At 35.5% G+C, this 144,179-nt stretch overlaps 1 protein-coding gene and 1 pseudogene across 2 annotated transcripts; one reads left to right on the top strand and one right to left on the bottom strand.

Annotated features, from left to right (window-relative positions):
- Nucleotides 1-14,904: 14,904 nt before the first annotated feature.
- ANXA10 (annexin A10) lies at nt 14,905-111,954 on the bottom strand. 2 transcript variants are annotated; one of them, XM_030312785.1, is made up of 13 exons: nt 111,727-111,954; nt 106,220-106,338; nt 74,994-75,075; nt 65,223-65,317; nt 42,608-42,721; nt 40,553-40,643; nt 38,614-38,693; nt 24,532-24,585; nt 24,343-24,436; nt 23,598-23,693; nt 21,012-21,070; nt 17,446-17,568; nt 14,905-15,234 (listed from the first exon to the last, which is right to left on the bottom strand). In XM_030312785.1, the coding sequence occupies exons 3-13, from the start codon at nt 75,031-75,033 to the stop codon at nt 15,166-15,168; spliced, it is 915 nt and encodes a 304-aa protein (XP_030168645.1). In that variant the 5' UTR covers nt 75,034-75,075; nt 106,220-106,338; nt 111,727-111,954; the 3' UTR covers nt 14,905-15,165. The 2 variants fall into 2 exon arrangements, with proteins under 2 accessions (XP_030168645.1, XP_030168644.1); XM_030312784.1 differs by lacking the exon at nt 106,220-106,338.
- Nucleotides 45,565-45,908, top strand: LOC115512096 (annotated as a pseudogene).
- Nucleotides 111,955-144,179: the final 32,225 nt, after the last annotated feature.

Consider the following 144,179-nt stretch of genomic DNA (forward strand, 5'->3'; position numbering starts at 1 on the left):
CCCTTTTCTGATGTTCATTTGTTTCGTTTCTTAAATTCCACGTATGAGAGAAATCATATGAAATCTATCTTTGGCTGACTTATTTTGTTTAGCATAGTACACTCTAGTTCCATCCACGTAGTTGCAAATGGCAAGATTTCTTTTTTTTTTTTTTTTTTGATCACTGGGTAATATTCCATTGTATGTGTATATACCACATCTTTATCCATTCATCAGTCGGTGGGCATTTGTGCTCTTTCATACTTTGACTATTATTGATAGTGCTGCTATAAATATTGGGGTCTGTGTGCCCCTAAAAATCAGCATTTTTGTATCTTTTGTATAAATACCTAGTAGTGCAATTGCTGGGTCCTAAGGTAGTTCTATTTTCAATTTTTTGAGGAACCTCCATACTGTTTTCCAGAGTGCCTGCACCAGCTTGCATTCCCACCAACAGTGCAAAACAGAGCCTCTTTCTCCATATCCTTGCCAACATCTGTTGCCCCAGTTGTTAATTTTTGCCATTCTGACAGGTGTAAGGTGGTATCTCATTGTGGTTTTGATTTGTATTTCCCTGATGATGAGTGATGTTGAGCCTTTTTACATGTGTTGGTTGGCCATGTGGATGTCTTCTTTGGAGAAGTGTCTATTCATGTCTTTTGCCCATTTCTTCACTGGATTATTTGTTTTTTGGGTGTTGACTTTGATAAGTTCTTTAGAGATTTTGGATACTAACCCTTTATCTGATATGTCGTTTGCAAACATCTTCTCCCATTCTGTCAGTTGCCTTTTAGTTTTGCTGATGGTTTCCTTCACTGTGCAGAAGCTTTTTTACTTTGATGAGGTCCCAATAGTTCATTTTTGTTTTTGTTTCCCTTGCCTCCAGAGACATGTTGAGTAAGAAGTTGCTGCGGCCAAGATCAAAGAGGTTTTGGCCTGCTTTCTCCTCGAGGATTTTGATGGATTCCTGACTTACATTTAGTTATTTCATCCATCTTGAGTTTATTTTTGTGTACGGTGTAAGAAAGTGGTCCAGGTTCATTCTTCTGCATGTCGCTGTCCAGTTTTCCCAGAACCACTTGCTGAAGACACTGTGTTTATTCCATTGGGTATTCTTTCCTGCTTTGTCAAAGATCAGTTGGCCATATGTTTGTGGATCCATTTCTGGGTTCTCTGTTCTGTTCCATTGATCTGAGTGTCTGTTTTTGTGCCAGTACCTTACTGTCTTGATGATTACAGCTTTGTAATAAAGTTTGAAGTCTGGGATTGTGATGCCTCCTGCTTTGGTTTTCTTTTTCAAGGTTGCTTTGGCTATTTGGGGTCTTTTCTGGTTCCATACAAACTTAGGATTATTTGTTCTAGCTCTGTGAAGAATGCTGGTGTTATTTTGATAGGGATTGCATTGAATATGTAGATCGATTTGGGTAGTATTGACATTTTAACAATATTTGTTCTTCCTATCCAGAAGCATGAAATCTTTTTCCATTTTTTGGTGACTTCTTCAATTTCTTTCATAAGCTTTCTATAGTTTTCAGTGTATAGATTTTTCACCTCTTTGGTTAAATTCATTCCTAGGTATTTTATGTTTTTTTGTGCAGTTGTAAATGGGATCAATTCCTTGCTTTCTCTTTCTGTCGCTTCCTTGTTGGTGTTTAGGAATGCAACTGATTTCTGTGCATTGATTTTATATCCTGAAACTTTGCTGAATTCAAAAATCAATTCTAGCAGTTTCTTGGTGCAATCTTTCGGGTTTTCCATATAGAGTATCATGTCACCTGCAAAGAGTGAAAGTTTGACCTCCTCCTGGCCAATTTGGATGCCTTTTATTTCTTTGTGTTGTCTGATTGCAGAGGCTAAGATTTCCAATACTATGTTGAATAACAGTGGCGAGAGTGGACATCCCTGTTTTGTTCCTGACCTTAGGGGGAAAGATCTGTTTTTCCCCATTGAGGAAGATATTAGCGTTGGGTCGTTCATATATGGCTTTTATTATCTCGAGGTATGCTCCTTCTATCCCTACTTTCTTGAAGGTTTTTATCAAGAAAGGATGCTGTATTTTGTCAAATGCTTTCTCTGTATCTATCGAGAAGATCATATGGTTCTTGTCCTTTCTTTTATTGTTATGATGAATCACGTTAGTTGTTTTGCAGGTATTGAACCAGCCCTGCATCCCAGGTATAAATCCCACTTGGTCATGGTGAATAATTTTTTTAATGTATTGTTGGGGCCAGTTGGCTAATATCTTGTTGAGGATTTTTGCATCCATGTTCATCAGGGAAATTGGTCTATAGTTTTCCTTTTTAGTAGGGTCTCTGTCTGGTTTTGGAATCAAGGTAATGCTGGCTTAACAGAAAGAGTTTGGAAGTTTTCCTTCCATTTCTATTTTTTGCAACAGCTTCAAGAGAATAGGTGTTCACTCTTCCTTAAATGTTTGGTAGAATTCACCTGGAAAGCCATCTGGCCCTGGACTCTTGTTTTTTAGGAGACTTTAGATTAATAAATCAATTTCCTTACTGGTTATGGGTCTGTTCAAATTTTCTGTTTCTTTCTGTTTCAGTTTTGGTAGTGTATATGTTTCTAGGAATTTGTCCATTTCTTCCAAATTGCCCATTTTATTGGCATATAATTGCTCATAATATTCTCTTATTGTTTTTGTTTCTGCTGTGTTGGTTGTGATCTCTCCTCTTTCATTTTTGATTTTATTTATTTGGGTCCTTTCCTTTTTCTTTTTGATCAAACTGGCTAGTGGTTTATCAATTTTGTTAATTCTTTCAAAAAACCAGCTTCTGAATTCATTGATCTGTTCTACTGTTTTTTTTTTTTTTTTTGGTTTCGATAGCATTAATTTCTCCTCTAATCTTTATTATTTCCTGTTTTCTGCTGGTTTTGGGTTTTATTTGCTGTTCTTTTTCCAGATCCTTAAGGCATAAGGTTAGGTTGTGTATGTGAGATCTTTCTTCCTTCTTTAAGAAGGCCTGGATTGCTATATACTTTCCTCTTATGACTGCTTTTGCTGTGTCCCAGAGGTTTGGGGTTGTGGTATTATCATTTTCATTGACTTCCATATACTTTTTAATTTCCTCTTTAACTGCTTGGTTAGCCCATTCATTCTTTAGTAGGATGTTCTTCAGTCTCCAAGTATTTGTAACCTTTCCAAATTTTTTCTTGTGGTTGATTTCGGGTTTCATAGCGTTGTGGTCTGAAAATATGCCTGGTATGCTCTCGATCTTTTTGTACTTACTTAGGGCTGCTTTGTGTCCCAGTATATGGTCTATTCTGGAGAACAGTCCATGTGCACTGGAGAAGAATGCATATTCTGCTGCTTTAGGATGAAATGTTCTGAATATATCTGTTAAGTCTATCTGGTCCAGTGTGTCATTCAAAGCCATTGTTTCCTTGTTGATTTTTTGATTAGGTGATCTGTCCATTACTGTGAATGAGGTGTTGAAGTCTCTTACTATTATGGTGTTACTATCGATGAGTTTCTTTATGTTTGTGATTAATTGATTTATATATTTGGGTGCTCTCACATTTGGCACATAAATGTTTACAATCGTTAGGCTTCTTGGTGGATTGACCCTTTGGTTTTGATATAATGCCCTTCTGCATCTCTTGATAGTCTTTATTTTAAAGTCTAGATTGTCTGATATAAGTATGGCTACACCAGCTTTCTTTTGTTGACCATTAGCATGACAGATGGTTCTCCATCCCCTTATTTTCAATCTGAAGGTGTCTTTAGGTCTAAAGTGGGACTCTTGTAAACAGCATATACATGGATCTTGTTTTCTTATCCATTCTGTTATCCTATGTCTTTTGATTGGAGCATTGAGTCCATTGATGATTAGAGTGAGTACTGAAAGATATGAATCTATTATTATGATGTTTGTAGAGTTGGAATTTCTGGTGGTGATCTCTGGTCCTTTCTAAACTTTGTTGCTTTACGTATTTATTTATTTATTTATATTTTCATCTTTTCTCCCCTCAGAGAGTACCCCTTAAAATTTCTTGCAGGGCTGGTTTAGTGGTCACAGACTTCTTTAATTTTTGTTTGTCTGGGAAACTTTTTATCTCTCCTTCTATTCTGAATGACAGCTTGCTGGATAAAGAATTCTTGGCTGCATATTTTTTTAATTCAGCACACTGAATATATCTTGCCTCTCCTTTCTGGCCTGCCAAATTTCTGTGGATAGGTCTGCTGCAAACCTGATCTGTCTTTCCTTGTAGGTTAGGGACTTTTTTTCCTTGCTGCTTTTATGATTCTCTCCTTGCCTAAACATTTTGTGAATTTGACTATGATATGCCTTGTTGATGGTCGGTTTTTGTTGAATCTAATGGGAGTCCTCTGTGCTTCCTGGATTTTGATGTCTGTGTCTTTCCCCAGGTTGGGAACGTTTTCCACTATGATTTGCTCACATAACCCTTCTACCCCTATTTCTCTCTCTTCCTCTTCTCAGACCCCTATATTCGATGTTGTTCCTTTTTAATGAGTCACTGATTTCTCTAATTCTTAAATCATGCTCTTTTGCCTTAATCTCCTTCTCTTTTTCTGCTTCATTATTCTCTATAAGTTTGTCCTCTATATCGCTGATTCTCTGTTCTGCCTCATCCATCTTTGCTGCCACTACATCCATCTGTGATTACAGCTCAGTTATAACATTTTTAATTTCATTCTGGCTATTTTTTGCATCTTTTATCTCTGCAGAAAAGGATTCTAAAGTATTTTCAACTCCAGCTAGTATTCTTATTATCGTGATTCTAAATTCTGGTTCAGACATCTTGCTTGTATCTGTGATGGTTCAATCTCTGGCTGTAGTTTCTTAGTGCTCTTTCTTTTGGGGTGAATTCCTTTGTTTTGTCATTTTGAAGGGAGAAAAGGAATTAATGAGGTAGAAAAATTAAAATTAAAAAAATTAAAATTAAAAAATATTAAAATTATAAAATTAAACACACACACCCCCACACACAAATAGAATAAATGATGCCAGATCCTAGGTATGTTTTGTTCTGGGTGTTGAAAGTGGTTTCACAGATTAGAGAAAAAAAATGGGGGGAAAGAAAAAAAAAAGGAAATCGTTTGAGAATTTGAAAAAATGAATACACTGAGAGTAAAATGAGATGATCGAGGTAAAATAGAATTTGAAAAAATATATACAGAAGTAAAGAATATGGTAGAAAAAAACTGAAGAAAAATATTTTTATCAAAAATTAAAAATAAAAATGAATTTTTCTTTTTATATATTCAAGAAAAAGAAAAGAAACGAAAAAGAGAAAAAAGGAGAAAAAAGAAAAAAAAGGAAATCGTTTGAAAATTTGAAAAAGTGAATACACTGTAGTAGACTAAAATAAAATGGTGGAAGTCAAATAGAATTTGAAAAAAATTTACATAAAAGAAAAAATATAGTAAAAAAATTAAAGAAAAATATTTTTAATAGATATTGAAGGTAAAAATGAAGTTTTTCTCTTTTTGCATTCAAGAAAAAAAGAAATGAAAAAGAGAAAAAAAGAAAAGAAAGAAAAAGGCGATTGAAAATTTGAAAAGGTGAATACACTGAAGTAAACTAAAATAAAATGATGGAAGTAAAATAGATTTTGAATAAATTTACACAAAATTAAGAAATATAGTAATAAAAATTAAAGAAAAAAACATTTTTAATAAAAATAGAAAATAAAAATGTATTTTTTCTCTTTCTGTATTCAAGAAAAAGAAGTGTAAAAGAGAAAAAAAAGAAAGAAAATTGAATGATGGACCTGCTAACAGATTGAATTCGGACTGAAATTACTTCGTTTTCCTCTATAAGTCAGTCTATGTGGTGCTTTATAGTCCATAAACTAAGCCGGCAGTGAGACTTGTGTTCTTGAAGAATGAGGTTGGTCCAGTTGGGCGGGGCTCAGTGTAATGGCTCCGCTTTCCACTAGATGGCGCTGCTAGCCTACTTTGGTGGAGCGTTGTGGCGCTCGTAGGTGCGTATGTGCATGCGCGGGAGTGGTAAAAATGGTGTCACCCAGCTATCCAGTCTGTTTTCCTGGATCAGCAATCGCACACCCATCCTCTGTCTTCAGCTTTCGTCCACTCCCTGCTTTTTCACTGTCTGTGACCAGGCCCCAGGCAGTACCTCTCTCCCGAGATTGGCTGAGATGCGGCTGCTTTCCCCAGCCTCTTCTGAAGGACTGAGGCTTTGACCGGTTCTGCCCCTCTGCGGGAGCGTCTCAGTGAGCAATGGCTGAATGTCATCTGACCCAGGAACGCTTGTGGGACCCTGCTGCTGCCGGTGCCCCGAGACTGCGGCCAGGTGCCAGCCCGCCCCAGGAAAAGTTCGCGAGATAGTGTAGCAGCAGCTTTTCAGGGATTGTGGAAAATCACAACACGCATCTGGCAGGCTTCACTCTTAGCGACCTTGTTTCAGCACCAGCGAATGTGACCACCCTCTGGGGTCTGGTGGGACCAGGTGGCTCCAACAGTCTCTACCAAATGTCCTTCCAGCAGTGGAACCGCTTTTCTCCGCTTTTCACTCTGATCCTGGGGATTCGCCCTTCCCACCAGAGCACTGCCAGGTATGGAGCTGTGGAGTTGCAGACTGCGCTCCCTTTGTTTACAGTCTCAATAGAATTTAAACCCTCTCCTTTCTCCTTTCTCCTTTCTCCCTTTTTAGTTTAGTCTCTGCAGCTGTTTCCAATTTTCCACTTTCTCTCCAGCTCCTCTTGGGGAGCGGTGCTTTTCGCGTGTTCTCCACCCCACCCCAGTCTCTCTCCTCTTTCCACTCACAAAAGCACCTTCCTTCCTGCGCCTCTCGCTCCCCAAGTTCACTTCTTCGCGCCGGGTACCTGCTGAATTCTGTGGTTCAGTTTGTGCAGATTGTTGTGTTAATCCTCCAGTCAGTTTTTTAGGTGTGTAGGATGGTTTAGTGTTGGTCTGGCTGTATTTCATGGACACGAGACACACAAAAATCTTCCATGCTGTTCTGCCATCTTGGCTCCTCCCCATAATTTTCATTTTTTTTTTTTAAATTATAACCATTCTAGGGGGTGTGAAGTGATACCTATCTTATTGTGGTTTTGATTTGCATTTCCCTAATAACTTATGATGTTGAGCATCTTTTCATGTTATGGCACAATATGTATATTCTCTTTGGAGAAAAGTCTATTGGAGACCTTTATCCAAGTTTAATTGTGTTGTACTTCTTTTTGTTCTTGATTTGTAGATATTCTTTATATATTTTAGATATAAACCCTTTCAAAATATATAATTTGCAAATATTTTCTCCTATAAGTCGTTTCCTTTATTTGATAATGTTCTTTGGTACGCAAAAGTTTTTAATTTTTTTAAGTTTATTTTGAGAGAGAGAGAGAGAGAGACAGAGCACACAGGTAGGGGAGGGGCAGAGAGAGAGGGGGGAGAGAGACAGAATCCCAAGCAGGCTTTGCACTGCTAGTGCAGAGACCAATATGAAGCTTGAACCCACAAACCGTGAGATCACGACCTGAGCCGAAGTCAAGAGCTGGATGCTTAACCAAATGAGCCACACAGGTGCCCTAAAAGTTTTTTATGATGGAGTCCAATCTATTTTTCCTTTTGTTTTCATGCTTTTGGTTTTATAGCTAAGAATCCATTTGCAAATCAAAGTTAATGAAGAATTATCCCTGTGTTTTCTTATAAAAATGTTAAGGTTTAGCTGTTGAATCCATTTGAATAAATTTTGATATATATCATTGATACATTTAAAAATAAATTTTGGTATATGTTGTGACATAAGGGTCCAATTCATTCATTAACATATGGATATACAGTTTCCTAGCATCATTCTTTGAATTATGTTTTCATTCAATAGTCTTGGCACCTTCTCAAAGACCAATTGGCCATAGATGTATGGGTTTATTTCTGAACTCTCATTTATGTTCTATTATTCTATACGTCTGTGCTTGTGCTGGTACTGCACTTTTTTGATTACTATTTCGATTAGCTTTTAAAACAGTGAAATGTTTCTTCCAACTTTGCTGTTTGTATTCAATATTGTTTTGGGTATTCAAAGTCCTTTGCTGTTCCATATTAATTCAAGGATTGCTTTTCCACTTTTACAAAAAAAGGGAATTCTGATAGGGATTCCAATGAATCTACAGATCACTTTGTGTAGCATTGTCATCTTATCAGTATTAATTCTTCCAATCCATAAACAAATGTGTACTTCCATTTTTTAGCTCTTCTTTAATTTCTTTCAGCAATGTTGTAGTTTTCAGTGTGCAAGTCTTTAACCTTGAATAAATTTATGCTTAGGTATTTTCTTATTTTGGATGCTATTGTATTTGGATATTTTTAAGTACCTTGCTTGTGTATAAAAACACAACTGATTTTTGAATGTTGATATTGAACTCTATAACTCTAAAATTTATTGCCTCTAATACTTATTTTGTGGATTCTTCAGGAATTTATCTTTCTTTAATGTTTTTAATTTATTTTTGAGGGGGGGGGAGAGAGAGAGAGAGAGAGAAGTAGAGAGAGAGGGATACACAGAATCTGAAGCAGGCTCGAGGTTCTGAGCTGCCAGCACAGAGCCTGACATGGGGCTCGAACTCATGAAATGTGAGATCATGACCTGAGCTGAAGTTGGATGGTTAATGGACAGAGCCACCTAAGTGCCCCGTCAGGAATTTCTATATATGGGATCATGTCATCTGTGAATAGAGTTTTGCTTTCTCCTTTCCGATGTAGATGCCTTCTTTGTTATTTTTCTTACGTAATTGCTCTGACTAGTCCTTCCAGTAAAATGTTGAATAGCAATGGTGAAAGCAGACATCCTTGTTCTGTTGATGACTTTAGGAAAAACATTTTGGTCTTTTATCATAATGTTAGCTGTGTTTACCATAAATGTGCTTTATCGTGTTGAGGAAGATATCTTGTCTTCCTAGTTTGCCAAGTATTTTTATTGTGAAAAAGACTTTTTTTGAATGCTCATACTGCATTAACTGAAGTGATCATATGTCTTTTTACTTCACTCTCTTAATATAGTATATTACACGATTGGTTTACTTATGTTGAATCACTCATACATTCCTGGGGTAAATCCCACTGAGTCATAGTGTATAATATTTTAAAAATGCTGCTGAACTCAGTTTGCTGGTATTTTGTATCTATATTTGGATTTTTGTATCTATATTCATAAGGGATATTGGTGTGTAGTTTTCTTGTGATGTCTTAGTCTGATTTTAGTATCAGGCAATACAGTACTCATAGAATGTAAGTTAGGAAATGTTTCTACCTCTTCTGTTTTCTGGAAAAGTTGAAAAAGATAGGTTCTAATTCTTCTTTAAATGTTTAGTAGAATTACAGGGCTCCTGGGTGGCTCAATCAGTTAGGCATTCAATTCTTGATTTCCATTCAGGTCATGATCTCATGGTTGGTGAGATCGATTCCCACATTGGGCTCTGTGCTGACAGCATGGAGCCTGCATGGGATTCCCTCTCTCCCTCTCTCACTGCCCCCTGCCCCATTTGTGGACTCTCTCTCTCTCTTTCTCTGTCTCTCAAAACAAAAACTTGAAAAAAAAAAAAAAAAGCTTAGTAAATGTTTAGTAGAATTAACCAGTGAAGCCAGCTAGGCTGGACTTTTCTTTGTTGAGAGGTTTTTGATAACTGATTCAATTTCTTTACTTATTACAGATGTTGTTCGATTTTCTATTTCTTTTGAGTTGGTTTTGATGATTTATGTGTTATTAGGAATTTGACCATTTAACCTAGATTATATAAATTTTTTTGGTGTGCAATTAGTTGTTCATAGTACTTCTGTATAATCCTTTGTATTTCTGTAGCATCACTAATATCCTCACATTCATTCCTAATTTTATTTATTTGCATCTTCTTTCTTATTTTCTCTGTCAACCTAGCTAAATGTTTGTCAATTTTGTTGATCTTTTCTGAGATCCAACTTTTGTTTTATTGCTCTTTCTGTTATTTTTCTATTATCTATTTTATTTATCCTCACACTGATCTTCTGTCTTTCCTTCTGTTAGCTTAGGTTTTAGATTGTTCTTTTCTTTCTACTTCTTTAGGGTATAAAATTAGGTTGTTGATCTGCGATCTTTAATCTTTTTCAATGAAAATGGTATTAACTGGTATAAATTTCCTTTGAGGACTGCTTTCTCTGTGTCCCATAAGTTTTGGTATGTTGTGCTTTTACTGTCATTTATTTCTAAGCATTTTCTGATTTTTCTGTGATTTTTTTTTCTCTGACTCATTGTGTGTGCTGTTTAATTTCCATATATTTGTTAATTTCCATATATTTGTTTAATCTCCATATATCTGTTGTTAATTTGTTTAATTTCCATATATTTGTTAATGATTTTTAACTTCACTTTGTTAAAAATGAAGATACTTTCTATGACTGAAAAGATACTTTCTATGACTTCAGTATTTTTCAGTATATTGCAACTTGTTTTGTAGACCAGCATATGGTCTCTTCTGGATAATGTTTGATATGTACATGAGAAGAATGTATGTTCTGCTGTTGTTGGGTATAGTCTTCTAAATATATTCATTAGGTCTAATTGGAGTATGGTGTTAAATTAGTTATTTCCTTATTGATCTTCTGTCCAGAATTTCTATCTATTATTGGAAGTAGGGTATTGAAATCATCAACTATTATTTTAGAACTGTCAGTTCTGTGCCCTTCCATTTTGTTAGTGTTCATTTCATACATTTGAGGGCTCTTTTGTTTGGGGCTTACATATTTTTAATTGTTATATCTTTTAGATGAATTAAACCTTTTCTGAGTATATAATGTCTTTTTTATTTCTTGTAACAGTTTTTGAGTTAAAGTGTATGTTGCCTGATATTAGTAAAAGCGACTCAGCTCTCTCTCTCTCTTTTTTTTTTTTTTTTTTTTTGCTATTTGTATGGAATATCTTTTTCTATCGTTTCACTTTTAACATCTTTGAGTCTTTGGATCTAAAGGGAGTCTCTTACAGACAGTATATAGTTAAATCATGTTGTTTTTTTTTTAATCCATTCTGCCAATCTTTATTTTTTGATCCACTTACATTTAATCCATTTTACATTTAAAATAATTACTGATAACGAAGAACTTACTTTTCTCATTTTGGTACTTCTTTTTAAAAATATTTTTTTTTGTTAATGTTTATTCATTTTTGAGACAGAGACAGACAGAGCATGAGTGGGGGAGGGGCAAAGAGAGAGGGAGACAGAATCCAAAGTAGTGTCCACGCTCTGAGCTGTCAGCACAGAGCCCGACGGGGGGCTCTAACTCATGGACCACGAGATCATGACCTGAGCCAAAGCCAGACACTTAACTGACAGAGCCACCCAGGTGCCCCAGTACTTGTTTTTTATAAGTGTTATGCCTTTGTGTTGTTTGTTTCTTAAGGATAGTTTCTAGTAATTTTATCCATTAATGAGTATACTTTAATGTTTTTTTCATGTTTTTTGAGAACTGTATGTTTTGGATACTATGACGTGGTAATTCTAGAATTTTTTTTTTCTTCTTAAGTGTTTGTTTTTGTTTCCATCTGTTCACAGTAGCTGTAGCTTTGTTTAGTGACTTTCCTAAACACTTTTTATAATGTCTCTATTCTTCATCATGTGTGGTCTCTGAAGTCTTTGTTTCTTTAGTCACTGTTTTGACAGAGATTTCTTTGAACACAAGAATGGACAAGAAAGAGTGAAGAGGAGGAGGAGGTGGAGGAGAAGGAGGAGAAGGAGGAATTAAGAAAAAAATTTCTCCCATATTTTGTAGATTGGCTGTATGCTGAGATATGCCTTTCAACACTTAGACCATTTAGAACTCTGCATTGCCCTTCACTTTCTGCTTGGACTAATCCTAGAGACCAATAAGTTGACAGCTTAGAGTCTTCTCAAGTCTTTTCAGTGTGTGTCCTGCCTCAGGCATGTGCATGACTTTATAAATCCCCATATATAGGGGGAATATATAGATTTCCCATATTTTCTTCACAGGCTTTCATCACTCAGTTGTACTGCCTCAGTTGTAATCTTTTGCCCTAGGCAGCTGCAAGTGGTTCATTTGTCTTAGGATTTTTCCTCCCCGAGTGAGGTCTGGTTTGGACAAAACAAAGACAAGTGCCTCACCTTGGTCCTTTAGTGAGCTCCCAGACAGAGTTAAACATATTCTGTGTTAATAAGCCAGATATGCTCCGCAGAGGTCCACAGTGGCTGGTGTCTTCACAACTGCCATTGAGTTGGGAGGAAGATGGGAAAAGAAGAAATAAAAATGTCACAAAGCTTTCCTACCTCGTGTGACTGTTTTCTTGATTCAGAGTTAATTACTATTTTCCAGAGTTCTGACAAAGTTAATTCTGGCAGCTTTTGCATGATTTTTTTGATGCTTCTTTGGAGGGATGGGCCCTTAGAGCAGCCTACTCTGCTGTTTTCAGTGTCATCACATATTTGGCATTGTTTTCAACATACGTGAAATATTTAACTTTGATAATAATAATATGCTACTAAATCAGAACACTCATTTTATTTTTTTAGCAAATGATTAGCCTCTTTACATGTTTAATCTATTTGGGCCTAAACCGAGCATAGTAAAATACTGAATGCAAAGGACACAAATACCTTTCTGCAATCTTTCCGTATCTGGTTTTATTTTTTTCTGGAATAGCCAGTAATTCAGGTAATTTACTATTTCCTTTACTGTAGATGGGTAACAGACCAAAAGCAAATTTATTCCTTTAAATGTTTGTCTTTTTTTCCCCTATAAGTTAAATATGGGAGATGTTTTTAATTTAACCAGAGATTTTTCACTTGTTACTTAGTCCATCAGGTAAACATTATTTGTGCATTGGAAGATGATATAAACAGCTAAACATCATTAAGCACAAATAACAATGATGATAATTTAAACAATTTCTTTTATAGGACTTCACTAAGTGAATTAAGTGATGACAAAGATGACAATGTCATTTTGGCATGTAAACAACTAAGTGAAGCAATCAAGACAAAAAAGACATTGGCAATGTTAATCTTTACCTAAGTACTGGGATGCTGGAAAACAGAGATGGTCAAGAAATTTTACCACCATTTTGAGTTTCAGAAAATGGCTTTCTAATAGAACCATTCTTCCTCATCCCACTTAGCTAAGACTTACAGATGACCTCCTGTTTACCTATAACAATCCTACACCCACCCACCCATCAAATTCCTTTCCTTGCCTCATAAATGGTTAACTGGACTGCTTTCCTCTACTGACCAATCTGGACAAGATACATACTAACTTGACTTGACTAAACTTTACTCAGGTTTCTGCCTTCCCACAGGTCCCCGACTTTAATCCGCCCTTTGTCTCCTGCTGAAAATTTACTGGAAGCATTCACTGTTCCAAATCAACTGTCTAATCTCAGATCAATGACGGGCAATGTTACCAAAGACATTCCCAGATGAATTGTCCAGCCACACCACAAATTCATCCCATCCCCCCATACCTGATTCTTTCTAGCCTTGTTTATTCACCCTTAGAAATTAAAAATCCTTTTTCTGGCTACCCTTGAAACTCCTGTAAATCTCGTGGTCAGAGCATTCTCTCTATTGCAGTCTCTTTCCCTACTGCAGCTCCTCTTTCCAATTATTGCACTAGTCCTTTTGATAAAATCCCTCCCTATCTAAGTCTAGATTTGTATTTGATTTGGCAACACAATGCTGTACTAGAGAAATAAAAGGTATTACCTAGCTGAAGTGTAAATTCCACAATTTATTGAGCTACTTACAGAAATATATCCTAGCAAGGAAAATTTGTATTTAAATATCTAAATTCTCAGTAAGAATTCTAACATTTTTCTTATTAAAAATTGTATGTGAAAAACGTTTTATCTGGAAGAATAGCTATACTGAATGTCTCAAACAATTACTACCTTTGATGGAAATGTTAATGATATTTTTTAAAGATAAAAATCAAAGCCAATTTAAAATGGTATAACGTCATACACCGTAGCAGTAAGTTTAAATCTTGAAAATGGTTTCAGAAGTCTAATTATTCTTAAATGTTTTATGTTGTGCCCAATTACTGTGTTCTAAACTTCCTATATCATTTTGCTTGTAAGAAAACAGGTTCTGAGAACATTTTTCATTTCTCCTGAGACTGGTAGAGACAGATATATAGGAACTGGGTTACAGGGTATTGCAAAAAAAATTCCATGTGGAGTAAAGCACTCCTATCAATTTCACCAGTTCATCTAGATTTATTGCATGTGTCCTCATTCCCCTTGTTTGACTTCATTAACTGCAGCTTCCTGTGATCTTGGATTTGTGTTTTCTCTTGTGTATAATGGGAGCCCTCCGTTACGGACTCACCCATCTCTGTTTCTGCTTTTATTCTTGGCTAGATTGTGGCATCAATCTAGATTCTCTCCCAGATGTGATCTCAGTGAGTATTTCTCCTTTGCTGCTCCTAATTTACTGAGTTTTCAGACACATGAGAGGCCAGGCTTTACTGATGGTACAAAGCACATAACTTCCAAATGACTTTGGTGCAGATGTGAAGAAGGGATGATAAAAACAATGAGCAATGGCTTTTCTGACATTGCATGGGCAAATAATAGGTTTCTTAGGCACTAATACTAAAAAAATTAGCTAAACTGCCTTTACCAGAATGATTGTCAAATACACAGACACACACGTACTCACACACATATACAAGCATACACCCAATTTACATCCAAGTCTCTTACGTGTCTAAGCCTGACAAACATCTATCGGGTTGCATTTTGCTGTTTCATATCTTCATTTTCTTTTACATAAAGGCAGCTTTAGATGTTTACTCTGGGTTTATTGCATTTGTACAGAAGTCTTGAAAATTTCTCTGAGGGGGATGGCCACACACTGTGTTTTCTTTTCCCTAAGAATGCTAAAGGACAGTTGTAAGCAGACTCTTGCTCTAGGGAATTGAAAGTTCACATTTAAATAAAATATATTTCAACGAAAAAATTTTTTATTATTCCATTATACACAATTTAATAAATCGCTGATTTGGATAATAAGTACAAATCTAGCCTCCTATACTTTTATCAATAGATTCTTCTTTGGCTCAGAATGATTTTAAAGATAGCAGAAAAAATATGATTCTACAGTTTTGCTACAATGCTTCTAACAATACAAATTTATCACAAACTCTATATTTTGACAAGTCTGTAGAGAGGAGTGTGCAGTCCTGCAAATCCATCTCTTGATTTAGTAATCTTCAGCATCACCAGCACAGATGGCGAGCAGAGCTTTCTCATAATGCCCTGAAGCAAAGTTCTGAAAACAAACAAACAAACAACGTATTTGAAAGAAAATGTCTTAGTATTTCTAAAAAAGAAGCGTCATTCCTCTGAACTATAGTCAGAAAGATCCATGGGCCATTAGTGTTTCCAAAATTGTTGTCTTTTTTCATCTAAAGGTTTAATATGTCCTGAGAACTATTCCCAGTGGAAGTTATCGAAAAATAATACCATGGTGATAGGCAATAGAACAGGGTTTCTATAAAGTTGATTTAACCCTGATGTGTATTTATAAAAAGAATAACTTACAGTAGAATTAAATCTCCTCAACTTTAGGAAGAGGTGTCCTAATATTATTGTTATAAATCAGTTTAGAGTCTTGGAGGGGAAACTGGCAATAGGTCTCCAAAGACTTAAAAATGTTTATACTTATTAATGCAGTAATTCCACCTCAAGAAATATATTCTAAGGAAATAATGATCAATTATTGACGAACACAAAAATTTACATTCGAAAATATAGACAACTTTATGTATGATAGTGAAAAAGTAAAAAGCAATATTTAATAATGTGGGGTAGTTTATGTATTTTATAACTTATACAGTGGGATACCATAATTCAATGGAAGTATTCCTTTATGTAGTAAAGCATATTAATGTTTACATATATTTTGAAAAAGACAGAACCTACAACATTTCATTACTGGTTATCTGTGGTAGAGAATAAGGCAATTTTTATCTTCTTTTTATGGTCTTCTATAGTTTCTAAGTGTTTCAAAACGATAATAGCAATAAATAAATGGAATCATAAAAACTAAGTTAAAAATCAACTATCATATTAACATTCTCTCACACAAAGTCATGTAATAATAATTCACTGCTTTAAGTGCACGTAGTAGTGTTACATTAATTATATGTAAATAACAGTAGACTTTGAGGTGGCTGTGGCTAATTGCAGTAGTTTATTTGTTTAGAAAATGTATTAGGACAGGCAGTTCTCAAAGTTTAGGATATTGAAGGTAGGGGCAAGGAGAGTTTTATCAGAACCAAGGAATAAAATTCCTCTTAACTGTTGCATCAAGTCCTGCATTTGGAATCCAATTTGGCCACAAAAGGCCTAGAGGGCCATCTGGGTTTTTGTGGTCCTTTGGTCCTTGGGCTGTTATGTTGCTTCTGGATCACTCTTTTAATAAACTAAAAAGCTATTTTATGCAATTGAACATTTCAGTGTAAAACAATTTGTATAAGTAACAACATCTAGCTGTGTGCAAAGTATAAGTGAAGATACATGCTCAGGGCCCTGTGCCTGGTTCAATGCTCTCCTGGTGCCATCCTCAAATTCTTTATAAGTTTTTGAAAGAGGAGTCAGACACTTGAATTGCAGATTGGGTGCCCCAAATTACCTATCTAGAGCCCTATATAGTCTAATAATTCTTTGCTAGGTTTTATCAAAATCCAGACTAAAGTTTAGACATATCAGAATGAAGAAATGGACTTGTTCACTTCTGAATCATTGCTGCTTTGCCCCTTAAGGGGTAAAGAGATGGGTGTGTACACAAAGAATTTTATGTTACTATCAACGTTAAATTCCTCCAAATTACCAGTTTATGGGATTGGACTGTCCGCCCTGCCTTCTATAACAATATGGGAAGAGAGCTGAATTGACCTAAGAAACCTCTTCACAATTAGTGTGGTCTTTTTGTAAAATGTATTTTTCCTGATGCTGATCATGCTTCAAAATTTAACTGATAAAGCACAATTACACAAGTAGGGATGAATATTTTACATGACTCTATCAACAATTTTTGTTCAAAACACATCAAAGAGAAATAAATTCTGTTACTGAGGTAAAGGGATTTTCTCATTCAGCACCTGTCGGTGCACTAAAGGCTGTCTGATGTACAAAAGTAGCTTATCTTTGTTAGAATTGTTAGCTTTTTATTTTATTATTCTTTTTTAATATTTATTTATTTTTTAGAGAGAAGTGCAAGTGGGGGGAGGGGCAGAAAGAGAGGGAGACAGAAGATCTAAAGCAGGCTCTGTGCTGATGGCAGAGAGCCCTATGTAGGGCTCGAACTCCGGAACCATGAGATCATGACCTGGGCTGAAATCAGACACTTAACCAACTGATCCACCCATGTGCCTTATTAAATTTTTAGATTCTAACATGAAGTTGTTTATATTAAAGCTCTTATTTCAGTTTCAAAAGGGATAAAATATGGGTCAAAATAAATCATGTGTAGATTTACCTTAATGTCATGAAATAGGGATTTTCCGTATCTCTCTTTGTATCGTTTCCTGATGGTCATCAGGTCTATTTCACTTCTGGCAATTAGAATCCTGATTACGGTTTTATTATGGAAACCAAAGTCCTAAAAGATAGAGAAAAGGAGGGAAAAAATTAGAAAATGGTAGAAGTTAATCTAATATAGACTCATCCTCTTTTCTGTGACTATTTATTCCTCCTGTGATCCTCGAACACTGGCACTGCGATCTGGGAAGTGCCTGAGTCATACTCCCAGTGTCCTCTGTGACTTCTCCCTCTCTCTTACTGTGTGTATACCGTGAAGCAGTCTACCTATTTGACTTCTTTCATTTGCTTTACTAATTTATTTTGTTGAAATATACTATTGGTTCCAGATGTACATCATAGTGATTCAGTATTTTATACATTACAAGATGATCCCCCAAATCTAATTTTTTACCATACAGTTTTTTGCCATATAGTTATTACAATATTACTGACTATATTCCCTATGCTGTGTGTTACATCACCATGATTTATTTATCTTATAACTGGAAGTTTGTGTCTCTTAATTCTCTTCAGCTATTTTGCCTATTCCCCCACCCCTCTCCTTCTGTGACCAAGTTTGTTTCCTGTACCTGTCTGTTTCTGTTTTGTTTATTCATTTGTCTTGTTTTTTAGATTCTACACATAAATGAAATAATATGGTATTTGTCTTTCTCTGTCTGACTTATTTAGCATAATACCCTCTAGGTCCACCCATGTTGTTGCAAATGGCAAGATTTCATTCTTTTTTATGGCTAATATTCCAGTGTGTGTGTGTGTGTGTGTGTGTGTGTGTGTGTGTGTGTGACACATTCTTTATTGATGGACACATAGATTGTTTCTTGGCTATTGTACATAATATTACAATGAACATAGGGGTGCATATATCTCTTCAAATTGGTGTTTTTGTTTTCTTTTGAATAAATACTAAGAAATGGAATCGCTAGATTGTATAGTAGTTCTATTTTTAATTTTTTGAGGAAACTCTGTACTATTTTCCACATTGGCCGCACCAATATACATTCCTACCAACAGCGTATGAGGATTCTCTTTTCTTTACATCCTTGCCAATCACTTGTTATTTTTTGTCTTTTGACAGGTGTGAGGTGATATCTCCTTGTGATTTTGATTTGCATTTCCCTAATGATTAGTAATACTGAGCATCTTTTCATGTGCCTGATGGCCATCTGTATGTTGCTTCCAGTGGGACTGCTGGAGCTGGTGTGTGGGTGAGAGGCCCAAGGCATGCTGGGCAGCTCTAGCAGGCTGGGTAGAGCACCTGCACCCTGTTCATGTCTCTGTTGTCAAGGTGGAGGGGGAATATGAAACCTGGTGCTCATTCACACCTCTGACCCTGGAGAGAGTTCCAGCAGTTCCTTGCCTATTTGGTGACTACTTTAAGGTTAATGAATGAATTTCCTTTACTCATAGTCTAGTTGCCCTTCAAACTGCTGTTTCTTCACTGTGCCGAGGGCAGGTCAGTCTGTGTATGGGCCCCTCAGTGAGTTCACTTCCTACTAAGGTCCTTGTGTCAGGATTATTATGTTTCCAACTCTCCCATCTTTCTCTATGTTGTGAGAAACATTATCGTTTGTTGTGCAGAAGCTGTTCAGCTTTCAGTTCTTCAAGAGGAACTGCCCTCTGTGTAGGTGTAGATTTGGTGTGTTGGTGGGAGGAGGTGAGTTCAGGGTCTTCCTATATCACCATCTTGGGACCCCTTTCTATTTTGCTTCTTAAATGCCAAATGCCTTGTGATTTCTATTTCCATTGCCACTCCCTTGATGCTGGTCCTTATCATTTCACCCTGATTCTGCAATAGTTCCTTTCTTTAACAGCCAACTTTTACACTGTCTCCCTCACACTGCATTATGAAATGCAAATCTGATCATGTACTCTTTCTAGGTAAAAATTCTTCTAGGCCAGGGAGGCAGGTGGGTTTTGAATTCTGTTAGATGAACATTGGTATGTCTGAGTAAGATAGCAATTGCATTTTTATTTTATAGTCTATTATTAAAAATCGTAAAAATAAGAATTCCAGATATTTGAAATATTTGCCGAATTTAACTCAAATACTGTAAAATACAAAAATCAACTTCTGTATACTAGCTTCAGAAGGAATATTGCTGGACAGACCAATTTCGATTTGTCTTTTCAAATGGAGTAATGGGGACATCCAGTGGCCAGTGAGCATAATTTTTTTGAGCATAATAAAATTTTTAATGTCTGAATGTTTTGGGAATAGACCTGCCAAGCAAATTTTCATAATTTTATGTGATTCAATTAAGTGATTTTACCCAAGTTTCCATATTTCAGTTGTATATCATTCATTAGAGTGTACTGGAGAAAAATCTCTGCAGATGTTCTTTGATTAACAGTAGTATAAACAGCTTTGGCCAATATTTTACATTCGAGGTTATCATATATCAACAACTCAATTATTCGAATATACAATCTTCTTCTTTACCTCCAAACCAGTTGTGAGTACACATATCTTTGTTTTTGCATTGAAAGACACACAGAAGGAATAGGATTTTTATTCATTATTAGAATAAGTAGCCCTCTTCTTGGACAAATTTGGAATCAGAGTAATTGTGCTTCTTTTCCCATGGTCATTCACAAGTGAAACTTCATTCTGGTTTTGGGGAAGGACACTATTGAAATTGTTCAATAGCATTGCCCGATACATTATTTAATTTTTTAAAAATCAAATCAACTTTTTCTGCTTGGAAATAGAATAAAATAGGGGAAGGCCGTGAACATTAATCTTCCTTCTGTGTTCTGAGGATACATAGGTTCTTGTACGTAAATAAAAAATACTCTTTACACAAGATATATAATAGAAATATTCTTGAATATTATATTATCCCAACATGCTAGCTACTTTTAATGAACTTGTCTGTAAAAATTACTTTGGTGATAAAACACTATTAAAATTGTTGTATTACTGACTTAAAAAAATAATTTTCACTGAATTTTTGAAGCCATGATATATATGCAATGATTCGTATCAGAACTTTTCTTTTTCAAAATATGGGTCACACACGTTATGAATAAAGTGTGCATTGTCTCATGCATTTAAGTTTTTGTTTCTTTAAAAACAAATGCACCAAAAGATGTGTGATTGACTATCACACTAAACTATGAAAACTATTCTCATTTAATTATAAAATAGATTTAGAGTTTATTATTGTCTAGCCATCTCTTTTTAAGTGTTTTTTAAGATAGCACTTTATGTTTAAAAATAATTACTAACATTATTTTGTGTTTTCTTAAAACACTGAATTCTATTTTTGAACCTGTATGCAAATATATTCATTTCAAACAAGAAATGCTCAAGTGAAAAAATGTATTATACACCAGAATGAGACCCACCAAAGAAATAATGCTCTGCTTTCTATACAAATTGAGTTATCTGAGAAGTATGACTCTTTGGGGCCTATCTCCCCCCATGTGCTTTAGTTAGTGATTTGAGAAGGTAAACATGATTTCTGGAGAAATTTTTAAAAATATGTGGGTCATACTTACATGGATTGCATTATATAGCCTATAAGCAAAGTAGGCTGGTTTGTCTCGAACACATAGAACTAGAAAAAATCAGAGAGAAAAAAAGAAAGTTTGAGAGTGACAATATGTATTTTCTTCAGAATTTGGGAAACAATGAGAATACTTCTTTTTTTTTTTTTCTGTTAAAATCCTGGAAGAGTGATACTTTTTGAGTTCTCTGTGGGATCCCTCATTGTACATTGCAATAAAATTTCCACATTTAGAATACTGGTAAAACCATAACACCTAGAAAAATATAAAGCAACAATATTATAATGATTCATTCAGATTTTCATTTAGTCTATCTCTACCTCTTGGAGATCTGTAGTTCCTTTGCATAGCCTAGAGAAGAAAAATGTGTGCTCTTATTTGAAGATTAAATAGATCACTATTACAGATTTTTATTATTGTATAATTCAATGTGCAGTTGGCTCATTTTCCCAAACACTATTTTTTTAAATGTTTATTTATTTGTTTTGAGAGAGAGAGAGGAGAGAGTGAGCAGGGGAGGGGCAGGGAGAGAGGGAGAGAGAGAATTCCAAGCAGGCTTTGCATTGTTAGCACAGAGCCTGATGCAGGGTTCAATCTCACGACCTTGAGATCATGATCTGCACCGAAATCAAAAGTGGGATGCTGAACCAACTGAGGTACCCAGGTGCCCCTTCCCAAACACTATTTTTAATCCTTGGTAGTCCTGTGAGTAGGCCTGAAGTCTCTTAAAGAAAAACTGGATGGGCCATAAGGGACCTATACCAGTGTCAGGAGTCATCTAATCAAAGCATTATGGCATTAGAACCACCAAGAGCCTAGTGAACAATTGTCCTTGATAGAAGTCAGTTGATGATCATTGACAGTCAATAATGTCTATTTGAATAAGTGAATAAATTAATGAATAAGTAACGTATGTGAGGCTTTAACTTTTAGGCAAAATAAGATAATCACAACAGTGTTTTCTCTATAATTCAAACGCTAATTTTAGGTTGTGAGACCATGCCTTCATCTTTTACCTTTATTTATAACTGTGAACCTCCTAGCACTCCTGAGTCACTGCTAGAATGTGGGCACTTTAAAGACAGGGGCTTTTGTTGTGGCTTTTGTTATTTCACTGTTCCATTTGCAGTGCCTAAATCAATGGCCAGAATGGTAGATAACTCAATAAATGTTTATTGAATAAATGAATGAATCAGTTACATTGTTTTCTGGTATTTCTCATGTCCAGTATTTCTTCTCACTCACTGCTGTGTTTGTGGTGTGGTCTACAGTGGAAAAAGAGCTATCCTGAAGCTCAGATGACATGAAGTCCTAGTCATAACTTTGTTGCTCATTAGTTGGCAGACTTTGAGACCATACTAACGTCCTTGGGCCTTGTTTGTTACATGAATTGTAATAAGATACACGGTAATTAAATTATGTTGAGACTTAGCCAAAATAAAAGCACCCTATCCCCAGAAACACATACAAATATTCATATATTGTATACTATTTCAAGGATTTCATAGAACCCACCAAATCTTTTCATGGAACCCTAGCTTCAAACTCCTTTCCAAGCTAAGCTATACACATTCTGTTACCTGTCATCTTCAATGTCCATGAATATCTGTGCCGTTCTAGGAATGGAAAATCAGACTGTCCATTTATTCAACAAATACAAATGATTACTTGATGTGTTCTTTATGGTGATATTTTACAAACACCCTCCATTTGTAGGTCCTGCAATGTGTGCTGTCAAGTCACAGCACAGCACAAGGTACAATATGGGTAATTTAATAGTAGTTGTTAGGAACAGCTACTACTGTTTACCTCTCTGTGGGAAGATATCTTTTCTTTGGAAAGAGCTGGAGGTATGTCTCTCTCACAAAAGTCACTACTAAGTAACAACTTGGTAAATCTTTTTTTTTTTTTTTTTTATGGTAGAACTTACCCCTAAAGGCAAAATATTAGAGACAGTGACAAAAAATTATTTTCCTCTTGGGAAAAAGAAAGCCACATTGCTAGGATTTATCTGCTCCTTAAAAAGGGAATGGAGGGGTGCCTGGGTGGCTCAGTCGGTTAAGCAGCCGACTTCGGCTCAGGTCATGATCTCGCGGTCCGTGAGTTCGAGCCCCGCGTCGGGCTCTGTGCCGACAGCTCAGAGCCTGGAGCCTGTTTCAGATTCTGTGTCTCCCTCTCTCTGACCCTCCCCCATTCACACTCTGTCTCTCTCTGTCTCAAAAATAAATAAATGTTGAAAAAAAAAAAAGGGAATGGAAGTCAGTAACGAATTGAAAGGTGTGCGATCCCAATTGCCTGAGAGAATATCTGAGAATTCGGTGTTTCCTAGTATGAAAGTTGAACCAGTTACTAGGGAAGGGTATTAGTTCATTAATTTATCAACTTGCCATGTTAGTGCATTGCGTCAATAGCTAATGTACCTTTCCTGTGTAGAATTAACATCCTTACTAAATAATTAAATTCAGGGGAAAGTGACTCAATGAAGAGCATATTCATGCATCTTTAATTCAATCAGAGCTAATTAGCATTTATTCTGGGATAAAAAGTCTTCTGTACACCAAATAAATTATTACTTACCAATTGCAACTAGCAACTCTTGGAAGTATCCATCATAACATTCATTAATGGCATCTACTAGGTCTTGCCCAGAAATATTTTGAAATTCCTGGAAAACTTCAACAAATTGATAAAATTCAAAGGAGAGTTTATATATATTATAAATTTACAACATACATATTGATTATATTGCTATAAATAGTGAAAGTAAATAAAATATAAAGGTGCAGGTTGAGTTGGAGTAGGCTGTCTTTTACAAACTTTCAGAGTGTTTTATACAAGTAGAAACAAATTAATAAATAAAAGGAACAGAAAGGTATAGAAGTCAAATAAAGTGCCAGCTAATATTAATGCACCTTTAAGACCCATATGGCAGCTTTGCATAGATCATGACATTAATAATAATCTCCTTGACTTGTAATGGACTAAACTATGTTCACTATAGTCTCTTCAGGACAACACATAAAATGCCTAATAGGAAATAGCTAATATATTTGAGTAAATTCTCCATCAAAAACAGAGATTATTTTAAAAGATTCAGTACTTAAAGATTATATAATTCAGTTATTAGAAAAAATAAAATTATAAGAGAACTTAATTCCTTAGTAATGTCATTAGATGAGACAGATCTGTATAAACATAATTCAAAATAAGCACTTTTGTCATAGCTATATGAAACATTTCCCTTTTCTTTCTGCCAGTTAACAACTTACTTTTTATTACACAGTCAGTTAAGTAGCTGAAAAGGAACTTGATTAACAATTACCCAGCCATAGTTGTTGATAACTTTTGTTGCACAGGATCATTTGCAGCATGGTTTTGTGTTCCCCTGTCTTCTGTTGACAGGCTTCCCACAGGACCTGAAACATCATACAGCTAGGAAATAGCACCACAACCACCTCAGACATTTTAACAAAGGTTTTCCATCGTCATTTTGAGATCTGGTTCTAGTTACCATTGCATCCTGAGCAGCCATTGCAGGATCTGTGTATCCTTCTTCTCTGGTTCCCTGCAAAATAAGCACAGGTTTTCCTTTGTAAATTTTCTTAATTAACGGTCCATATAGGATTATTAGGACAAAAATCTTTGATAATTCCCGAGAAAATTCTATCATTATTTGGAGTCTACATTTGTTGAACGCTATATGAAATATAGGTCTTTTTTTAAAAAAATGTGCCGTTTGTAAATGTTTATTTATTTATTTTGAGGAGGGGTAGAGAGAGAGGGAGAGAAAATCCCAAGCAGGCTCCACACTGTCAGCACAGAGACCTATACAGGGCTCCATCTCATGAACCATGAGACCATGACCTGAGCTGAAATCAAGAGTTGGATGCTTAACTGACTGAGCCACTCAGGCACCCCTAAAAATGTAGGTTTCATCTTGTCTTTGCACTGGTGGTAATCTTTAAAAGATGTTAAAATGCTTTTCACTCTTCCAGCTCTCTGTGCAGAGTCTTCTTCCCATCAAACTGGGCATCCAAGGTCTGGCAGTGGGCAGTACAGGTGGATTTAACATTATTAGAGTGAAAGAATGAGTGAATATTCAGTCTCTGACCTGTAAAATAGGATATATATGACAATAAAATAATCATTAAATCCAAATTTTGTGTAGTAAGAATGTTTTGCAAATTTGTTTCATGCCCAGCACCACCACCCCTTTATGACCAAGGTGATTGAAGAGATGTCCATCACAAACAGGCAGGAAGGATGGCTAGCCAGTGCAGCAGCCTCTGGTTCCCAAGAATTATGATGGAAAGAAGGGAGAAAGAATTAGGAGAGATATGTTATGAGACAGTTCATTTAACCTTTCCCTTGGTTTGAGATCTGGAGGGAAGGCTTTCTTTTTCTTTATTTTTTTTAATTAAAAATTTTTTTTCAACTATGCGAGAGAACAGTGAAAATAGGGTGGCTTTTGCTCCTATCTTCTGTTTGAACTTTGGAAATGGCCACATTGTAATGTACTCAGGGATATAACAAGATGGGGCAGAGGAAAATCAAAATACTACTCTCTTGAATTAATATCAATCCCTAAATAGGATTAATGGGCTACTTATCTGCTCCTGATGGAGAAAATTTCTCATCTGGATCAAATTTCTTATCTGTTCTTGATGGAGGAACTTGTATGCTAGTTGAGAACCTGGCTGTGGAGGCTGACAGATACAGTTGTTTTATAACCATGACAGAGACAGATTGTTCTAGTAGCCAAGAGCTATAAGGTGGACTATACTGGTGGATTGTGTGGGACCTAGAATTTAGGGGGATTATTCAGCTCCAGTGAGAACAAAGATGAGGCTAAACATAGAAGGTTACTTGGCTCTGATCAAACTGAGACAGAAAAAGGATCATAAATTGACCAGCTGCATGGTTTGGCAGCTAATGTTGAGAAATGCTCGTATCCTGGACATCTACATCTCATAGGCTACATGTCCAAAGTTGCCCGGAACCACCATTCCATAGCCGAGATGAGCAAGGATGGAGGAAGTGTCTTCATGATCTGAGGACACTATCACTCTCATAATGATATCTCGTAAAACACACACACATGCTTCTCCACCAAATGCTCTCTTGGTGAGAAGGAGAAGGGACAGCCAGAAATCTGACAGTTGAGTATTTACCTTAATAACTGTGTAAATAATATTGAACATGGACTCACATTAACTGTTCAAAGTATTGTATGGATTAAATTTGCTATATTAATATAATTAAATATTAGGTTTCCTTGCTAACCAAAAGCTGGAGGTATATGAGAAAGATCAATTTATTCATAAATAAATACACTATACACTTTAGTGAGTCAATGTGTAACCCTGGAAAATTTAATATGTTTTATCACAACTTAGAAGTTGTATCAACTAGAATTATCCAGCTAAGGAAAAGTTGATACAAACTTATCATACACATTTCTTCTGCGTCATTTCATTTGCCTAAAACATTAGGTGACTAAGACTGCATATGTGTAACTCTTACTTAAAAAATCTGTGTATTATTGTTATTATTATTATTATTTTTAGAGAAAGAACGCAAGCAGGGGACAGGGGTAGAGGGAGAGAGAGAGAATTTTGGGATCCATTATGGGACTTGATCCCACGACCCTGGGATCATGACCTGAGCCCGAGTCACCCAAGCACCCCAAAAATCTGTGTATTTTTGTAAGCAAGTGTGTACATATGGGCAAGGAATATAAGACAATGCTTGAGTGCAAACATAATTTTATTAAGTGGTAGAATTATGGGAGTTATTTTGCCTTCATATTGCAGAAGTTTTAAGGTGCAGGGATCTTGGGGTTGTATAGTTTTGTCTCTTATCTTAAAGATAAAAAATAAATAGGCTTACAGATACTAAATGAATTCCTCAAGGTCTTATTATTAAGAAAAATATGATTGTTTGATTTCAATGCCATTTCTGGCCTGAGATTTGGTTACTATACTCTTCCCTTAGCCGAAAGAACTCATTATTTTTAGATAATATCCTCTGGCCAGTCTCTTATGGCTTTAATTTACCCAAGCAATAAATGACTGAAAGCAATAAATGTGCTATATCCTCTATGAACATATGTTGTTTCTTTAACAATATAAACTTATCATGGCAATTCATAGTCCTCATCTTATATGACCTATCAGTAGGATTTGATGCACTTGCTCTCTCTCCTTGCTATGCCTTCATCACTGGACTTGCAGGATCCTGCCCTCTCTTTTTCCTTCTGTTCTATTTCATTGGTTACTCCTTCTCAATCTTACATATTAATCCCCTTTTACTTTTCAGTCTCTTAATACTGGAAAGTTGTAGTACACAGTTTTCGGTCTTTGTCTGTGTCTATAATCCTTCCCTTGTTAATCTTAACCATTCATGTGGTTTGTATGCTATCTGCTTTGTAGTGATACCCAATTTTACATCTCTAGCTCAGATCTATCACCCAAATGTCAGATGCATATATTCTAAATGCAAAGTGAACATCTTCACTTGGTTTTCTAATATACATATTAGACTCAACATGTTCAAATCTATCTTCTGGTCTCCCTCTAACTCAAAGACCTCTTACATCCACAACCTTCCACATCTCATTTTATAAAACTCCATCATTCCTCTTGCTAAGACTAAAAAACTGAGCAATATTTTATTCCTTCTTTTTTTTTTTAAAGTTTATTTATTTTTGAGAGAGAGAAAGAGAGAGAGAGAAAACACAAGTGGGGGAGGCAGAGAGAGAGGGAGACACAGAGTCTGAATCAGGCTCCAGGCTCTGAGCTGTCATGCTGAGCCTGACATGGGGCTCAAACCCACAAACTCCGAGATCATGACCTGTGCTAAAGTTGGATGCTTAACCAGCTGAGCCACCTAGGCACCCCTTCTTCTTTCTGTTTTACTTTTAAATCCTCTACCCAATTCCTGAGGAAATAATATGCACACTACCTTCAAAACACATGCAGAATCTGGGCACTTTTCATCACTGCCAGTGTTCTCCTATGAGTCCAAGTTAACATTATATCTTGACTTTGTTGATCATACAGTATCCTTACAGGCTTGTTTCTATCCTGTCTCCCTACTTTTTTTTTCTCAACACAGCATCTAGTGTGAATATTTTAAAGCATAAGATCATAATATTCCTTTTCTCAAAACCCAGAAATGATTTACCTTTGCCCATTTCAGAGCAAAAGCCAAAGTCCTTAGAGTGGCTACAGGTTTGACCTAATTTCATCACCTGTTACTTGTCTGACATTACCTACCACTACTATAGTACATTCCTTTGCTTGCTCAGATAGCACCAGCTGGCTCCTTGCTATTCTTTACAACCATCAGCCATTCCCTTGCCTTAGAACTTTTCTCTAACTTTTTCCCTTTGCCTGTATTTCCCTATTATAGCCATTCATTTGCTAACTCATTCTTTTCAAATGTTTGTTCATATCTCATCTTCTCGAGGACATTTACCCTGACCAACCTATATAATATTGCAGCCTACCTACTATGCCCAGCCCAACAGTTTCTATCCCCATTATCCTACTCTGTCATATCTTTCATCACTTTCTAACATTCTATATAATGTACCTGTTCATTATGTTCACTAGATTTTTCTTTAATTGTTCCTATTCCCCCACTACAATGTAAGCTTCTTAAGGACTGATGTGGTCTTTGTCTCTATTGTTCATTGACAATTCCCAATTGTTTAGAACCATGCTTGGCACATTGTAGGTACTTGACAAATACTAACTGAATCAATACTAAATGAGTGGAGGAAAGATAAAGAAGTGGCTTTTAGATAGCAGAATTCAAAGATCAGTTATATTACTACAGCTTTGTAATATAACTTGAAGTCTGGAATTGTGCTATCTCCACTTTTATTTTTCTTTTTCAAGATTGCTTTGACTATTCGGGGTCTTTCGTGGTTGCATACAAATTTTAGGATTATTCATTCTAGCTTTGTGGAAAAGCTGTTGGTATTTTAATAGGTATTGAATTAAATCTGTAGACTGCTTTGGGTTGTATAGACATTTTAACAACATTTGTTCTTCCAACCCATAAGCATGCAACGTCTTTCCATTTGTTTGTGTCATCTTCAATTTCATCAATGTATTATACTTTTCAGAGTATAGGTCTTTCACCTCTTTGGTTAAATTTATTCCTAAGTGGTTTATTATTTTTGGTGTAGTTGTAAATTAGATTATTTTCTTAATTTCTCTTTCTGATGCTTCATTGTTAGTTGTATGGAAATGCAACAGATTTCTGTAGATCAGTGGAACAGAATAGAAAGCCCAGAAATAAACCCACAATTATATTATAATATATCTAAAATATATTATTATAAATATATATTCCTGAGACAATGGAAAGAAAAGCAAAACTAAAATATTGGGACTACATCAAAATAAAAAAGCTTCTGCACAGCAAAGGAAATAACCACCACAACTAAAAGATCACCTAATGAATGGGAGAAGATATTTGCAAATGATATATCCAATAAATGGTTAGTATCCAAAATATGTAAAGAACTTAAACAGCTCAACACCAAAAAACACAAATAACCAAATTAAAAAATGGGCAGAAGACGTGCACAGACATTTCTCCAAAGAAGAAATCCTGTTAGCCAATAGACAAATGAAAAGATGCTCACCATCACTGATCATCAGGGAAATACAAATCAAAACCACAATGAGATATCACCTCACACCAGTCAGAATGATTAAATTGAACAAGACAAGAAACAACCAGTGTTGGTCAGGATGTGGAGAAAAAGGAAACCTTGTGCACTGTTTTTGGGAGTGCAAACAGGTGCAGCAACTGTGGAAGACATAGTGGTTCCTCAAAAATTTAAAAATAGAGCTATCCTATGATCCAGTAATCACATTACTGACAATTTACCCAAAGAATATGAAGACACTAATTCAAAGGGATATATGCACTCCTATGTTTACTGCAGCATTATCTACAATAGCCAAGATACAGAAGCAGCCCAACCGTCCATCAATAGGTGAATGGATCCTGAAGGTGTGGTATATATATAATAGAATATTATCTAGGCATAAAAAAGAATGATATCTTACCATTTGCAACAACATGGATGGATCTAGGGAGTATTATGCTAAGGGAAATAAGCCAGTCAGAGAAAAACAAATACCATTATGATTTCACTCATATGTGGAATTTAAGAGACAAAACAAATGAACAAAAAAAATAAAGAGACAAACCAAAAAACAGTTACCAGAAGGTATGTTGGGGTAATGGGTGAATTAGGTGAAGGGATTACGAGGATACATATCTTGATGAGCACTGAGTCAACATATGAAATTGTTGAATCACCATATCGTACAGCTGAAGCTAGCATAACACTGTGTGTTAACTATACTGGAATTAAAATAAAGAATAAAAAAAGATCAGTTAGAAGATGTAGGAAGACTTTCCAGATCACTGAAGTTTTCTTAGTGATTTCCAATCAAACTATATAGCTAAGTAAACACCTACGCTTACAAAGTTTGTGGTAAATATTTAAGAATTTTCTGCAGTTCTGGGTATATGAAATATTTTTTGAAACATAGGATTTTTGACATTAAACTTAAAATGGTGCTTGTCTCTTTACTTCTTTGTGCCGTTAATTACCCAAAGCACTTTAAACAGACTGGTAGATTAAAAAAAATGTGAATAAAGTAAGTTTGTGATTTAGTTTTTTCCACCAAGGCAGAGTCAAACTAATTTCATCATGTAAAAAGCCTAAGACAGCAGCATGGTGTGTGTAATTGATGGAAATGTCAAAGAAATGGCATCAATGAGTATAGAATTTGGGTTGGGGCAAAGTAAAACTGTGAAAAAAAGAAATTAAGGGACTTAAAATCTAGCTGAAAATATTTGGACAAGGTAATTTGAATACAGATGATCACTGAAAACTCATGGCAATGCATCCCCTGTGGTCGGTCTCACTGTACCAGTTTGAGAAACCATTGTAAGGAAAATCCGGACAGCCAAGCATCCAATTGGGTAGTTTCCATTCTTTCTGTGAAAACATTTATCATCTCCAGTGTGATTTGCACATGCTGATTAATTAATCTCCAAGTGATTATTTTTTTTAAATTATTTGACAGATAATTAGATCTCCTGTAAATCTAGTTTAATAAAAGCATGCAGGAAGTGTTGAAAGTCCATTTAATGATTGGCATTCATTTTCAACAAGATGTTCTGGCTGAGTTGTTTCCTTATTAGAAACATCCCTTTTGAAAAATACTTTAAAGAGTAAGTAAAAAATCTCTCCCAGAAAATATGACAATAATTTTCAACACTTTCATTTCATGAATACCTTAAGGCTCCTATGCTCCAATTCCCTCAATCTCTATTAATTCACAAAAAGAGGTGTGCTTAATTTTCATGATGTTAAAAAGATGAAAGCCATGGACAGTCTTTAGTTTGATTCTGAAAATAAAAATGTAGAGGGAAGTAGTGGATGTAATTTCAACAATTGAAGAATTTTAAAGTACTTGTATTGGGAGGGAATTAAAAGAAGAATGGGTTCACATTCCTTAAATTACAAAGTAAATCTCTCTAATCTGAATCTTAAGAAGGTTAAATAATAAATATAAGGACATAGAACTGATTTATGATAGAGCCAAGTGGAAAAGAAATATAGAGTGTTACACAGAGTATATCTATCTATCTATCATCTATCTATCGCCTATCATCTACCTATCATCTCTCTGTCATTTATATATACACCGAAAAGGGAGATTGAGAAAGAGAAAGAGAAAGACAGAGACAGACCGACAGACAGACAGACACACACACACACACACACACACACACACACACACACAGTGAGAGAGAGAATAATGGTCCCGACTACAGGGTGAAAGATATTTGTTTACACTGAAACAGTCGTCAGTTATCTGGTCAAAACTCACCAGCTCTAAATTGCACAACTCTTTAGGAAGAAATTCCATTTCTTTTTTGTAAAATGTCCGGACAAATTCTCTCTGAAGTGGTGTACATACCAGATAATGGTCAGAAGTGATAAACTTTTTCAGTTACCTAATTCACTTTTTATCTTTTCCCAACCTTCTACATTTACTGATCCAAATGCTAAATCAGAAGCTCCCAACTGAACAGCCACTGATGTACAAGTCAGGAGTCAATGGAAAATCTTCAAAATATTTAAAAATCTAAGAGAAATTATATATTTTATTAAACAGTGTGAATGCCATGAGATTTCTGGCCTTCAAAAAGGCTATTATTAAAGAAGATTGTACTAAGATATATCTTTATGTTTATTACTTCCATTTTCTATTGTAATGTAATATAAGTAATTTTTATGAAATCCATATTATTTTATACCTATAAAGTGTGTTTTACATTTTAAGAGAAATGTACTGTGAAACCTTATAAGTATATAATCTTTAAGTAAACTATTTAATTTTCCTTGGCTTGTAGAATTTAAGTCTCTATTCACCCTCATTTTTTGATATTGTCTGTTGGAAGGAAAACTACTACACAGAAAAGCTATTTCAAAGTTAAACACACACACACATAATTTCATGTTTGAACTCTGGAAAATGAAATTAGGAAGTAATACTTTATACTATAAAGTCATAATCCAAATTAGGTAAAATCCCATGGTGACATAAATCAGTGTGTTGTTTTAAAATATGTGTGTCTATGTAGATAATATTATTCTACATACAAGTACACATACATATATACTTTATCAATAATAAAGCATTATTGTTTAATTTCAGGAAAAAGGAAGTGTGATTATGAATAAGATTGATTGCCCTATTACAATGAGAAAACACTGTTTACTGACTTTTTCCTCCATGACTTATTTTCTGTCATGCTAAATTTTCAGAATGGTGTGTTTTATTTTTTCCTGGAATATAAGAATCTTTGCTTTAAAAAAAATATACACTGCAATCTTGATTATGAGATGTCGGTACTTTTAAGTGGCTTACAGTTCAACCACTGAAGAGGTACAGAAATTTTAAGAGGTCATTTGCATATCGGTCATTGACATTTTGTCAAATAGAAGTAGAACTGGAGTGGAGTCAGATGGGGTTGGAGTTAGGAGAAATTAGATTTAAACAAGGCGGGGATCGTGTACTTAGTCCTATTTCCATATTGGCCTTCTCATTCAGTATATGTGTAATGGTAATCTCTCTGAGCCTCAGTTTGCTCATCCCTGCAAGGAGGGGTTATAGCCATTGGGTTCCTTGGAAAGCTGACTCTGAGATGGAGATCAGCACATCTTGCTTGTTATGGAGTGTGCTTGGGAGCAACACTCATGGAAGGGAGAAGAAAGAAGCAGGATTCGGCAGCAGAAGCTCGACTGTGATATAGCTCTAATGGAATGCAAAGTTATCCTAATAAAAATACATTTGTTTCTTACTAGAGAATGTATATTTTTCTTTAACAAGGTTTTTAAAAATTTTTTTAATGTTTTTTATTTATTTTTGAGAGAGACAGAGAGAGGGAGATTGGCAGGTGAGGGGAAGGGAGAGAAAGAGAGAGGGAGACATAGAATCTGAAGCAGGTTCCGGGCTCCAAGCTGTCAGTGCAGAGCCCAATGTGGGGCTCAAACTCAGAGACTGTGAGATCATGACCTGACCCGCAGTTGGACACTTAACCTACTGAGCTACCTAGGCACCCAAAGAATGTATATTTTTCTTTAATAAATTGAAATAAATTTCTATTTGGATGTTAAGAAAATAAACGCTTGTTTGATATTAAGATGGAACTCATCGTTTTACAATGGAACTCTTGGCTTTCCTCTATTAGGGGCAATGGCTATGCCAATATGAATTTCTGACTGGAAACTGTTGTTTTAATTTATATTTTGCAGCCTCACTAGTTGAAAGTTTAAACTGTTTTTTTAAAAAATATTTATTTATTTTTGAGAGACAGAGAGAGACAGAGTATGAGCAGGGGAGGGCAGAGAGAGAGGGACACACAGAATCCTAAGCAGGCTCCAGGCTCTGAGCTGTCAGCACAGAGCCTGACATGGGGCTTGAACCCACAGACCGTGAGCTCATGACCTGAGCTGAAGTCAGATGCTTAACTGACTGAGCCACCCAGGTGCCCCTCATTAGTTGAAAATTTAAAAAAAAATAATGATCCTTTTATTTTTTTTTTATTTTTTTATTTTTTTTTTTAATTTTTTTTTTCAACGTTTATTTATTTTTGGGACAGAGAGAGACAGAGCATGAATGGGGGAGGGACAGAGAGAGAGGGAGACACAGAGTCGGAAACAGGCTCCAGGCTCTGAGCCATCAGCCCAGAGCCCGACGCGGGGCTCGAACTCACGGACCGCGAGATCGTGACCTGGCTGAAGTCGGACGCTTAACCGACTGCGCCACCCAGGCGCCCCCAAAAAAATAATGATCCTTTTATACTGAGAGAATGTTTTGTTTTGTTCTGTTTTTGTTCTTTAGGTGTTTAGTTTGTATTTAAATTCCAGTTAGTTAAGACACAGTATAACATTAGCTTCAGGTGCAAAACACAACGATTTGGGGGAAAAAAGTCAGCATATGACTATGGGCCTATTTTCCTGAAGAGCTGGGGAATACTCTTTTTTTCCTAACCTGAAGTTTCCTTGTTTCCTTTAATTTTTTAAAACTTAGCTGGGACATCAAGAATTCTAACTGCTTTCTCTGTTGGAAGACGGCCAGTAAGACAATCTGAATAATAAAAGAGAGGGATTGTTGATAGCTTTTTTTGCCTAAATACATGTCCCTTGCCTCCTGCTGGGTTTTCTCATGGTTTCTTGTCTCACTTCATCGTATATTCAGGGTACATCTGATTGATTTGATCAGTACAAACTCAATGAGAATGGAATTAAGAAATTAAAGAGATGATAAGAAGGGGAAACTAGTTTTTATTCTTAATAAGTTAGATTCTCTTAAGTCACAAGCGAGGCTCTCACTATGTTTCCTTCCATTTGTTGTGGTAAATTAGCATGACACGTGCAACTTAATTTTTTCCTACTTACATGGAGATGATAATAGATAAAGTCTTCCCAGTCATCTCTCATTCTGCCAGAAATTTCCCTGTGGCTCTCTATTGCTTACAGGAACCTCGTCAACCTGGCAATGCCGGCCAGCAATTTAATCAGACAATTTTTCCTATTTAGCAGGAGTCCTTCCAGTGAGCCAGCATGCTCAAGCAAGACGTTTCTACTTACCCTGAACCACCTCCTTCCTCTTCCCCAGGTGTGCAAATGATGTTCCTTTTCTAGAATTCTCATAGACCTATTGTATATTAAGCCTCATTTTTTACTGCAGCAAGCATTGAACTTTATTCACTCAGACTTTTAAAAGAATTTGTTCTTTGTAGCATTTATTTCCAAAAAGTCTGACTTGCTTTTTATGTATCATATACCGAGCCTAGTTCTAAAACTGTAAACTGTAAACTCATGATTGGGAAACTACTGGGAAAGGCGGATATGCAAACACATCTCACATTATGTGGTAACACTGAATAAAAATACATAAGACAGGCTTAGAGGAGAGAAATTCCTGTGAAGTAGAAGAAGACTTTGAAGGGTATGTTCAATCAGAGGCCTGATGGGAAATGATTATTCCCACACTAGTTTTCACACCAGCATTTTTGAAATTTGCTTTGTTGGAAAACAACCAAACAATCAATCAATGAAATACAGGTAAATGTTGGACAATATTTTTTCACACACACATGCTTTATGTATGCCAAAAACAAAAGAGAAGGAATAAAAGATTAAAATAGAGCTGGGTTTTTGTTTTTCTCATATGAATTAATTACACATGTTAAGATTAGTTATATAGAAATAAAAAATACAGCTAATATGTTCAGATTAACATTGTATAATATGTATATAGTATATAGTGTGATGAACGTCATCATTCTATGAGTTAGATTAGAAGTATGGCCAAGAAACTTTCACACAGTGATCTTTCAGAAGATCACTTAAAATGGTGATATGTCAAAAAACATAAAGCTTGGATAGAAATGTAAAGACATTTACTTTTAAAGTACTTATAAGAAATAATGCAGAACATTTTTATTTGTTTGTTTTTTTGTTTATGTATTGCTCTCCTTTTGAAAATTCTCTTTGTGCCCAATATAGTCATCCTCATACACTTCCTGCTTATTGCCAAGTATATCTTCATCCTTCCATCTTCTGTTGCTCACTGGCCTGTCTTGGTTTCAGTTTTCAAGTCTCATTTTCACACTGATAGGTGATCACCAAACTTATTTCATCTTCTTTGAGGACAAAAAAACAGACTATAAGGGGAATTAGCTGATGGAGGTCTAGCCAATGAAATGTGAGCAAAAGTGATAGATATCACAGTGAGGTCCATAAAAGTTCCCATGAACAATCCTCCACCCTCTTTCTGCTTCTGTAGATTGTGGATTGGAATGATGAAATTAGAAGCAAGATGTGAAGATGGATTAGCCACTAGATGGAAAAAGAATGAGCCTCTGAATCACTTTTTGGAGGAGAGCTGTAAGCTGATCAAGAGAGCCCATTCTGGTCTTCATGTGAATTTGATAACTGTCATTTACTTTATGCTTTTGGCCATGTATTACAAGAAAGAGATGAGCTCAGCAAATAATTGCCTGGTTTGCAAGCTGAAATAAAAGAGGTAGAGAGAAAGTCCAGATATTTGGTGTCCCTAACAGTTAAAAGGGGGAACCACTGATCCCAAGCAATGTAAGCTGGAACCTGAAGAAGATTTGAAAAGCAAACACCTGTTAAGACTCAGCCCTGCAGCATGTATCTGACTAAATATGTTATCTGAGAGGACTTCCAAGGAACTGGCTTTTAGTTGTGAAAAACAAGAGGCATGGTCAGGGAGAGTGCAAGGATGCAAAGAAATAGGTCTAGGAAAGAAGTTCTGGTATGACTAAGTGGTATACAGTATTCAGTGGAATCAATTACATTAGACTTCTTCCAAGTTTCTTAGAGATTTACATTTCCCAAAACATCGTAAATCCAGATTAAAGAAAAGTATGCTACTCAAGCTGCAAACAAACTGTTAGATGTCTACATTTGCCAAAATTGAGCTGTGAAAGAGATATAAGCCTCATGGAGGATACACTCCACAGCACCACTTCAGATAAACCTGAACAGGACAAAGGGCAAGGAAGAACATCTCAGAGTTTGGCAATAGTAGCCATAAAAATGTTGAGGCTAAAAAAAATTCCAGGAACTCATAGAAGCAATTGGAACCAGAGTGGCTCAGAGAAAAGGAAGAAAGGACATTCCATGGTCCATCCCATATTTTCATCTGATGATTCTGACTCCCCTCCTGAGTGTGTGGGGCCTTGGACTCCTGAAGGACCTCAGGCAGAATTCTTACCCTACTCTTCTCCCTCTTGGGTCTTTCTCCATCTTTCTACATATCATTCTTCCACCTTTATTCCCTAGAGGGCTATCATTTATTCTTTTATCATTAAAGACAATGGAATTTTTTCTTAATTTTACATCCCCATGTAAAAAACCTGTCTACCTACAGTTCTTGGTGAAATTTTATGCTAGCTACTGACTACTCAGTTATGTTCTTGACATAAAGAGAGAAGTTTCGGGATTTTAGAAATGCTTGCTTCATTACATGCATTACACACACACACACACACACACACACACACACACACACTCATACGACGTAAAACCAAGCCAAAATACTGGTTCCTAAGACACTTTTTCCAGTTTGGACATCTAGGTCTTCTTTTGTTAGTAAAGAACTGAATATCGATTCTCTTTACATTCCTGAATGCCTTTGCTGAATTGGATGACAGATTATATAAGACAAAGGTTAATTATATCTAAAAATATTATTATTGTTACAATGCTAATGTGTGGGATGTTTTTAAGAAATATTAATTGGATAGAAATAATACCATTTAGTCAGTAGATAAAAATAAAATGTGTCAAATTTTAATTTGAAGCAGTATTCCTTTGTGTTCATGTATAATACCACGGAATTTTCTGAGGTAGAGCTGAGGATCAGATGCTGGCATGTGCGAGTCTATAGAAATCAATTCAAATTCTGGATTTCTACTTATTAGCTCTTTAGACAGAGAGCTAGAACCTAGTAGGTTTTGTTTTACATTTTTTATTTATAAAATGCTTATAAGAATATTTATATTACAGTATTTTGTAGTTATTAAGTGAGAAACATGCTACTACTAGGCTATACTAGGACCTCAGAAGTTAGTATGCACCCAACCTGTTTAGTAGCTTTAAAAAAATAGAAATAGAATTATAATTTCTCATTAGAATTATAATTGTAACTGTAATATTTTAAATCTTTTAACTACCTTATAAGGTATAATTACTTATGTATATTTCTATAATCATAACATCTTATATGTAGTAGATTTTTTTGAGAATAGAAATGGTATATCATTCATATTTGTTAATTTCTATATCCAAATCAAGTTTCTATTATAGTGGTTGGAATTTAGCTGGCATTCAGTAAACATTATTATCCAGAATTTACTGTTAAACTGGAGTTTTCTGTTCTATTTTTTGAAAAGGAAACATATATATTTTTTAATAATGCAAAATGGTGTGAATTTTTGAATTTCATACCTGGACCAGGTTCATGAGAGTATCCCTGAAGTGTCCTGAGGTCTCTGAGTAAATGTCCTCTTGAAGGTTGCTGTTGTATTCTGGGGAAAAAAACTTCCATGTTAAAGGTATGATTTATTATAGAACCACATAACAATGTGCTTTGTATAAGTTAATGCTATTGCCCCAGTTGTGGGTGGAAAGCACAGGAAATACAATCGATCTGTTGACATCTCTTTGTCTTGAAGCCAATTTTCTAAACAGTTCTCCAAAGAAATGTGGTAACTAACAGTAGCATAGGCACAGGTCTGTTTTCTTAAAAAAAGATTGTCTTTATTCCAAAATTGAAAACCACCATTGAAAGTCGTTTCACATTCTCTAATTCTCAAAATTTGCTCTTATGCATTCTATTTCCATAAACTGCTACCCAGCCCAGCACTTTCCCCAGGTGCTCTGTCTCGTTTTAATATGTAAAAAAATGTTTATTTATTTATTTTTGAGAGATAGAGTACAAGCGGGGGAGGAGGAGGGGCAGGCAGAGAGAGTGGGGTAGAGATAATCCCAAGGAGGCTCCATACTGTCAGCTCAGAGCCCCAACGCAGGGCTCCAACTCATGAATCTAGAGCTCACCTGGTGAGATCATGAACTGAGCTGAAATCAAGAATCAGATGCTTTGGTTAAGCTTCCGACTTTGGCTCAGGTCATGATCTCACAGCTTATGGGTTCAAGTCCCATGTTGGGCTCTGTTCCAACTGCTTGGAGCCTGGAGCCTGCTTCCGATTCTGTGTCTCCCTCCCTCTCTGCCCCTCCCCCACGCATGTTCTGTCTTTTTCTCTCTCTCTCAAAAATAAATAAACATTAAAAAATTAATTTTTTTTAATTTTTTAATTTATTTTTTTTAAATATATGAAATTTATTGTCAAATTGGTTTCCATACAACACCCAGTGCTCATCCCAAAAGGTGCCCTCCTCAATACTCATCACCCACCCTCCCCTCCCTCCCACCCCCCTTCAACCCTCAGTTTGTTCTCAGTTTTTAACAGTCTCTTATGCTTTGGCTCTCTCCCACTCTAACCTCTTTTTTTTTTTTTTTCCTTCCCCTCCCCCATGGGTTTCTGTTAAGTTTCTCAGGATCCACATAAGAGTGAAAACATATGGTATCTGTCTTTCTCTGTATGGCTTATTTCACTTAGCATCACACTCTCCAGTTCCATCCACGTTGCTACAAAGGGCCATATTTCGTTCTTTCTCATTGCCATAAACATTAAAAAGTTAAAAAGAATTGGACGCTTAACCAACTGAGCTACGCAAATGCCCCTCATTTTAGTATTTTAAGTGAAGGTTCTTCATCTCCACTGGGAAATACCCCTTGTTTTTGTTCAAATGCAACAGAGCTGACTGTCTAGAATATTTTCTTGATATTCAATGTGAGGCAATACATGAAGCAATGCAATTTAAAGCATTATATCTTTTTAAAAAAATAATTAGCTTATCTGCTCTTAAAATGTGTAGAAATTTGGTTTTGTGATAGATCACAGTGATGATGAGATTTATGCAAAGTGAACCAGTTACCCATATTTGTAGAATTTGCTAAGTGCTCATTGAACTTAGCCTTATTTTGTCTATATACCTGGTCTCTTCAGGGTAAGCGATAAAATGCTCCTGAACCACAGTGCTGGCATTTACCTGTATTAATGTAAACACTCACCTCATAGAAACTTGTAATTCTTTTCCTGGAAACTTTGCTTAACTTGATTGTGCAGAGAATTGTTTCATTTTTGGTAATATAATCATCAGTTTTATTCAGTGAGTTGATTGGTCTTGAGTAAGTGATATATCAAATTTAAGAGTGTCTTAGAAAAAACTTTAAAACACATAAACTGAAATATTTTGTGTGTTATTTGAAAAATATGAAGTTTACGTGTGTGTAAAATATATGCACATATGTATATTTCCTTACGCAAATAGTAGGCTTCTCGCATCTGGAAAATTTCTCCATTTGTTCTTGAAGCTAAAATATCAATGAGGCAATTCTCTTCAGTGCCTGCTCCCTGTCATACAGAGAAAGAGAGAAATATAAAGGCATTTGTATTGGGAATAATAGTGCATCTTATGTATAATAAAGATTTACAACATTCCTGATATTCTGAGAGATGGCAGAGAGGAAAGAAAGGATGTTTGGGATAAAGATAGGTCTTATTCAGTTCTGGCTCTGCTATTTACTAGCTGCTTGACCCTGAGGGGATATTATTATCTGAAATCCTATTCCTTCATTTAGAATAAAACAACATGGGACTTTCTAAATAATGTGGAAAAAGATGTTTGAACAAGGCTCATGGCACTGATATTTTTGCTGCTAGAATATCATTCTTTGGAGAGCTGAAATCAGAACCTGGGTCTCCTAGTTTCCTAAAGATGCTTCAGGGACCACTCCCTGCCTCTCCCTAAATGTGAAATTTTGTACTATTGGTCTAAACATTAGGCTGGGTGCTTTTTATGGTCTCTTAAAGCTATATGGACAGATTTTTTCTCTGATTTTTCTCTGTTGTTATAAAAACAACACATATTCCAGAAAATGTTAGAAATCCTTACCATTCCATGTAATATTGATAAAATGTAACAGTTTATCTAAACAGTAACATATGACTTCCTTCTTATAGTTGTGGTCACATCATTTTGCAAGAGGTAGGAATTGCCATACTGCAACTTCAAAAAAGCAATTAGTTGAAATTCATATGAATTTTATACAATGTCTATTCTCATCTGCAAATATGATGGCCAAAATCCAAGTTCCCTTAATTTTTCCCCTTTCCTGTCTCCTGTCACACATTGTTTGCAGATTGCATAATCTGGTCATTGGCAGGAATCGTATTGGAATGACTGCAATGGTTCTGCAGGTGTTTAATATCAGCAGTTGGAAGATGTTAAAAAGCCTTTTGTACCCAATCCCTAGCCAACAAAGTCTCTATCAAATCTGTAGTCAATTTATTTCTCGGAAATGACTTTTCTGTAAAGAATTATTATAATTCTTCAGAAGTAAAAGTTTTATACTTTAAATTAAAAAAAATTTAATATTTATTTATTTTTGGGAGACAGACGGAGTGGGGGAGAGGCAGAGAGAGAGGGAGACAGAATCTGAAGCAGGCACCAGGCTCTGAGCTGGTCAGCACAGGGCCCCGTGTGGGGCTTGAACCCACCAAGTGCGGGATCATGACCTGGGCCAAGTCAGACGCTCAACTGACTGAGCCACCCAGGTGCCCCAAAAAGTTTTATACTTTTGAGCAATAGTTTTTGGAAAGGAGTAACTTGAGGTTACAAAAATAAACAAAGATATTATCTATATTTTGTCTCTGACTCAGTATCCCACTTTTACTTAGTGAGTCCAATTTTTACAAATAATTTGAAGAGGTTCACATGTTTTATAACATTTTTGCTTAATATATGAATGTGTACTAGGCAGTGATAAATATGGACAGCCCTGGAGGCTTATTTTGGTTTTTTTGGGGGTTTTTTTGGTTGTTCAACATAGAGCTGGGTCAGTGAATCTGAGTTTGTGCAGCAAAAGAATAGGCTGATCCAAGCTCCTGGGCTGTAGAATCCCTCTCTTCCTAACAGGGTCACTTCACCTGAGCACAGCATCGTCACTGTTTTATTTATTTATTTATTTATTTATTTATTTATTTATTTACTTACTTATTTTTTAACGTATATTTATTTTTGAGAGACACAGACACAGTGCAAGCTGGGGAGGGACAGACACACAGGGAGAGAGGGAGACACAGAATCCGAAGCAGGTTCCAGGCTCTGAGCCGTCCTCACAGTGCCGGTTGCGGGACTCAAACTCGCGAACTGAGAGATCATGACCTGAGCCGAAGTCCAGCCACTTAACTAAGCCACCCAGGCGCCCCTCACTGTTTTGTTTTTGCTCAGATATTCTTTCCCCCACCCAGTTCCCTCTCTACTGAAATATTGCCCTGCACTTGTTAACAGGTATATTTTTGTATCAGAATAGTACCTTCATGGCATGCCAGAGTTCGTGAGCGTCATAAGAAGGTGGCGGGTACATGAGGCCAACCATGACATCTTTGAAGTGATCTGAAAGTTTCTCCTTCAGGTCACCAATTAGGTCCTATGGATGGAAAAGTAAATACTTTCATTATATTAGGTACTAACTTTACAAGAGAAATGGGATAATTGCAGAAAGTCTTCTACTAAGATGTCCTTTCCTATGTCATTTCACATAGTAAGAAGCCTGGTTTTGCATTACAGGAGTGGATGGACTTGATGGGTTTGAAAGTGTCTTATGTAATCATATCTCTGCATGAGAGGTCATGTACATGGACATTCTATTCATGTAAATACAAAATGATCTTCTTTCCCTAATCCCAGCCCCAACTTCTGTGTTGATCTCATTATGAAAATAAGTAAAATTTGAAACCTAAAAACATTATAGTTGAGAGTTCTTAGTTTTCTTATATGGAATTAATGAAACATTGGTCCTTAAATAAAATATACATTTTATTTTATCATTGAAGCAGTATCTATTAGCAGGAGTTCATGGTTATACTATTGCCAAAAAGCTGTGTAAATGAATTGAGTAATCTAAGAACTTTCATCAAATAGCCACGGTAATACATTTGTTTAAAATATTGAAAGTTAAACACTTCAGGAGAAAAACAAGCATGCTGAATTTTAGTTCTTGGAATACAGATTATAGAAGTATAAAATTGATCATTTTAATTTTCACTTTTATTTTATTAGTGTAGACTGGCTGTTTAAAAATGTGAATGTTAAATGCATTTTTTGTAGGGTTACAAAGATATTTGAAAGATGTTTAAAACTTAACACTTCTTGCTAAAATATATAGAGTATATTCAGTTGTACTTTAAAAATATGCAATATTTTAGTTTTGAGGTGATTCAATAATAGATTCAAGTAAAAGCTGCCAATAAGACATAATATGCTTTATTAAAATAAAAACAAAATAGTCATAATTTTCATTTTATTTAGTATAATCTGACAACATCATTCCTAGATTGTGGATTTTCTTATTTAGCAAATAAAGCATTTATCCATAAGTTGGTAACCAGTAATGCAGAGAATCTATTGAATTTTTGCTAGGGTCAATGCAATTCATTTAATGAGCAATTAATAAATGCCCAGAGTTGTGTCAGGTGCTTGGAGTATATACAAGAAGCATAAGATCTCCCCTTTCATGAAACTTATATTCTATTTAATTCCCTCATTATGCACCAGTGACTATTTCTAATTTATTTACCAAATAGTTGTTAAGGTGATGTGAGCCAAGCTTTCTTCTAGGTATTGGGGCTACATCAAAGAATAGAATATATATAAACATATGAGCTTGTGAAACTTATATTCTTATGCACACAAGAGCTCAATAAATTTTTTTGACGGAAAGATTGCAGTTATTCAATACTGTTTGATTTAATACCATTTCCCAGACATAGTGGTAGGTGCTGGAGAATTGCAACACAGTCTCTGTTTCCAAGGAGATTGATATTCCACAAACCCAGAGGTAACATAAGTAAAAATGTGAGCTAATACATTTTCTAAGGCTTTCAATATCATTTTTCACATTATAAGATCCTAAAGCAGTAGTACAAAACAATTAGATGAATTCAGGTAAGAGATCAGAATGGATTTATAGGATTACAGAACCAAGTTACGTTTAGACAAGGAAGGACATGCAGCACTGTGACAGGAGATGGAGAAGCCATTGATTAACTTTATGTGTCACCTTGGTTGGCCCACAGTGCCCAGATTTTAGGTCGTACATTATTCTAGAGGTTTTGTGTGAACATATTTGGTAGATGAGTAAAGCAGTAGTCTCCAAAACATGGGTGGCCCTCATCCAGTTAGTTAAAGGCTTTAATAGAAAAAGGCTAACATCCCCCAAAGAAGAGAGAATTCTGCCTGCAGACTGCCTTTGAAATTGAACTGCCAACTCTTCCCTGAGTCCCCAGCTTGGTGGCCTACCGGGCAGATTTTGAGCTTGCCAGTCACCACAATCATGTAAGCTAATAATTCCTTAAAAAAAATCTCTCTTTAGATTGACAGAGATTACCTTGCTCTCCTTGAACAGTTTTCCATTACTGTTACAAGAAATGTTGAGCTCCATAACATTGCTATAAGGTCCTGCATGATTTGGACAGCGAGAGAGTGAGTGTGGGAGAGGGACTGAGGGACAGAGAGATATATTTTTTCTCTTTCTTTCTTTCTTTCTTTCTTTCTTTGATAGGTGGGAGGAGGAAGTGTGGATCCTGATGGAGGGGCGGGGCCAGGATGCGCTGGGATTTGCTGAGTGTCAGGGGTGGCTGGGAGAATGGCAGAGGGAGGCCTGCGGCGCTATGGCCATACCACTCTTCCCAGAGAGAGAGCCCCATCCCGCGAGCTCAGAGTTCTAAAAGAGCCAAGAGCCAATCGGAGATTCCTGAGAGGATAAACACCTGGTGCCCCAGGTGTGGCAGATGCTCTTCCCAGACTTGTCCCGTAGGGAGTCTTACTAATGCCACCTATCAAGCAGGTATGTGCATATATGCATATGCTGTTGGTTCTGTTTCTCTGGAGAACCCTGACTAATCCACATTCAGGAAGGTAAGTCAGTCAGTAAAAGAAAAATGCAGAGCCTGCGGGGGAAATCCTTGTACCTGTATATTGGTGTTTTCCTATGGGGCGTGAATAAGTCAATCTGTAGAGACTGAAAGATCCACTTGAGGAGAAGATGGGTATTAAACTAGACTTTATAGCACAGAATTACGTGATAACTGGATCTTGGCTCCTGTGGGAACTCAGGAACCCTGGAAGATTTTGGTGACAAAGGAACTCTAAACGTGTGTCCCATTAATGCAACAAATAATTATGGCTTCTTAAAATGAAGATTTTTTTTTTCTCAATGTGCATCATCAAGAGATACAAATCTTGATTAAAATATTAGCTATTTTAGCCTTTCCGGTGGTGACGACTTGCCCACGAGAACATGCCCCTCGCAAAGGACCTCCTGCACCCGTCCCCGGAAGAGGAGAAGAAAGCACAAGAAGAAGCGCCTGGTGCAGAGCCCCAACTCCTACTTCATGGACGTGAAGTGCCCAGGGTGCTACAAAATCACCACCGTGTTCAGCCACACGCAGACGGTGGTGCTATGTGTGGACTGCTCCACCGTCCTGTGCCAGCCGACAGGAGGAAAAGCAAGGCTCATAGAAGGATGCTCCTTCAGATGGAAGCAGCACTAAATGCACTCTGAGTCAACATGAGTGGGGAACTATCCCAATAAACAGATTTTGGATTAAAAAAAACTATCTAAACTTTAATTTCAACCCCTTACAAATTTAAAATGTAGTATATTTTATATAAAGAGGCCTGTGCCCTTAAAATTATTTCCATAAATAATTTCCCATCATTTTGTTATTTTAAAAATCTAGGATACAATACTTCTTTTCTTAATGGTCTCTTCCAGATTAAAAAAAAAAAAAAACTTTTAAGAAAGGAATCAGATATTCATGTAGGGGATCTATGAGAGTCTGCAACAGATCGAATAACTTCTTTCATTTAAAAATTACTAAGTAATTTTAATCACTCTTCCTCTTCCTCACCTTTAAGTCAAGTCTACCTTGCACAAGTGTTTTAAGGGTGAAGTCAAGTAGGAGTGGGACTGGGGTCTGGACAAGCTACATTCAAACTTCAACTTTGCCCTTAAGATCATGCTTTCTGTCCTAGACATGGAAATAGAGAGTTTAACTCCCTGACTATACTGTCCTGGCCAGGCTTTCTTTGCTTTCTCAATCCTCTGCCTGTTCACCCTCTCCCATGCCCACCTGTAGCTCCTTCCCAGTAATCAAGTCCTGGCTAGTTGGACTAGCACAGGATTGAGATGTTTCCTTCAATGTGGCTTGTGATGTACCTCTTCAAGAATTTGTTCTCTCATTACAACACAATTAACTTCAAAACTAACGATAAAAGTGTATCTAGAGAATCTGAAATATTTGGAAATTAAAAAATATACTTCGACACGATGCAAGGATCAAATAATACATCACAAGGAAGTTAGAAAATACTTTGAATTTGATGAAGGTGAAAATGCAACATGTTAAAATTTGTGGAATGCAGCTAAGATAGTGTTTGACAGTAAATTTCTAGCTTTAAATATTTATATTAGAAGAAAAACATATGAAATGAATGATCCAAGATTCCACATCAAAAAACAAAAACTAGAAAGGGTAAATTAAATTCAGAATAAGAACAAAGAAAATAGTAACAGGATCAGAACCCAATAAAACAAAAAATTGATAAATACTAGAAACTGTTAATAAAATCAAAATCTGATTCTCTAAAAAGATCAGTAATGCTAATAAAATTTTAATTGGGCTGATTAAGAAAAGAGAGGGGTGCCTGGATAGCTCAGTTGATTTAGTGTTTGACTTTGTCTCAGGTCATGATCTCACCATTCTTGGGCTCGAGCCCCATGTTGGGCTCTGTGCTGACAGCTCAGAGTCTGGAGCCTGCTTTGCCTTCTGTGTCTCCTCTCTAGCTGCCCCTCCCCTGCTCATGCTCTGTCTCTCTCTCTTTCTCACACACATACACACAAAAATAAACATTAAAAATTTTTTTTTTAAAAGAGAAAAAAGAAAATACAAAATATCAATATTGGGAATGTAAGAGTGTCTTGTTTTTGTTTTTTTTTTAAACTTTTTTTAACGTTTATTTATTTTTGAGACAGAGAGAGCATGAACAGGGGAGGGTCAGAGAAAGAGGGAGACACAGAATCTGTCAGAGATGTCAGATGTCAGAGCTGTCAGCACAGAGCCCGACGCAGGGCTTGAACTCACGGACCGCGAGATCATGACCTGAGCCAAAGTCGGACACTTAACCGACTGAGCCACCCAGGCGCCCCTGTAAGAGTGGCTTGTACAAATACTACAGACAAAGGAAAAAAAAGAGAAATATTATGAACAATTTAATAACATTAAATTGTATTAATTAATTTATTTGTCTTCGGGAATAGTAATTAGTGATTCATCACTTACATACAACATCCGTGCTCATCCTAACATCCTCCTTAATGTCCCTTGTTCATTTAGTCGATCCCTCCAACCAACACCCCTCCAGTAACCCTCAGGTTATTCTCTGTATTTAAGAGTCTCTTATGGTTCATCTACCTTTCTGTTTTTATCTTATTTTTGCTTCTCTTCTCCTATGTTCATCTGTTTGGCTTCTTAAATTCCACATAAGAATGAAATCATGTGATATCTGTCTTTCTCTGACTTATTTCACTTAGCATAATATACTCTAGTTCCATCAATGTTGTTGCAAACGGCAGGATTTCATTCTTTTTGATTGCCGAGTAATATTCCATTGTATATATATACCACATCTTTTTCCACTCATCAGTCGATGGACATTTGAATGTCACTAAATTTTAAAACTAGTTGAAATGTGCCAATTTCTTGAAATATACAAATTATCAAAGAAAACTCAAGCAGAACTTTATACTCAATCTGAATTTCTTTATATTAATTAAAGAAATTAAGTTCATAATTAATCCCACCTTGCCAATCTTTAGACCCTGGTGCAATCACTAATAAAATCCATCAGACATTTAAGGTAGAAATCAAATCAACTCTACACAAAATCTTGTAGCAATAATAGATGAAAGATGACTTCTCAATTTATTTTATGTGGCCAGTATTGCCCTAATCCCGAAATCCAAAAACTTCACATGCAAAGAAAATTGCATGTTGATATCCCTTATGAACACAGATGCAAAAAAAAAATGTGATATATCCAAATTTTATAAATTAAATCCATCAGTATGTATAATATGTCAAAAGAATGATATGTAATGACCAAGTAGGATTTGTCCAAGGAAAGCAAGCTCAGTTTACACTTGAAAATCAATAAATACAATTCCTCATTTTAGCAGTATAAGGAGAAAAGCTGCATGATGGGTGTAGCAAAGGCATTTGAAAAAGGTTAACACATAAACATAAGAGAAACTCTTAGGGAAGAATGAATAGAGGGGATTTTAAATTGATAGAGGGCATTTATAAAAATGAGATGATGCCTAGTAATGAAAAATGAATGCTCATATCCTAGGACTGAGAACAAGGCAAAGAGACCTGCTCTTACTACGTGTATGTTATGCAAGAGGTATATACCTAAAAAGAAAAGCTAAAACTCTAATGCTTGTAGGAGAAAGCATAGGAACAAATCTTTGAGTCAGTGTAGCAAGGAATTCTTGGACAGTACATAAAAGTAACAACCCATAAATGAAAACAAAACAAAACAAAACAAAACATGATGAATTTGACTTTGTCAAAATAAAAACTTCAATTCTTCTAAGATGATCACAGGTGTCACTCACATATTTGACAAAAGACTTGTGCCCAGCAGGTATAAAAATTTCTTAAAACTCAATAATAAGAAGACAATCTGATAAAAATACTCACAAGGGATTTGGACTGATACTTAACCAGAAAAAATAAACAATTGGGGAATAAACCCATAAAATGATGCTTAACATTAGTCATTAGACTAATAGGAATTAAAGCCACAATGAGATAACACTACACGTTCTCTTCAGTGGCTAATATTACAAAGACTGATGATATCAGGTATTAGCAAGGATATGGATCATTTGGAACTATCCTATTAATAGTGGTAGGAGTATACCACTTTAGAACTCTTGTAATTTCTAATAAATATAAACTGCATGAAATCCACTCGAAGCATTAACAAATAAATTTAAAGTTTATGAATTCAGAACATGAATGTTTATGGCAGCTTTATTCATGACAACCCCAATTGGAAATCACCCAAATGTCCTTCAACAGGTGAATGGATAAACAAATATTGGCATATACATGTGTGGAATAATACTCAGCAATAAAAAGGAAATGAACCAAGAGTCCTACAACATCTATGGATGTTAAGAACTATGTGCTGAGAAAATGAACCTGGACACAAAAGAGCACATATTACATGATCCTACTTATAAAAGTTCTAGAAAGACAAAGTTAATCTACAAATACAAGAAAAGAGAAGAAATCAGAAGAGATCACAGCTGGTGCTGTGAGCAAGAAGTTAGCAGAAGATGGCCTGCAAAGGGGGGGGGGAAACAAAATTTTGGGGTGTGAGACATGCTCTATATTTTGATAGTGCTTGTGGAGACGTGAGTGAGAACTCATCAAAGTGTACTGAAATGAGTATTTTATATAACTTGTGCCTGAATATTGTGGATTTTAAATTTTATCTTAACATGTTATTTTGGCATCTACAAAATGAATGTTTTCTAAAGCTCCTATTTATTTAACTCTTTCAAATACATCCTCTACTATATTTATGTGTCATACTAGTTAATACCCAGTTTCAAATTGTCATCTTATTTAATAGTTTTTAGCATTGTTTTCCACACTAGAATTGTACACCCATCATTAATACTGGTGCCATAAAACAATGATTCTTTAACTGGGCTGGGGTTGGGGGCCATATGAGAATCCTAGGTGAGAGGAAGAGTTTGAAAAGCTCTTTGGATGAGTAATATAACAACCTGCCTGAAGGTAGGATGCATGTTCTTTTATTCCAACTGAACATTACTGAAATGGAGAAAAACAGGACATAATGCAGTTAACTCTAGCTCTCAACAAACATTGAACTGATTTGAAATTTCAGTGTTTTAAAAGACACTTTGGATGTCAGTTATTCCAATATGCCTTCTAGTTCAGAGAGAAAAGGTCCTAAGAATGGAGATTTAAACAGAAGAGTGTGGTGATTGTATTAACCACTAAGATTTAATGTTTACTCTCTGTCAGACAGGATTCTGAGTATTAGAATAATTGTAATAACTCATTGCAACAACCCTATGAAATAGGAAGTATAAACATCCCATGATATAGGTGAGAAAATCATAGCACATAGAGCTTAAGTAGCAAGTTTCACGTAGCTAAACAAGTAAGTGATGGAGCCAGGATTTGATATCAGCCATTCTGGCCTTCTTGTCTCCTTTTCCATGTTATGTAGGCCATAGGCCACTAGTGATATATCAGCAAGGTGATGAACATATCATATAGGTGGTAAATGTAGTATTTATGAACTTTTAAATGTAGCGGCAGTGCATTGAAGGTTTAAATGCAAATGGGTCAATGTAATATACTTTTATTGTGAGAAGTTATTGGTACTTGGCAGTTGATGGAAAGGTAGAAACATTAGAATTATCTCTTTTATGAGCCTTTCTATAACTCTAAGTGAAGCTGATTATTTCTTTGCCAAAACTTCTCTAGCTTTTCATTTATTATACCAGATTTTCATGACTATATTATATGCATTCATTTCTCGCCAAAGTCTGTCAGGACATGGACTTTCACATAAATTTTACTAAATTCATTTATCTATCTCTATATCTATCTATCTATCTATCTATCTATCTCACAGTACTGAGTATATGATGTTCAGAGTATATGGTATATATAATTTATAAACGAATATATAAACAAGTGCAAGAATAAATGAATGAATGCTCATTCATTTAGAGAAGACCCTATCTTACTGATTATTTGTAAAGGGTAAAGTCAATGTTCAAGCTGACAATCACTTGGGTATTGCAGGCAAGTACTTTATTTAATCTTTAGTTACATTTCTTTGATCACCATCCTTCCCAAATATTTATAACAACATCTTCGGTTACTTTACATATTATGCCATCCTATGGTAATACTGAACCCAGATGTACGCATTCCTCTGGAAACTGAGATTAGTAGTGCCACTAGATGGCGCTGGCATATCTTTGTTGCGTAACTCAGGTGTGCATACAAGCGAGCACGTGCGTGACATGGCTATCGAAACGGATTGTATAAAAGATGTCAATGAAATTATATAATTTCAGTGAAAGAAACAGTATTAGACATCATATAATGCCATTAGAGTCTACCAGCTCTGGAGGTAAAGTATTTAGGTTTGAATCCTGGCTGTGGAAAGTAGCAGCTGTGAGATTGCAAGTAGGTTACTTAACGTCATTGTTTCTGCTTCCCTATATGTAAAGTGAAAATAACAGCATCTACTCACGGGTAGATCCAAGTATAAAAATATTTAACTCAAGTGAAATCCTTAAATTTTTTTCTGGCACGTATTAGGTACTGAAAAAAATGTCTTTTCTTCAAAAATTATTAAATAATTTGCTGCGGATCAAAATGGCTAATACCGGACTGTCTCCCACTCTTTCCTCTTCCTTTCTTTCTGTCTCTCTCTTTCCACATCAGATTTTATCTGTTATATTGTATTTCCCACAACTTTTAATAATATCCAATTGTCAGTAAATTCTATTGTCTCGAAACGGAGGATTTCTTACCACTTCTCACTGCTACAGACCTCATCCAGGCCACAATCCCCACTGCCCTGTGTTAATGTATTAACCTCCAAATGACTTTCCCTTCTGTCTTTGCCCCTGACAGTCTCCCCTCAACACACAGGACAGTGTGATCCTGTAAAAATACAAATCAGATCAGTCACTCCTCTGCTGGAAATGCCCTTTCCCACTCTATACTCCAGGATAAACTAGAACTGCTTTTGTGTAGTTGATCTCAGATTAATAACAGATCTATTTCCGCCTCAGGGCCTTTGCTTTTGCCCTTCACTCTTCCTTGAATGTACTTTCATGTGGCTCACCCTTCCCTGACTTCTTAATGAAGCTTGCCTTTGTCACACTGTTTTAAATTAAACCTGGTTTCCCCAGTACTTGCTATATTTCTTACCAGGCTTTCGTTTTTTTGTTTTTGTTTTGTTTTGTTTTGTTTTGGTTTGGTTTTTTTCATAGCACTGTTACTTTCTAACATGATACATTTTACTACCTTTTTTTTTTTTTTTTTTTTAATCTGTCTCACCCATGTAGAATATAAGCTCCATTATGGCAGGGCTTTTGGTCTTTTTTATTCATGGCTACTTCACCAGCCCCTAAGAATGTGCCTGCCACAGACTAAGAATTTACACAAATTGTTATAAAATGGATAAATGAATGAGGACCACTTATAATTCAAGAATTATTTGTTTGGAGTCATTCTTGGCCATTCAAAGATGAACAAGCCAAAGTCCCTCTCCTCAAGCAGTTTTATTTAGTGGAGGGGCAGAAACACAGAAATTACAATTACTTTGCTATGCAAAATGTGCTAAGTGCTATTGTAGTAGAAATTGTATGATATCATCAGGACATCTGGAAGGAGAGATTACTTTCCGTGGGGAAAATAAATATTGAATAATATGTTTAAATAGTTAAACTTTGTGTGTTCAAAGAGGAGCCTTCAAATAGGTGCTCTAATTAAAGCCTTAAATTCTGGCTTGGAGTTATATAAATAACTTTGTGGATGCAACCTTTGGAGTGTTACTTTCCTCAGCCTGACTGCCTCTGCTTTCCTGTTTGCCAAAGATTTGCCCTAAAGGGACTCTGTGGGAATCACAGCTTGGCCTTGCATTAAGCTAATGACTACTTGCTTTTCAAATTGAGCTGTTCTGTGCTACTGATGAAACTGTAGATTACCCATGGTGCAGCTCTTCTGACCACTCCATTTAAACTAGAAGTGAAATGGCAGTTTCCTCTTCCTTGTTCTTCACGCTTTTACATAATTATGTGTAATCAGGGGCAAGAAGTAGACATATGACTAACATTTTGCTTGTCTGAATATGCTCAGGGGAACATTTTCATATGCTTTTAACTTATATGCCTTTTACTCTTATCGTAAAAAAGGATACTTGCTCTTTAAACACTCAGTGATGTAAGCCTATATAAAGTGTGCCCAATATTCAATTCTACCTACCCCAATATTCATTGTGTAAATATTCACATGGTTTTATATTATATTATAAAAACATTTATGCAAGCTGCATCATTATAATAGTAAGTGAATATTCTTTTATAGATGTTTTCATAGTTACTTAATGATTCAATTTTCATTGGAAATTTGAGCTAATTTTTATCTGTTAATGATGATAATGCTTTGGTCTTCTGGAGAAACATAGTATATTAAAGCTAAAACCCTCCCCTCCAAATACCACAATAAAAAAATAACACACACTGTTTTAAGTATGCTTGGTTTCAGAATAAAGAAACCCCTGGGTGTAAAATCCAGGGGATAAAATGAAAACCAGAGGATAAGCAAATCAGCTGACCCTTGGAGGTTATTTTGCAGGTGACTTGGGAGAATAGAGATTGTTTTTGAGAACTATTTGTTTTGGATTTCAGTGCTCAGTGTGGAACATTATATGAGGACAGGAGAGCATTTATGGAGCCAATGTAATACAAGGAACTAACTAAGTCTGAAACCTCTATAAGGTCGGGAACCTCAAAGGATTATACCTTCAGTTAAACTATGAACTAGGAAAAAAAAAACAGCACTCAACATTGGAAAATGAGCAGAAAGCTCACCTTTCATTGTCTGGGTTAAGAAGAAGGATATTTTCCTTGAGAATCCAAAATAATAGAGCTGTGTCTCCCTTGGGCATGACTTTTAAATTTATTCTACTGTACCCGATGGGCTGAGAACTCCATGAAGAGAAATCATCATGAAAGTTGATCCAGGGCTGGTGATTCTCCTGGGACGCCAGGAAGAAGCAAATGCCAGGCAAATCTAGAGAGATTCTCTGACTCTTCAGGGGGGAGAAAAAAAAAAACCTCACTGCAAAAGATGAGCATCACTTTAAAAGTTTTCACAACAAAAATATCTGGTATGCACTTAGAAGCAATTTTCCAGGAGGACAGACAGTGGACTCTACAAATGGCAGAATTAAAACCCCGTCAATTTGAGACAATTGATAACAATCAGAAAGAACACTATGAAAAAAAATCACACTAAAAATGGCAAATAAGATTCTAGAAATGAAAAGCTTTTAGAATTTAAAAACACAATATATATGAGGAGTATCTAATAAACAACTGACTTGGAATTAATGAATTGGAAAAATATCTGAAAAAGTATCTAAAAAATTCCACAGAGACAGGCAATAAATAGATGATATGAATATAAAGTTAAGAGACTTGGAAGACTGAATGGCAAGAACAAGCTTTTGTTTAATAGGATTTATAGCAGGAGAGAATGTGGACAATACCAGGGAGACACTACTTAAAATATCATATAATATGTGAATCTTCAGTTATTTAGATAAAACCTATTTACTAATATCGTGAAACTGCAAAATATTAGGATTTTTAAAAAATTGTTAAGGCAAACAGAGAATTAAAGGTAATCTATAAAGGAAAACTCTTAATGAGAGAATGGATTTCTCAAAAGTTATCAGTGAAGGCTAGGAAAAAATTTAAAATTATATCTACAAAGACCAAAGAAAAAGTGACTAGCATTCAGCCTAGAATTCTATAGCTATCTAAGTTAATATTCAACCATGAAGAAAAAAATAAATAAAGCTCTTCCTAAGGAAAAGAACTGAAATAATTTAATAATTATTTATGATTTCTAGAAAAAAAAACTGCTAAAAAATGTCCTTTGGAAAAATGACATTGAGGCCAGAAACATGGAGTTAGGTATTAGAAGAAAAATGAAAAAAGAAATAAAAAATTGTGACTATAACTGAAGAAGCATTAACTCGTCAAAAGCATAATGATGATTAATTTGGGGGAGTATAAAACAAGGTAGAATAAAAATACTCAACAATAATAGTATGCTGCCTGAAAAATTCCCCTAGCTCTTATGTTAATGACAGGCAAAGACTTAAGAGTTGTTACCATGAAGAATCCATTCTTCATGTACTACAGAATCCATTTCAAAGATGGACTCATTAAAAACCATTTCAAAGATTAGCCAACTCCAAACCAGTCAAAAGGACCAAATTCTGTGCCTGTGGCCAGAAAGAAATGTGGCTCTGGCTACTGAGTCCAGAGCGCACAAAGTTGAAACATGGTTTCAGCAGTGGTGAATTCCCCACCTGATGTAAAGCTTGTGTAGGCCAAAAACATTGAAGTTCCTTTGATCAAGGTGGACACAGGTGACATACCGAAAATGAACACCTCACTTATTGTTGCAGATCTTTATCCCCTCATGTGCCTTGTCTTTCCTTCCCTTCTACCGTAGCTTCTGTTACTTTCAGGAGAGTAATAATTAGGAGTGGGACCAAGGTCTTCCTGTCCCACTGTGGACTAAAGGGTTCATGACTGTCTGAGTATGTTGGGGGACTTTGGGGAATGGAAGGACTGAACTTTTTATGAGTTTGTTGGCCATAGCTGCCAAGGTAACCATTCTATGTGGACCCATTGGTTGAATTTGGGTCTCCTCCAAATTCAGTTGATGGGTGTGGGCAAGGTTTGCAGTGGAAAAAGGGAAACTAAAACAACTTATTATTGAGGTCCTTTGGGCTAATGTCACTGTACCATAATCTATTGTTGAATATGGCTGGAATTTATTTGTTTCTCTTGGGAATGCTGAGAAGTACCAAAGAGAATGCTCTTGATAAGAAATGAGCCACATATAGTGCTCTACCTATAGCAAATATGGGGAAGGTCTTATAACCCCAATAATTCCTATCTGCTACACAACTCTGTGACAGATGGTTTGCCGATGGGAACCTCTGGCAAGAAAAGGCAGCATCCCAGAGGTGCCTCTTGGCATTTTAAACTTGTCACCTTCTTCATACAACTTCTGGGTATCACTTTTAGAAAGCAGCAGTTGTTGCTTGCTGACTTGCTACTGGATTCTTGTAGAAATTGAATGCCTGATGTATGGAGGCTTGTGACTTTTGTGCCTGATAGTCTCATTTTGATGGGTCAACTGGGACTCAATGACTAGCAAAGTGGGAAGAAATCAGCAAGTCTCATCGAATGGAAATGGCACACTGAAGAAAACAGCCCGCCTGGCTCCAGGAGCATCATGAGTTTACATGAAAAAATGGCAGCTATTCCTTTGGGGAAACTTTAACCCTACTCTGCTGCTTGAAACAAGATGCTGAATCAATGCGGACTTCAATCAGTTGCCCTAAGTGTCCTGACCTGGTTTATTGATGGTTCAGCAATAGCTGTGCAGAACCAAAAATGGACAATTTGTGTTCCATGGGCAGAAATCAAGATTTTTTTCATAGTTCTGGCCAGTATCCTTTGTGATAAATATTTTATCTTTTTACTCACTCTTGGGCTGTTAAGCCTATCTCTTTGGTTTAACACTTGGGAAAGTACAGATCCCACATGAAAAAGCCTCAAAGGTTTCTTTGTGGCTGTAGTCTGTCAAAATAAACTGTGGTTGCTGGTAGGAACTTTTGTGTCACTTGCATAGATTTGCACACTAAAGGCTTTTTCCTTGATGAGACCAACTAGAATCCAGCTACTAATCAAGCCTGTGTTGCCCAGATTATGCTGTTCCTACCTGGATCCATCATCATACTGGACATGACAATACATATACCATCATAAAGCAGGCATGTAGTATTTTGTGTATCTGACACCAAAGTTACCATTGCTTGCCACTGTTGTGAGTCTAGTCAAACTTGATTTGCCTTATTCATTGTGAAGGAAACTATCAGTCACAGGGCTTGGCTGATGTATTTCTTCTGACTTGATCCCCTCTTGAGGTTACTAGAAGTCCTTTTAACTATTGTCACTTTTTCAAGTGATAGTGCTGCTGTCCCTGTTCAATCAGCTGACTCTGGACACAATTATGGTCCTTGAAAGTAATCTGTGTCATGTGTTTGACTTTCCAGACTACCTGGTCTAACCATGGTATAGTTTTTATTACAAAAGCCACTCAACAGTAGACTGATAATCAAGGTATTTGATGGATCTTCCATAGTCTCCACCATCCATAGGCTTCTGGTATTGGTGATAACTGATTGATTCAATGAGATTTCTGAGTCTGTTTTCCTTACCTCTTTCTGATGTACATAGTTTAGTAAGGCAGTTGGTCACTGAAAACAGTTTTCCCTCCTGAATAATAATCATAATGAAATGGGGGGAGAGGGCTATTGGGATGTTATGATATCATGATCTATCTATCATCTATCTATCTATCTATCTATCTATCTATCTTTCGTCCCCCATTCCTGGCACAGAGCTCCTAAAACCTTGTAATTTCCTGATTGGAGTGAGAGGAGCATCTTTTGTTATTCATAGTAACCCCTTTTCAACCATAATTGAGTTTATGCTAATGAGATGATAGAAGAATGCGGCTAGTTGCCAGAGGAACCAACCATGTGATTATTGGGTTGTAACCCTCAGCCCTACTCCTGATCTCTAGGGACTAGAGAAGGTCTGGAGACTGATTTATTCAACAATGATCAATGAATGATTCGATCAATCGTGCTTATATAAAGAAAGCTCCATAAGGACTCTGACTAAAGAGGTTTGAGGTGCTTTCAGGTTGACAACCACATCAAGGTGCTGGGAAAGTGACATGTCCAAAGAGGGCATGGAAATTCTGCATCCTTTCCCATGTACTTTGCCCTATATATCTCTCCATTTTGCCATTCCTGAGTTGTGTCCTTTGAAATAAACCAGTAATCATGAGCACAGCACTTTCCTGAGTTCTGTGAGCCATTCTAGCAAATCATCAAACTTGAGGAGGGGCTGTGGGAACTTACACTTTACAGCCAGTCAGTCAGAGTATAGATGACAATCTAGGACTTATGGTTGGCATCTGAGGTGGGGGATAATTTTGTGAGACAGTCCTTGCCCTGTAGGGTGTGTGGTAACCCTGGGTAGTTAGTATTAGAATTGTTTAGTTCGAGGAAATGAATCCACACATTTGGTGTCAGAAGTGAGGTGTTGAATTGTGTAGAAAGAAACAGGAGTTTTCCTATAATTACGCAGATAACTTTTGAAAATTTGGGATTCTACCCTGACCATTCTCTGGGCGTGATGATTTTTTTCTCTTAACATTGTCAACCTCAAGGTGTGCTGGTTGGTCTATACTGTGGGTTGTAGCCTAAGCAAAAGTGGGTGAAGAATTTCAAAGAATTCTAGTTCAGCCACCAGAATATCTCTGGACTCTTTAGAGCCTTGGGTCATAAGGATAAGTTGAGTACACTGCTTGTGTGACATAGTGTGTTTTTTAAAGTTTTATAAAAATGCCTTTGTCCCTCCCGCACCTGACCCTCCCAAAAGAAAGTTTGGGATGTGAGTTGGAAATAATAATAAAAATGCTGAAGTTACAACTACAAGAAAAGTGACAATTTTCTTTCTTTTTTTTTTTTTAAATTTTTAATGTTTATATTTGAGAGAGAGAGAGAGAGAGAGAGAGAGAGAGCATGAGCAGGGAGGGCCAGAAAGAGACTGAGACAGAATCTGAAGGAGGCTCCAGGCTCTGAGCTGTCAGCACAGAGCCCAATGCCAGGCCTGAACACATGAGCCGAGAGATCATGACTTGAGCTGAAGTGGGACCTTAACCAACTGAGCCACCCAGCCACCCCAAGAAAAGTGACATTTTTCTAATGGTGGAGCAAGAACAACAACCTTGCATCTGGGGAGGGACTACCTAATCACACCACTTTGTCTTTACACGGTATTGAAGACAGCCCCAACTCACTGGCCAAGATTGTTATGGATGATGATGGACTTGCTCTAAACTTCCTTCTTGTGGGCAAAGGTGAAGTCTGTGCCGTTGCTAATACATCCTGCTGTATCTAAGTAAAAACTTCAAACCAAGTGGAAAAGTCATTACTAAAACTTAAGAAAAATCCACTCAGCTTTTTAAGATAAGTCCTGATGATTTATGGAATTGGTTGAGTTCATTGTGTTCAAACCCCTGTGGCGGCATTGTTGGAATCAATACTGCCAATTGACCTCCCCTTGTTGCTTGAAATCCTTTGATAATTAAATGTTGTATGAGACAAATTGATGGATTTAGTCTCAGCCTTTGTTAGTCAGAATAATAGGAGTGGTTTAGGGATTGGTGTGTTCATAGAAAAGAAAGTCAATAGTGAAAATGGCATAGAAATCAGGGGTGAGGTTGGGAGACAATTTTCTGTAGGCCTCGTGTTTCTAAATGTTATGCAGAGTGAGGCACTGACAGCCCTTTGTTCTAGACTAACTTTCCAAGGATGTTTATACAGTGAATAGCATCATGAGAGAGATAGTGTTTCCCTTATGAGCAATGGGCAGCCATGCATTCTGCCCATTAAAACTGATTGAAGTTTCTAATCTCATGGCTTCTCTTCTGCAGTGCAACTCACTGCATATGCAAGCGTTATCTGGTCATCTTTGCTTAGACCTTTGGGATTAAAGCTCAGGGAACTGTTGCAAAAATTCTGACACTCTGGCGACTGCTATTACTCAGAGTGATAAACTGTATTTTGTCTTTGACCCAGGAGTCTCCAGTATCTATGTTAACTTGGTTGGTTAGCTTGCTATCTTGTAGGTTAAAGTCTCATACCTTTCACAGTTTTGGACACAGACTGTACAACATAGTGTGAAATTAATCCACGTATTCGGAGAAAATGTTTTTAGTCTACATACACAAAAAATAACTAATGTCCAAATTATGTAAATAGCTACAAATCAATAAATGGCAAGCTACTGAAGGAAAAATACAGAGAATATAGAATTAACTTAAAAGGAGATGAAACCAGGATGTAAAGAAACATGAAAAGATGCTCAACATTATATATTATCAAGGAAAAATGCAAGTTAAAACCATGGAGAGATCCCATTTACATCCATAAAATTGGCCCAAACTTCTTAAGTTTTATGAAGATTTGAGAGAAATGGGAGCCATTATATATTTATTGCAGGTGAGAGTACAAATTTACAGAACTGTTTTAGAGAGTGTTTTGAAGCCTAATTAGGCCTGGATTTAGCAGTATCTAATTTTCTTTCTCCTTTCTTCTTACTTCCCGCCCTCCTTCCCTCCTTTCTTCTCTTCTTCCCTCCCTTCCTGGCAGAGATTGTATGCTATTTTCAAGAGAAATAATTGTTCAGGCTGTAACAAGCATATACAGAGGTTTTTCTAAACTGACAAAATTTTTACTGATTCTATAGAAAAGCTTCTTGAAATTATAAATTATTTTCCTGGTAGTTAAGTTTCCTCAAAAGGGGTGTATGTAACTCATTATATAATTGAAAGTTAAAGTAGTTATACTATTTCAGATTACTTAATTCATGCTTATAAAATTGGTCTGTGATAAATTATGTAATGAATTTAATAGCCTTTTGAGGCTAAAACTACATCCACCCCCTCACTTCTACAGTGAAAGTGAGGATAGAGGAAAAGATACCATACTTCTACTGGCACGAGTGACATGATAATTCTACCTCTGAAGTAGCTAAGGTAATTTTCTAGCTGGCTACTTCCTAGGTATGTTGACAATTCAAGATCAATATTTTTAACCATGAACCTGAGACCTAATAGGAAAAAAAATTGTCATGAGAACAAGATGGATCTGAAGAGTGAATTTGAACTCTTCATACATTCACATCTCTGTGTTGAGTATCAACTGCATTAGTCTGCTCAGGCTTACCATAGACTAGGTGGCTTAAACAATAGAAATTTATTTTCTCACAGTCTGGAGTCTGGAAGTCCCAGATCAAGGTACCAGCAGGGCTGGTTTCTAGAGAGGCATCTTTTTTTTTTTTTTGGCTTACAGGTGGCTGCCTTCCTGTTATATCCTTGCATGGCCTTTCCTCTGTGCGTGCACTCCTGGTATCTCTTCCTCTTCTTATAAGAACACCAGTCCTATAGGATTAGGTCCCCACCATGATCACCTCATTTAACCTTGATCATCTCTTTAAAGGCCCTGTCTTCAAGCACAGCCACTTTGGGGGGTAGGGCTTCAAAATTTAAACTTTGAGGGGATGCACTTGAGTCTGTAACACCAGCTATGTGCCTGCCACTGTAGTGAACAAAACAAAGATGCCTCTGCTTGTGGGGCCTGAGCTAGGGGGAGGTGGAGTACAATAAATAATAATTATGTTAATAAATTATGTAGCTTGTTAGAGGGCAGTAACTGTTATAGAAAAAAGCAGAGAAGGTGAAAGGGATCTGGAGTGCTGGCATAGGCTTTGGGGTAGGTGACAGTTTTTTTCTTAATCTTTTAAAAAAATGTTTATTTACTTTTGAGAGAGAGAGAGAGAGAGAGAGAGAGAGAGACAGAGCATGAGTGGGGGAGGGGCAGAGAGAGAGAGAGGCAGAAACACAGAATCTGAAGCAGGCTCCAGGTTCTGAGCTGTCACCACAGAGCCCCAAGGCAGGAGCTCAAACTCACAAACTGCAATATCTGAGCCCAAGTCCACCACTTAACCAACTGAGCCACCCAGGCGCCCCAGGGGAGGTGACAGTTTTAAACAGGGCATTCAGATTAGGCCCTTTTGAGTAGCTGACATCGAGCAAAGCCTTGAAGAACATCAGGCAGTCAGCAATATAGATATCTCCTCTTGTTAAATCTGATGTTCATTCAGTTGAGAACAAGAGGAACTTAGTGAAAAGCTTAGAAAGACATGATTCAAAGTCAGAATACCTTGGTTTAAGTTCTAACTTTGTGTGATTCAGGGCAAGTTAGCCTCTGCACTAAATTACATAACCAACACCACACTTTTAAGGAATTCCAGATGCCAGGACATTCCAGAGCTGATCATCCCTGTTTCAGATGAAAACTGAAAGAACAAATTACTTCAGTGATGCATTGGAACCCTATTCGGGGATCGCTGTCTAACTGCTAAACTTATCAGGTATGCGTAGTTTATCTGCTCAGCCCCAGAGGCCTTTCATTGCTCCCTTGGTTTCACTACACTGGCTGTAGCATAGTACTTGCTTTGGTGTGGAAGATCAAGAATGACCTCATTAATTATATTGATCAATATGTCAATCAGAGGCATTCCAAAAGGCTTTTCATTTGACTGTAGGGATTAGTGTGGCTTGGGCAAGGAAAAGTTGTTGATGAAATTCAGCTGTTCTTCACTAATGTAAAATATCAAGAATTTATGGGCCATGCCTAGAATTGCACTTTGCTCAGCAGCTAGGAAAATAATTCTGTGAAATCTTGATTATCCATACCAATAAAAAATAAAAGTATCAAAGACTAACATACAGGAAATCTCACCACAGAAAGGGAAAGGTAGCAAAAGAGACACCTTGGCCAAATGGAAGAAGTAATTCTCAAAGGGAGCAGCAGAGGAGATCAGGAAGCTCTAACTGAAGATCGGGCCAATTGACCTGGGAGCAGCTAGAGCAGGGAATGAGGGAAAAGAGAAATTTAGGCAATCTATGAATATTCATTAAGTATAAAGTGGATAATACAGGGATGTCCCCTCTTCTTTTTTAAACAAAGTGTAAATAGGCAGAATATAATTCCTTAGATTCCCTTATCCTATAAATGAAATACATCTTCTTTGTTAGACCCTGGATAAGCTCTGGAGAGTAGTAGCAAATAACCTAGTCCCTGATTTTCTAGAGGATTACAGTCTAGTCATCCAGACATGACAGTAAACCCACACGGCCCAGCGTGGCAAGGCCCCATTATGTACAGGGAACTCTGGGGCCCTGGAAGGCAGCACCTAACCCGGGGCAGAGGGTGAGTGAGACAGGTGGGGAAGATTTATTGGAGCAGCCAAAACTATGCCTTCACACTGTCATTCAACAAAGATAATTCAGCAATCTCTGCATGATAGATAGACATTTGCGCTCAACTCGAGGGATGGATGAAATGCATTCCAACTTTAGAGGATTTGGACTCTGGTAAAGGGAAACACGTACAGACAAGTTCACTAGCGTGTCATTAGGTACCGAGGGGGAAGTTATATAAAGAATGCAATAGCTGCACAAGTCTGTTCCACTGTGTTTGGGGTTACTGGTGTGAGGAAATGCCCAGTATCTGGGGAGATGAACAGGTGTGCAGCTTGGGGAGGAGGGGAGTCAGGCCACTGGAGTAGATGAAACACCCTGAACGAAGATAAGGGAGCAGGCACAGATAAATTGTAGAAATATAAGTAGATCAGTTTGGTTGCATTTGATGGCGTGTGAAGAAGGGGGAGAGGGCTTAAAATAGAGAATAAAAGCAAGGCTTTGTTGGCCCGGAGAAGGCCTTGGTTTATTCAGCGGACCTGTGGATATATATGTAAGGGAGAAACAAGATAAATATTCAGGAACTAAAGCCAGAAAGCAGAAATCTAGAGTTGGAATCATTCTGGCTTCAGTATGGAGGATAGTTCGGAGTAGGAAGGCACGAGGGTAGCAGGTATCAGTTAGGAGTTTCACATTAGCCTGGGCGCCAAATGAATCAAGACTGTGTTAGTGGGGAAAAAGAGAGAAATACGAGAGGAAAACTAATTTTCAAGACATGATAACTGATTGTATGACAAAGATATTTTGGAGGAAAGGGGCCTGCATGACTCCTTTTCATCCGTTGGTGCGATTGGGTGATTAGCCAAGCTTTTCCACGCAGTATGGATTATTCAGCAGAAGGTAGAGTTTAACAAACTTTACAACCATTGAAAGTATAAATTGCTTAATAGATTTTACATTCCTTGAGTGGAACTATTACATTTTTTAATCGTTTTAATCTGTTCTAGTGTAATTTTGTAGAATGTGATGAAATAATGCTTCAACCTAAACTAACCTGATGTATAAAATGTATGTAAACCTTTGGGTTAAAAAAAATACTGAAAAATGACCACTGTTCTAGTGGTACGCATATTAAAACAATATTAGATTTGCAATGCTACAACTTTTATGGTTTTTTGCATTCTCTTTCAAAAGAAAACGAGCACTGGTGTTACTGGAACATAAGCTAAGGTAGCAGTTTTACTGGGGGGGGGGGGGGTTGGGAAAAAGCATAACTGGTTTGCTTCCGTGGCATAATTCAACTAATTTCACCAGTAGTGGTAGCTTCTTCGATTATTAGTTTATTCTACAAGAGAGGGCTATCCTTTATTCCTGTATTATAGCTGTTCAAAGACTGAGGTTTAGAGATGGAGTGAATTTATAAGAGCTAACTCTATCAAGAAAGTTTTATGATAGTGTTTCATCAATAATGCTCAGTTGACAAAGTAATTGCTATTTCAGGCCCTTTTGGCCTGAAGAGTTTTTGTTCTGAATCTGTGGTTTAAATGCATAACAAAAGAAAGGAATCTTTAATGGTACTTGCTTTGAAATTAGAATGTGATTACTTTAAAGCACTAAGGATAGTTTTATTGCCTTAAACTATTTTTAACTGCCATTCTTTTTTAATGGTCTCTATAACTGCATGCTGTGAGAAGAAAAGCTAGTACAGAATTCACTTTGGTTGAGAGTTAGGTGAAGACCTGTGGGGAATTGCAGGAAAGATCTTATTTTTTTGACCTAGTGATCATTAGCCCTTTCCATGCCTTCCCTAAAGCTTGACACAGGGGTGTTTCCAGCGCAACATTTTTAGCCTAATTGGACCAACCAGCAGTGTAAGGCCACCAGAACTTTCATTTTATGAAGCTGAGTGATTTTTGAGAAAGGACTGATGGAGTCAGTGTGAACATGCCTCACACATAGATACGTCTTTCTTACATTCCTTGAAACATGTTAGAGGCATAGGAACTCTGTGTCTGACATACAGTGGAGTCTGAGATCTTTGTAATCTGCAAGACTGAAAAGAATAACAGTATCTGTTTTCTGAGAGTGTTGTCATTTCCCAGGAGTTTGTCCTAGAAATAGGTCAAGATAAAGAGACCCTACCCGGCCATACATGCTCTGATATGCCTCTGCAATCATCAGCCTTTGTGCGTTACAACGTTGAGTTAGAATGTCGATCAGCATGTCTTTGTCACAGCCTGGAAAAGAATAATATTTGAAGATTAGTAAAGTTGCTACTTTGTAGTTTGGAAGAACCCATTATCTAAGGATCAAAAACCATTGTGCGAGCATTTTCCCTGATGGTACTTTAAAGCAGTGAGCAATTTTAACTAAAATTGGAAATCACAGAGCAACACTTGATGAAGGCTTGGTTCTTCCTATATCTCAATTTGGTGCTATTACTACAGACTTTCCTTTAAAAGGATCCAATTAAAAAATACAGAGGAATAAAAAATATGGTCTTTCTTCAGCCATCTCTCCTACCCCACTGAAAAAGGCTTCCTTGACTTTAGGCTGATTGGTGTTTAAAGGAGTACATCTTTCTCATTTAAAAGATCCTTCCTTGTGGAGAAAGAAATTATGAAAGTACAAGGGATGTGTACCCTTGTGAGGGACTGTGTGAACCTCTCATGGTTTGCACGGAATATGGTCTCTCTGTCCTGCAACCGAGGCTGTTTCTGGGCTTTATGCGGCCTCCATTTCCTTATACGCCAATTCATTATACTGATATAACACCCAAATGCACAACTAGTTTAGATAAATTTAGTTCTAATTACAGTCATAGCAGAGTGACCAAGAAGGCCTTAACATTTGCCTCAGCTTGACCAAAATTTAGACAGGTTTCTTTCTGACCATAAGCCCTTGCTTGATCTCCCCTTCTGAGAGCATTTACTTTGGAAAACTTGCAACTGTAATTTCGTTTTCCTTTGAGATATAAATCTTCTGTCAAATCACTTGCCAGTTTACAATCCAGAAATGTCTTTCCCAAAAACTTGGGAGCCATCCCTTTGAAATATAATCATCAAGAAAGATAAGAATCCCTATCTCCCAGTCTCTGTGGGAGGGTTAAGAACCTAACTTTCTTAAGTACTAGTTAGCAAACACAGATGGCCTAATCACATTGACAAACACCCCTGACTCCCAGAGTTCTCCAATACTTTTCAACTGGTTCACTGCCCTCCTACCACTCTGCTTAAAATTTCTTGCCATTTGTTTCAGAGGAACTGAGTTCAGTCTTTCTCCTCTGTTGGTAAAGTCTTGATTTCTGTTGCAATAGTCTTGAATAAAGTCTTCCTTGCCTGTTTAATTCTGTGTGGTACAACTTTTCTTTGACAAAAGGAGATATTTAATGGAGATGAGGAGAAAAATGAATTGAAAGGCTAGACTGTTAAGCAGATAATCTTTTGGGAAATTAAAGCCATTCTGGATGCCCTTAGGTTCTTAGGAAAGCTGAGTCAGGTGCTGAAATATCCAGTCAATGAGGGCTAGTGACTAGAATTTACATAGATAACTATGCCCAGTGAAACAAAAGGAAGAGGAGGATGTTTTATGCAGGTGAGAGAAATGATCTGAAGGTGTAAAATGGAAGGAGAGAGGCAAAGAATCAGCTCCAAAAACTGAAATTTATGGTTTGTGAGAGGCAGACAGCATCATATTCCCCTGGGGTTAGCTGGTTAATGCGTTGGACTCAAAGGGTGTTAAGTAGTTCTGTAGGAATCTGTTAACTTCATGATGGGAATTCCAAAGCGAACAAATTTTTAATAATAAATAGAAGATTTTTAAATTATATCTATTGTCATTTTTACTATGATCACACTTATATAATTATTATATTCTTCTGCTTTTTGTTGTTCCATTGAGATTATCTACAACCTACCTCTGACTGAATCTTCATTTTTCAAAGTGCTCTTACCAATTCTTGCTCATTTATTTTTCCAGGATATTTCAGATTAACTTAATATGGACCTCAAAAATGTATTAAACATTTTTAATTAAAATAGCTAAATTTAGGAATCCATGTCGAAAGTTGTGTTTTTGTCACTGTATTTGCTAAGTTATTTCGGTGTTTTTCTTTTCTAAAAGACTTAGTAACGGCTTGTAGAGTTTTTGAAAATGACAAGAAACTTTATTTTGTTAAAAATATTCATATTTGCGGTGCTCCTGGGTAGTTCAGTCAGTTAAGCGTCTGACTTCATCTCAGGTCATGATCTCATGGTTCACGAGTTAGAGTCCTATGTCGGGTTCTGTGCTGACAGCTCAGAGCCTGAAACCTCCTTCTGATTCTGTGCCTCCCTCTCTCTGCCCCTTCCCTGCTCACACTGTCTCTTTCTGTCTCTCAAAAATAAGTAAACATTAAAAAAAAATCATGTTTGCATGACTGTTGACATTTAAAGTTACATCATTTGTATTTTGTTTCTTAACACATAATTGCATAATTAAATAAATGATATTGAATTTGTGTAAACATAACATTGCCTTGTATTCAGAAAAATTATTGAACCCATAATTTTTAGTAACTTTTTAGTTGATTAGCTTAGATTTTGAGATACAAATAATATACTCTGCACATAATAAGAATTTTGATTTCTTCTTTACAGTAACTGTAAGTTTTTCTTACTTACCTTATTACATTATGACAAGAATTTCTAGATAATTCTTATTTTCTGGTTTAACAGAAAAGCATGGCATCATGAACCATAGCAGTTTTGTAAGCTTTTACAATATACAGTTGATTCTTGTTATTTGTGGTAGTTTTCTACACAGGTGTCATGAACACTGAATTAACAGATACTGAACTATTTCTCTGAGGGGAAGTATACAGTTGTGTTTCTACAACCTCTGGTCACAACATTTTTGTCAACAGAAATGCCATTTACGTTACATATATTTGTTAGCCAATGTCCTGGTAAAACATGCCTGTCTCATCAGCATTGAAAGCCTTCATTTCCTCATGTATAAAATTTATATTTTTTGTATAAAATTTTTCTGTATAAAATTTAAGAGGTATTTTTAAAGAATATCTTAAGGAGGTATTCTTCTACAGCCTACTGATCTACAGAACTTGTTCAGCTGAAAGTTTAACAGTTTTATACTCTATCACCTTTTGAAACATGCAAGCCATCTAGCACTTTCAGAAGAAAGCTGATAGCTACACTTTTTTATACTATTATTAGCTTGTCATCTCATGAACTCACAAATTTAACTGCTTTTCCATAGCTTCATAACATAGAACAGATGTTACTTTAGCATTTTTCTGGACAGCTTCATGCTTTGGTCAGTGAATTTTATCTTTTTTTCGGAATGTACTATATTAGTGATTTATTCACATTGATCTCATGGCCAACAGCATTAGAACTCATGTCTGAATGAGGCTTATCTGATGCACATGTTTCCTCCATAATATTTCTTCTTGTGCTTGGGAACACTCACCAGCACTTCAGCACAACATTTGTTGCGGCATTTTAAAGAATACAATCACCAACCAAAAGCATAAAGATGCAAAAAATGTAGCATTAAATAGACTACAAAAAGAATATTTGTTAACAGTATGAGAGCTGTGGCAAGGAGGCAAAGCATCATTTTGTCTAATCTTAGTTGGTAGTAGGTACTCTGGTGACTCAAAGTTTTCATGTCTCTGCACATGTCTGTTAATGACCATGAAAACACTACAAATATTGATTTTGGTGTTATAAGTAAATTTTAGCCAGTAGGCAAATGGGCAAATGTGGAATCTATGAATAATGAACATTGACTATATGGTCAAATAGGTAAAAGTGTCCTACCAGGCAAGAAAATACTTATTACTAAAATTTCAAATTATATCTAAATAACACTGAGTGGCCTACACAGATAGATTATAAGTAATGAGATAGAGGAAGATATACTATGCTAACATAATGAAAAAAAAGCTGGAGTAACTATCTTATTTTTAACACAAAAGACTTCAGAAGAAGGAAAATTATTAGGGATAAAGAGGGCCATTCCATAATGATAAAGGGGCCAATTCTCCAATATGATATTATAAATCTTAATGTGTGTGAGCCTGGTAAAAAAGCATCAAAATACATGAGGCAAAAACTGATAGAATTGCTAGGAGAAACAGATGAATCCACTATTTTATCTGGAGTTTAATGCCTCTTTATCATAAATGGATAGATTCAGCAGGCAGAAAACTTGTAAGAACATGGTTGAAATGAGCAACATCATCAATCAAGTCGATATAACTGATATCTATAGAATACTTCATCCAACTGCATCCAAGGAAAGCAATGGATTATTTATTCTTCTATAGCTCATATGTAACACTAAGACTACATAAAATATACCTTAACTGGTTTAAAATAATAGAAACTATGCAAAATATTCTCTCAGACCACAGTGGAATTAAACTAGAAATAAGTAACAGAAAGATAGCTGGACAACTCTAAAATTCCTGGAGATTAAACAACACACTTGTAAATAACACATGGGTCAAAGTAGACTCAAGAAAATTTAAAAAATTCAAACCAAATGAAAATGAAAATATAAGCTATTAAAATTTGTGGTATGTAGCAAATGAAATGATTAGAGGAAATTTTGTAGCATTGAATAAATATGTGGGAAATTAAGAAAGACCTAAAATCACTAACCTAAATTTCCACCTTAAGAAATCAGAAAAAAAGAACAAATTAAATCTAAAGTGGGCAGAAGCAAAGAAACAATGAAAATTAAAGTAGAAATCAATTTAACTGAAAACAGAAAATTAATAGAGAAAAGCATTTAACCTGAAAGCTCATTCTTTGAAAAAAATCAATAAATTTGGTAAGCTGCTAGCCAGGTTAACTAAGAAAAAAAAGAGAAAAGATATAATTACTAATATCAGAAACGAAAGAAGTATGTTATTACAGATACTATGGATGTGAAAAGAATAGTAAAGGAATACTAAGAACAACTCTGTGCCCTCAAATTTGATACTGTAGATGAAATAGACAATTTCTTCAAAGACATAGTCTACCTAAACTCACACAAAGAAAAATAGTATGAATAGGCCTATGTCTTTTAGAGAAATTAAATAAATACTAATAACTTGTCAAAACAGAAAGCACCTGGCCCTGATGGGTTCACTGGTGAACTCTCCCAAATTTTTTAAAAATTTTATTTTAGAAAGAGAGCATCAGTAGGGAAGAGGAGCAGAAGGAGAGAGAGATAGAGAGAGAGAGAGAGAGAGAGAGAGAGAGAGAGAGAGAGAGAAAGAGAAAGAGAAAGAGAGAGAGAGAGAGGGAGAGAAAGAGAATCTTAAGCAGGCTTCATGTTCAGAATAGAGCCCAGTGAGAGACTCGATCCCATGACCCTGGGATCATGACCTGAACTGAAATCAAAGCTGTATGCTCAACCAGCTGAACCACCCAGGTGCCCCTCTACCAAACTTTTAAAGAATAAAATTATATGATTTTTTTTACAATCTCTTCCAGAAGATAGTAGTAGAGGAAATACTTCCTAAATCATTCTATGAGGTCAGCATTACCCTAATACCAAAACTAGAGAAAATATTAGAAGAAATGAAAACTACAGACCAGTATCTGTCATGAACACAGAAGTAAAATTTCCTTAAAAAACTGGTAAATTGAATTCAATGTTGTAAAAAAGAATTGTGTATTATGACCAAGTGGTGTTTATTTCAGGTATTCAGGTCTTATCTCAGTATTTGAAAATCAATTGGCATAATAGAGAAGAAAAATTGTTGACTGTATCAACAGATGAAGAAAAAGCATTTGAAAAAAATCCAACACGTATTCAAGATGAAAACTCTGAATAAAACCTATAGGGAACATTATACTTAATGGTGACAAAGACTGAACAAGGCAAATAGCATGGACTGTTTCAAACAGATTAATTTTGACTTGTATGCAGCTTTGTGAAAATTCAGGCATGTAGTTTAAAAATAATTCAGGTTGTCCAGTATCTCACAAGGACGATTTGGAAATTATATTTGTTAACTGAGACAAAATAAACACAGTTGTTCTGAGATTACACGGATAACGAAGACAGTTTCGACTGGTAAGGAACTGGATACTGAACTGCACTATTAACGAATGTTAACTGAGAGTTATTCCTTTTTAGTATGATTGGTGAATTTTTATACAACTTAATTAAAAAAATTTTTTAAGTTTATTTTTGAAAGAGAAAGACTGAGTATGAGTGGGGGAGAGGCAGAGAAAGAGAGATAGAGAGAGAGAGAGAGAGACAGAATTCGAAGCAGGCTCCAGGCTCTGAGCTGTCAGCACAGAAACTGACATGGCACTTGAACCCATGAGCCATGGGATTATGACCTGAGCCGAAGTTGGATGCGTAACCAACTGAGCCACCCTGGTGCCCCACAACTTAAGACAATTTTTGTTAAAACTGCTCATTTTCATTTGCTTTAAGGTATTTTTTTTTCTTCCTTGTTTTTCTAAATAAAGCACAGTAGCCAGGTCAAAAATCAGCAAGTGAGACTACATTAAACTCGAAAGCTTCTGAAGAGCAAAAGAAACAATTAACAGAATGAAAAAACAAAACAAAAAAAAAAACTACAAGAAAGGGAGAAAAGATTTGCAAATCATATACTTGATAAGGGATTACTGTGTTGTGTACTTGAAAGTGTCTAAGAGAGTTAATATTAAATGTTCTCACCATCACAACAAACAACACAGTATTTTTTTTTTTCAACGTTTTATTTATTTTTGGGACAGAGAGAGACAGAGCATGAACGGGGGAGGGGCAGAGAGAGAGGGAGACACAGAATCGGAAACAGGCTCCAGACTCTGAGCCATCAGCCCAGAGCCCGACGCGGGGCTCGAACTCCCGGACCGCGAGATCGTGACCTGGCTGAAGTCGGACGCTTAACCGACTGCGCCACCCAGGCGCCCCTCAACACAGTATTCTTAACTGTAATCACAATGCTGTATATTAGATTCCCAGAATTTATTCCTCTAATAATTGAAAGCTTGACCAGTAACTCCCCATTTCCCCACCCCTCAGCCCCTGGTTGTTTTCATGAGTTCCGTTGTTTTAAATTCTGCATATAAGTTATATCATACAGTATTTGTCTTTCTGATTCATTTGCTTAGCATAATGCCCTCAGGATTTATCCATGTTTTCTCAAATAGCAAGATTTTCTTCTTTTTATGGCTGAATAATATTCCACTCTGTGTGTGTGTGTGTGTGTGTGTGTAGAGAGCGAGAGAGAATGAGAATCCCGTTGTCTTTATCAATTCATCTGTTGATGGACACTTAAGTTGCTTTCATGTTTTGGCTATTGTGAAAATACTACAGTGAATATGGGGGTGCAGATATCTTTATGAGAGAGTTACTTCATTTCCTTTAGATAAACACCCAGAAGTAGGATTGCTAGGTCATATGGAAGTTCTGTGTTTAATTTTTTGAGGAACCTCCATACTGTTTTCCATTGTGGCTATACCAGTTTACATTCCTACCAGTGGAAATTCCCTTTTCTCCACATTACTTGTCTTTTTTGATAGTAGTCATCCTAAGAGGTGTGAAGTGATATTTCATCATAGTTTTTATTTGCATTTACCTGATGATTAGTGATGTTGAGCACCTTTTCATGTACTTATGGGCCATTTATATGTCTTCTTTGGGAAAGTGTTTATTCAGGTTCTTTGCCCATTTTTAATAGAATTATTTGTTTTTTGCTATTGAGTTGTATGAGATTCTTCTGTAATTGATATTAATCCCTTGTCAAGTATATGATTTGCAAATCTTTTCTCCCTTTCTGTAGTTTGCTTTTCCATGCTGTTGTTTCTTTTGCTCTTCAGAAGCTTCTAGTTTCTGGCTGCTGTGTTTTATTTAGAAAAACAAGAAAGCAAAAAAAATACTCTAAAGCAAATGAAAATGAGAAGTATTAACAAAAATTGTCTTAAGTTGTGGGGCACCATAGTGGCTCAATCGGTGAAGCGTCCAACTTTGGCTCAGGTCATGATCTCATGGTTCAGAGTCATCAGGATGGATAGATGTTTAAAGCATTTTGATCTGTGTTCTTTCTCTGGCATGCCAGAGTGGACAGTATGCAATGAAAACCAAAACCTCCTGAAATTCTTCAGTCTAAAACACTGACAAGCAAAAAATTACAATGGTCAAAATGAATCCATATTCTGACCCTCCAGTTGCTATGACAGGAAAATTGAAATTGGAGGAAAGAAAATTTTTTTCAGTGAATAGATTGATCTATAGTTTTAAAGCAAAAATTACTCTCCTGTAGACAAAGTTAATCTATAACTTTTTGTTAACTTGTCTCTGTATTTTTTCTATTATGACTGATATTTTAAAAGGCATGAAAGCTTGCAAACTCCTAAAGTCAACTTTAGAGAGCATATTTAAAGTCCTTTATTGTTTTCCTCTGAGATTCTGCTAGTGAATAAAACACAAAAAGGAGCATGCATGCATGTGTTCATGTGCATGTACACACATGCACACACACACACACACACAGAGCATAGTTCTCTTAAAGGCTACCTTATCTTTAAAGTTAAGAGCTTAATTTCTTATGAAAGGCTTTGCATGTTCTGTGCAAACATTTCGATATTTATCTTCATGCTCACCAGAAGTCTTAAAACAGGTTTTAGTTAAGGAAAATATATGGATGTTTAACAGCTCCATTTCGTTTCTTTTTTTTTTTAATTTTTTAATGTTTTTATTTATTTTTGAGACAGAGAGAGACAGAGCATGAATGGGGGAGGGGCAGAGAGAGAGGGAGACACAGAATCGGAAGCAGGCTCCAGGCTCCAAGCTGTCAGCACAGAGCCCGACGTGGGGCTCAAACTCACGGACGGGAGATTGTGACCTGAGCTGAAGTCAGACGCTTAACCGACTGAGCCACCCAGGCGCCCCTCCATTTCGTTTCTTAAAAATTAAATCTTTTAAAAAAGAACTCAATAGTTTTCCTCCCTTATCTCTATATTCCTTTTGTAAACTCTAGATTCAATTCATTGAATATCCAATTAAGAATCCGCATGCCAAACTCTATGCTCTGGGAACTCTCTGAAGTCAGTAGTGACACAAAAGGACAAGCACGATGAAAATGAGATTGGGGGTGACTGGGTGGCTCTGTCCCTTAAGCATCTGACTTTGGCTCAGGTCATGATCTCACAGTTCATGGGTTGGACCCCGCCTTGGGCTCTATGCTGACAGTTTAGAGCCTGGAGCCTGCTTTGGATTCTGTCTCCCTCTCTGCCCCTCCTCTGCTCATCCCTCTCTCTCTCTGTGATAATTAAACATTAAAAAATTTAAAAAAAAAAGAAAGAAAATGAGATCAGTGACATAGGAATGCAGGAGAGGGTGCCCCAGAGGTTGGCATGGTTTGTTGGGTCTGGAGTCCCCAAAGAACAATTCAAAGAGGAGGAACTATTTGAAGAGGATCTTGAATAGAATTTGGATACAAAATAACAGGAGAAGAAAAAAGCATTACAGGCAGGGGATTATTGGACTAGTTTATAGAGATGTGGAAAAGCAGATCCAATTTGGGGATGATTTAGCTGGAAATGGAAGTAGCAAAAAAAAAAAAAAAGGCTAGAAAACAAAGGCAAAGAAAGATGTTTTTCCCCAGATTAAGGTTTTTTTGGTTTGGGGTTTCATTTAGTAGTTAGTGGTGAGACATTTAAGGATTTAAGATAACAACATGTGAAGATCAGATTTGCAATTGAGAGCACAAATTAATTTCTCCATTATTGTCCTTTTCTATTATTTTTCTTCTTATTCTAGTTCATTGCCCAGCTTTTTGTTTTAATCCACATTTGCCTTCCACTAGACATCAGCTATTTACACCCATATTATAATATTAAAGCAAGGTAAAGTGAAAAAATTACAGTAAAAGATGATAGAAATGATCTGGCTTACCAAATCCTTGGAGTGCTCCCTCTAGCATTTGGGCGTCCATTATGGGGTTGAAATTGGGAGCTGGGAAGATGGTTCCTTGCACCTGGTGGGAAGGGTGAATGAGAAAGAGATTGCAGTGTTTTACCAGAAAGATTTCAACAGTTCTTTTTGCAGATAAATGGAAATAAAAATACATTCCGTATATTGAAATTACTCTAAGACATACACATAAATCTATTAGACAGATGTGTTAATTGTGTATTAATTGCATGGAGCAAATTTGGTTGTTGTTTTTTAATCCACTGGCCTTATTATATTGACATCTATTATTCATCTAGGAAATTGAGATACTAGAACCAATAGTAGAAAATGTGAAAGCCAAATAAATATAAATCTTTGTAATAAACAGTAAACATTTTCTCAGGAGTTGATGGCTGTTTTAGAGAAACTGAAGAGAGAACTCTATTGGGGGGGATTCATGACATTCATATGAAATAGAAGTGGCACTTGCCACCATAGCTTTTTTATGCATCAGGGACCTTAAAATCATGTTAGAGAAAACAGACATATTTGAATTTGGATTATGGGATTCATAAAAATCTAGGTGATATAGATAGGGCAGAGATTTTTTAGCTGAAACTTGCAGCTGCAGAGGAAAACATAAAAACCTGACTGACATTCCATTTAAATTCTCTCTCTTGCTAATAATAAAATGGCAGAACATTTGTGTTGGGCTTTGAATACACATAGTCTATTATTTCAGACAGAGCCAGCCAGGGCTAGGCACTGTAACATCATACTCAGCACAAAAGAATTGTCAATCAAAATTTATTAAGAATGGGAACTCCGCCCCTCCCCTCCGTTTGTTGTCAGTGTGGCCAGAAACATCGGGAGAAAAAGCCTTCCCCTAGCAAATGGGTCTACTAGGCCTTGAGAACTCAAGCATTCACCAAGCTCTTCTGCAAGAATAATATCTTAGATGAAGATGAAGTTTTCTAGTGCCCATTTTCTAACAGTAGAAAATTAATTAATGAGAAGACTGCACCATCATTTCTAGTCCAAGAAATATACATATACAAATACCAAAATATTTATGAAAAGATTTTGGGGGGTTAAGAGCATTGTTCATTTGAATTAAAACTAAAATTTAAATTCTGTTTGGATTTCATTTGACTAATATTAATGATCATGAGGCTGTCTATTTGAAGGAGACTGGGAATCAATTGTGCTATGGCCATATTTTCATAAGTACAGCCATGTTAGTAAGACATTCTTCTTAATTACATATATGGCAGATGTACATAATTAAAATGAAAATATGGTATGCATCTTACATTGCTAAAGTGCATGCAGTTTGCTTCTGATATTCAAGTTTAGTGGAAATGATCCAGAGACTAATTTCTCTTGAGCCAATCCTCAATTCTGGGAGCTATTTATTAGGAGACAATATGAGTGTTACCTCCTTTATCCACTAACCTGTTCCATTGGTCTCTATTAAGAAGATAGACTTTGATTTTTCTTTTACTTATTAAATGCAGTTTAAATAGTAGATTCTAATGTAAATTCCTAGGTTGAGTTCTCCTCACCTGAAGCATTTTTTTTTGAATCTTGTTATCCTAGAAAAATGAAAGCTTTAAACTTTTGAGAGAACAGCCATCTATTGAATGTGAAAATTGTTTTCTGCTATTTGTCATTGCCTTTTTTGTCCACGTAGTTCTTTCTCAGTTTTTTTCCCCCATTGGGAAAATAAAGTGTTTTTTTTTGAGGCATGGAAAAGAGATACTTTATTTCCCCTATTTTAGGAGTTGGAAGATTTGTTTGGATAAGTCTTGTGTGGACAATACCATTTTTTTTTTTTTTTTTGCCTTGGAGACCTTAATTTTGCTGTCTGCTATTAGCTAACGGGCTCTTTTAAACTATAAACGACAAAATGTATTTGAAAACAATAAGACATATTCTTAAACGTGGTAAATTAATGTAGGCAATTTTAAGCACAGAGTATGCAAATTTTCACTACAAAACATCTCATTACTGGCTAGACTAGGATCTTTCAGAATTTCTATTGGAGTGCTATAAAATAAGTGCTATAAAATAAAAGCATATACCTTTATAGGGAAGAAAAAAAACTCTAAAATTTATAGGTAAAGGAAGTTGTAAATGATTATAATGACTTATCAGACACAATCTGTAGGTGAAAGAGGTATTTTTTCTTGTGTTAATCCTTGTACAGATTAATAGTGCAACATACTTTTACAATATAATGTAAAAATTACTTCTTTTTTCTTTATGGTTCTCATATTGTTTGCCATTTAAACTCATTATTTTCTTGTCAGCTGGCATTGTTAATATGCTAAAACTCTTCTGGAAAAAAATTCAACACGAAGTAAAGGAAAATTGTAAAAGCTTAGTAATTCACAAAGCACAATTTTTCTAGTATGTATTTGTCATTTATGCCCATTTATATATCATAGCAGAACATTTTTTTATTTATTTTTAAAGTTTATTTATTTTGAGAGAGAGTGCATAGTAGAACATTTTATTTATTTATCTATTTATTTATCTATCTATTTATTTATTTATTTACTATTTTAAAAATGTATTTACTTATTTTGAGAGAGAGAGAATGCATGGTGTGGAGGGGGCAGAGAGAGAGATGACAGAGAGAGAAGCCAAAGCAGACTCAGCACGGAGCCTGATGCATGGCTCAAACCCATGAGCTGTGAGATCATGACGTGAGTTAAAATCAAAAGTAGGACACTCAACTGACTGAACCACCCAGGCACCCCCATTATATTTCTTTTTATGCCAATTATTATGTTTTAATTAAGCTAAAGTGAGCAATATTATTCCATATAAGGCACACACTTAATGTTCCTTTTACTTATTTTGTCATTGTATACTAGTTTTGTCATTTATTTATTTATTTATTTATTTATTTATTTATTTATTTAGAGAGTGAGAGTGAGGAAGGGACAGAAAGAGAGGGAGAGACTGAGAGTCCCAAGCAGGCTCCACACTGTCAGTGGGGATCCTGATGCAGGGCTCGAACTCATGAACTGTGAGATCATGACCTGAACTGAAATGAAGAGTTGGAGTCTTAACTGACTGAGACACCCAAGTGCCCCCTGATTTTGTCTTTTAATGATAGTATTTTTCCAGTTTTATTAAGCTGTAATTGATATATAACATTGTGTAAATTTAAGCTGTATAACATGATGTTTTGATATATGTATATAATGCAAAATGATTGCCACAGTAAGGCTGATTAACACATTTATCACCTCACAGTTTCATTTTCATTCTGATAGGAACATTTAAGAGCTACTCTTAACAACTTTCAAGTATATGATATAATATTGTTAACTAAAATCACCACGCTCTATGTTAGATCCCCAGACTTTTTCTCCTTATAGAAACTGGAAGCTTGTACTCTTTGACCAACATCTCCCAATTCCACACTCTCCACCCCCCTGACACATACCCCTGTCAGCCCCTGGCAATCACCAATCTTTTAATGATCATTTGAACTAAACTGACCAGTTAAGTCTATTGAAACAGTCAATTATAAATTTTTAATTTTCTTCCCTGAATTAAATAATTTGAAACAAAAAAGATTGATTAATGGTTTGGGGCCATAAAACTTTTTCAAATGACTATGATATAACTATAGGTAGATACCCATCTATTTTAAGGTAATTTGATCTTTCCTTTGGATATTTTCCCCAAAATTTGTGCTCAACCATATTCTATACATTTCTTAATACACAATACCAGTCTCTCTGTTGAAATTTATGCTGACCATTTCTTTTACTAACTCCCTAGCATTTACTGCATTTTTATTTAAAATCTGTACTTTATGTTCTCCTATTTGCTATCTATTCTTAAAATGGGGAATTTCACTGTGTCGTATAGGGTACACATCGTTTTATAACATATTGCCCTAAGTATTTATTCTTTGTCTTCATTTCTTATCCTTCTAATTATATTTTATGTCCCTTGACCACAGAAGGCATATTAATTCTATGTCATGATTTTCTATGTAGTGAGACCTTTTTTAAAAATATTCTCGGGGCGCCTGGGTGGCTCAGTCGGTTGAGCGTCCGACTTCAGCTCAGGTCACGATCTCACGGTCCGTGAGTTCCAGCCCCGCGTCAGGCTCTGGGCTGATGGCTCAGAGCCTGGAGCCTGCTTCCGATTCTGTGTCTCCCTCTCTCTGCCCCTCCCCCATTCATGCTCTGTCTCTCTCTGTCTCAAAAATAAATAAATGTTAAAAAAAAAAAGAAAAAAGAAAATATTCTCATCTACTGGTGATGTTACTTAAGTTAAATGATTTCTTAAAAAATAAAATATTTGGCTGAATGACCTGGTTTTATACACAATTAATATAATAAAACTTTTTTTATTTTTTTACAAATACAGACCATACATGAATTAAGCAGATTCTTTTAGTCATTATATTTATCATATTTATTGTTTTGTATTAGAAAAATTGAACAGAGACAAATAAAGGAGACAGACAAATAAGAATTACCCTGGAGAACAGGTGTAGGAGAGGGAGATGTTCCTAGTTTGCTAGGGCAAAAAATTTTCCAACCACATGTATGAGCAAGTAAGTGATCTGGGAAGAGGGAGCACAGTAAGTCTTGAAAACTGATTCATGTGAGAAACAGGATAGAGGCGAGGAGTGGCAAAGGCAGGATTACTAAGGGACATCTAAAGACTTTTTTGGGGGTAGGTATCAAATCTTTTTTATAATTTAAATATTTATTGATTTTTGAGAGAGAGAGAGAGAGAGAGAGAGAGAGAGGGAGAGAATGAGCACAGGAGAGGCAGAGAGGGGCGGGGGGATGGGGGGGAGACACAGAATCTGAAGCAGGCACCAAGCTGCTGTCAGCACAGAGCCCGACGTGGGGCTGGAACTCATGAACTGTGAGATCATGACCTGAGCAAAGTCAGAGGCTTAACCAACTGAGCCACCCACGTGCCTGTCAAACTATTTTATTGAGCAGCTTTGAGGGAAGGTCAAAGGGGAGGAGCAGAAGGTGACCCTACGTCCTCTGTGAGGCCAGAATCTTCCTAGCTTCACAGTCACTGAAAAGGGACATTTAAAGATTTTTATTTTTAAATGTTTTTTTTTTAATGTTTATTTTTGAGAGAGGGCGCGCGGGCGCGCGCGCGCGCACACACACACACACACACACACACACACACACACACGAGCGGGGGAGGGGCATAAAGATTTTTAAGCATGAGAGTAAAGGATGACACACAAAAAAGTGAGGTAGGTAGCAGAGGTAGGTAATTTAGAAACCCAGTTGAGATATAATGCACTCCTGAACAGAGACAAACAGCGTGTTCTTAATACAGATTGCTTGCTTAGCTGAATGTGATTTAACTTACTAATTGTTGAGATGTATTTTAACTGAATGCAGTAATAGTATTTAGTCTTTTGGAAGGGTCAGAGGCTGTTGTTTTGGGTGTTTTGAGCATATATACCTCTGAAAGCGATGTTCTATTTTATACTCGTGTTAGAGCAAATTGGGAATTTCAAAAAATCGGACACTTTCAGATGTGACATGAAAAATAATGTGCATACGGTAAAATTATCTTATTTATCTTGCTTTTAAAATTGACAGATTTAGAAATAGTATCACTTGTCTAAGGCAAAATAAATTCTAATGCCTGTCATTTCCATTTAAATTCTTACCACAAGGTAATCAAAATATAATCTTTGCTTCTAGTCATTTGTGAATTTAGGTTTTGACAGAGGAATACAAAATACTCCCTTTTTAAAAAACAGAATAAACTGCCTCATAAACTCACTAAGCAGAAGAGCATGAGTAATTTGTAGATTTAAAGTTAGCTCTAGAATCTCCTCTGAGTAAATAATGAATAGATTTCTTTAACTGACAGAAAAATTTTTGAATTATTTCCTGGAACTGAATAAAAACTGAGAAAAAACACATATATTTTGCTCATGAGGTTGATAAAATTATTTGCATCATCTCAGATCAATAGGCACATCAATAAGTACATCATATTTCACTTATTCACAGCTACCCCAAGGGCCAGGGTCTGTAAAACCATATGCCTCCAAAGTCAGCACTCATAAGCTACCTACAGTTTAATCCTTTTTCTCATGTGTCTTTTGAGTTATACTCATATTGAGAATCTGAATGCCTTAAGACTTTTAGGCTGAAATATTAGCCATGCATGTTGACGATGTCATGGACTGGATGCTTGTTAGAATATAGGTTTCAGTGAATAGTTCAACATCATCAAAATACCTTGGTTTTGGTGTAGTGGAGATGACTGTATCTCCAGTTAATTTAGTGTTGAAAAATTTTTTTATTAATATTTTAAATTTATTTTTGAGAGAGAGAGAGAGACAGAGAGTGAGCTGGAAAGGGTAGAGAGAGAGGGAGATACAGAATCCAAAGCAGGCTCCAGACTCGGAGCTGTCAGCACAGAGCCTGATGTGGGTCTCAAACTCACAAACTGTGAGATCATGACCTGAGCTAAAGTCTGATACTTAACCAATGGAGCCACCCAGGCGCCCCATTACTTTAGGATTTTTAGAACTCTAAGAGAAAATCTACAGAAATCTTGGGATTCCCTTTCCATAGAGCACTTCCCTTGAACCAGGCATTTATTCATCTTTGGGTCATTGGTCCTTGGATAGCCATTGGCTCAGGCCCAAATGCATTAAACTCTCCTGAAGGTATTCAGCCACCTAATCTCAGACTTCTATCTGACAAGAATTTTCTGATGGGGTTTCAGTGGCTTTAAACACAACACTGAAAGGTGGGTTGACAAGCATTGTTCCCCTCTCTTGCCCTTCCACAACTATTGTGCCCTTCAGTCCAGTCCTGTCAGCCCTATCCTTACAACATTTTTCATGTGATTCTCCTTTTTAAAATTTCTGTCACTACTGCTTTAGTACAAGACTTTACCACTTTCTTTTGGTTTTATTTCAATATGCTGCTAAGTAGGTCCAATTTGCCTTCACTGCCAAGGATGATCCTTCTAAAAAGATCAAACACATCATTTGTCTGTCCATGACTAAAAATTCTTCTTTTTTTTAAAGTTTATTTATTAATTTTGAGAGAGAGAGAGAGAGAGAGAGAGAGAAAGAGAAATGCCCAAGCAGAGCCTGACACAGGGCTTGAACCCACAAACTGTGAGATCATGACCTGAGCGAAAACCAAGTGCCAGATGCTGAAACGACTAAGCCACCAAGGCGCCCCTCCATACCTAAGATTCTTAATACTCAAAGCAATGCTTCTCAATATTTGTTTTCTACTGTGGTGCACAGAATGGATGATTTTCACATAAAAGAAACATCCCTGGGAACATCTAGGGTTATGAACACATACCAGGATGCTGGCCTTATTGACATTTTATTTTTGCTTGCTCAACAGAGTATATTGTACTGTTGAGTGAAAATCTCATATTAGAGAGCAAAACATGAATTGTAAGTAATGAAAATTGTAAGCAAAGGATCCATACTTTGGATTACTAGCATTAATGGCAGTATTTATTATTTTCAGTGCATGGTGCAACTCACTCCTATGACTGAGAATAGATGACTTGTGAGGTTTAGTTCAGATATTCTAACAGAGTGAACAGTGTTCTTCATGACCTCGTCCTTTACTGTCTTTGTGGGTTTATGTCTTATTTTCTCTCTCCTGAACCTCTCAACTCCCATACCATGGCGTATAGCCACACACTCCAGCCAAAAGAGACAGCTGTATCTTATTTGTTCTGTTCCATAAATTGGGAATATTCCCCTTCTCCTTGCAACGCACACATTCATCTCTGATTCATCTTATGATTTTTGTAAACATCTATTCAAGATTTAACTTTCAGGCTTTAGCTCCAGTGTCACCTCTCACAGGGAACCCTTCCTGATGCTTCCAGTAGAACTGTCTGCTCTTTCCCTGGTGTCTACAATTTTCGTAGGCCAGAATTGTAGTATATCCTGTTAGAGCACCAGTGATGTATCAACCAAACATATTCATTTCTAACTGTACCAAGTTTCTAAGAATAATAAATCTTCCTTTGTTTTGTTGAGAATGAACCTTAATGTGAGTAGTTGTGCAAATTTGGAGATTGAACTGTTCTTATGAATAAAGGAAGAATATTTGGATTTCCAGGAAACAATTTGGGAAGAGATGTGATAAATAACAAGAATGGATAGTGAGGTAGAATTACTTTCTGTGATTTCTCCCTGCTATTCACAATTTTTTCATTAATATTTGTTAAAAGGTATTGTACGTGGAATTTTTTTTTTCAGACTGGGGAAAAGGAGGAGTTATCTGGGTGAGTCTGGGTGAAAAAAAATAATGTGTTGCTGTGTAGGCTCATATGGAGAAAAGATGTTGACAACATAAGATGTTACAAATTTAAAGTCTAGGGAAGGCTTCAGACTTTACATTACATAATCAGAGTATTTAAGGCAGTCTCATGTGTACACCCTCCACACAGACTCTGGCTTATGTGTCCTCCTGGTCCTTCAAGACTTGAACTCCCCAAAGACATAGATTGTCTGGTGTTATTTTATTAGAGGTATATGCTGTATATGATTTGACAGCATTGCTGATTTAGCCTTTGCAGAGTTTTCAATAGATTGTCAGAATTTTGATTTCACCAAATTGGCTTGAAGTTTGGTTAAATATGACATGTTCACATTAGTTCTAAATGCTGACTTTTAGTGTTTAAAATTCACAGCTGGAATTTAGTTCTGCACTATGTAATGTTATGACTGGGCTTAAAGTTTATGTGCAAATTCCCAGTTAAATTACTTAGTAGGCAATGCAATAAAAAGGTAATTATTTCCTGATCACCTTATCTCATTCAGAAACACCCTCTCCCTTCTTTTATTATCCTTATATTTCTAATGAGATTAAGAGGCTTGGAAACAAGGTCAAGATGTCACTGATCCAAAGAGACTGCAATTGACATGGACTTTGGAGACTGGGTCTTATTAGTGGAAGCTGAAAATGGAGGATAAAAAAGTTGAGTAACTAAAAGAGAATGAATCTGTATAAAAAAATTCAAGGAGAAAAATTGAGATTATAGGGGAAATAAAAATATTTTTAGCGTGCACTCTAGAATACAAGAATGTGATCTTTAACATCCTAAAAGACTTAAACTAGGAATTTAGTGCAGTAGTATAGGAAACGTTCTCAACTTTTAACTCTAAGTACTTAGTACATCACTAATGTAGTGTTAGTCAAATTTTGGAATTAACTTTAATATTATCATAATATAGAATGAGACAATTAGCTTGACAAAATATATATGTAGATATACATAAATGTAGCTCTTACTTATTGTAGTCTTATAGGATTTAAATATTGTAGGTCTTGTATTGAATAATTAGATAAATTATTTTGTGGTCACACTTGAAATAATTTCTTATTTTTATGCAGATATTTAGTGCATAATTTAAGGCACCCTAAACACTAATTTATTTTACCTTTACATATAGGTTACATATAATAGGTTATCATATCCCCTGTCAATTTATTCAATTATTTGACTTATTCAGAAAGTTGAAATAAACAGTATGTGTAATAGATTGTGCTATGTACTATCATTAATTTTACTACTGTAAATTAAATGCATACACATAACTGGTTTAAGGCAGATGAAAACTTATATCACAAAAATCTAATAAAATACTGTAGAATTTGGAGGAAAGAAATAGTCTAGCATAAAATAAGAGAGTTTAAGGGAAGTTTTCCTGAAGAAGTTTTGAGGCAATAATCTCATGTTTAATTAGATTTCAACAAGTGGAAATGTGTTGCTTGGAAGTCTCATGTTTTTTTTCAGGAGGCTCTACCTCATTTCCTGAGATAGTTTTATGGGTTAACATTATTCCTGTTTTGCTATTTCATATTATTTCTAGGCTAATTTCCTCATCACAGTTACAAATAGTATTAAATTCTTGGAGCTAAGAGAACATAAGACCTATGAGACAGAGTCCTACACATCATAGAGAAATATATATCTTTTTTTATTTTTTTTTTTAATTTTTTTTTCAACGTTTTATTTATTTTTGGGACAGAGAGAGACAGAGCATGAACGGGGGAGGGGCAGAGAGAGAGGGAGACACAGAATCGGAAACAGGCTCCAGGCTCTGAGCCATCAACCCAGAGCCCGACGCGGGGCTCGAACTCCCGGACCGCGAGATCGTGACCTGGCTGAAGTCGGACGCTTAACCGACTGCGCCACCCAGGCGCCCCTGAGAAATATATATCTTCCATACATTTATATTATTGTATATAATGGTTCTAAGGAAAATATTAGATAAAAATAAAGCTACTTATAGTGAAATAGAAAAACAAGCATTATAGATACTAAATGCTTTCAACTAGTAGAATTTTTATTATCATTGATGATTTGCACAAATATTCTGTATTAGCCAGATAGTTTAGAACTAATGGTATGAAATAGAATACAAAAAACTATGAATAATCATTTTTATCTCTTGATGTTATCTCTTTTTCCAAATAAATAATAGAATATGCCATAAAGGTATCATTACACATTTCAACAATATCTTCAGAATTATTTTCTTCTCACCTCATATTTTTAAAAATTTTTTAAGCAAATCTCTGAAGACCTCCTTCCACATCATGAAATGGTTTTGAGGGAGAAATTCTCTATAGTAAAGAATATAATCTATAAGCTTAACACTTTTCTTTGAGTGAAAAACTAGAAGGATTCTGAATAATTTAGGCAATAACTCCCCATTAGTTAGTATGACTTATTAGAAAAGACAGAATATTTGTAATATCGTGCAATCCCTCCTGCTTCAAGACAGCAATCACATTACAATCACTTTACCCTCAGATTGGTCTAAAGGATTTTTCAGGAGATAAGAGCACAGCATAAATCAAAGTGAATAAGAAGAACCTGCAGGGTTACAATAGCTTCTTCCTCAAAATAGAAACACGCGGCTGGGACCACAGTGAGACTGATCATCAGATGATATTCTACATAATTATTTCAGCTGAAATAGAGGAACTTGTGTTTTTATAGGATCTTTTTGAAAGCTCTGTTGTTTAATGTCCTATGCTAATAAGGCTAAACGTGCATTTTTCCTTTTCTTGTATAGCTTTACAACAGTGCCCAACCTTATACAATGGCAGAGCTATACACATAGGTGAGTCCCTTGTTCACAAGAAGCTTAGTACTTAGCTCGTAAGACAAAGATTATAAGAAACGTAGAGTGATGTGATTTATTCCTGCTAAAAACTGGAAGACTAAAACATGCATTTATTATTTAATAGTCTGGCGCATTTTTAAAAAAAGTTATTTTGGAGAACACACTATGACTCCAATTGTTCAAGTATCATTTTGGGGACTACCATTTCAGTATTGCTTTTAGAGCTATTTGAATATTTATCAGTTAATGATGGATTTGATGTTTCTAATTAGCCATAGGCAGGACTAATGAGATGAAACTAATACAGCTGGATAATTCCCTTTTTTTCCCTTGTTGAAAAAATACACTGTGAAATTAGTGAATCTGGAGGCAATTACTAAAATTAAGTTAAAAAATAAAAATGTGATAGTAAATTGCATATAGTGTTTCATTATCCTATGTATCATTAAACAAAACTTCACTTAGCTCATAGGTCACAAAAAGCATGGGTTAAACAATGTGGATGGGTTTGGCTTAAACCTATCCCAACTTCTAGATATTTGTCTTACTGAGCACTGGTCTGTAGTCATTCTATAGAAGGAATGACACAAATCTCTAAAACCACCATCGTACCATAATGGGATCTTTTCTTAGTGTTTAGAATATTTTATAGTTGCGAATCAATAAAATTTCCTCTATAATAATAAACATATGAAATGTAAAAATATTTCCTTTTGTTAATTTACAGTTACTCTCAGATATATCTTATCTGGTAGTTTAGTCACAGAAAGGTGTTTATTTTATTTTACTTTTTTATTTTATTTTATTTTATTTTATTTTATTTTATTTTATTTTATTTTATTTTAATTTCTTTTATTTGTAGGTATCTGAAGATACTAATTCTTTTTTTGCTCTATTGTTCTGATGATAGAGAAGGCAGTGGTAAACATCTCACCTCCACTTCTTGTGAAAATAAATGGTTACTAACCTTTTACTAGGTTAATATAACTGGCTTGGAGGGATACTACAAATGTACTCAGAGGGGGAGATGTAGGGAACAAAAGCTGGAATAAGTGAATTTGTGCAAAATCTCCAAGTGACTTAACCTCTAGTCTTAGTCTTTAGGTATCATTCATTCTTGTCATTAGACTGTTCATCACTCATTGACTATATACTTAGAGACTTAAAAACACAAAATTCTTTCTCCACTTGTTCCATCTACAGGGGTTGTATCCCACTCAAACACTAAACTCACTTTATTTTTTTAATTTATTTTTTAATTAAAAAATTTTTTAATGTTTATTTTTGTGTGAAAGAGAGAGAGAGAGAGAGACAGAGTGTGAGTGGGGGAGGGGCAGAGAGAGAGGGAGGAAGACAAAATCTGAAGCAGGCCCCAAGATCTGAGCTGTCAGCGCAGAGTGCAATGTGGGGCTTGAACCCATGAACCATGAGATCACAACCTGAGCTAAAGTCCGGCGCTCAACTGACTGGCCCACCCAGGTTTCCCAACACTAGACTCACTTCAAATTCTGCCTCTTGTGTGAACTCTTTTCAGATTGTATCAATTACTGTTTATCATTTATGTCTCTATTATACATGGCCTTACAGTTTTTGCATTTGTCTTTTCCTCTAAATGTTAAACCTCTGGAGGACAGGTACATTTTTTTTCTTGCTTTTCAAAGCTTTTATGCTAGTGCCTTAGGTAGAATATGGGCTCTTGGAATGTTTACAAAATACAAAAATACATGTACCACAGTGACATCTTTAGTTTACCCAGTAGTTTTTAAAATTCATTATTCATATAAGCAGGCTATGCTCTACGTATTTTCACTTTCACTTCCTTGGTAATCACCTCAGCAGTCTTATGAGACCGATAATACTAATCTTATTTCACAGATGATGTGACTATGAGGCTGAGTAAGTTGTTTAAAGCCACACAGATAGTGTGTCATGAAGCCAACACTCAAATCCAAATTTAACTTCATGGCTAGTGCCCTTTCCATTATAGCTGTAATTGATGTAAAATAAAATAGCATGTATTATTGAGGCCTTTTTTCATTTTTGCGAAAGAAATTTCTATTTGAAAAGGATCTTGCAGGTAAAAACAAAACTCTAAAAGAATAAGCTCTTACTCTTAAGTCAGTTCTAAGAAAAAAAGAAAGATTGTATGTGTGTGTGTGTGTGTGTGTGTGTGTGTGTGTGTGTGTGTCTGTGTTAGAAGGAGGGATTGAGAGAATATGAAAAAACCAAAAATATAGTCCCATTGTCTGGATCACCAAAAGACATTTAAGAACAGTGTCTAATATTTAACCTCAAGGTATTTGCAGAACCCCAATATAAACCCTTTCTGTTTACCATGAATCCCCCCCATAAAGTTTGGTTGGGATGACTTTTTTGTTGATGGTATTTTGAAAGAGTGAATGAATCAGGGTTGTGTCCATGATAACCATAGAGAAGAAGTGGCATACATGGGCTAGACTAAAAAGAAATGGAAACATAGCTTGAAGAGATCTGTTAATTTTTATTTCCTGTGTTCCTCTAGCCTCAGGCAAGCATCTTTAGGGAGACAGAGTCACAGAGATAATATTTTTAGTGGCTTAATTTGAATCTTAAAGGACAGTATGACTTCAGTTTACATCTAGGCTATGCTTGCAAAGAAAATATGTACGTATTGTATATATATTAAAAATAAAATCAAACAATCAGCTAACACAGCTAATGATATTAAGATAACCCTGGTTACGTTATTTTTTCAAATGATGCAGAAGTATTTATAAAAATGAACCAATTGCTAATTTAGTCACTATAAAGTTTTTATTTACAATTTAGTGAATAGATGTCAAGGAGTTTAAGAAAGAGAGGAGAATTGAATTCACCCATACTGCCTCTTATAATTAAGATCTGAAAGTGTCTTTAATAACATGACTATACTCTTTTATGAAACAATTTCTTGGGAAAATATGATTGAAAATAACTTATCTTAATAACAGATGGTATTAAGTTTATCTTAATAATATGTAATAGAAGACTATTAAAGTTAAGCTAAATAGAATAAAATTGATAGCATTGAATGACTACTTACTCTTTAAGAGTAAGTACTTACTCAAGATAGCCAATTCCTACTCCCTGGAGTCTGTGCATGTTAACCTTGTTTGGCAAAAGGGACTTTGAAGGTGTAATTTAGTTAAAGATATGAAGATGGAGAGAATATCCTGGATTACCTAGGTAGGCCATAAATACCATCCTAAATGTCCTTATAAGTGGGAGGTAAAGAGGGATTTGATGATAAGAAGAAGGGCAACATGATGATGAAAACAAGATGCTATATTGCTAGCTTTGAAAATGAAGGAAAGAGACATGGCCCAAGGAATGTGGGAAGCTTCTAGAGGCTAGAAATGGCAAGAAATCATTTCTTCCATATAGCCTTCAGAGGAACCAGCTCTACTGACACCTTTATTTTTGCCTAGTGAAACTGATTCTGGATTTCTGGTCTCCAGAACTGTAAGAGAGGACATTTATATTGTTTTAAACCATTAACTACAGTAATTTGCTTCAATAGAATAAGTAGTTAATACATTCACACTGAAATCTTATCTTCTGTGTCCTCCAATTTTAAATTCTTACATCACAAATTTACCGAATCAAGCCTCCATCCCCTCATCAAAAGACACACCTTAAACCAAATCTCCAAATTTCATAAACATCCTGCCTTTCTCTCTCTACTCTGAGATGCTATAGACTGTCAAGGTAGACTTTCCCCTCAGATTTGCTTCATCTTCAGAGTGTTTTGATAGCATTTTTGGGGAGCTAGCATTTGTTAAGGTATGATGAGGAAATGTGAAATAACATTCTGTCTGGATAAATAAAAGGTAATGTTTTAGGACTATTATAGTTCTATAAGTAAATAAAGAATATCACAAAGTTCTAAAATGGAATAGGTATAGCATTGTAAAAGATGATAGAAGAATTTCATGTGACTGATATCAATGAGGATTATAAAAGATTGTTATTACTTGAAAATTATGTTCATAGTCTTTTAGAATATTTAATCAGAAAAAGATATAGTGATCAGATTATAAATTATGAAAGAGAAAAGCATGGAGACATAATTCAGGATGTTACATTTAATGTATATACATCTGAAGAGAGCAGAACAAAGGAAGATAATAACAAAGAAAAGATAGAAAAAAATTCAGGTAATGAAAGAATCACATCTTTGTGAAAAGTGATCATCTCAAATTGGGGAATATTAATGAAGAAATCAAGGTTAACAGTTAAGACAAAACAGTTAGACATATTCAGTTTGCTTACAAAGGAATAATCAAATTGGGATCAGAATTCCCTTCCCCAAAGTAAATGTTAGAAGGCATTTGATCAGTCTTTCTGGAACTCAAAGGGAAAGATCTAGGATTTACAAGTTTTAAAGCCAGCCAAACTATAATTTAAGAGACAGGGCAAAAAGAAGAATTAGCATTTACATATCCTTTCTAAAACCTAATACCTAAGAATGATTTCAACCCAGTGAAATCTGAATCAGTGTAACATAGTCAAGTGAAGAAAGAAGTAGTTTAATACTATTAGTACCACAATCCAAAAATTGTCAACTCTCATTAAGTTTTCAATTTATACCAAGAATTGCTGTAAAATAGTTTATATTACCTTATTTAACTCCCAGTAATTAAATAAACAACCAAATATACAAACAAGTGAGGTTGGTACTATTGCCACAGATAAAGAATATGAGATTTAGAAAGGTTAATTTCTGTTTCTAGTTTATATGGTGAGTAAATAATGGTTCCCAGATTCTGACCCAGATGTGTCTGATTCCAAAGCCTGTGTTCTTAATTGCTAGACTAGACTCCATATATAGAAGAAATACGAATGGAAAATTTTTATCATTAAATAATTAATATACACTTAATATAATAGATTTGTCAAATAAGGAAATCTCTGACCAAGAAAGGTTAAAAAGTAATTTATGACCTTATTGTCTACAAATTATTGTTAAATATTTTAATGGTTATGTTAAAAGGAAACACCTGTCAAGTATTCTTTTTGTGCTTTTCATATCTTTACATATAGTTGTATTTTCCAAATGGAAATATATATTACATATTATGTGGTAATCTGTCTTTCCATACCAGGCCATTCCATAGGAAATACCTTAAAGTCTATTCTGCTGTTTTATTACCTTTGAAGACAAAAATGTCATGGAGCAGGGGCACCTGAGAGGCTTAGTAGGTTAGGCTTCCTGTTCTTGGTTTTGGCTCGGGTCATGATCTTGGTGTTCATGAGTTCAAGCCCCATGTTGGGCTCTGTGCTGACAGTGTGGAGCCTGCTTGGGATTCTCCCTCCCTGTCTCTCTGCCCCTCCCTGGCTCTCTCTCTCTCAAAATAAATAAATAAACTTAAAAAATATCATGGAGCAGATCTAAAATATACTATTAACCTTTCTTGTGAATGGTCTAATTAATAATAAGTTCTCATAACAATCTTTTAATTTTTTTAATAATATATTATTTAAAGAGAACTAAAATGACATTTGAGTCTAATGAACATATCCATGCCCCAAATAAAATAATGTGTAAGTGTATTTTGCAAACTATAGTATTCTGTAGGTGAAGGAGGCATTTTGCTTCTTATTATTTGTATAGCTACTTTGTAATTTAAATAGTACTTTTATATTTTGATTTAATTTGAAGTTATCAACAAGGGTATATCTGGTAAGCTAAGGGTTTTTTATTTCAATATAACATATAAAAATGACTCAGCATTTATACAAGCCTTTGGCTTAGTAATTGGCAACTCAGAATAATAGAATTCTGACTTTAAACTTTTCCAGTATATCTTATTTCTCAATTCTATTCATTTTTTATTTTTCGTTGATTATATTCTCTTATTCCAAAACATTAATGCTGCTTTCATATTTATTTCTCAAAATTGTTAAAAATATCGGGGTGCATGGGTGGCATCCCACTTTGTCTTAGGTAATGATCACATGGTTCGTGGGTTTGAGCCCTGTGTGGGGCTCTGTGCTGACAGCTTGGAGCCTGAAGCCTGCCTCAGATTCTGTGTCTCCTTCTCTCTCTGCCCCTCCCCTGCTCATGCTCTTTCTCCTTCTCTCAAAAATAAATAAATGTAAAAAAAAAATAACTTTGAAAAATTTTAAAAAATGGTTAAAAATTTCTAATGCATATAATGTAATCTAGAGGGCATAAAACATAGTAACATTTTTGGAAGGTTAAAGGAGAAGCACGGTCAGTCTAGGATCTAAGTGATTGCTCATATTCATGGAACACATACAGTCCAGGATTTCCTTCTCAAGGTAGAGATTATGTTCATATTTAATGTGTGAAGACCTGGATTAAAAACATTTTTTTAACGCTTATTTATTATTGAGAAACAGAGAGACACATAGCTTGAGCAGGGGAGGGGTAGAGAGAGGGGGAGACATGGAATCTGAAGTAGGCTCCAGGCTCCGAGCTGTCAGCACAGAGCCCGACGCGGGACTTGAGCTCACAAACTGCGAGATCATGACCTGAGCCGAAGTCGGTCGCTTAACCAACTCAGCCACCCAGGCACCCCAAGAACTGGATTTATTAAAAAAAAAAACTTCTACAAAATGATGTTTCAGCTCTTAGATGAATAGTGATTCTAAAATTTCAACAACTTGCCTTTAATTTGATATTTTTAGAGAGGTTAGTTACCTGTATTCTCAAAGCACAGTAATCTGTTTCACAAATGGAATCAGCCTCCTAGTAATTAAAATTTCTTTAGCTTTTAACAGAAAAATCAATGATAATGTTATCACGTGAACCATATGTTTTTGAAATGGTAATGAGAAAAAGAATGGCATCTCTTTGCCTACCATTTTATTTCCTTTTAGGACAATGAAAGACAACTCTGGAAAATATGGTGTTCTATTGCCAACCAAACTTACCTTTGTATTAATTCTTGGTTCTAGCTGGTTTTACATTTTTTCCTTTCTCTGAGTTAATATTAACTAAAGGAAGAGACTATGATTTTAGGAAAAGCCAGTTTGCTGCTAAATAAAATCTTGACTGGGTAATCCATAAGTAAGGTCATTACCTACAGAATAAGGAACTTTTATATTTCTGTATTAAAAGAAATTTAACCCAAACAAAAGTTTTAGAATTTTGGAAATAATCTTTATACACACATATATGTGTATTTATGTAAGTGACTAATATCTAATGCAGAATTAAAGTAATAGCCAGATTCTTTAGGGTGATATTTGCTTTGAACTGTTTTAAATCAATGTCCTACATGGCATTTTATTATGTTTAGTGTGAGTCAAGATGTACAAATATCTACAAACAAGAAAAAGAAAAAATGAAGAAAATGGTATCATAATAAAGGTGGAAGACATTCATTATCAGAAGTTTTCTTTATAGACATTAGTTGCACATCTAGCCATGTTTTGCTCTGGGGATGAAGGGGACGAAGGAAGCACATTATATCTTGACTGGTTTTATGTCAATTTGGTTCACAGCTTTCTACTTCGTTAATGAAATGCATTGATGGCATTAGAGTCAGGAATCCAAGATAAGTGAGATATCTTAGCTAATTTTATTAATAGCTGAAATACTTACAAAGTGTGTAAAGTATTTGAATGTAATTTTTAATTTCTTATTAGTACTTGGTTTTATAAGGACATTGGACTTAAATTTTATGCTTTTACTTGTAAAAGTTCGTCAATATTCTGATAAATACCAGTGAATGATTTCATGGTGAACTATATATCTCAGAAGTCATCAAATGTTTAGGAAGTAAAAGATGATTCAGAAAATATTGATGGTCACTAAATTATATGGTAAGGTGCCCCACCACTTTTTTTAATTTTCAAAGTAATCTATCAATCATTTGCCAAAATGATACCAGGATTGATTCAGGAAATGATTACCATCCACATAAAGGGGGAATCCAATCTTGTTATTTTACTTTTTAATATAATACACAACTTATTTTTGTACTTTGAAGCATTGGTAATGCACCTAAAATTTTTGTAATATCTATTCAAGTACAATTCCATTTTTTGTTTTAAATTGCATTTGGGATGTTTTTACATCACTTCTCTTCATTAAAAAAATTTTAATAGTTAAATGTAAGCACTAAAGCAGTACTAGTATTTAGATAATTTACAAATATTGAGAACATATGCTAAAGGGACTAAACTTCATTAACACTCATATGGTATCTTATAGCAAAAGGAAAATCTGTGCCAAATAAATATGGTGTGTTGAATAGGAATCAGTTATGAGTTGCTCCACAAAGACATATATTAATCTCCTTTTTGGAAAGTGAGGGTTGACAGAAATATTCATTTGATAGACAAATAATAGAAAAAAAATGGCAAAAAGTTTATATAGCACTATAGCAGGATTTTAACTTTGCTCCCTTTATAATTCAGTTTCCATTGAAGCTCTAAACTGCTGGCTAAACATTAGCTGCCCAGTGCATCCACATTCCAAAGTGAAGGATAAACCAGCTGGGTGGCTTTTGCAAGGAAAATTCTAGACACTACTTTTGTAACACTTAGCCACTCACCAACCTTGAGGGATTGAATAGGCTCAATTTAAAATTATAGATGGGATTTATTGGGGTAGAAGTGATAGTGTCTGTGAGGCCTTTCTGTCATGCTACGGGAAGTGAGGTGAAAGCTGGATGGTAATGTAATCATTAAGGAGACCACATAGAGAACTTGATATATGTTCACGGAGTTTGGGGAACACAGTGGATTCACACTGGGAAAGGCCAAGGGTAGACTGCATGGATAACTAACTAGCTGTTTTAAGTGAGGAGGGGTGGCTTCACAATGAATGCCTGAACTCCAAGAATTTATTGTATTTTCTGAGTTTGTCATGCTCCCAGAGTTTGTTGGGACATAGGATGTCTTGAGTGTTTATCATGGGCCAATTGAGAGACACAAAATAGGAAGAGTTAGTCGGTAAGTCATTTTCAAGGATCTGGCTCCAAATCTCCCTCAGAAGGACTGTTAGGAACTCTTAAGAGCAGACTGATAAATCAGGAGAAGATTCCTGGCAATGAGAGGTAGCCTAAAAACCTACTGTGATTCCAAAGAAACACCTTCCATGGCCAGAGAGCATCAGTGCTATGTGACTAAAATACCTGTTAAATAAAACCAAAGATATTCCTGAACATTTCCCCTACATACTCACCCTTCCCTAATCCTGGAGATATCGAAAGCCCGTTAGACTGCTCTCAGGTGTGAAGGACTGATCCAAAGAAGGATAAAAGAGTCAATCTTGATCTTTTTACTAATGGAGGATTTTTACTAATGGCCTGAAGCTGGCAGGAGCAGGTGAGGGAGAGAAGCTTTAATTAAAAAGAAATATTCAAAATTTTTGCATTGCACATAGACATTTTTTAATTTCTATAAATTTTGTGAGTGACTTATTAATATTTAATTAGGTAAGAGTAATAAAGTCATGATGTCACCTATGAACTGAATTTTGCCTGTCCCAAATTCATATGATGAAGCCCTAATCCCCAACTTAATGATATTTGGAGGTAGAGGCTTTGAGAGATAATTAGATTTAGTTAAGGCACTAAGTGTGGGGTCCCTAGGATGGGATTAAATATCCTTGTAAGAAGAAAAAGAGACCAAGACAGAGTTTCTGTCTACCTTGTGAAGACTCAGAGAGAAGATAGCCTTCTGCAAGCCAGGAAAGAGGGCTCTCACCAGATAGTGAATCTGCTGTCACCTTGATCTTGAACTTCCTAGTCTTTAGAACTGTGAGAAATAAATGTCTGTTTTGTTAAGGTACCCAATTCATTACATTTTCTTATAGCACTCTGAGTAAGCTAAGACAGGACCTATATGGGAAACTAACCCTATAGAGTTTAAAAGGACAGTGTAAGAATAAAAAACGCCACATATATAATTGTTTCTAATTAATAACCCAAACTTAATTTAACTACCTGAAAAATTATTCTGCTGTTTTCCAAAAATACCTGTTAAACAAAGGATGAATAATATAATAGTGCATTAATTTATATTAACAACGTGTCAGAGATATTCATTTTAAAAAACTCTAAAGCTTAAGTTGCTTTGTATCTTTCACTGAAATTCTTTGTCCTGTTTCACCCCATTACCTCTCTTAATTGAGTTTCTCAGTCTATATTTCATTCTCAAAGAAATATTTAATAATGAGAAGTGAAACAAATTAATAGCCATTTTGACTACCAATTACAAAGCTTTGTTCCTCCTGTTTTTATTTTACATCAAGTTGGATTATTCAATCTTTCATTTAAAAATTATTTTTTAATATTTATTTTTGAGAGAGAGAGTGAGAGAGAGACAGAGCATGAGCAGGGGAGGGGCAGAGAGAGAAGGAGACACAGAATCTGAAGCAGGCTCCAGGCTCTGAGCTGTCAGCACAGAGCCCAATGCGGGACTAGAACTCAGGAACTATGAGATCATGACCTGAGCCAAAGTTAGACGCTTAACCAACCAACTGAACTACTTGGTTGCCCCTTCAATCTTTCATTATTAATCAAGTAAATCCATACCTTCTCTTTTTGATTGGTCTGCTTATGCCATTGCCAATGGGGTCCATATGAAAGAATACTGATATGGCAATGATTTCATAGTGTACTCTGTCTTTTGATGACTCTCCAGAGAGAAGTTATGAGGTCCCCCACCTAATGTGGAGTGTTAACTCTTCTAGAAACTGCATGAAGTCAATGCTTTATGCCACTGATTTAAACACCTCCATCTCTCTATCTAATGCATCTTTGTTCTCTATTATCATATACTTGAGTAGAGGAAGGGGGCATGAAAAGAAACATACATATATCAAGTAAGTGAAAAATTAAAACAAATATCATTCTAATATATAAGTAGGAAGCATCTGATAATTACAGTCTCTGGATATTGTAAAATATAAAAAGTAACCAGTAAAAGTTAGGACCTTCTCTTCCTTTCCTTTGTTGATGAACACATAGATCTCACTAGAGTAAGGCTGGCTTGATTTCTCTTGAGTTGTTATGAAGATTAATGGGATATATTACAGTCAGTAGTCATTATTATTAATCTTATTCCTCTTCCACCTCTTCTCCATTATCATCATTAACTTCAACCTATAATCCCACCTAGGTTTTAATTGTTCTTATGAGAGTGTCATGGGACACTATCATTTTCAAGAATCATTTTGATACAAAATTAGAGTTGTAAAATATTAAAACTTGTAGTCTTTTAGGTACCCACATACATATTTATGATATTTTCCCATTTCTTATGTATCTTAGAAATCTATAAATTCATAATAAATGCTTTAAAATATTATTGATCTAAAACTGTTTATACTGTGAAACATTCAGAAGATAATCACACATCTTAGCAGCTTTCAAGACCATATGGGATTTTTCCCTATCAAAGACTAGAGAAACAAAGTCAATGATCTACATTCAACATGCAAGTTTGGCATCTACAAAAGTTAATTTTTTTCAGTACTTAAAAATTAATAGCATTAAATGCATATGTTAAAACAAAAGAAAGTTCTCAAATAAAAATTTTAAGCTTTTATTATAAGAAATTTAAAAATAATAGAAAATTATACTCAAAGCAAGCAGAAAGTAGGAAGTAACAAAGATAAGTGTAGAAATACATAAAATTTAAGCAGAAAAACAAAGAAAATAAATGAAAACATAAGTTTATTCTTTGAACAACAATAAAATTGATAAAACTCTAGCCAGACTAACAAAGAAAAATAGAGAAGATACAAAATATAAATATGAAAATATCTGAGGAAATCACTATCAAAAAGAATGCTGTGAGCAATTCTATGCCAATAAATATGACAATTTGAATTCCTTGACAGACAAAATCTATCAAAACTCACTCAAGAAAAACAAATAATATAAAATGTCTGATATCTGTTGAGGAAATTGAATTCAGTTAGACAATGAAAAGAACTTTAGGGACATAATTTTACTGGTGATTTCTACCAAACATTCACGGAATAAATAGTAACCAATGTTACTGAATCTTATAGTAAACAGAAGATAACACTTTCTAACTCATTTTATGAAGCTGTAATTACACTAGTACCAAAAAAACCCCAACATACAAGAAATAAAACTTACAGAACAGTAATCCTTATGGACAATGATGCAAAAATACACAACCTAATGTAAGAAAATTCAGTGCAAAGAATGTGTAAAAAGAATAACATAGCATGACCAAGTGATGTTTATTCCAGGTATGCATAGCTGATTTGACATTAAAAAATTAATCAATTTGTATAATCACATTAATAAACTAAGAAGAAAACTCATGATCATCAAAACATGCTGTAAAAACTTTCAACAAGTATAACATTCATTCATGTGTAAAATCCCAACAAACTTGAAAGAGAAAGCAACTTTTTAAAAATTTATTTTTAATATATTATTACTTTTTAGAAAGCAACTTCTTTGTTTTATTTTTTAAATTTTTTTGATGTTTATTCATTTTTTGAGAGAGAGATGTAAACTCATGATGTAAACTATGAAAATTATAAAACATTGATGAAAGAAGTTGAAGACAACACAAGCATATGGAAAGACATTCCATTTTCACTGATGAGAGGAATAAATACTATCAAAATGTCCATACTACCCAAAGCAATCTACAGATTTAATGCAATCCATATCAAAATACCAATAGCATTTTTCACAGAACTAGAACAAATGATCCTAAAATTTGTATGGAACTACAAAACACCCCAAATAGCCAAATCAATCTTAAAGAAAAACAAAGCTAGAGGTATCACAATGCCAGATTTCAAATTATATTACAAAGCTATAGTAATGAAAACAATATGGTACTGGCACAAAAATAGACACATTGATCAATAGAACAGAACGGAAAGCCCAGAAATAAACCTAAGATTTCATAGTCAATTAATCTTTGACAAAAGAAGTAAGGATGTGCACTGGGGAAAAGACAGTCTCTTTGACAAATGGTATTGGGAAAACTAGACAAATACAGGTGAAAGAATGAAACTGGACTACTTCATGACACCGTACACAAAAATAAACTCAAACTAGTTTAAAGACCTAAATGTGAGACCTGAAACCATAAAAACCATAAAAGAGATCATTGGCAGTAATTTCTCTGACATTGGCCATAACAGTATTTTTCTGTATATGTGTCCTGAGACAAGGGAAACAAAACAAAATTAAAGTATTGGGACTATATCAACATGAAAAGTTTCTGCACATCAAAGGAAACAACCAACAAAACTAAAAGACAACTTACTGAATGCAAGAGGATATTTGCAAATGACATATCTGATAAAAAGTTACTATCTAAAATATATAAGGAATGTACACAACTAAACACCCCAAAAACAATTTAGTTAAACAACGGACAGAACACCTGAACAGACATTTCTCCAAAGAACAAATTCAAATGCCAACAGACATATGAACGGGTGCTCACCATCACTCATCGTCAGGGAAATACAAATCAAAACCACAGTGAGATACCACCTCACACCTGTCAGAATGGCTAAAATCAGCAATACAAGAAACTTGTGTTGGTCAGGATGTGGAGAAACTAGAACCCTCATACAACTTTGGTGGGAATGTAAACTGGTACCACCACTGTATAAGACAGTATGAAGGTTCATTAAAAAATTAACAATAGAATTACCAAATGACCCAGTAATCACACTAGTGGGTATTTACCCAAAGAATACAAAGACATTAGTTGAAAGGAATATATGAACCCCCTATATTAATTATAACATTAATTAATTACAGCATTATTTAACAATAGCCAGAGTATGTAAGCAGCCCAAGTGCCCATCAATAGATGAATGGATAAAGAAGATGCGATATATACACACACACACACACACACACACACACACACACACACACACAATGGAACATTATTCAACCATAAGAAAAGATGAAATTCATATGATTTCACTCATATGTGGAATTTAAGAAACAGAACAGTTGAACAAAACAGATGAACAGAGGGGAAGGTGGGAGAAAAAAAGAGAGAGAGAGGGAAACCATAAGGGGCTCTTAACTATAGAGAACAAACGGAAGGTTGATGGAAGGGAGGTGGGTGGGGGATGGGCTAAATGGGTGCTGCGTATTAAGAAGGGCACTTGTGATGAGCACTGTGTGTTATATGTAAGTGATGAATCACTAAATTGTACTCCTGAAACCAATGTTACACTATATGTTAGCTAACTAGAATTAAATAAAAACTTGAAACAAAAAAAAAAATAAAAGCAAGAAGAAACAGAAAAAATTAATGAAATGTTGCCATTTGCAACAACATGGATGGATCTAGAGAATATAACCCTAAGCAAAATAAGCCAGTCAGAGAAAGGCAGATGCCATATGGTTTCATTTATTTGTGGAATCCAAGAAACAAAATAAATGAACAAAGGAAAAAAAAAGAGAGAGAGAGAGACAAACCAAGAAACCACGAAACAGACTCTTACCTATAGAGAACAAACTGATAGTTACCAGTGGAGAGGTTGGGTGGGTGATGGGTGAAATAGATAAGTGGATTAAGGGTATGCTTATCTTGATGAACATTGAGTTATATATAGAATTGTTAAAGCACCATATTGTACACTTGAAACTAATATAACACTGTATGTTAACTACACTAGAATTAAATTTTTTAAAAGGCATATATATTGGACAGAAGAAACAAAACACACTTGACAATAATTAAAGAAGACATAACTTAATGGAGATATATATACTATTTTCATGGCTGAAAAACTTAATATTGTTAAGATGTCAATTCTCCCCAAATTGGTCTGTGGATTTAATACAATCCCAATAAAAATCCCAGCACCATTTTATGTAGATTTGAATAATTGGATTCTAAATTACCCATGGAAATGCAAAGGACCTAGAACAACTGAAACAAATTTGAAAAAAAAAATGGAAGAATAATGCTGATTTTAAGAATTGTTACAAAGCCACAGTAGTAATGATAGTGTGGTGTTGGCTAATGTTGTAGAAAAAGAGATCAATGGGATAGAATAGGGAATCTGACAATAGAGCTGCATAAATATAGACAAATAGCTTTTGACAAAGTTGTAAAGTAATTCAATGGAGAAAGAATAGTTTTTCCAAGAAATTGTCCTTTAAAAGCTGATGTCCATATGAAAAAAAATAAAGCTTGACCTTACACACCTTACACAAAAATTAACCCCAAATTGATCATAGCCCTAAATATTAATGTAATTGTATAAAATATCTGGAAGAAAATTGTATAAAATATCTGGAAGAAAATATTATCTGGAAGAAAATATCTGTATAAAAATAGGAGAAAATCTGCATGACTTTGGGTTAATAAAACAATTTTTAGCCACGACAACAGAAATATAATCTATAAAGAAAAAAATACATTTTGTGGGGGGGGTACCTGGATGTCTCAGTCGGTTGGGCCTCTGACCTTGGCTCAGGTCATGATCTCATGGTTTGTGGGTTTGAGCCCCACATCGGGCTCTGTGCTGACAGGTCACAGCCTGAAACCTGCTTTGGATTCTGTGTCTCCCCCCTTTCTCTGCCCCTCCCCTGCTTATATTCTATCTCTCTCTGTCTCTTAAAAATAAACAAAACGTTAAAAAAATTTAAAAAATACATGGGACTTTGTCAAAATTGAAAACTTGTAATCTGTGAAAAACACTCTTAAAAGAATGAGAAGATAAGTCATAGAGTCAGAGAAAATATTTGTAAATCACATTTTTCATAAAAACCTTTTGTTCAAAATATAAAAGGCCAATAAGAGATCAACAAAAAAACCTGAAGTAAAAAATAGTTAAGCCTTATGGAAGACATATTCCCAATGAAGGTATAGTAAATAAGCATATGAAAAAACTATTAATATCATAATACATTAAAATACAAAGTAAAACTACAATGAGATACTGCTGCAAAATGTTGTCAGTGGTATGCAAAATTGTACAGCAATTTTGGAGAAAGTTTGGCAGTTTCTTATAAAGTTAAACATACTCTTACCATGTAACTTGGCAATTCCACTCCTAGATCATTATCTAAAAGAAATGGAAACTTATCTTCACACAAAAACCTTGAGTTTTCATAGAAGTTTTATTTCCAACTGGTAAAAGCTGGAAACAACCCAGGTATCTTTCAAACTGAATGAATAAACAAATTATGGTACATTCATTCAACAGACTACTATTCAGCAATAAAAAGATACAACTATTGATTCATGCAACAACTTGGATAAGTGTTAAATGTATTCTACTAAGTAAAAGAAGGTTTATTCATAAGGTTTCACAGTCTTGAATTTATTTATGTGACAATCTGGAAAAGGGAGCACTAGAGGAATGGAAAACAGATCAATATTTGCCAGGACTTGAGGGTTTAGGGATGTGGTTGACTATAAATGAGAAGTGTGGAGGATATTTTGGATGATGAGAGTCTTCTATAAGGAAATGTAGTATTGGATACATGACTCAAAACTCAAACAACTGTATACCGCAAAAAGCATATTCTGTCACACATAGAGGGAATCCAACAAGGAATGCAGATTGTAGGAAACAAATCTAAATTACAAACGAATCTCATAAACACAGTAAAGTGGGTTGGAAGAAGGGACGCATCCCAAGTAACTTTGGCAAATAGCATTTAACCGGATATTGTGAAGCAAAAGATGAAAAGAACCCAATGTCGTGTTGTTGGCAAAATTGTTTCTCACAGGGCTGTGGCTTGGTACATTTTAAGGTATGTATGCTGGGGTCCAGCAAATAAGCATATATTTTAGATATTGACATTCACGATTTTTACTGTGAGGAATTCTAAATAATAGAGGAGGTTAAAATTTTGGTGCTGGGTTAGACTGAAGTTGTCAATAGGAAGAGATAATAGCCAGAGAGAGAGAGAGAGAGAGAGAGAGACAGACGGTTGGACACACACACACACACACACACACACACACACAGAAAGGTAGGTAGGTAGATAGATGGATAGATAGATATGTAGGTAGATCGGTAGATGTAAACATACATATGTGTATGTATCCAAACACATATGTACAGAAATAAATATAGATGCGTGCAGATATATAGGTTAGCATTTTCAGATATTTCATTGCTCTGTCACATTAAAGAGCTTATAAACAGTGATGCCTCTGTAGCAACGAGCAAACCCAGCATCCAAATCTAGGTTTTTAAGTATTATTATTCAATGAAGGGCATCAGGGCTCCTTGGAGAAGTGGTTAATTCCAGGACTGGGGCAGGGGAAAGTACAGTAGACCATGTAATGCACTAGAGTACATTATACCTATTCTAACAATTAGTTCCTACATCAAATTTTAGATTACGTGAATTTCCTTTTGAATACATTTCCTCTCTAAATACATGAAGGGAATTAAAAGAAATGAAAGGAAATAAATATAGATCATAAAGCTGCACTCCTGCATCTTTTTTTAAGAGAGCATATGAAGCATAATATTTGAGAGGGAGGCTGACTCACCTGTTTCTTGGTTTTTATTGGCAGACAAGTTATACATAATCCTGTGATTCTGAGAAGGGGTATTATTTAATACTTACTTCCCTCTGCAAATAAGTTAAATGACATTTTCTGAAACCATTTCCATCTCTGAAGCATTGAGATTAGTCTACATCATTATTTTACATAAGAAGAAGACCAAGTCCACTAAATCATAAAATTAGAGAACACTTAATATCTTGAAGGAGGAAGTGGCATATCCACACACCATCATCCTACTATTCACCATAGGATGAAACAGAATATGAACGTAGGGGAGTGAGACAGTGAAGAGCTTCTAGTGGACGTTATGCTGTGATAGGTTCAGTTGTGACCTTGGTTGCACAAAACAATCTTCGTTTCAAAACCAGTAATTTCGGCTATCTTGAGGGTTCATAAATCTGACCCCTTTTTGCTTTGAAGGGACTACTGTGCTCACTATAAATATTTACTTTTTTATATATGAGCTGCAAGCTTGATTAAACACGCAGTAGTCAGCACAACAGGTGATGAAAAGTACACAGAGGGTGTGTGTGCCCCCAGGCACCAATGCCTCTATCTTATAGCACCTTTGTCTGGTTTCTCACTTACCCTTTAAAACACTGATATTTTGAGACTGACAGCTAAAGGACAGTCTAGAAGAATGTGTACATATATTCAACATTTCTAAAGAATTGAACAATAATTCAAGAAGATTACTATTGTAGTGATGACAACAACACAAGAATCTCCAGCTGTAAAATACCATTGTTCATATATTTTTAAAATCATTACTAATACACATTACTTAGAACAATGTGTCTACTGGGGTTAAAGTGGTTGTTTTTTAACTTGAAAAATAAAATAGCACAAATGTTGCAATTAAACAATAGGATGATAAAATACATTAAGACAGCTTATTGCTTTATTATAAATTGCCACAAAATAAGGAAGAAAAGCCAATCCAAAGCAGCTTGAGTAAAGCTGATTCCCACTTTATCCATAATAATACATAACCTATATCTTATGTACAAATAGCCTATGATTACTTTTATGTTTTTACATGATACTTATTATACTGTTAACATGTTTTTCTGGTTCCTTCTAGCATAATTACCAGAATATCTGAAGAAAGACATAAATAGAAGAGTAGTGGGAAAATAATATATTTATAATTATGTGTTCTGATAAGGTGGGATGTTGGCAAAGAAAATGGGTCTTAAGAAACAGTGTTTTTAATTCTTTGAATGAGAAAAGCAGGTCCACAGGTTATAAGCAGAGTTTTAAGAATCTTTGGAGACTTTTCAAAAGAGGCTGAGTCAAGGAGATTGATAGCATGAACTCTGAAGTACTTAAAAAAAAAAATCCTGCAATCCATTCTTTTTTGGTGAATCAAGCCAGGATATTCCTGATTACAAGGAGTTTCTGCTGATAGAAGAAATCTATGGTAGATAGAGGGCTGGGTGTTGGTCTCGGAGGTGTACTACAAAAGGACAAATCAGCAAGTAATGCCCTCTAACTGGTGTCTTTCTATTTGCTTTTTCCATTCCACCTAGTCCCAGAAATACATGACTCATTAAAATAACTATGAGTCTTGTTACTCAAACATAATTTCTTAAGACTTCAATCTTGTGATTTAACAAAAGTAGTATAGTTTTAAAAGTGATTTGCAGTAATCTGATGACTTTTTTTCCTGTGGTGTCTGTTAAATAGGTTGATTAATTACAAGAATTAAAAATATAGTTAACCATATTTTTTCTGCTGTGACTTTTACAGCTCTTTGTGTTCTTTAAACTTGAAGAGGGTTTGGGTTTAACCTAATGTGTATTTTAATGAGTGTACTGTATCAATGTTAATAGCAGAAATATAATGTCAAAATAACTTCCTGAATGACTTTAAAATCATACGGACACTCTAGAATTTAAGAGAAATCAACAAATCTAGACAGGAATGTCAGCGCAGTATCATCTTCCACAGGTGCTATGATCTGTATACTATAAGCATTTTTGCAAATGGAAATGATTCTACAAATTTAAGTTTTATTATTGTTCTTGCTATTATAATAAATACTCTAAAAATGTGTAAACCAGGACAAAATTTTTCTCACAGTCTCCTCTTTAATGGTTTTTTAAAAAAATTTGTTTGTTTGTTTGTTTGTTTGTTTATTTATTTATTTATTTATTTATTTTAAGAGAGAGCAAGACAGCAGAGGAGGGGCAGAGAGAGAATCTCAAGCAGGCTCTGTGTTGTTAGTGCAGAGCCCAGTGTGGGGCTTAAGCTCACAGACTGTGAGATCATGACCTGAGTTGAAAACCAAGAGTTGGATGCCCAACCGAGTGTCTAGGTGCCCCCCTGCTCTTTTCTAAAAAAATTTTTTAATGTTTACTTATTTTTGAGACAGAGAGAGACAGAACGTGATCAGGGGAGGGACAGAGAGAGAGAGGGAGACACAGAATCCAAAGCAGGCTCTAGGCTCTGATGCCGGGCTTGAACTCATGAACTGCAAGATCATGACCTGAGCCGAAGTCAGATGCTCAACTGACTGAACCACCCAGGTGCCACAGGTGCCTGCTCCCTTTTAATGTGTTACCTCTTATTTCACGACTTTGTTGAATTCTGGAATAACGGTATTTCCCATACATCACTGGAATACAGATTTCAAGAATGCAGAGGTTTTAACAATCCTATTCACTGTGGTATCCCTAGTACCTAGAAGTGAGAGCAGAGATGGAAATAAGAGAGACAAGATAGGAAGCTATTGCATAAAGTTTGCAAGTGATGATGATGGTAGCTTGGACCAGGGTAGTTGTAGTGGAAGTAAGAGGTGGTCAGATAATATATTGTTAATGTAGAGCCAAAAGATTTTGTTAATAGGTTAATTCTAAGGTATGAGGGAAAGAGAAGAGTCAGAGACTCTTTTTCTTTTCTTTTCTTTCCTTTCTTTTCTTTCCTTTCTCTCCTTTCTTTCCTTTCCTTTTCCTTTTCCTTTTCCTTTTCCTTTTCCTTTTCCTTTTCCTTTTCCTGCCTTGCCTTGCCTTGCTTTGCCTTTCTTTTTGACCTGAGGTGCTAGGTCAATGCAGTTTCTACTCACTGAGCAGACACCTGGTTATGATTCTGAGATTCTAGCATAGATGTTAGGTTGACATATAAATTCAAAGAAGGCTCTGTGTATACATTGTAGTGTCTACATTATAGACATTATTTTGGATGTAAGGAAAAAATGAGTGACTATAAAAAGGAAAAAGATAAGTTTCAAGAATTGAACCCTGGGATATTCCTGGCAAAGGAGACTGTCAAACAGCACTCACATATCTAATAAGATGAGGATGAGAACTGGGTATGGGTATCAGGGAATCAAGTCACTGTTTATATTCTTAAGGACAGTTTAAGTGAAGTGAGTGAAAACCCAATTAAAATGGATTCAGAGAGGGGCACCTGGGTGACTCAGTTGGTTAAACATCTGACTCTTGGTTTCAGCTCAGGTCATGATGATCTCATGGATTGTGGGATTCACCGCTGCCTAGGGCTCCATGCTGACACCATGGAGCCTGCTTAGGATTCTCTCTCTCTCTCTCTCTCTCTCTCTCTCTCTCTCTCTCTCCCTCTCTCCCTCTCTCTCTCTTCCCTTCCCTCACTCGGGAGCACATGTGTGCTCTCTCTCTCTCAAAATAAACTTTTTAAAAAAGTAGATTCAGAGAGAATTGGAGTAGAGGAATTGAATATATTGAATGCAATGAACTTTTGAAGAATTTTACTATAAAAAAAAAGAATTTACTAGTAACTGGTGAGGGAAGTTGGATTATAAAATATTTTTACTATGGTAGAAGCCATTTAAAAATAAATATTATGCTGAATCTAAGAGACTATTTCCATTCATGAAATTTTGATGTTATTCAAATTTGTTGATAAATTTTATTAATGCACACATATATTGTGTGTATGTATGTATGTGTGTTTGTGTTTATTTTACTTTTATTTTTTTTAAATCTTTTATTTATTCTTGAGAGAGAGAGACCTAGTGCAATCAGGGGAGGAAGAGAGAAGGGGGGTGGGAATCTGAAGCAGACTCGAAGCTCTGAGCTGTCAGCACAGAGCCCAATGCAGGGCTCGAACTCACAAACTGCAAGATCATGACCTGAGCCGAAGTCAGATGTGTTAACCGATTGAGTCACCCAGGCGCCCCTGTGTGTCTGTGTTTATATACAAGTGAATGATTATACACATATATATGTGTGTATGTGTAAACTTAACTTGCTAACAAACTTAATTTCATCTCTAGAAGTAGTGCATTGGCTACTGAAGGGCAGGGCTTTTGAGTTAGAGTAGGTTTAAAACGTTGGAACTGTTGCTACATAAACACTAATAATAGAGCACCTTTTTGAGGTGTTTTATAGTTGTATTTGCCCAGCCCTTATATTCAAAAGCAATCGATAGCTATTATAAGGGGGCTTAAAAATTTTAACAGCATGCTTATATATTGCTTCAAGGAAAAAGTTACTACATTTAATTTTTCCAGTTCAATACATATTAGTTCAACAGAGGCTTCAAAAAAAGTTGAAGCATAACTAGCATGATTCATAACTTTTGTTGAATCAAAGTGTGTAAAGTTCAGACAATGTAGTCTTGTGATAGTAGAAAGCAATCTAAAGTATGAATAACCTTTCATTAATATTTGTTCAGTAAGTCATATTGCAGATAAATAATCAAAGTCAGAGTTTTTGGATGGAAACTTTTCTCTCAGGAATATCCTTCAATAGAAAAAGCCTGATTTAAAAATAATCTTGCCTAATCAACAGCTCCTGCTCCCATGGGAGGTCTTCTCAGCTTGCAATCACTCCTGGATAGAATGCCCTGAATTTGTTTCTGATTTACTGAGTGCTCTTCCTTCACTACCTCTAATTCATTGCTAAGTGTCAATGCATTTGCTCCCTATTAGTTGGGCTAAAATGTAGAATGTCAGGTTGCCCACACTAGACGTTGTGTAAATTGCTGTTTGGCTTTGATGCTCTTTGGTGAGCACTTTCGGGAAAAATTTATGAGTAAGAGCATCTTTGTAACAATACTGCTGCTGATTTTCTACCTCTTAATGGCGTTCCCAAAGGACCTACTTTTTGCTTTGTAACATGAAGTCAGTAAGTATGTAGGATCGTCACACTTATGCAGTTTTACTTTTTGTGTGTGTGAGAAATGGTTTTGGAGTTAGACAAGATCCAATATCACCACTGCTTGGCTTTTCACTTGGAGGAAAGTACTGACCTTCTCTGAGCCTTAGTATATTCATGTAGAAAATGGGAATACTTTCCTTGAAGATTGTGAAGACTAAAAATAATGTATTATAGAACCACTGAACAGAATATCTGGTGTCTCCAAGAAGACAAAATTTCTGCATGTTAAATGGTATTCTTATGGAAAGATTTGCTGTGAACAACTAAATTAGACAAGTTATTTAAAGCTCCTGATGTATGGTAGAGATTCAGATAATTTTAATAATTGTTTTTCTACTTTAGTTATAATACATAATGTTAATTCAGATATGGACTATGATATCAATATGTTGTATTTCTTGTACTACTCCTAAAATTAATATTTTTCTATCAATCAATAAATATGGTAGAAATAAAATATTGTCAAAAGGCTAGGAAAAGGAATAAAGATTAAAGTTTACTTTGAGTCAAAAAGGAAGAGTATAATCAAATAAATCTATCTATAGTAAATTAAATGCTACTGTGTAAAAAGGGGGATTAGTTGATGACACAACAGGACAAAAGCAGCCAACAATTTCACTAGAAGAATCAGGCCAATATGTTTGGAAGAGGCAATATATTATAGTGGATAAAATCTCAAATTATAATGACATAGGGATGACTGGATTTAGATCCTGGGTTTGGCAAATATATATATTTTTTAGTACTCTACAATGCAATTTCCCTCAATGTAGGGAGGATATTTTAATAACATCTTCCTGAAAGGTGATTTATATCTGACTAATTAATAAAACACCTCCAGACTTGCCATAATCATTTAATTAAATCTTGCTTTCAATAGACAGCCTTATGGTCAAACACATAAGTAAAATACACTTATTGCATTAAAGGTAAATTTACCCTCTCAATGTAGCTAACCCACTTAAACTACTTTAACCATTAAGGGTTATCTACCTCCTTAATTCTAGAAAGTAATTTTAAAGGATTACATATGATTATTTCTTACAGAAACGTAACTACTTTTCTATGATTCTTGCCTCTTGCTTGACTTACATTTAAATTTTCTCTATTAAAAAATTTAAAAAAAATTTTAACGTTTTTATTCATTTTTTGAGACAGAGAGAAACAGAGAATGAGCAGGGAAGGGGCAGAGAGAGAGGGAGACACAGAATCCAAAACAGGTTCCAGGCTCCACCCTGTCAGTAGAGAGCCTGATGTGGGGCTCGAACCCATGAACCACGAAATCATGACCTGAGCTGAAGTTAGCTGCTTAACCAACTGAGGCACCCAGGCAACCCAAATTTTCTTTATTTTTAATTGATATTAATGAATTACTGCAGTGGCTCTCAAAAACTGGTCACATATTTTCATCAATCATAAGTTCAGATGTCATATATTGAATAGAAATTGCTCAGTGGAGGGCCTAAGAGTCTGTTTTTAAGAAGCAACCCAGTGAAAATTCATCCACACCATAAGAACTTCTGCTTTATTGCCTATAGAAGAACTTGTCTTTTGCTTGAGAAACCCGGACCCAAAGTAGAGATTAAACAGATGAACTTAACCTCAATTGGTGGTCTGTAAAGAGACCGAATTCTAATGCCTGGGCCATATATCTTAAGAAAAGAAATTATTGCTTTAAAATAAAATGACATTGATTATGTAAAAACCATTCAATGCTCAAAAATACTTAAAATGAATATTTCAGTCTCTTTAATCCATCTCTTTACTCTTTGATATTTTTATCTGCTCCAGAACCATGGCAAATCATCGAATTTCCTTAAAATCTTGTCATCACCATAACTTCTAATATTCCTTGAAATATGACTTAAATATTCTCTTAATGTTCCTTTGATAAATTGGCGTATAAGACTGTACACAATATACAGAATATAATACCATTTCCAAATAATTGTACTTGAATGAATGGAAAGGGACAATAGCTTTTTACAAATTAAATCATTTACCATGCTGGTCTAAATTACCTAAGGACTCCTATTTCTCTGTAGTGAAATGTAACTGCTGCATAATTAATAAAACAGTAATGATAAGTCTCAACTGCCAATGCGATCCTAAAATCTCATGATGAAATTAAGGTTTCTTAAGGCAACAGTGGTGGGAACTGGACACATTTTAGATGCTCATTCAATATTTAATTTGAAAAACAAAATAAATAGAATTTTCTTGGAAATTGATACTTTTAAAATAAGTAAATAATATTATTTTTGTCCCAAAGTTAACCAAATAATTATGCTGTTATATTTTTTGCATAAAAAATTTGCAGTAAAAAATAAAAAGCTTCCTAAAAACTTTTTCTATGAGATAGATTTAAAAAAATCAACACAGAACACAATTATATATAATATCTAAGACCATGTGAAACGGCTATCTTTTAAAAATGAATATTTAGATAATCTGGGTTTTTGTAGTCTCTTCAAAAGTTTGTGGACTGTTAGAGCAGTTGGATTGAAATGTTTTCAACACGAAAACAAAATACATTGCTTAAATTCAACAGTCATTCAAAAATAAACTATTTTCTGAAGATATTATAGATTTAAAATAAAAATTAATTAGTTTATTTTTAGTTTCTTATAGAAGTACATATCGAGAAAAAGCTTAGACTTCGGCGAGAATTCAGTCAGGTTACTTATGAAACAAGAGCATCTAAATTGCCCTTATGGAATAATTACTTCAAAATTAGAATAGGATTGAGATTTAATAATATTATCTTCATTTAATAGTTATATTGAACATCCACTAATTAATAATTTAATGAAAAATAAATTATAACATCAATATTTTCTGATGAAAATGTCGAGAACCACATATGAAATTTTATAAATAAGGTTCAAATCTCAGGAGACTCAAGAAGTATTGAAATAGCCATTATACTTACATAATCTCCGCAGAACATTTTGATGATGGTGGTTAACTTCAGAGTGGATTAAAAGAGTTTTACTAAGTGATCAATTGCATAGACTTGCTTTCCTATGTAGCTAGAAAGAATTGAAGTTCACTGTTCAATCAAATTTATATGTCTACCATTCACCTCAGATTCTCAGGAAAGAAAACGTAGAGTCAATTCTGGATACAGCATGTCTCAAGATACAGTATTTACACTGAACTATCGGTCATAAGTGAGTAGGCAGAATTATTGCACAAAATAAATAGAACCCCAGTCCTGTGTTGATTTAAGAAACATACATTAGCCAAGCAATGAAAGAAGTGTAATCTTTAGAAAAAGCAGATGACTTATGGAAAGGTAAGTTGATTAACCACAAAGTTAATGATTTATTTTCTGTGTTATCATTTTTAGATATTTTTTTAGGTACACTGGTCCCTAGCTTCATGTTTCAAACTGCTACTAGGTTCTTTGTGCATCTATACCATTCTTTAAGTATCTTTAACTACTATATATCTGGTCTTAAATTTAAAAAAAAATGTATTTAGGTCAGAATTGAATACCCACCAATAAGTCTTTGGAGAAACCATATATATTCACCATTATTTTCACACTCCATATATATTTTTATTTTAATATTTAATTTTATTACATTTTAAGGAAACAATTTAAAAAATACCTTCAAATTCTAATATATTGTTAGGAAATATCTGTCCCTATAAGCTTCATCCATTATTCCAGACATCACAAAACTAATGTATATTATATCATTTTACTGCCATTTAGTGAACAATATAGTGTTCCTTTAGGCTATAAGATTTTTGAAAGCTTTTAAAAATGAATTACAGATAAATAATTTTTGGTTGAAAGAACAGAAAATCACAATAAGTATCAACTAAGCAGCATCCATAACTACTTTCAATCTGATGTTATATATGGTTAAAGATCATTAAGCAGGATTTCTTAATGTAATGTATACCATGAGCAGAGAAATATCTGATGTCCGCAGTATTCAATTCATAAGTCTGATTAATTTAGTAATATACTTGGTACCGTTTAAGATGTAAAGAAGCATGATGCCTGCTTTTGAAGATGTTGTAATCTGGTAAATAATTCTATGTACATGTTGTGTTTTCTCTGTGTATATTTAAAAAGCATATAGTAATTACTAAATAAGTTTATACTTATACATATAGGATTCAAAATTTAAAACAAAAGAAAATGAGTTTTTCAACTAAAAGTATTTTCTTATGATTATTTTTAAAAGCTGTGTGATTTATGGCTCTAATTAAGTGTGTCAGTGTGAAATGTGAATTGTGAAAATACTTGAGGCAAACATTTTCTGTAATATTATCAGATAACTGAGAGAAAACGGATTTGATAATATTTCTTAATTTCCTTTCAGATAATGATTATTTTACTTGTACTCATCATTACTTTATGACTTAGCTTTTTAAAAATGTATTCAATTAGGCGTGCCTGGGTGGCTTAGTCAATTAAGCATCTGACTCTTGATTTTGGCTCAGGTCATGATCTTATAGTTCATGAAATTGAACCCCACATTGGGCTCTGCACTGATAGTGTGGAGTCTGCTTAGGATTTTCTCTCTCTCTCTCTCTCTAAATAAATGAACATGTAAAAAATTTTTAAAAAATAAATAATGTTTTCAATTAAAACAATGATGTCTGGGATTTGCTTTATAACAGTTCATGCAAAAAAGGTATGGGAATTATTAATTCTGTATGGCAAAATCTTGAAAGTTGTTGGGGAGATGGCAGTCCATTAGATAATTAGGTACTTCTACTTTATTATTTTTGAAAATTTTCATAATAGTTTGAGTTTGGCCTATTCACTCATTTATATGTAATTTGAGTACCTAATATAAAAACATTTAAAATATAAATATAATATATATAATATATATATATTTGCTTGAAACAGTTATTGTTAGCATTTATTACTTTGTATTTTTATATTTTTATTTTTTATATTTTGTTTATATTTGTATTTATATTTCTATAAATTATATAATTATTATAAATTAATATAAATTATAAATTTATAATAAATAATAAATAAATAGTTCTAGCTCTCAATATAACAACAATATTCTCCCTCTACCTCAACTCAAATACATTTCTCTCTCCTTATCTATACTCTCTATTCCCTAGTTCTTTATATTTCTCTTTCTTTCTCTTCTTTCTATTTCTCTTCTTTTATCTTCTATCTAAACTCTTATCTATATTCTCTCTATCCCTCTCTCTCTTCTCTTTCTCTATCTTTCTCAATCTTATCTTTCTCTCTCCTCCTTCTCTCTACATCTCCCTCTTTCTCTCCTCTCCCTCCCTTTTCTCTCCCTCTCCCTTTCTCTCCCTCTCCCTTTCTCTCCTCTCCGTCTCCCGAACAACTCCCCCGTCCCCTCTCCACCTCCCCCGTCTACCTGCTCCCCATCCCTGTTTCCCGCCCCTTTCCCTCTCCACACATGAATTTCATTCTCACACCACACTCTATGGACTATGTATATTTTCATGAGGAGGATACTGAAGTACTGTGTAGTCAGAATACCTCCTAAGAAGTGGTACAGTGGAAATTTGAGCCTAGGCAGTCCAACATCAGAACCTATAACATCAGTCTCTGTGCTAATACCCATATTGTGTTAAGGAATAAAACAAGACAACTATTACATAGGACAAAATTAAAAAGCATATTTCTTGATTCGAAGGTATTTATATTTTGGTAGATGGGTAAAATTCATAGAATACAAGATGAGAATGCTAAGCGCCATAAGCAAGTTACCTAATACAGTATGGGCAATTTCCCAATAAGCAAGTACATTAAGACATAGCATTTGAAGTGTGGCTTAGAAATTGAAGGCAAAAGCCTTCCATTGGAGAAACCAAGGAACCAACACTCAGGGATAGAGAAGGGAGGTAGAAGGTCTCAAGTGTGTACTATAATTGTCTTAATTCTAAGTTTTACTTTGAATAGGTAGTTACATATGGCCTTTATCAACATTTTTTTCTACTACATTTGAGCTAAAATTCAACCTAATAGGTACAAAGGAGAAATACTAACAGCATTCAATATCTTGGAATTAATATTGTCCCCTGGTCATAAATCAGCATATATTGGATCAGAAAGAAGATATGCTAAATCAGTCTAAAAAGACAGAATGACTCCTAGGCCAAGAAGACATGGTTGTAACCTCTAAAAGTTAATGATTAAAAAAATATTTGGATAAATCCAAAGGCAGGTGGATTAGTTAGAAAAGCATAGAAAAATCGGGTAAGTATTGGTAGTACCCACGAATTGCTTATGTTAGAGGTGCATCGGCCTGAATACCAGGTATGTTGTAGATTATATTATTGTTCACAATCATTCACTTTCTTCATTTCTGTTATATGCGTATACTTTTATCTACCTTTGATTTGGGGTTTAGCCATGTGGCTTGCTTTAACCAATGGAAAATGAGCAGGTGGTAGTATGGTATATCTGAGCACAGACTTTTAGATACATGGAGATTTTCTGCTGCTCTTTTCTGTTGCTTCTGCTCTCTTGCACCATAGGAAATCCACAACCTCTTAGACTTGGATGAACTAACTAATGCAATCCCAATGTTGGCAATATTTATCATGTTATTCTGGCTGGAAGCCTTTCAACATGAACACTATGATTTTTTTTTTTTTTGAAAACTATTCACCAGGCAATCTTCTAGATAAAATTTAAATTTCTGTGTAGTATGCCATGCCAAACATTTAATCCTTCTTGGGTCAAAATTTACATCATTCATTCAATTTATTAGTAAATATTTATTAGGCAACTAATACATGCCTAGAAGTACTAGGTGCTTGGGATACTTCACTGAACGAGACAAAGATTCTTGCCTTGTGGTGCTTATATTTATTAATTAATAATTTGGAATTCTTATTTTATACATGATTCCAAAAAAGTGCTATTAATGTAAATTGTTTAATATAAATTTTTATATACTTATGTATAATAACACTGCCTCCTTGAACACCGCAAAATGTCTAAAACAGTTGAGACAAGGTGGCTTTATATAGAACAAATTTCTTTCCAGTAAGACAGTGGCCTTCAAACTGTTTCATCTCAATATTCCCTAATGAATTTTGAAAAACTGTACCTCCTTATCCTCTTTAAAGGGGTCATATAAATACTTTTATTCAAAATTAGATAGTTGCAATTTACCTTTTTACTCATCTAAAAGCATCCAATGAAATCCAAATACCATAGCAACTCCATTCCCATTATCATATAAAAAACATACAATAAGCTCTTATTCAAGAGTTGAATACTTAGCATCCTTCCTCTGCCACTCTGAACTCTGATTTCCATTCTACTTCCCTTTTAGATGTTTATCATGAGGTCATTTATGTTTGAATGTCTCTTGGAGAGGTCATTTTATTAGATTATGTGTATACTGGGGTGCCTGGGTGGGTTGGTCAGTTAAGAATCCAGTTTGGGCTGAGGTCATGATCTCCTGGTTGGTGAGTTTGAGCCCTGCACCGGGCTCTCTGCTGTAAGCACAGAGCCTGGAGCCTGTTTTGGATCCTCTCTTTCCCTCTCTCTCTGCCCCTCCCCTGTTTGCATTCTCTCTCTGTCTCTCTCAAAATAAATAAGTAAATTTTAAATACACAAACAAACAAATAAATAAGTGTATACATTCTTTTTTTTTTCTAAGCTAGCTTGTAAAGGTTTCCATTTTCCTTTAAGCCAATAGCTCTTTTCCAGTAATCTTTGTTATTTGCATAAACAAGCTTAAATTGTCTACAATTAACTTCATTCAGTTGGAAGTGTATTAGTTGCTAAGTTTTGAAGGTGTAAAACTGAAACCATTATCAAGATTCAAAACATTACCATCACCCACAAAGGTGTTCCCAAATCTCTTTGTAGTTTCTCCCTCCATCCATCTCTTGCTCTAGGAAACCACTGATCTGTTTTATGCAACTATAGATTAGTTTGCTTTATCCAGGATTTCTTATAAATGGATTCATATTATATGTACTCTTTTTTGTCTGGATGTGTTTAATAGACTATTTTGAGATTGATTCATAATGTATATACCATAATGTATATTCATAATGTAAACAGTTCATTCCTATTTATTGCTGAGTAATATTCTGTTGTACGGATATACTACATATTGTTTACCCATTTACCTGTTGATCACCTAGCTATTATATAAATAAGGATGCTTTTATGCCAACACTTCATATTATCACCTTTAAAAATTTTAATTATATAATTGTGTAGTTATATCACATTGTGCTTCTAATTCACAATTCCCTTATAACTAAGGTTATAGAGTATCTTTTCATATACTAAATGTCCACTTTTACATCTTCTTACATAAATTGTTCAAATCTTTTATCTATTTTCCAACTGAGTTGATGGTGTTAGTACTGAGTAGTAAGAGATCTTTGTACATTCTAGACACATATTGCTTATCATCTTTGATTCACAAATGCATGCTTTCAGTGTGTGCCTTGTCTTTTTATTTTTGAAATGGTGTCTTATGGGGGCACATGCGTGGCTCAGTCAGCTAAGCATCCAACTTCAGTTCAGGTCACGATCTCACAGTTCATGAGTTTGAGCCCTGCATTGGGCTCTGTGCTGACAGCTCAGAGCCTGGAGCCTGCTTTGGGTCTGTGTCTCCCTGTCTCTCTCTGCCCTCCCCCCCGTCGTGCTTTGTTTCTCTCTCTCTCTCTCTCAAAAATAAATAAACACTAAAAAAAAAAAAAGAAATGGTGTCTTATGAATAGGGAAGATTTCTTTATTTATTTTAAAATTAATAAGTGGACAAAGTCCAATTAATAGTTTTTAAGTTTATGCTCTTTGTGTTTTAAAAGATTTTTGCTTATTCCAATGTCACAATATTTCTTTTAGAAGTTGATAGTTATTTCTTACAAGATATATGATCTATTTTGTGTGGTATAAAGTAAGAGTCATGCTTTATTTTTTTCCCACAAAAACTCAGTTTTACAGCACCATTTGTTTAAATGATTTTTTTTTCTCCATGAATTTGTCCTGGCATTTGAGTCAAAAATTGTTTTACCATATATGTATGGGTCTATTAGTGGACTTTACATTATGCTCCATTGACCTGATTGTCTTTCCTTTCACCAATATTACACTTTCTTAATTAATAACTAAGCTTTATAATAAGTGTGAAAATGAAGTAATGTGAATTTTCTAACTTTATTGATGTTCTTCTCTTCCTCTTCCTTTTTTAATTGCTTTGGCTCCTGTGAATTATTTCCATTATTTTATGAATCTTAAAACAGCTCATCAATTTCTTTTGATTGGGATTTTACTGAACTTATAGGTTCATTTTGAGGGGAAATGATCTCTATACAAGATTTAATTTCCTGATTCATGAATATAGTGTATTTCTCAATTTATTGAAGTCTACTTTTTTCATGAATATTTTTTGTTTTCAGTACATTAATTTTATCTGAAATACCTTGCATTTTCTGATTCCATTGAAAATCATATTGTATTTGGTATTTTATTTTACAGTTATTTAGTATTAACAAATGAGACTGCCATTGATTTATGTATATTTACATTGCATTCTGTGGACCTTGCTAAGTTAATTTGTTAGTTTTTGCAGCTCTTTTGTAAATTTTTAGGGTATTCTACATAAACAGGCCAGTTTGAAGAAAAAAGATAGTTTTACCCTTTCTTTTCTGAACTGTATTTTTTAAAATTTTTTTTATTTTTTATGTTTTTTTAACGTTTATTTTTTTTTAATTTTTTTTTATTTTTTTTTTCAACGTTTTTTTTTATTTATTTTTGGGACAGAGAGAGACAGAGCATGAACGGGGGAGGGGCAGAGAGAGAGGGAGACACAGAATCGGAAACAGGCTCCAGGCTCTGAGCCATCAGCCCAGAGCCTGACGCGGGGCTCGAACTCACGGACCGCGAGATCGTGACCTGGCTGAAGTCGGACGCTTAACCGACTGCGCCACCCAGGCGCCCCTAACGTTTATTTATTTTTGAGACAGAGAGAGACAGAGCATGAACAAGGGAGGGTCAGAGAGAGAGAGAGGGAGACACAGAATCTGAAACAGGCTCCAGGCTCTGAGCTGTCAGCACAGAGCCCGATGCAGGGCTCGAACTCACGGACCGCTAGATCATGACCTGAGCCGAAGTCGGACGCTTAACCGACTGAGCCACCCAGGCACCCCAGAACTGTATTTTTTAAAATTTATTTTTCTTTATTTTTTTGGCTAGGAATTTAGTGTAATTTTGAATAAATGGGAGAGCAGGCATTCTAGCCTTTATGGATCCTAGAAGGAAGTATTTAATTTTTTATTTTAATTGTATTATTAGCTATGGTCCTTAAAAGATACTTTTTCAGTTTGAGGATGTCTCCTTCTATCCATAGTTGACTAAGAGGAACTTTTTTTCATTATGAATGATTTGTGGATTTTTAAATTTTCTTTTTCTGAAGGTATTAAAATAATCAAATAAACTGTTTCCTTTATTCTATCAATATGGTGAGTTATACTAATTTATTTTGAATGTTAAATTAACCTGTATTCCTAGAAAATAACTCTGCTAGGCCATAATGCGTTATATTTCTAATATATTATTGAATTTGATTTGCTAATATTTTCTATAAAAATTACAACTCATATTTATAAAAATATGATATTGGTATTTTCTTTTTCATAATTGATTTGTCTAGCTTTGTTATCAGAAGAATAGTAACCTCATAAAAATCAGTTGTGAGGTGTTTCTTTTTCATCCAGTTTTAAAAGAATTTATGTAATATTAATATTTTTGTGTATTAGTATTTGTGTATTAGTATCTTTAGTATTTGGTTGATTTCACTAGTGAAACCAAAGTTGTCTGGAGTTCTTCTTGGAAAATTTTATTTCTATTATGGACTTAATGTCAACAGCTATTCATATTTCTATTTCTTCTTATATCCAAATATTTATAATAGAGGCTTTGAGGTCTTCTCTTAAATTCATGTGTGGGCTCACTTAGAATTAGTTTCTACTGACTATCTACTGAATATGTGTCACATTTTGCTGTTTCTTTGAATGTCTAGTAATTTTTGTTTTAAATTTCCAGCTGCTCTTCCAATCCTAAACTCATTTCTGGTATTTTGACTACGTAACATGTTTTTTGTTTTTTGTTTTTTTGTTTTTTTTTCCTGTCTGTTTGCATCATTGTAGCCGTGGGGTTTGAGAGAGCTAATAACACAAAAGCCACAAACTTAGGCCCTAAACCCTAAACTAGGCCCTCAAATTCACATTTCTTATTGTTTAAGAACTGATTTTTGAAAGTAAAATTTCCTATGGCTCTGTCTGATTTTAGACGATTTCTAGTATCTTTACATAGGTGACTTTTTGTTTTATCCAGTTATTATAACTGTCATCCATTATAATTATTATCTATCTACAATGATTGAGTCTATACAACCACGTTACTTGGACATCATTACTGGAAATTCTCCCTTTATACATCAGAATTTAATTTTTTTAAATCCTTTAAAAATTTTATTTATTTGCTTATTTTAAGTAATCTCTACACCCAATATGGGGCTCGAACTCATGACTCTGAGATCAAGAGTTGCATGCTCTACTGACTGAGCCAGGCAGGTACCCCCACCAAAAACTTGCTAGAACTGATACACAAATTCGCCAAAGTCACAGGATACAAAATCTATGTACAGAAATCTGTTGCATTTCTATACAGTAATAATGAAGCAGCAAAAAGAGAATTCAAGGAATCAATCCCATTTACAAGTGTACCAAAAACCATAAGATACCTAGGAATAAACCTAACCAAAGAGGTAGAAGATCTATACTCTGAAACCTTTAGAACACTTATGAAAGAAATTGAAGAGGACAAAAAGAAATGGAAAAACCTTCTATACTCATGGATTAGAAGACAAAACACTCTTAAAATATTTATATTACCCAAAGCAATCTACACTTTGAATGTAATCCCTATCAAAATACCACCAGAATTTTTCACAGAGCTAGAACAAACAATCCTAAAATTTGTATGGAACCACAGAAGACCCCAAATACCTAAAGCAATCCTGAAAAAAAAAAAAAAAAGAAATCTGAAGTCACCATGATTCCAGACTTCAAGCTATATCAGTCACGAGGCTCTAGTCATCAAGACAGTATGGTACTTGCACAAGAACAGATCAATGGAACAGATCAGAAAACCCAGAAATAGATCCACAACTATATGGTCAGTTAATCTTTCACAAAGCAGGGAAGAGTATCCAATGGAGAAATATCTGTTCAACAAATGGTGCTGAGAAAACTGGACAGAAACCTGCAGAAGAATGAAACTGCACTCCTTTCTTACACCAACACAAAAATGAACTCAAAATTTATGAAAGAACTAAATGTATGGCAGGAAACCATTAAAATCATAGAGGACAACACAGGCAGTAACCTCTTTGACGTAGGGTGGGAGCAACTTCTTACTAGACACATTGCCAGAGGCAAAGGAAACAAAAGCAAAAATGAATTATTGGGACTTCATCAAGATAAAAGGTTTCTGCACACGGAGACAATCAACAAAACTAAAAAGCAGCATATGGAATGGGAGAAGATATTTGCAGATGGCATATTAGATAGAATGTTGGTATCCAAAATCTATAAAGAACTTATCCAACTCAACAGCCCAAAAACAAATAGTCCAGTGAAGAAATGGGCAGAAGACGTGAATAGACATTTTTCAAAAGAAGATATCCAGATGGCTAATAGACACATGAAAAGATGCTAAACATCATTTATCATCAGGGAAATACAAACAAAACTACAATGAGGTATCACCTCACACTTGTCAGAATGGCTAAAATAACAACACAGGAAATGACAGATGATGGCAAGGATACAGAGAAAAGGGAACCCTCTTACACTGGTGGTGAGAATGCAAACTGGTGCTGCCACTCTGGAAAACAGTATGGAGGTTCCTCAGAAGTTAAAAATAAAACTACCCTACAACCCAGCAATTGCATTACTAGGTATTTACCCAAATGATACAAAAATACTGATTTGAAGGGACATATGCACCTGATGTTTATAGCAGCATTATCAACAATAGTCAAATTAAGGAAAGAACTCAAATGTCCGTCAACTGATGAATGGATAAAGAAGATGCGGCACACACACACACACACACACACACAGAGGAACATTACTCAGCCATTAAAAGTAATGAGTCTTGCCATTTGCAATGATGTAGATGGATCTAGGATGTGTTATGTTATGCAAAACAAGTCAGTCAGAGAAAGACAAATACCATGATTTTCCTCATATGTGGAATTTAAGAAACCAAACAGATGAACATAGGGGAAGGGGAAAAAAAGAGGGAAGCAAAGAAAACTATAAGAGACTCTTAACTATACAGAACAAACTGAGGGTTGATGAGGGGAGTTGGGTGAGGGATGGGCTAAAATGGGTGGTGGGCATTAAAGAGGACACTTATGATGAACACTGGGTGTTATAGATAAGTGATGAGTCACTAAATTCTACCATTGAAACCAATATTACATTGTATGTTAATTAACTAGAATTTAAATTAAAACTTGAAAAAAATTTTTTTAATTTGTTTTTCAAATCCTGTCAACATAAGACTCTAAGTGTTAAAATTGTTTCTTCTTGAGAGATTTCCTTGGACTAACTGCACATTTTGCCAAAAAAATTATCTTTAAAATATATTGTAATATAATTAAATAGATAAATTACTTTCTCAATAAGTACATGTATCCAGGGATGAATGTGACTAACAGCCATGATGAGACAGTATAACATACGTTTTAGTTTTACTCTTTTAATAGGTGTAAACTCTGAGAAGGTGTTCAGATAAGTACTTTGGTAAGAATGGTACTTTTGTTACAAGAATGTAACTCAATTCCATAAAGCTCTGAGTGATATGAACATTGTAATTTATTATCAAAATATCAGTTTATTAGTTTACAAATATATTTGGTTCAGAAGGATTTGCTATCCAATCATAATAATCATTCATCTCAATTTCTAGTAAATTTACCAAAAAGCAAAACCTCTTAAATGACTATTGAATTTGCTCGTATTCTTTTCTTAAACTTGCTCATATTCTTTTCTTAGATGCATCTTGTTGTCAGAGTTAAAATTAAACATAACTGGAAAAAAGCAACTCTATAAACAGGAAGATTTTTGGTCAAACTTTCTGTTACTAGGTAACGAAGACCTATATATTTATGCTAATGTTTAATTTTATTTCTTATGGTTAATTACATTATCTTTTAGTCCCTTGAAAAGTCTTGGCAAATGGACAGAAGACAGACATTTTAGAAATATTATATAGGTATATTAATAATTTCATATCATGTTTGAACATAATTAAGTTTCTGGCACCTGGGTGGCTCAGTCAGTTAAGCGCCCAGCTTTGGCTCAGGTCATGATCTCGCAGTTCGTGAGTTCGAGGCCCATGTTGGGCTCTGTGCTGACAGCTCAGAGCCTGGAGCCTGCTTTGGATTCTGTGTCTCCCTCTCTCTCTGCCCTCTGCTCACGCTCTGTCTCTCTCTCTCTCTTGCTCAAAAATAAATAAACATTAAAAAAATCTTAAAAAGATAATAATTAAGTTTGTAATTTTGACTTTGACAGAGTTAGAACAGCAATAAATATCTGAGAAAAAGTCATTACTCTTATTTTAAATGATGATTGTTTTCCAAAGTCCTATGTCCCAGACTGGAGTGAAGGATATTTTGTCCTATATCCATAGTTAAGTTGATGTCCTTTTTAGAATGCAGATTTATGTACTTCACAGATATTAACAATAATGAAGTGGGTAACTATTGAGCCATTAAAAAGTACAAAGCTTACAAATCGCACTAATAATTCTTGCTAAGTCAGTTGTTTACTGTAAAATTAGCATGCTTGTCTTATTTTGATCAATCTAAATCTAATAGATATGTGGCAAAATGTTTATGTGCAGAGAGAAATATATATGATCACATCACAAAGAATAAGGAAAACATATACACAATAAAAACACTAGATTGGGTACAATTTAAACATGTGACTGAAAATATCAAGTGTGTGATAACCAATTCTGAAAATCCTGCTCAGCTTTTCCACTCTCTTGAAGACTGTCACTTCAAGTTTCATCAAACCTCAACCCCCTACACTCTTCCACACTTCTAATTTTTATTATTTTAATTTTTAGCAGATGCCTCTCATTGTTTCATTGAGGAACTATCCATTAGTATAATTCATGAAGTTTTTGTACATCATGTGTATCTGTACATTTATATTCTTCCTCACCACCTGTAATGATGGTTGTTTTTCCTAACTTAGGCCCTTTTCCTATCTGTATCCAAGCACTTTATTTATGCATTCTCTCTTAACTTATACAAGGCCTTTAATCTTGAAATCATTCCATTTCTACTCATCATCATCATTTGATTCTTTTAATATTTCCATTAGCTCCGAAATGTGTCATAGCAACTGTCATTTAAAAAAGCAAGCAACAAGGGGCACCTGGGTGGCTCAGTTGGTTAAGCGACTGACTTCAGCTCAGGTCAAGATCTCATGCTTTAGGTTGGTAAGTTTAAGTCCTGCTTCAGGCTCTGCAATGACAGATTGGGATTCTCTCTCTCTCTCCCTGTCTCTCTGCCCCTTCCCCACCTGCATTTTCTCTCTTCCTCTCTCAAAATAAACTTAAAAAAAAAAAAAGGAAGCAACCAACCAAGCAGAAAACAAATTCCCTTGATTCCCCATTCTTTGCCAACTACAACTCCATTTTTCTTTTCCTCTATATAGGAAAACCTCCTTCAAACTGATATCTATACTGTCACTCTCTACTTTATACATGCTTTGTGTCATTTCAGTCAAGTTTTCCCCCACTACTCTGAAACTGCTTTTTTTCATGAATGATGGTCATCTTTGCAAATCTAGTGGCTTATTCTCTGTTTTCATCTTATCTGGAATAGTTGTCATCTAGGTCTCATCTTACTACTTTGGTCTACCCCGAAGCATCAGCGAGTCCTATCGATACTATCTTTATCACATATCCTGAATATGATCACTTTCATCCCTTCCACCACTACTGTCTTAATCCAAGCAGAGAGTACCACAAAATCTTCCTCACAGAGCTTCTTTGACAACTTGTTTTACTATATAGGGTCCATTCTCTACACAGGAACCAGAGTAAATTAGATATGTTACTCATCTTTTCATAATTCTTCAGTGACTTCTGAAAACCCTTCAAATAAAACTCAAACTTCTTCCCAGTATAAGGCCCTCCATGATCTAGCCCTATCTTTCTTTCCTCTTCTCTAACCTCTTCTCCCATGGCTCATTCTACTACAGACTGAATGTCATCTTCTTGATGTCTTAGAGACATCAAGCTTGCCTCTTACTCAAAACCTTAGCAGTTAACATTTTACTTGCTTTTCATTTATGTAGACCCTTGATCTCCATGTTTTGGCAAGGGTGACTCTTTCTTCTCATCTAGACCTTTGCTTAAATATTGCCTCCTTAGAAATATCTTATCTGACCACTGTGTTTTTAATAGACCCTTTCACTTATAGCCCTATTTCTCCCTTTATTTTGTTTTCTTTCTTCACCTTCTATGTAATGAAAATGATATTTTTCTTTTATTAAAAAAATGTGTCTCTACCACTGATTAAGCCCTATGAAGACAGATGATTTCTTAGTCTTACAATCAGACTCAACATAAAATAGTGTATAAGATGTAAAAAAGCACCCCAAAAGTATTTTTTGAATAAATTATTTTGATTTTCTCAGAACTTAGAACTGAGGACAAGATCATTTATCATGTTGGTGGGGCCATTAGACTTTCCCTAGTGATGAAGGAAAACTCTTAGGTACATACAAATTATTAGTTAGCTTAAAGACCAAAATTATGTGTCACCCAAATCCATGTACCATATTTTTAAAAGATTTATTGTCCTGCAATTTTAAAAATATGATTATTGGTCATCCTAGCTAGCAATCTCTATAGTCTCACTTTTTGTATACTTCAAGATTCTTTCTGGGCAAAATAGCAAAAATTATCTTTCCTAAATTATATTGCTTATTTATTGCTTATAACGATAGATTTTTACTCAGTGTACCACGTGTCCTACTCAAAAGAACACTTCAATTTTTATAAATTGGCAATGATAACTGATGTTGAAATGTAAGTACTTTTTCAAGCAGATTCACATATAATTCACAACATATATCCATGTCATGGATAAATGAACAAAATGTGATTTTAAAATTATCTTTATCTCTGCACTTTGGACATATTCTGATATTATAAAGCCCATTTAAATTTCAATCTAATTGGAAGTTTGCACTGACCCTTTCCATTTTGTAGCAATAGAATTCATGAATAAAAATAACCCATTTTTAATTATTTTTCAAATCAGATCTCCAAATCCTTATAGAAGAAATTTAATTAAAAGCCAAGGAAAAAAGTAACATACTATAAAATTATTTTCATCACTTTGAAAATTAGATTCTAGCACATTAGTCATGTATATTAAATTGAAACAAAGTTCATATTCCTAGAATAATAATTTTTATGTATTTCACAGAGAAGTCAGAGAATCATTGTCATTAATGGAGAAGAAATAGTTGTGCTGTTAAATTGGTCTCATTTGAAATTAATATCAAAAACAACATATACTAAAAACCAGTATCAAATATTTCTGCATCATATTTAGCTTTTGGTTTATAAATACCTTTTCTTTTGTTTTGAAATAAAACATATGATGCATCTCATTCATCTGGGACATGGTTAACCTGGTAATAGAAACATGTGTTCTTATAGAGCAAATGTGGCCAAAGTAGAGTCTTAAACTTGATGTAAATTTTCTTGAAAACAGAAAATAAAGCTCATATCGTAGTATGAAAATATTCTGTTTTCAACAAATACATATGCTAATCTTTTTCATTGAAATAAGAAATATAGTTTTGGTAAAATAACACATTCTGTTTTGATGTGTGACTATGGAGTAATTAAAAATAAACAGTAGAATTCATATGTCCAAGTATGTATGGCTCTTCACCTTGGGAGATTATACACTGATTATACCACTGATGTCATTGTTCCAGTGATAAAAGAATATTGTTAAGTACCTAATGTTACAGCTTCGTTGTGAACACTGTAAATGATTTAATTTATTCCTCAAAACAGTCCTATGAAGTAGGCCTTATTGGTCCATAATATAGATGGAGATTGAATAGATTGAAAATTAGATTCAGATAACCTTTGTATAGGTTTTTAACAAAGGTAAGGACACAATATGGAAGGAGAAAGAGACTTCGGGGAAGCAGTAGGGGCCTGCTTATCAGGGTCCTTCTTGTTTGCAAGGTTATGATTTATCTCCAAATCGAACCATTATTTGTGCAATCTACCTTGCTTTGGGAGACCTTGCTAAAAGTTTCTGCTAAGATCTTTTATGTCTCTCTGCTATGTAGCTAAGCCAGGCTAATAGCTAGTAATAGCAGTTATGGGTTATTGTGGGAGTTAAATGGGGGTTATTTTAGAAATGCTGCATTTTGACACCCACCTCTAATTCCATGACAAATGTCATACAGCACCCCACACTGGTGTTCCTCTGTCTTTCAGTTATCTTGGGCTCATTTTCTGGACCATTTTGCAGCTCCGTTGGTTATTACTCAGGAATTGGCAAAAGGCACTTTTGCTGATATCTAGTTCCTCTGATGTTGCAAGGAACACTCAATTTTGCCCCTTGACCAGATTTATCTTTTATCTCTTTAATTACTGTATTGCCATCAACACTCAACAGTGTAGCTGCTTTCTAGATTGAATGCAGGTTGGGCTGGTCTTCTACCTTTGATGACCATCTACAAACCATACTGCTTTTTAGGCACCCTTTGATAATGTGTCATAGAGAGGGGACCATTCTGTTAAATCCTTATATAACTCCACAGTGAGATATAGGACCCAAAGGGATGGTAGCTTCCTGTTCACATATGTGATAAGTACCCTAGTAGTCATTATTATTGTATGTTCTTTTTTTAATCTTTTTTTAAAAAGTCCATTTAGGGGCGCCTGGGTGGCGCAGTAGGTTAGGCGTCCGACTTCAGCCAGGTCACGATCTCCGGTCCGGGAGTTCGAGCCCCGCGTCAGGCTCTGGGCTGATGGCTCAGAGCCTGGAGCCTGTTTCCGATTCTGTGTCTCCCTCTCTCTCTGCCCCTCCCCCGTTCATGCTGTCTTTCTCTGTCCCAAAAATAAATAAACGTTGAAAAAAAAATAAAAAAAATAAAAATAAAAAGTCCATTTATTTTGAGAGACAGAGTGAGAAAGAGCAGGGGAGGGGCAGAGAGAGAGGGAGAGACAGAATCCCAAGGAGGCTCTACACTGTCAGCACAGAGCCTGAATTCACAAACCAGGAGATCATGAGCTGAGCTGAAATCAAGAATCTGACAGTTAACCTACTGAGCCACCCAGGCGCTCCTATTATGTGTTCTTGAATACACTATTTTCATTTAAAGAGGAAATTTGTCTCTCCGTTTTCTTCCATATGACATAATCCACAAAAATGGATATCTCAAGTCTCAAAATAAATTTAAGTTCTCTATAATACAAACAGTTTCAATCAAAGCCCCAATAACAATAATAAGCTGCGTTATTTTCAAGTGATGCACTTTCAAGTTTGTTACTTTCTAGTCCAGAGTATTTGCAGCTAGCTCTGGGTGGCAATAATGGACTTTTCATGAACACTTCCCAAATCATTTGAGCATGGGGAGAGAGGGGCTTGTCTTGAGATGAACGTGGGAAAGTAAGGTTATAAAGGGCTTGATCGTGCTATGTTTTTTAGATCCTCCAAAAAAGAAAAAAACTTACTGTCTCTCAAAGCCCTACTCAAATTTAAGGTTTTATTTTTTTTCCTTCATTTTTTTTTTTTTTTTTTTTTTTTGGTAATTTGATGACTAGGGGCTAAGAGATTTCTCAAATGTTTTGTGTGATTTCTATAGAAACTGAAAAAACTTATTTTAGTACCTTTTGTTCTGATTTTGGAGTTGACAAGAATAATAAATTATGTTTGTCTGAGGAATGTCCTGGTCACCCTTGTCCAAGAGATGTCTAGGCACTTTACCATTTTTTTTAGGCCTTGTTCTTTAGTTGAGTTAATCAGCCATCCTCTGGGGTCATATGACTAACAAGAAGTTATAATTTTAGCATAAGGTTCAGATTGATATATAAATATTATATCATTAATATAATAAGTAACCATACTTTCCAATTGAATCAAGTCTGTCTCTAATACTCACAATATATAAAGAATACATACAACAAAAAATGGGGATTGGAGCTTAATAGACATTTCTCCAAAGGAAACTTATTATACAGGGGTGCCTGGGAGGCTCAGTCAGTTGAGTGTCAGATTCAGTTTCGGCTCAGGTCATGATCTCATGGTTTATGAGTTCGAACCCTGTGTCAGGCTCTGTGCTGACAGTACAGAACCTGCTTGGGACTCTCTCTCTCTCTCTCTCAGCCCCTCCTCCTCTTAGGCTGTCTTTGTCTCTCTCAAAAGAAATAAATTAACTTAAAAAAAATTTTAAAATTAGAAAACCTAGTATACGAATGTCAAAGAGGCACATGAAAAAGTGCTTAATTGTTATTAATCAGGGAAATGCAAGTCAAAACCATGTGATATCACCTCACTCATTGCCAATGGCTATCATTAAAAAGAGGAGATAACAAATTTTGGTGATGGTGTGGAGGAAGGGAATTCTTGTTCACTATTGGTGGGAATGTAAATTGGTATAGCCACTATGGAAAATGGTGTGGAGGTTTCTCAAAAAATTAAAAATGGAACTGTCATATGATCTAGCAATTCCACTTCTGGGTATATATCCAAAGGAAATAGAAGCAAGATATTGAAGAACATGTATTGGTACATGTTCACTGTACCATTATTCACAATAGCCAAAGTATGGAAACAACCTAAGTGTCTGTCAGTGTATGAATGGGTATAGGAGATGTGGTTTATATACACAATGGGGTATTTTTTTTGGCCATGAGAAAGAAGGAAATTATGCCATTGTGGCAACATGGATGGTCCTTGAGGGCATCATGCTAAGTGAAATAAGTGGGAGAAAAGCAAACACTCTATCCTTTATGATCTCACTTATATGTGGAATATTCAAAAACTGAAGTCACAGAAACAGAGAGTAGAATGGTGATTACCTGGGCTAGGGTAAGGTAGGGGAAATGGGAAGATATTGCTCAAAGGGTATACATTTGCAGCATGGTGAATAAATTTTGAGGGTTTAATGTAAAGAAAAAATACCTTTACCTCATTAGGTATAGCAATAGCAGAAGAATTTAAATATCTTTGTGAAAACACAGTAAAAGCATAATTTTCCATCCATCTCACATGAATGCAAATTGGCCTTGAATTTCTTTATGAGTAGAAAACATTAGCCAAATTGATCACAAAATTACAGTCTCCCTTAGCTTGTTGCACAGTTTGAATATGTAATATCATATTGTGTATTCCTTATGGTGTGGGCTGTTATTTATTAAGATTTCTGTAATCTACAGTGAATCTCTCCAGGATTCATCAGCTTTTCTCACAGATCATTAAATAAGGAATTTGTGGGTATTGATATACCTGCATCTAAAAGAACTTTAATTAAAATCAGAATTTCTTTATGCACCCCAGGTATCCAACCCTAGTCTTTCCTAATGGTTTTAAATTATCCACTTGATTGGGCTTAGATCATTTTAAAAGTTCCCATCTACCATGCTCCATTAAAAAAAGAATGCAAAACAGATTTTCAAGACAACATTTCCCCAATAATTTGGGTAAGGTAAGAGTCTCCATTTGAAAATTACATCTGTTTCCATAATACGTTCTGGCAGGATAAGACAATCACACGAAACTTTGTTAATAAATTCCTATATTGTAAGCCATACTTTTACCTGTATCCTGTACAAATGCTCATTACATCTCTTCAGATGAATTACATTGCCTGTTAACTTTTCATTATTCCATTTAACATGACATTATATTGGGCACCACTGTCCAGCAATCTAAAGTTTCTTCACCACCCTCGGATCATTTTACCCTTATTAATATTAGCAGCCTTGCATCCCTTGCTAGGGGTTTGAGCTACATGACTTTGGCCCCACTATCAATTGGGAGTCATATTCTTTACTTTCCTCCCACCCAATTTTAATTCCCATTGACTCAGGAATTATAAATTCCTTTTTTATTTATTTTTTTTTTAATTTTTTTTTCCAACGTTTTTATTTATTTTTGGGACAGAGAGAGACAGAGCATGAACGGGGGAGGGGCAGAGAGAGAGGGAGACACAGAATCGGAAACAGGCTCCAGGCTCCGAGCCATCAGCCCAGAGCCCGACGCGGGGCTCGAACTCACGGACCGCGAGATCGTGACCTGGCTGAAGTCGGACGCTTAACCGACTGCGCCACCCAGGCGCCCCTATAAATTCCTTTTTTAAATGGTAATCATGGGGCGCCTGGGTGGCGCAGTCGGTTGGGCGTCCGACTTCAGCCAGGTCACGATCTTGCGGTCCGTGAGTTCGAGCCCCGCATCGGGCTCTGGGCTGATGGCTCGGAGCCTGGAGCCTGTTTCCGATTCTGTGTCTCCCTCTCTCTCTGCCCCTCCCCCGTTCATGCTCTGTCTCTCTCTGTCCCAAAAATAAATAAACGTTGAAAAAAAAATTAAAAAAAAAAATAAATGGTAATCAGAGTTTTAAAAAATTATTAAGGCTAGGAAACATTGAGCAAATCTGTCACAGTCTTTGCATAGTTGGTGGGGCAGTCAGATCACCTAATCTTTATACAGTGATTCATTAAAATTTTATTTATACTATTTACAGTCTCCTTTTTTAGTGCTGTTTTATTATTTTTTTTATTTTAAAGAGAGAGCACCATGTGAGTGGGGAAGAGGGACAGAGGGAGTGAGAGAGAGAGAGAGAGAAAGAGGGAGAGAATATCTCAATCAGGCTCCACACTCAGCACAGAGACTGACAATGAGGTTTCATCCCACAACCCTGGGATCATGACCTGAGCTGAAATCAAAAGCGGACACTTAGCCAACTGAGGCACACAGGCACCCCAGTGCTATTTTAAATGACTCTTCCAAATACTTAACATTCGGTTTGAGTTTTTTTTAACTCCTTTTATTCTCAGTTTCTTTCTTTTGAATAATCATAATTATTTGTCCATCGTTAGTTTCCATTTGCAGTAACTGGGCAAGGAGTTCCCCCATAGTTCCCCTTACTTCATCTTGTCCCTAGAACAATTAAGTCCTATCAGGAGTTCAAGCAGATGGAGCGTCTTCTATCAAAGCACCAACCATATAGAGTTAGAGAACTGTAGCTATAGAGTTAGGAGAAATTTGGGAGTTACCAGAACTAATCAAAGTTGCTTATATTCTCTGCATCTCAGTGGCCTCAGAAGAAGTATGCTTTAATATTTAAGGATAGATTTGGACAATTGCCCTGTGTAGGTTTGTGTTATTTACCTTCCTCTCCACAGAGCTTAACAAATTTGGAGTTTGCCCCTCTATCTACATTTCTGCAAAAGCTTCAGTAAGTGAAGGTCCTGAATAAAACTCACATGCTTCTCCAACAGTATCTGATGTAAGGGAAATAGCTCTTTGATTTCCTAAGCATAACGGTTGATTTCCGTAGAGGTTCAGGAATGACTTTGGAATCATCTACAAGGTAGCTTAATGACTGAACTGAATATGTTTGTGTTTTTGTAGTCTCTTGATGTTCTCCCCAATTTGTAAACTTTTAGTGGTTTTTGTTCTTATAAGGACCATATGTTAACCAGAACAATTACTTCCAAACTCTCATTGGCATTACAGGCTGAATCACATGCAGTAAGTCTGTGGCCATAGAAGCCACCAGCTGTTTCTGTTACTATATTTTTCTCCAGAAAAGACAAAAGCAGCCAAAGTGCATTATGCTTGGTTGACTTGCCGTCTTTTTGAATTTTTTTCTGTAAATTTATTTAGCGCTTTGCCGTAGCCAAGGATCTGTGTCTCCAACATCCACTGCTAGGCATTCCGCACAAAGATGGTTGCATTTGTGCACCTTCATGCCAGGAATGGGAGTGGGGAAAAGTCATCTGGTGGCGATGGTTCCTGACCTCCCCTCTCTTCATTTTTTTTTCTTCTAAAGCGAACCTTCACCATTACTTAAATGATAAACTATGCTATCTGCATAAATTGCAACAGGTCAATTATATATTGAAAGTACTCCAAAGATTCCACTTTTTAATAAAGGTGGGAGAGCAGTAGAAAGACGATGGGGAAGCACCAAGATCCAGGAGAGATTTCCATGTGCAGCTTCTCAAAGTCTTTCTCATTTGCACAGAACACATTTCATCTCCAGATTGAACGATCATGATGTGTCTGATAAATCTTAGTTTTGGGAGACATCCCTAAAAGTTTCCAGTGGGATTTTTAATGCCTCTAACCAATTAAAGGTGTCTAACTGGAAATACCAGGTGTAAGCCATGAATAACTTTACCAGTTTGAACTTTAAATAGTACGTTGTAAGTTATTAGTTATAACACTTGCTTCCCTTATTTTGACCTAGAGTCTGTTCATGAGCTTGGGTGGCTGAGTCGGTTAAGCATTCAACTTTTCATTTAAGCTTGGGTCATGATCTCATGGTTCATGGGATAGCAGGGCTCTGTGCTACCAACATGGAACCTGTTTGGGATTCTCTCTCCCTCTCTTTTTGCCCCTCCTGTGCGCTCTCTCGCTCTCTCTCTCTCAAAAATAAGTAAACTTAAAGAAAAAAAAAAGTCCGTTCCAGACTTCCAGTTGACTCCAGAGATAAGCATAGAGGTGTCTTGCTTCTGCTGTAAAATAACTCTTTTACCCAGACATACTAAGGCACAGGAAGCCTGGCCAAAGTTTACACAGTTAATAGGTAGTAGAACAAGATTTTTTAAAGAATTTTTTTAATGTTTATTTTTGAGAGAGAGAGAGAGAGAGAGAGAGAGACACTGAGTGTGAGCAGGAGAGGGGCAGAGAGAAGGGGAGACACAGAATCCAAAGCAGGATCCTAGCTGTCAGCACAGAGCCTGATGCGTGGCTTGAGCTCATGAACTGGGAGATCATGACCTGAGCTGAAGTCGGACGCTTAACCGACTGAGCCACCCAGGTGACCCGGCAGTAGAACAAGATTTTGAACTCAACATTCTGGCTCTGTGGGCCTACACTAAGCCCTAAGTCCTTGGAAGCATTTCTGTAGTATTTTTGTAATTATTATAGAGTCATTTAGAGTCTCAGAAGACAAAAACTGGCACTGCTAATATACAATTGAATCACTCTCTATGATTATTGAATTATTGCAAGTGTATTAATGAGGTTTAATACTGGATACAGACTCTAAAACACTGAATGGAGATTTCAACTTTCAATGAACTCATAGGAGAGGAGAGTCAGGAAGATGTGGGGTCTTGCAAAGCTCCATTGATCCTCACTGCTATTTAACTTGGCACCAGATTGATGGGTTAATCCCAGCACAGGACACAGTGAAGCTAACCTGGTCCTTGAAGTAGATCACTTAGAACTATCACCTGCAGCTGCTTGCAGGGTGTGAATACATCAGAAGCAGCAAGTGGATGTCTGTGCTTCACAGGGACTCATAAGGAAGGTGGCTCAGGCAATTCAAGTCTCCCAATAAGCCAGACCTCAATTATGTTTCAGTTTTAGGCATATTTTTATTTTATGTAAAGCTTTGCTGTTAACTACTTAATTTTCTACCTTCACATGTGTATAGGCTTAGTCCTGTAACTAACTCCTAGTTTATGTAAATTGTGAAAACAAATAGAGTTTTTTCTTTTATTTCTCAATAAAATTATTACTTTCTCATGTATTTATTTTAAAATGATGAGATATAAATGTATGACTATTAATGGCTATAATTTGATTAATTTCTTGAGGCTATATCCATTATGATGCAAGTTTATCTTAATGCAATTTTCTTTTATCTTTTTAAAACAAAGCCAATGATGTCAAGATATTAAGCTATATTAAAGTACATCAACAGGAACAATATTAATAGTTTTATTAATATGAATGATAGGTCAAGTCTGTTTCCTCAATAATTTCTAGCTCTATTGGAAGCTAACTTCATAAGAAAATATGGGAAATGTATAGGAGCCACGTAAAAGTAACAATAATTCATTTATTTCTAGCCCACTGTACACCTCAGTTCTGTTAAAAAATACATCATAGGCACACAAATTACTAACAGGTAAATATCACTGTGAAGGAATGGTTCCCTAAATGTGGTTGTTAGATCAACAGTGATATTTCACTTGGAAAATTGTAGGAAATGCAGATTTTTTGGTACTACCTCAGACCTCCTGAATCAGAAGTTCTGGGGGAAGAAATCTGCAGTTTTTGTTTTAATCAAATGATTCTGCTGAACACTAGCATGAAAACCGCAGCTTTCAAGGGTAATTGTTCTTCCCGCAAATTGTCAAGAAGTAGGATTTATAATTCAAGGGAATCTGCTCTTTGTTTCCAATTTCTACTCTTCTCCAAATATTAATCTTTCCTCGTAGCCTTCTTCTCATCTTGAACTTGGCCATGACAGGATGGTACCAAAGTTGTGTTATGGCTGTCAGAACTAGAGGTTGGGCCAAGGGCAAATTCATCTGGGGATGAATGAAGAGGGGTGGGTGTAGTGTTGTAAACTAAGAGTGAAGAACAGGTATAGTGAGAACATGGAGAAAAGAGAATCCTTGTGCACTGCTTGGGGAATGTGAACAGGTGTACCCATTATGGAAAACAGTGTACAGGTTTCCCCCAATATTAAAAATAGAAATACCATAGGATTCAGCAATTGCCCTTCTGTGTATATATCCAAAGAAAATTATGAAAGCAAGATCTTGAAGAGGTGTCTCCACTCATATGTTCATTGCAACATTATTGAAAATAGCCAGGATATGGAAATAATCTAAATGTCTTTCAATAGATAAACAAATGAAGATGTGTTATATATAAACAGTGATGTATTCAACCATGAGAAAGAAGAAAATCCTTCCATTTGAGACAACATGAATGGGACTGGAGGGCATTATGCTAAGTGAAATAAGCCAGACGGAGAAAGACAAATACTACATGATATCATTTATATGAGGAAACAAACAAAAAAGGTTAAATAAATAATAAGTCAAACTCACAGAAAAAGAGAAAAGTGGTTGCCAGGGTCTGAGAGTAAGGCAAAATAGGGAGAGGCCAGCAAAAGATACAAACTTTTAGCTATGAGATGAGTAAGGTCTGTGGATCTAATGTGACATGGTGACTTTAGTTGATAACACTGTATTGTATTACTGAAATTTGCTAAAAGGGTAGAATTTAAATCACACACACACACAAAGATAAATATGTGAAGTGATGGATATGTTAACTAAATGGTGGGGGGGAAATCTGTCTACAATATATACATATGTCAAATCACCACACTATTCACTTTAAGCATCTTATAATTTTATATGTCAATTGTACCATAAAACTGAAAAGGACGACATAGAGTGAAGGCTTGAAATTGGCTATGCTTTCACAAAGTTGCTTTGGCTCTCAAGCCAAGACCTGTAAAAAGAGGGCAAATAAATCACAGGAGGTGTAAGTTTACATTATTCATATAATTTGCAGTTTCACCCAGCCATCCCAGCCATTTCATGAAGGGCTTTGATGTGATAAATAGCAGGACTATCATTCATCAAAATCCTGTCGCTGAGCCCTGTGTGATTCCAGTCACTTACTGGTGGCATATTTTTGTCCAAGTAATATAACGTCTCTCAATTTATATGATCTAACTTTTTATGATGTATTACTGAACATCAATCTAGCTTATTTATTGTGGGCTCTTTAGCTTTATTTAAATAATCATATACCTTTATTTAATGTGTCATAAATTGTGGAGCCAATTTAAAAGATAAAGCTGCTAGATTTTAATATATTATGTTTTATTACCACATGTATTTTCACATGGCACCTTATTACATGCAACACATTTGCCCTTGTGTCTTTCTTCACGGGACCATGGAACAAGAGTATGTTAAACTGAAGGGCATCCATATGAAAACTGCTTGATGTAAACACAGAGCCAACTGTATGCTGGCAGCTCTCTTCACATAGTTACTCTGTGTGGTTGTGTTGAAGATAAACTCCTGGGTTTTAAAATCATTATCACTGTTTGGGGTGCCTGGGTGGCTCAGTCGGTTAGACGTCCGACTTCTGCTCAGGTCATGATCTCACAGCATGTGAGTTTGAGCCCCACATAGGGCTCTGTGCTGACAACTCAGAGCCTGGAGCCTGTTTTGGATTCTGTGTCTACCTCGCTCTCTGCCCCTCCCCCACTCACACTCTGTCTCCCTTTGTCTCAAAAATAAATAAACATTGAAAAAATAAAAAAAAAATAAAATCATTATCACTATTAAATAAAGGGCAGCCATTTTTAAGAAAGTGAAAGAAGCAATTTTGTGTAGTTTGGATTCTATTTTTTTTGACTTGAAGGAAGAAATAAACAGCAATCTTTCTGCCCATGAAAATAATGTGGCTGCCACTTTGAACTCTAATTAACCTAAATTGACATTTTGCTTATTAATTTGCATCTTGATTTGCCCTTTCTTCTGGGAAATCTTTAGGAACATGAATTTCCATTATTTAAGTATCCATTTAATCATTTCCCCCATCACCTATTAAATCATCTTCATTTATTAAAATATAGATTTAAAATGTGAAAATGGTCCTTTTAATCACGTTAAATTCAGAACTTCAGAGAAAATGTGCAAAACATATCAAGCATTCACTGTTTACTAATTTAGTTGAAATTAAGTAGACACATCAATAAAACAAGAACACAATTTTGATAAAATGCAGTGTATTTCTCTACACAGACTCTTCATGAAAATCTCTTATGTTGCTCTTGAAGTACTTTGAATGCTGATTATTTCCCAAAAGGACATTTGTGGTTATGACTCATAATTATATTTTAGTTGTGATAAAATATGTGACATTAGAAATTGATGATTTGCAATTGCAGTAGACTGACTTTGCCAATGGGAAAAGACATTCTTGTTGTTTATTGATCAGTACCTATTCTAGAATAAATAGGAAAGAACAAATAATGAAGAATAGCACTTGAGTCATGATATGCTTTCATCAAAAGGGAGAAGATTTCTTCATACATAATTTTTATTTAATTTTTTCTTGTAGATAGATTTTTGGATTTCTTTCATTTTTTAAACTGCCATAGATCTAAAATATTTAAATATATAGTAGATATTGTATTTGCAATATATTTTTATAAAATATGCTATTATTCACACAATTTGTTGATGCCTTGATGTTTTCTTTGTATTTGTTTTGTTTGGGGTTTGTTGAACATTTTGAATCTGTAGGCTTAGACTTTAAAAGAAAATGTTTAATGTTTATTTATTTTTGACAGAGAGAGAGAGAGAGAGAGAGAGAGAGAGAGAGAGAGAGAGGCAGAGAGAGAGGGAGACACAGAATCTGAAGCAGGCTCCAGGCACTGAGCTGTCAACACAGAGCCTGACACGTGGCTCAAACCCACAAGATTATGACCTGAGAAGAAGTTGGATGCTTAACTGACTGAGCCACCTAGGTGACCTGTAGGGTTATAATTTTTACATTATTTGTAAAAATTTGGCCACTTTTTTTTTTTAATTTTTTTTTTAACATTTATTTATTTTTGAGACAGAGACAGAGCATGAACGGGGGAGGGTCAGAGAGAGGGAGACACAGAATCTGTAACAGGCTCCAGGCTCTGAGCTGTCAGCACAGAGCCCGATGCGGGGCTCAAACTCACAGACTGTGAGATCATGACCTGAGCCGAAGTCGGCGGCTCAACCGACAGAGCCACCCAGGCGCCCCTGGCCACTTTTCTTCAAATACCTGTTTTAGTTCTTGGTTTTTTACTCCTCTTTTTTGGATCTTCAATTACATGTCTGTTAGACAGGTTGATATCCTGTAAACTCCTCAGACTCTGTGTGTTAACTAACAGCCATTTTTTCTTCATGTGCTTCAATTTGCATAGTTGATATTAGTATATCCTCAAGTTCAGTAATCTTTCTTTCTACAGTGTTTAATTTGCTTTTCATCTCAACCAGTGAGTTTTTTGTTTCATAATTTTCAAGTTTGTTTGTATGTTTGTGTATATGTGTCTTGTATTTTGTCCCTATCTTTTTCCTTTTTATTTTTATTATTAGTTTCAATTTCCTGGATATTTTTGCAATAACTGTTTTAAGGAACTTGACTGTAAATTCTAATATTTCTGTCATTTTTGGTCTGTTTTTATTAACTGATTTTTACCCAGTTTACAGATCACATTGTCTGTATATTTGCAGAGGGGAAGAAAGATTGTATGACTATTTTTATTAGACACTGGCATTGTATTTATTACATTGTCAAATATTTATATTTTCTTGTCTTTCTCTGTAGAATTTTTGGCCTTGAGTTGGCAGACATTTTTGACTATTTCTGACTTCTTCTGAAGCCTATTAGGATGGGTCTGAAGAGCTGCCAGATTAAAATATAGGAAACCCTGTCAATTTGAAATCCAGATAATCAACAACTCACTTTTTTTAGGATAAGTATGTCCTATGCAATACTATAAGTAAAAATTGGGACATTGAAACTTCAGTTGCAGTATTTGAGACATACTTGTATGAAGCAATGTTGTTTATCTGAAATTCAAATTGCCAAGGTATCCTGTATTTTTATTTGCCAAATTTGGCAATCCTAGGAGTAGGCTGTTAGTCTACTAAATGACCCAGATATTCACCCAGATCTCTCTTCTTTGGCAGGTTGGAAATTGATCATGTCCTATCCCTGTTTGACCTCTGGGAATTTTCCAGCTTATAATTCGCTGGAATTTTTGTTTGCTTGACTTTTTGGATTTTCATTCTATATGGTGCAGTTTAATTTTCAGACAAGGACTTAAGAAGAATCTTGTATACGTGTCCTAGACTCTGTTTAGTTTAGTTTCCTATGACTGTAACGATTATTGCAGACATAATGGCTTAAAATGACAGAAATTTATTCTCTCATAGTTCTGCAGGCTAGAAGTCTAAAATTAGTATCACTAGACTTAAGACAGTTGTATCCATCTAAAAATGGGCAGATTTTTAGCACATGCAACACTCTACTGTCCATTCTTTAGAATGCAGATTCTTACATTCTTTCCATTGCCTATTAGCATAGATTCCATGGGCTTGAAATGACCTTTCCATTGTTCACCAAATTTCTTTTTTTAAAAGAGAGAGAGAGAGAGGGAGAAAGAGAGGGAGAGAGAGAGAGAATGAGCGGGGCAGAGAAAGAGAGGGAGACACAGAATCCGAAACAGGCTCCAGGCTCCAAGCAGCCAGCACAGAGCCTGATGCAGGGTTTGAACCTATGAACCGTGAGACCATGACCTCGGCCAAAGTCAGAGGCTCAAATGACTGAGCCACCTAGCCACTCCTCACCAAATTTCTAATTGGCTTTCATCTCTTCTGGGAAACACTACTTTAATTCCCTTAGGTAAATAGCACATCCTCACCCTGTGTTTATCTTTTATATATCTTTTGTAAATACCCTTTATATTCCTTCAATTACTTATACACACCATTATGAAATTAGAACATAGTCCACAAGATTAGTTTCAGATCTGATAATTTTCTGGGAGGACTCGCAGAATTCATTGAAAACTGTTATATTCTCAGGAATGGTTTATTAGAGCTAAAGGATACATATTGAAACCAGCCAAAGGAAAAGGTGCACAGGACAGAGTACAGGAAATATCCGAATGTGGAGATTCGGGTTGTCCTCTCCCTGTGGAGTCGCGGACGGCCTTATTTTTCTGGTATCGGTGGGTAACAGTACACATGGAGTACCGCCAACCAGAAAAGCTCACCTGAACCTTGCTGTCTAGAAACTTTCATGGAGCTCTGTCATGGACTATCTGCAAAGCTGACCTTCAGTCTCCAGTCCCTCCAGAGGCAGAACAGATATTGTGTAGCTGATAGTAGCCCACCGGCCCTTACAGGGGTAGAGGATAGACTGTGTGGAACAAAGCTCCTGTTATAATTGACACTGTTGGGTTGTTCAGTGGCCAAGGCCTCCAGGTACTGTCATCGGGCAGAACATTCCAAAGGCATAAAGACCAGCTCCAGGCAGTTGAGACAAATCCAGATGTCTCTCCAAGTAAGTTTAGTTTTTCTCACTAGAGCTTCCTACGTTTTATCATCTTTAGCTTATATGTTTTATAATCGTTACAAAAATAATAGCCATTCTGTAGATATTCTCATATTAATGAATAAATATTTTCAAGTGAATATGTGAATGTGATATGTGTTAATTTAGTTTTCAGTATGTGATTCCTGTTTCCTGAGTATATACTACTACTTTTAGGGTGGAAGAGAAAGATTGATACATCAACATCTAAGCAGTGAACTCTATGTTTATGTTAATGATTAGCATGATTCTAATTTGAAGCAAAATCGTTTCTTACTTTGCATATGACAGAAAGTATGAGACAGAGTAGAGGGAGTGGAGCTAAAAGATTAGTTCAAACCAAGGACACTGAGTTCTGAAGGATTGTTATGGACTGAATTCTGTCTCTACAAAATTCATGCGTTGAAGTCCTAACCCCATTACCTCAGAATGTGACTGCATTTGGAGATAGGGCCTTTAAAGTGATGATTAAATTAAAATGAGACCATTAGATGGACGCTAATTCAATATGCCTGGTGTCTTCATAAGATGAGATTGGGATGCACAGAGAGACACCATGGACATATACAGAGAAGAAAGATCATGTGAAGACCCAGTGTGAGGCCATCTGCAAGCCAAAGAGAAAGACCTCAAAAGGAAGGAAACCTGCTGATAGCTTGATCTTGGACTTTTACTTTCCAGATCTGTGCAAAAATCAATTTCTGTTGTTTAAGTCACCCAGTCTGAGGAATTTTGTTATAACAGCCCTAGCAGACTAATACAAGGATCCTTCTGCAAACTCCACAAAAAGCAGTTCATTTTATTTCCAAGACCAGCCCATGAAGAATCAGTTGAGATTTAAATACAACTCAAAGCTCTAAATCCTGACACCTGCTAGAAATGGCTCATCTTGAATTGTTTACACTTACAAATCAAAGCAATAGTAGTAAATGGGAGTGAGACTTCAGGAATTCCCACTTACAGACGTCTGAAAGCCTGATGCTATTTGAGACTGCTGAGAGTAATTATACATGGGGATATAATTCTGTCACAGATATCAGCTGCTTTAAGTTAAAATACAGCAGGAGTCCTCATAGCAAAAATCATCACAATGTAATCTTGATTAAATGCAGTTAGGGATAAGTGAGACACTGTTGCATAATAGAAGGATCATTGAAAAGATATATTAATACATATGTGTGTCTAACCTTGTTGCAAAGTTGCCCGAGCCATGAGTGGGAAAAATGTAATAAGATGAGAGAGAGAAAAAGAGGAAGGGATGGAGGAGGTGAGAAAGAGAGAGAGGGAGGAATAAAAAGTAGTGAGTATAGGGGCACCTGGGTGGCTCACTTGGTTAGGCGACCCACTTCAGCTCAGGTTCATGATCTCATGGTTCCTGGGTTCCAGCCCCGCAGTCTGTGCTGACAGCTCAGAGCCTGGAACCTGCTTAGATTCCGTGTCTCCCTCTCTCTCTGCCCCTACCCTGCTTGCACTCTCTCTCTCTCTCAAAAGTAAATAAAACATTAAAAATTTTTTTTAAAAAGTAGTGAGTGTATATTGTATATAGCATGTATCAAGCAAGCAGTGGACATAAAGTCATTGACTAGTTATTATTGGAAAGAAACTAAAATGATATTGCAGGTGTGATTAACTAACTACATTGAAAGGATTTTAAATGAATTTTGCATAGGATAAGAAATCATTGATAGTGGTTTTCAAAATACTTATGTTGCTGAAACAGTAAGTAACATGGAGTGGTAGCATGAGAAGAAAACCACAGACATGTGACCTTACTCTAAGTCTTTGAGTCTAGCTGCAGAAGGACTTTCCCTTCTTTGTTCTTTCTAAGGCAAGCTGCCTGAAGAGTATTCTTTTACAAAAATATATTGATAATTTATTCAATAATTAATTCAAAAGTGTTTATTGACTACTTCTTTTTTAAATTTTTTTTAACGTTTATTTATTTTTGAGACAGAGAGAGACAGAGCATGAATGGGGAGGGTCAGAGAGAAGGAGACACAGAATCTGAAACAGGCTCCAGGCTCCGAGCTGTCAGCACAGAGACTGATGCGGGGCTCGAACTCACGGACTGCGAGATCATGACCTGAGCCAAAGTCGGCCGCTCAACCGACTGAGCCACCCAGGTGCCCCTATTGACTACTTCTTCTGTGCCAGGCTCTGCTCTGAGTGATAAGGTTACAGATATGAACAAAACAGACAACAATCACTACCTCACTACTATCACAAGGTTAAACACTTAAAGAGGAGAGCAAAAACAAAATACATTTTAAAATATAAAGAATGTTAGAGGCTGTACTTGCCATTGAGAAAAACAGCAGAGCAAGGAAATAAGGGGTGCCATGCTTGGTGGAAGTTTCCATTCTAAATAGGGTAGACTTATTAAGTGTGGAAGGTGAACTCACTGAGAAAATGGCTTTTGGAAAAGACTTAGAGGAGGTGAGGGACCATATCATGTGAAATGTGTTTCAGGCTTAGGAAAGAATAAGGTCAAAGTCTCCAAACTTAAAAAGTCCCTGGCATGTTTAAGAAAAAAGCAAGAGGCTAGTGTTTATGCAGTCAAGGGAGACAGGGAAACGTAGCAGGTAATAAGGCAAGTGAGGGGAAACAATTGGTGAACTCATTCAGGGACTTGCAGGCAAGAATAGCATGTTTGGCTATCATTTTAGGAGGGATCAGGAGACAGTGGAGGTTGGCCTGAGAGGTGATGTGATCTGACTTAGGTTTTAAATGAATAACTCTGATTATTGGGTTGATGATAGACCAATGGGGATAAGGAAACAAACAAGTAGAGTACATAGGAAGCTCAAATGTAAAAACATGTCATGATATAAGCCAGGTAAATAGCATGAATGTGGTAAGAGATACTCAGAATGCAAAGGTAGAGCCAACTTGATTTCCTGCTTCACATTCTGTGAATCTGATAAATTTAGGATATGAGAAAAAAAGATGAGTCAGTTTTTGGCTTGAGTAACTGAATGGATTTAATTTCTAATAATTGATATGGGAAAAATTGAGAGTTGATTTTGGGTAGGAATGAGTATTGTATTATCATTATTATTATTATTATTATTATTGGTATATTGAGTTAGATCTTGCTAGCCTTTGATGTAGAGATAAAGTATATGCATTATATTAGCAAGGCTGGATTTCTGAAGTGAGGTCAAGACTGGACATATGT

The sequence above is a fragment of the Lynx canadensis genome, chromosome B1, assembly GCF_007474595.2.
Source record: "Lynx canadensis isolate LIC74 chromosome B1, mLynCan4.pri.v2, whole genome shotgun sequence".
Taxonomy (NCBI): Eukaryota; Metazoa; Chordata; class Mammalia; order Carnivora; family Felidae; genus Lynx; species Lynx canadensis.

Coding starts and splice junctions, on each gene's coding strand:
- ANXA10 (XM_030312784.1), bottom strand. Junction 38,694..40,552: donor GCGAGAAGCCTACTATTTGC/GTAAGGAAATAT, acceptor TTTTTTCCCCAG/AATACAACAGCAACCTTCAA. Junction 24,586..38,613: donor CTCTCATGAACCTGGTCCAG/GTATGAAATTCA, acceptor CTTATTTTGCAG/GGAACCAGAGAAGAAGGATA.